A 120,883-nucleotide genomic window follows, 5' to 3' on the forward strand; every position below is an offset into this window, starting at 1 on the left:
AGGAGGGGAAGCAAAGTACTGTTGCTTAGCAACCAGGTCCCTTGTGCCAAAGAGTGTGCCTCACGTATGCTAACACAATTCCCCCTTCCTGCTGACAGGGCTGTACTGGAGACAGTGATATTAGCATTTGTTGAAATGTTTCTGAGCCCTGTAGATTACATCACCCCTCTGTGTGGGTTGGTTTTTCCAGCAGTCTGGGACTGTCACCATGTTGGAGTTGTCAGGGTGACGATGAGGGATTGTTGTCAACTCTCTCCTCAGAGTTATACCTGTCACTTCATTGCTAGCAAGTGCAGCCTCTCTACCTTGAAAAAGACAGTTGCTACGGAAGCTTTCAGTATTATCTGCTTTCCAATATAAGGTGGACTCACAGGGCACAGTCAGACTGAAAATACCTGGGAGTCATATCTCTGTAAAGAAGACAGGACAGTCCCAGAGGAGAGCAAGACTGGTGTGGCTTCCTGTCCTCCAATCACCTCTCGTATCCCACCAAGAAACCATTAAGAATATGGGCATCAGAGTCAGGTTTTCATCTAACTCCAACTTTCCTACTTTCCTCAGTCAACCTCACATGAAAGAAGGAAGATAAGAGTACCCACTTCCCAGGCATGGAGTTAGAAATGAGATACTGGATGTGAAGCTCTTACTCTGTTGTCTGGTATAGATAGTAGTTATTACCGTTGAAACTCACCCCTGGCTTGTTCCCTGTTTTCCTCATACTCTTAGTTGTGGGACAGGGATCACTTATAAATTACAAAAGTGAGTAAAAGTGGCTAGAGCTGAGAATACCCTGGCTAGGGTCTGAGATCTCCTGAGACAACACACTTTAGTCTATAAACATAATACCTGCAAACATAATACACATGTCATCAGTGTGTCTGGGCAGAGGGGTTGAATAATTCACAGGCCTGGAGCCTGTGGGCTGAGAGATAGGAGTAGATATAAGTAACAGTTAGGGGGCTGGGAATATAGTGAACCTTATCTTAAAGAAATGAAAGGAGAACTAGGAATGTGGCTCAGTACTACATAAAAAGGAAAAGCCAGGGGCTGGGAAGGTGGCTCAGTGGTAGAGCGCTTGCCTTGCATGCCTGAGGCCCTGGGTTCAATTCCTCAGCACCACATAAGCAAAAAGAAAAAAGCCGGAAGTGGTGCTGTAGCTCAAGTAGTAGAGTGCCAGCCTTGAGCTGAAGAGCTGAGGGACAGCACCCAGGCCCAGAGTTCAGGCCCCATGACTGGACCCAAAAAAAAAAAAAAAAAGGAAAAGCCAGAAGTGGCATTGTGGCTCAAGTGGTGGAAGCTCAGGGACAGTGCCCAGGCCCTGAATTCAAGCCCCAGGACTGGCAAAAAAAAAAAAAAAAAGTTACAGTTATTTGTAAAAAGTAAAATTACAGAGGCACTAACACAAAGGTATAGGAGAAAGACAGTTGGCAAGAGGGCTTCACAAAGGAGAAAACATCTGAACTGGATTTGAGAATAAGAGGGAAATGATTGAGTTAAGGCCTCTGAAAATTCTATCCTCCATAAAAGCAATGAAAAGACTAACAGTGAAATTCTCTGAGAATCAAAGGATTTAACACTCTGGAAGTTAACCAATGGCTTACAGCAATCTAGGATATGTTCATTCAAAACAGGATAATTTTTAGTAAGAATAGTGAGGTTTGTATATTTTAACTTGTTATAATTCTACTTCCCTCCCCCCCACCCTAACTCTGTAGTATTCTTGAAAAAAAAAAAAAGTACCCCTCTGGACAGGTGTGGTGGCTTACACCTATAATCTCAGTTATTTGGGAAGTGGCTATAGGAGCATCATGGTCCAAAGCCAGCAGGGATAGGGAGGAGGAGGAATTAGTGAAACTGTCTCAAGGTAGATATGGTGGGTCAATACTGTGCTCCCCATGTGAGGCTGTTCTGATTTGACCTGACTCAGAACTTGTCTAGTTTGAATATCTTTTAACCTAAGAGAATTTACTGAAAACAACTGGAGACAACTATTGGACTTTATGGCTGTCTGAAACAGTGGTTAACAGTTGGACCAAACAACATGCTACCCATGCATCTTAAAAGGGAAACCTGTGGAAGGGGGTGTCCAGTGGATACAACATTTACTCTTGGCTTCAGCAGCTCCTGATCTCCTGTAACTGCCAGCCATGTACTATCATACCACCAATGTCTACTCTCACACCACTGGAAGAAGACTTACAGGAAACTCGGGCAACAACGCTGCCTTTCTCCAACATGGGACTCAGAGAGACAAGACAGCCAGTGAGAACCTTAAGTGTTGTGCCCAACCACAGTTGGTATTTCAGTCTTGCTTTAATTCACTAGCTTTTCATCTCAGGGGGAAATATTGTCATTAGAGAGTATATGTGGGTTTAACGATCCTGTCTTGTAAAGAGATTTCTACCCAATTGCTGTTTTATTTTTACAAATATTTATATAACCCCCTCCTAGGGGAGTCATTAGTGCTTACCAGCACATTGTAGGATTGTGACCTCATCATGGTTGGGTGAAGCCATACGAAGACATTTGGGGCAATGAATGGTGAGTGGCCAGAGTGTGTAACTGCTAGTACCACATCCTCCAGAGCCTTCTCTCTCACCACTGGTGACAGCACATTCCAGATGGAGGCTGCTTTGTTGGCTTGGGTTCTTAATAGAGGGTATATGGAGAGTCATTTCCAGTGGGACTCTCTATGGACCTGGAACATTAGGAAGAAAATGTCATGTAAGACTTAAGTACTGCTTCCTCCTAAAGCACAACCTGACTTATCCTAAAGCCCCCTGTGTGTCAAGCTGAGACACAAACTTTCATCGACTCCCCATTGTTAGCAGGATCCATGTCTAGTACAAGTTGATTATGTAGTGCACTTCATGATGTAATCCCCAACCAATCTTTAGGGGGTTCATATCTCATTGTATCCTTTCTTCCCTGTGCTTTATTTTCTAACAACAAAGACCTCGAGGCTGGACATGGTGGTACAGACCTGTAATCCCAAGTTGAGAGTCATAGGTAGGAGGATCCAAGTCTGAAGCTAAACCTCCCCCCTCCCCGTCCCCCACCCAAACCAAGATGGGATAAGGGGAGCTCAAGAGTCTATTTAAAATGTAACTAAAAAAAAAAAAAAGGGAGGACAGGGGTATAGCTCAAGTGGTAGAGTGCTTGTCTAGCAAGTGCAAGGCTGTGAGTTCAATCCCCAGTACTAACCCCTTCCCCCCCCCAAAAAAAAAAGCCCTAGAACATTCCTCAAGTCGAATATCTACTCTCCCACACCTAATTTTAGGCTATATTCTAGCTAGAGCATCCTTCCCTCTTGTTTCTCTAATTAGAAAACTAAGATACAGCCCAACTGCAATCCATCCAACATCACTCTTGATGCTCAAAACCCAAAATTGATGGCTTGTTTGTATAGATGTGTTTATCCCTCACATTTTGTCATAGCCCTCAAATTAAAATAATTTTTAAAAATTCCCTTTCCATTCCTGTGCTGCAATCTCCCTTTACCAGACACTGTGGCAACAACAGAGAGGAAGACGGGAACACAACACACCTCCCCCCACAGAAGTACATTCTCAGGAGAGGAGGACAAGGCTCCCTTTGTTCAAATACTTAGACAAAAAGTGGCCCAAGCTATATTCTAGGAAATTTTTTCTATGCCTACAAAAATTATCCATTGTTGCTGGATTATTTCTCAGTTCAGAAGTAAAATATGAAGTTTATAATTTACAGATTATAAATTAAATTGTCCCCCATTGCTTATTTTTTCATAAAGCAGGTCTTTCCCCTTTATTTAAAAGCCACTTATGTTGGGAGTTACTCAAAAATTCCTACCTAAAGACTTAAACTTACAAAATAAATACTCAGCTGAATATGGACTGCGTGAATAAATCCCCATACTGAGTCAGCTGTGTCAATATTGGACACAGAGAACATTTTCCATCTGTTTTAATTAAGACACAAAGGAGCAACAAAAATATTAATCATGTGGTTGATTAAAAATAACTTTCTAAACATCTGTTCCAGGTCAGTAAAAGCAATCTAAAACTCCAAATCATCTCATGACTGACATGAGGGTAAACCACCCTTTGTGACTCAGAGAAAATAAGTCCCCACATGTAATCTTCTTTGATACTGGATTTTTTCATCCACAGGTATTTCCTTTACTCTTCTCTAAGACTGGCATCTATCAATCATCTCAAGTTTTATCATGCAGGGATGTGCATTTGTACACAGCACTCAGTTCCCTTGGAATTTAGTCTAACTCAGACACATACATGCTGAACCCTGAAAGAACAGAGAAAGTCAGTCATGGGTATATGGTAGATACACTAAAAGCAAGATCATAGTTTTCTTCATTTTTACACTAATTTGTGTGGAACTGGCTCATAAAGTCAGGACCTTCTATCTCCATTGAATGAGTAACCTCACTGAAAGCAGAGGGGCTAAATGGTTTGTCAGTGTCAGAGCCAAATGTGAAACGCAGTGTTCTGAGTGCAAACCTAGAGCCCCCTTCCCCTCTCTAAGACTGATCCCTACAGACTGGGGCAGAAGAGAAATTCTGAAAGTCAGTATTCCTAGAGTCAGAGTCAAGAATGGGACTAGTGTTTCAGGCAGGACATGAGGAGCTTTGAAGAACCAAGCCCACTTGGATGAATGGGGTGGAAGAAGCTAGGAAATCTAGCTTCTTTTTGTAGTAAAGGTGAACCTTTTAATGAACCTTTTAAATGATAGAAGAACTGAGTAGCTCTGTGGCTAGATGAGGTAAAGGCCACAGACCTTTAATTTCAAAATACACATCTAAGACAAGAATGCCCGTTCAGCTTTCCTCCCTTCCTGCCAGAACAGGAGCAAACTTCCCAGGCCTGAGGCTGCATAAGGGATGTCTGGAATCAACATGAGCCTCTGCCTGTCTCATCTTGGTTCTCTGACCATCCATGAATCAGGATTATGAAGCAGCTGTCCCATGAACTCGGCTAATTAAATTAGAGTCCACTGAATGCTCTGTTGACCTGAAGCTCACTCCAGTGAGCAGGCCCACTTTGAAGGTGACTAGATTCACAGCTGATAGTTAATAGATTAAATAAACTAGACAAAGACATTAAGAGGCAATTTTTTAAAACGGGTTGGGGGGGGGACATAGGAAAAGTCCTGTCTATAAGTGTTGCTGGAAACACAGCTGTGTGACTTGTAGATTTGTTTGGAGTTGTGAGTTGAACTGTAGCGGCCCCCCCCCCCAGACGTCCCCTCCCCTTCCCCCCCACCCCCATCCAATTCATAAATCCTCACTCCAGTATCTCACAATGTGGCCCTATTTGGAAATAGAGTTTCAATAGACATTATCAAGTGTTTTAAGGTATTTATGATAGGCACTAATCCAATGTGACTTATAAGAAGGAAAAATTTACCAGGCACCAGTGGTTCATACCTGGAATTCTAGTTACTCAGGAGACTAAGATCTGAAGATCACAGTTTGAAGCCAGCCTGGGCAGGAAGTCCATGAGACTCTGATCTTCACTAAGCATTCAAAAAAGCCAGAAGTGGAACTGTGACTCAAATGGTAGAGCACTAGCCTTGAGATAAAAATAGCTCAGGGACAGCACCTAGGCTCTGAGTTCCAGATGGACACACACACACACACACACACACACACACACACACACACACACACACACACACACACACACACACACACACACACACACACACACACACACACACACACACACACACACACACACACACACACACACAGAGTCAAGAAGAGCTAGGTGCCAGTGGCTCATACCTGTAATCCTAGTTACTCAGGAGACTGAGATTTGAGGATCACGGTTTGAAGCCAGCCCAGGCAGAGACTCTTATCTTCAATTAACCACTCAAAAACCAGAAGTGGAGCTATAGCTCAAAGTGGTAGAATACTAGCCTTGACTAAAAGGAGCCCAGGGGCAACACCCAGACCCTAAGTTCAAACCCTACAACCAACAAAACAAAAAAGTCAGGAGGAGGAGAAATTTGGATACACACAAACAGAAGACCATCTATAAGACAAGAGAAGCCTTGCATAGAGCTTGTGGAGGAAACCAGATTTGCAATGCCTTGTGAGGTGACCTCACATCAAAGTATTAAACTTCTCTGTCCAAATCCAACAACACAAGAAGCACCAGGCTACATCTGCTTTCAAATGAGGCAATTTAGTTGGAAAATTGTCTGTTATAAAACTCTAAATTATGTACATTTGACTTGAACTGCAGAAAACTGAAAATTTGATATTCTACGGTCACTGCCCAAGGTTATGTATTTTACATTGATTATCTCATTTCATCTTCTCATATTCTTGTATGTATTATGTCTTGAGAGAACAAATAACTGGCATAGGGCCACTAAGCTAAGTCAGTGTAAGACTTGGATATGAAGCCCAGAGAAGTGTGGTCCCACCATCCTTGACCTTGACCTGTCCCACCCACACTTCTTCTGAGCTAAGTCCATGCAGACCAACTGGCCACAGGAAAGCCCTTCAAAGGGTCAGGCATGCCCCATTTTGCCCATTTGCCCTCAACTACTCTCCCTACAGCTACTCTCTATCCACAGGTACAAAAAGGTTTTCAAAACCACTTCTGGAGCTTTCCTTGTAATCTAAAGCAAACTTCAATGCAAATCAAAATAGGCGGTGGTGTTTGCTTTTATTTGAAGAATAACTGCGTTTCCAAGAGACTGCAACTGCCATGAAATACAGAAAAATGTTTCTGTATCTGAATGTTTCTCCTCTGAACTACTCTTACCTCCTGCTTAACTAGCAGAAGTGAAAAATACAGAAAAAAAACAACAACTAGAAAATAGATTGTTGAGTTCTCAGGGACCCCAAGTTAAATTCTCATAAATTGACCAAGAACAAGTTTGGGGTGCAAGATGCAAGAAAAAAAACAGGAGTAATATTGCCATATGCATTTTCTACAGATCCATCCAGGCACATGCAAGAGGTACCTAGTATTTTTCTAAAATGAGCACGTTGACACAGCGATGTAGATGATTTCAGTTTTCTGTAAGTCAGCCAGATGTTCACTCTACTAAATATCAGAATGTCCTTTCAATTCAACATGTCAGTGTATGAGTACAATGAATCTTGATCAATACCCATTGTGTTTTTTAATCATCTTGCTAGTAACTGCCTTTCAGAAAGTCAAAGAAGCAAAGAGGGAAACTGTTCATCCAAAATATCAACTACAGAATGAATTAGAAATTTCTCAACAGGACAAGGAAGAAATAGTATGGCTTAGGCACAGGCTCTGCTAGGAAAGTATATTTCAAAGAGCACAGAAAAATGCCAGAAATTTCTGAGCTGCAGATTTTTATCCATTTGTAGTTTTTTGGTAGCACTTGGGAACCCTAGGGCCGTGCACACGCAAGGTAAGCACTCTATCACTGAGCTACATCCCAGCCTCATGGTTATAGATATTAAAACAAAGATAGCATGGATGAAAGGGGAGGAGCTTTCAAAATGAAAAACCTTACACTAAAACCCAATTTAAAAAAGAAACAAGAGTCCAGTTGTAGATGGAACCCAACAATGAATCCTATAAAATAACAAAAACCAATCATTGTCAACAACAAAACAGGCTATTGATGAGCCAAATTTAAGAATGGCCTGGACATGAGAAAATGTCAGGAAGACCAAAGCCAAGAAGCTAATATGTTTATTTTTAAAACAACTTTTATTTTGAGGGATTTGTAACAGAGGGAGTGGTTATGATTACTGAAAGAAAAGGAAAGAATTTTGGGGTTGATAAGGTGATATTTAAAAAGTAGCAGGCAGAAAGCTCAAGAGCTCAAACACTATTTTGTTTCCACACACCTATCGAAGAGAATTATCTTCAGACTGGGAAGGAAGGCACAAATTCCGTTAAGAGGAATATGAAACCTAAAGATAGTTGAAAAGATAGGAAAAGGAAAACCTAGGCTTTAAATGAGTTCACAATTCTAGACCCAGATGAATTATATCCTGTGGGATTTACAAAAAAAAGATACTGCAGATGTAATCACAAAACCACATTACATAGTCTTTGAGAAGAGCAGTGCTCTAATTTTCAACTAGGAGGTCAAAGATCTAACTGCTACTTCAGACCAATGCAACTGAAGCCAATTTTATGAAAGATTCTAGAACAGATTACTAAGTAGTTAATAAAAAGAAAAAAAAAACACCTCTGCTTTTGTTTTAACCAATAATGCAGATAGAGATATGACAACTATGTAGACTGTATTTAGGAACAGAGCTCCATACTGAAATTAAACTTGTAACAAGGCTAATGACATATTTAATGTGATGTATAATCTTTTCTCATACTGCAAGGTAACCAAGCATAAATGGAGCCTTTCATGCAAATGAAAACAATATTCTCTCAAAGCAGTTTTTCTACAGCAGGATAGAAAACGGGAGACCAAAGCCAGAGAGCGAGAACTCCACCTGCCCACACACCACTCAGACAGACTTAGGAAAGAGGGTGCACTGCCTTAAACCAAGCTAAACCTCAGATTCCAGCTTCTTTCTTATCCGAGGGTTCAATAGCCAAACTGAATAACCAGGTCTCCCAGGATTCCTTCTGCTTCGAGAATCTCCTTCTTAAGAGCACAAGGGAGATCCTTTCTGATGAGACAATTAGCAAGAGGAATGTTTTATGTGTACCCTTCCCAACATCTCCAAACCACAGGATCAGGTAAGCTGGAGTAAATGGCTGGGGAAATAGAGGTGAGTAAACCATCAGATGCCTTGGAGATGTATGTTACTTATTACCCAGTGTTTGAGGAATGGGAATGGAGCAGATCTAAGGTGAGCCTAAATGAACTGGAACAGAGAAAAGGGTGGGAGACACAGGCAGATCCTGGGGGCAGAGATGAGGGAATAACAAGAAACACATAAATGGAATGAGCTCTGAGCTTGACATGCTGCCTGGCACTTGTGTCAGTGATCCACTGTGTTTGGGGGAACAAGGGAAGGAAGCATGCTACAGATAAAAGTAAGGGATCCAGCCAACTGGGTAATGGATACTCAGGGGCCAATGACTAAATGTTCTCGCATGTGATTCAATTATAAAACAACAGCCACCTAGACTCCTTAACTGGCCTGCAAGGTCCTCAGTCTTGCTTGGCCGTCTTTTCCTGCTCCTTCTCCATCCTTCTTACCTCCTACACACTCCCTCTCTCCACTATTCTAAGCTCACCAACCACTTCCTATCTCATTAGACCTTTGTAAGGGTTGGTTGTTGTCTCCACTTAAATATCTACACAGCTTACTTTTCAAAGACAATGCACACACCATCCATTTAAAACCATGGCTCCAACTGCTCATCAGCCTGTGCTTTCCCCCAGCACTGAGATTAGCTTCAAGCATACTTACTTTATGTTCACTATTTCTTTGTTGCTAGAGCTTACATAACCAAAGGGCAAGGAATTCTTGTGTTTGATGCTGAAAACAAAATTTTACTACCCATGCAGCGGCTATAAAGTAGAATGTAGTCCTAAGCCTGTGGGGAGTTGGGAAGGGGTATAGATGTTTGGGGCCTCTGTACGTCTCTTATTCAACAGTTGGAAATCAATTCTCCTGCTAAACAAATAATACATCTGGTTTCCAAAGAGGTGTGAAGAACACAGCTAATCAGAATTACTGCCCTTCTTCTCTAACCTGTAGGTGGAGATTTCATAACTTGCTGTGGAGGCATCTAATGCTATTTCTAGGTACAACTTGTGATACAGCTAAACATCTCCCAATAAAGAATTTCTAAGTCATATGATAATTTTTCTCAAACCGAGCTAGATGTAGACTTACACTGGTACTATCAGCTATTCAGGAAGCTCCTCCCCAGCAAAAACATGAGACCCTACCTAAAACAATTTTTAAAAGGTCTGTGGGTATGTATCAAGTGGCAGAGCGCCTATCTAGCAAGCACAAGGGTCTGCATTCAAACAATGAAATAGACACTTTCTGATTTTTTTTATTTTTTTATTATTTTGGTCATTCATGGACCTTGAACTCTGGGCCTGGGCACTGTCCCTCAGCAATTCAACTCAAGGCAAGCACTCCACCACTTGAACCACAACACTACTTCCAACTTTATGATTTTTCAAAGGAAATTTTAGGCTTTGGCAAAACATGTTATTTTTAGAAGGAAATTATCACAGATGTTCAATACAAGTTTTATGATTAGGAAAAAGGCAAGCATGAAAGCCCAGCTTAAAAGGACTCTGCCAAGACTTCCTGTATAGAAGACAATGCCAATAGGCTTTTGCTTTCTGCATCCATAGCAACCTCCCATCACTAAGATTCATTCTTATATACACCTTCGCCTACCCCTGGCACAAAACTAAGTATGCAGCTCAGACAAACTGCTTCTCTGGGACTTTCTTTTTAAAAAGTGATCTGAAAAATGATCTGAAAAAAAATGATCTGTTTGTCTATACCACAGTACTTCCAAAAGACAAAAATCTGGGGGCTGGGAAGATGGCTCAGTGGTAGAGCGCTTACCTTGCATGCATGAGGCCCTGGGTTCGATTCCTCAACACCACATAAGCAAAAAGAGAAAAGCCGGAAGTGGTGCTGTGGTTCAAGTGGTAGAGGGCTAGCCTTGAGCTGAAGAGCTGAGGGACAGGGCCCAGGCCCAGAGTTCAGGCCCCATGACCAACCAAAAAAAAAAAAAGGACGACAAAACCTTGGAAAATCAGGTGAACAACAGAATGAGAGCCCACAAAAAGCTGGGACTCATGGCCTTCAGGGACAAGAATCTGCAAGCTTAGGAACAGATTATCCATCTCTCCTTTAACAATGTTATTAATCAAACATGTCTTGTTTGATCTACTCACATGTGCTGTTCAGCAACATACTGAAGCTTACAGTACAAATGCCGCTCAGAGTCTGACCTTTCCAAGGCTGACCAAGGCCAAAAGTTCAGGATAAAACCAACAAGTTCTCTGGCTCCATTTCCGTGGCCCAGGCTTAGATGTTTCCAGGCCTGAAGAAACACTGCCACCTGGAGGATCTCTACTTCAGCAAAATTCTTTCACAAAAGTGACCAAGGGTTAGCCATCAATAACTTAGCAGCCACATGGAAACTAGAGCCACTATCAAATCACCTCACAGATTTAGAGTGTTCCGACTTAACTTTCAAACAACTTTCCTTTTATTACAACCTTGGGAAACGGTTCACAAATTTCACTTCCCAATGTGATCTGTGTAATCTCTGTTCTTTGCGAAGAGGTTTCCTTTACTTGGCCCATACAGCCACAAAATAAGTCAACGTTCTTGACTCCCATAATCAACATGCTTCACTCCCCAATCAGCATGCTCTAAAAGAAAGGTCTACTCCCATTCCAGCTCAGGTTCCCAATCAGAAGAGATACCCTCAAGGATGCTCTAAGGGATGCCAGATTCAGTTCCCACTATCTTATCACACAACTAATGGCTAGCCAGTCTGAACACTGCCTTACTATTCAGCTACCAAATTGTCATGGCTAGGGAAGAGGATGTTGCTTCTCTGTCCCATGGTTAGCAAACTACTCAGGGGAAATAGCCCCCAGGGACTAAGCCCACACAGCCCAAGAATTCGGTCTTCTGTGCTACTATGAGGAGGGAAGTAATGGGGAGCAGTTTTTGGTTATAAGACAACCCACCCCCAAACTGCTGTACCTGTCAAGCAACAGTAGCTCATTAACTAAAGAAATCTGTTGCTCTGTGTAATAGCCTCGTGATGCATTTATTCAGTTCTGCCCTTTGTATCCTATTCTTAAAATTGCTGAGAAAGAATGCTAACTAAAATTCAATTTTCAAAAATTTGAGTTAAAAAAACAAGTATTTTCTTCCTCTCTTAAGAAGGCTCACTTCTTTGTTCTACACACACACACACACACAGCTGTTCAGACCATTTTTTTTTCTCTCGGAGTTCTAAGCAGGAAACAGAGGACAAATTATCTTTAACCAGGTGAATTCTGAGAGAAAGTTTTACCAGTATTTCTCATTAGTTCCTCTATGACCCTTAAATAGGAAGAGACTAAAAAGGCTGACCAGAAAGAACTATGGACAAAAAGGTGAAGGCAGGGAGAAAAAAAAATCTATTTTAAGGCAAGGGACTAGGAGGCTGAGGAATCGAGACGTGGGCTCATGGGACTGGAAAACCCCTTTGGAAAGCACCTGCCTCAAAAGCACACTATGATCACATCCTTTACCTTCTTTCACAAAGTGAAACCATAATCCAGTAGCAAGAGATAAAATACAGGCAAGGATCCAAGAGGTCCAGGACCACTTAAACACAACATATGCTTCCAATGGCTTTAAAGACTGAAAAACACAAAAAGTCAAGCTGAAAGATTAGCTATATGCTCATGCCTGTAATCCTAAGTACTCAGGAGGCTGAGATCTGAGAATCACGTTCAAAGCCAGCCCAAGCAGAAAGTCCATGAGACTCATCTCCAATTAAACACCAGAAAACTGGAAATGACACTGTGGCTCAAGTGGTAGAGCACTTGCTTTGGCTGAAGAGCTCAGCGCCCAAACCCAAAGTTCAAGTCCCATGACCGACAAAAAAAAAAAAAAAAAAAAAATAGCTATGTCCATCAAATGAAGCATTAGACAGTAGGGTCCAGTCCAGTGTTAGGATTCCTGGGCACAAATATTCCAAAGGAACACTGGCAATATGAAACCTGTGACATTTGACAAGGTGCAGAAAAATGAAGTGTGAAAACAGGAGAAAAAAAAAAACAAGAAAAAAAAATTTAATTGTAATAGCAAAAATATATACTTAAATGAACTCTTAAGAGTACCAGGAATTGCCGGGCGCTGGTGGCTCACGCCTGTAATCCTAGCTACTCAGGAGGCTGAGATCTGAGGATCGTGGTTCAAAGCCAGCCCGGGCAGGAGAGACCGTGAGACTCCTATCTCCAATAAACCACCAGAAAACCGGAAGTGGCGCTGTAGCTCAAGTGGTAGAGCGCTCGCCTTGAGCTGAAGAGCTGAGGGACAGCGCCCAGGCCCAGAGTTCAAGCCCCATGACCGACAAAAAAAAAAGAGTACCAGGAATTCTGAAAAGTGGTAGATAGTGTTATAAATAAAAAGAGATTACCAGGCATGGTGAAACACATCTATAATTCTAGCACTTAAGAGACTGAATCAGGAAGATTACAAGTTCAAAGCTTTCCTAGGCTAGATAGCAAGACCCTGTCTTTGAGAGAGAGAGAGATGACAGAGACAGAGACAGAGAGGCAACACTAAGTTTTCTGTGAGGGTGATATACTTCAATAAACAGAAAAGCACAGAAAACCGTTTCTTTGGTCAAAGTTCCTGCATTATTAAAGACACTCACTCTTAAATCTGAAAAGCATTATTTACTGCAAAGAATTACAAGAAGTTGCCAGACACAGGAAACACACATCTGTAATCCCAGCACTCAGGAAACTGAGGCAGAAGGATCTGTTCCAGGTCAGTCTAGGATACATAGCAAGACCTTGTCTTTAAAACAAACAAGAGAGAGGGAGGGAAAGGAAGGGAAGGGAGGTAAAGTGAGGGGAGGGGAGGGCAGGAGAGAGAGAGGTCTCCCTAATTCCTGCAAGGCTAAATAAGGTATCTCATACCCTCCCCACCCCAATATCTCATACATTCTTTAATTTGACTCTTGGATTCCTTAGTCCAAAGCCAACACCTAAAATTATAATATATACAGTTCTCAGAGGGCCCTGAAAGTGACATTAATATACTGTCCTATAGTTTCATCTGTATCAAAGGAGGTGACTACAAAGTCACCCAAATGAGGTGCTTCACTTAATTTTTTTTTTTTCTTTCCTTTTTGTAGTGCTTGGGATCAAACTGGCAACTTAATACCCAGTTCTTCAAGGAAGCCTCATACAGGACAGGAGGTAAGACGTCCTTAAGTAAAGTCAAACATTCCATTAACTTTGGTTCACCAAAACTAATGAGTGATTCCAAGAAGTCTTGAAGGGAGTTAAGTATACCCAAGGAGGAATCACATAGTCAAAATATGGCTTCCTTAGGAAGATGGAGCTATTTTATCTTTGCAAGGGTAGCTGCTCTTCTTTCTGTGTTCTGGAACAAGGCACGAATTAAAGCTTTTACTTCACTTGATGAGAACGCAGTTGCCAAGGGTCCTTTCCCATCAGCCCACCTGCAAAACAAAAGATAGAATTATGTTTCCTATTATGTCTCAAGATATAATTGTTTTTAATTTCTTACTTTGTTGTAAATATAATTATAAGCTTATAATCTACAAGTATTTGTTTTAAATAGAAATAAGATAAAACACTAAGTATTTTTCCTCTTCATTGTAGATTTACCCATCAATATCTTGGCTACACTAAATACCAAGTGCACTGGCTGCACTTGGTACAGGCATAGCCAGATGAAGGGTCCTAGACAGGAAGATAAGACTGTCCTTCCTTAAATGTATACTCACTAAGCCTCATTGAACATGGTCATTATGATCATACTCTCAATGTGTTGGGTTCTACACAACAATTTCAAAGAAAAACCACCAAAACTGGGGCATGGCACAAATAGCAGAGCATCTGACTAGAACCTGCATAGGCCTTAAGTTCAAGCCCCAGTATTAACATTTTAAAAAACAAATAAATGAGTTCTGGGTGCTGGTAACTCACACCTATAATTCTAGCTACTCAGGAGGCTGAGACCCAAGGATCACAGTTTGAAGCTAGCCAGGGCAGGAAAGTCCTTGAGACTCTATCTCCAATTAATCACCAGAAACCAGAAGTGGAGCTGTGGCTCAAAGTGGTAGAGTGCTAGCTCTGAGAAGAAAAGCTCAGGGACAGCACCCAGGCCCTGACCTGAGTTCAAGCCCCATGATTGACAAAAACAAAAAACACAGACAAAAATTTTAACTTTCATCCAGGTGTGAGGTTGTACTTATACCTAATCACTTGTACTACATGCCCAAATCACACGCTACAGATCAAAATAATATGAGCAAGAAGTCTTTATGTTGTCAAGTGGGAAAGTGATAATAAATTCTACACTATGGTAAACTACAAAAAGGCCCTAACTACTGCTATTCAACAAAAAACTCATCCCTGAATAATATTCAGAAGAGGTTGGGGATGTGGTCAACTATTTGCCTAGCAAGACTGGCATGTGTGAAGCAACAGAGAAAAGCACTGCTACCAATGGCACTATGGCTCATCTGTCATTATACTAAGATAGTCTTTACAGAAAGTTTTTGCATACCGATCTCCAATTTCTTGCAAGTTAGCTTGTAGTATCATCATTAACTCTTTGAAAGACATCCATTTGGGCACATAGACTGGAACCTCTTCTTGATATTTCTTATTCTTGCTTTCTTCAGACAGAGGTGCGAATACTTGAGGTCCTTCATCCATCACTGTTTTGCATAAGGAATACAATCTATCACCATCTTCAGTTGAAATGTCCTAGGTTTTGCATAAAGGAAACAACAGATTAGAAGTTGGCTAACTTATTGTAGGTAAGGGGCAGCACAGAGCTTTGAGGAGAGCTGTCCAGGTGGGTCAGATGCAGCAATACATTTTCTAACACCAACTAAATATTAGATTCCATCAGCTCTCTGAAAATACTCCTGAAGCTGAAATGACACAGAGTATGTTTCACCAGATTGTCAAAAATTTACTTTGCCTGCATGCAAGAATCCATTTCTCCAAGAGAATGTGGTACAGCTTGCTGCAAAACAGGACACCTTACTACAAATAAAGATTTTGTCATGCTGGCTTAGTCCAGGCGATTTTCCTGTGGGATCTCACACACACAGTGAACTCAACTGTAACAGTATGTTGGCAAAGTGTTACACAAGACTGTACTCACTTTACCAAATTAAATTATTTAGTTCACTTGCAAACCAAATTACTTTATACTACATAAAATGTCTCGGGACCATGGCCCAGTTTCCAATTTCTCCATTTAATTTATAGACGCTAGCTGGAGAAGCTTATCTAGGTATAAAACAGATCAGTAGGTCTCCAGTAAAACAGAATTAGAACAAAACTGAGAAAGCACAACAGCATGAGTTAAGAGCTGAAACAACAATTTCTCCATCTGTGTTGATTAAAAATGAGATTTCAAAGTCACTGTCAATAAGGTTACCATGTCTGGAGTAAAAAAATTGTATCTCAAGTCTGGTGAGGCATCTACTAATGGCCCTTACCTCTAGGGCAGTGATTTTGCCAATGATCTCAGAAATGGCTGTATTCAGTAAAGTCCCCACAGCCTTGCAATAAATATTCACTGGCAGGACATCCTGCCATACAATTCCAAGTCTCTTGAGCTGGTGCAGTACCTGTGAGAACAATATGATACGTTACCCAAAAAAGAGACTGTTATAACTCACACTTGCCATTATTGTTTTATGTCTGTAAGGGGATGAGGGCATAAGAGAAAGTTCTGTAAAACATATCCAGATTTTTCTAATAGAATAGGGAATAAACTTGCTGCTTCAGGTATCAGTGTTAATGTCAGTAACTATCTCCCACCTGTCGGATTGCTTTAGTTGCCGCAGAGTAATTCTCTTCATCATCCATGTTTGAAAAGCTCCTAGCACTGGATAATCTTTCCAGAAGTTCACCTTTCTGTGCCCGCATCTGGGCCAAAAAGCACTCTGTCCCTACATGGGAAAACAAAACAAAGAATTCTAAAAACTGTCATCTGGGGTAGAAAAGGAGACAAGCACAAACCATGTATTTGTTCTACCTATCTGGAAACAATCACTCTACAGCAACATGCAACTGTCCTGAGGATACTAGAAACGTAATTTGAATACAGCTAGCAATGCTTTCAACCCACCCTCAGGATAAGAAACAAACCGTTCTCAATAGTTTTCCTAGAGTCTAAGTCAGCTAAGAAAAATTCCTTACATAGAAGAAGCTACTTACTATTCTCATCTATCTACACCACTAAAGGGAAAAGTCACAAATTGAAAAGCTAAGTGAACCATATAGGTTCTCTACTTTTTTCAGGCTATTATTAGAGTAAACACATTGATTTCCCCACCTTTCATTTCTTTTTGACTTTTAATAATCCTAGGTAAAACTAAAGACATAGCAGGAGATGCTGTCTTGGGATTTGCCAAAGAATAAGCAGAGACATCAGTGAGCTCTTACTAACAATGCTAGCAGAATTGTCACAATACAAATCTTACTATGTGTCACTCTACTGACATAACTCTGATTTGGCAAATTCAATGCTCATCAGCAATGAAGTTGGGAACTCTAATGTACCATGAAATCGTGTCACAAAAACCTTTGCTTCCACAAAGACTGCATTCATTTCATGAAGTTAAATAACTAGAAACATCTGTAGATGCCCTCCTACTTTGCATTATAGCTAAGGACCACCACCCTAAATGTCCAACCTCCTCATTTATAAATTACAAAGATAGGAAGCTAAAAAAGCTACATAATCCATATGCTTTCCTCAATTTCAAGGCATCCATTACCAAGTCTTCTGAAGCCGGGTACGAGATCCACAAAAGTAGCAGTACCATCACAAAGAATGGGTGCAAGCCGTAATCGGAACTGGTGCCCCAGGGTCAGCAAGTGGTGAGCGATATACATGCAGTTGTTATGGTGAATGGCAGCCAACTGGGGAAGTTTTTGAAGGTTTTCCCTACCCCAAGAAGAAAGTCAGAAAAAGAAACCACCTGTTAGTCAAAAGTCAAGGTTGATGAAAAGTCACGACTCCTCGAAGCTATCTTGTCTTGACTTGAACGTCTACTTTGTGAATGGTGTGCATAACAAGATGTAATCTCACTGATGCCATTCCCATTCAGAGTTAGTTATATTGGCTGAATGTGATCTCATCCTACAAAACTTCTCCAGTGATTAACAAAGGAAGAAATATGCAAGGAAACATTTACCCTAACTGGAAACCTAGCAGAACTAGGCATACTGCCCTTGATATTTAACTCTGATATGTCCACGAACTACAGAAACTACAAGTTTCCTTCTCCTTTCTCCAGATTTCTATTTTCGTTATATAATGAGCCAATTAACTTACTTTCTAATTCATTAGTTTTCAAAGCTGATTATAGATTAAAGCCACATGGGAAATTGAAAAATTAAGACTTCATTTCAAACAAATTAAATCACAAATTCTAAGAATGAAACCAGGGCATTTTTACTTTTAAAATATTTCCAGATGAGGGCTGGGAAGGTGGCTCAGTGGTAGAGCGCTTGCCTTGCATGCATGGGTTCGATTCCTCCGCACCACATAAGCAAAAAGAAAAAAGCCGGAAGTGGCGCTGGGGCTCAAGAGGTAGAGCACTAGCCTTGAGCTGAAGAGCAGAGGGACAGCGCTCAGGCCCAGAGTTCAGGCCCTACAACCGGACCCCCCCAAAAATATATATATATATTTCCAGATATTAAGTTTCATCCAGGATAAAAAAAAATCACTACTTTAATTCTGCCCTACATGTTATCCATCTACCTGGCTTGAGAAGAAATCACTACTTTAATTCTGCCCTACATGTTATCCATCTACCTGGCTTGAGAAGAAATCACTACTTTAATTCTGCCCTACATGTTCGTCCATCTACCTGGCTTGAGAAGAAATCTTGTCTTATGTTTCTGCTGTATATCCACCAATATCACTCAATGAACACTTTCTTGATGGCTGACTGAATGCTGGATGTAAGATATAGGCCAGAAACCAACCATCTGAAACAGCTGCCACGTTATACCTCAGAATTATTTGTGGAGCTTGAAAAAAAAAAAAAAGATCCTTGAGTCTTACACTGCAACTATGAATCAAAAGCTCTAGAATTAGGGCATTGGCAAGTGTGTCTGTTTTAAAGCTTCCTGAGTAATTCTAAGATATTTCCAAAGCTGAGAATCAAAATCTGAAGACAGTGGGTCTCACAATGTGGTCCTATGACAAGCGATTATCAGCATCCCTTAAAATGTGTTCAAACTCCAGGTGGTGTCCACCCATCCCCTCAACCTTCTGGATCTTGGACCCGAGTCCAGAAATCTATGTTTCAGCAAAGCTTTGAAGTGATTCTGAAGCACACTAAAGTTTGTAAACCATTGGTTTAGTGCAAAAGTCCAAGATCATACATAGAAACAAGAGAGGCAATGCTTAACGCCATGACAACGGGATAAACATTTCTGAGCTATGGCACTCCTAAGCCAACTGTCTGAATCCCTAAGATCCTTATGGACAAATTGGCATCAGCTCACCCCAACACATTTTCTCTTTTCCTTTGCTTAACTACATAGAAAGTGAGAGAAGAATTGTAAACCATAGCAGAGAATACAAATAAAAAAGTCACAAAAAACTCTTCTTATAATTAATTAAAATAACAAGTAACCTATATTTAAAAAAACTCAAATATTAAATGCATTTTTTCTTCCTTAGGCTACAGCTATGGAACAGTTTTGTTGATATATTATTAAAAATATTTACTAAAAAATCATTTAAATATTTAATATGGGCAACAAAGTTGAGCAACTTCTCAGATTAACACTGAAAGAAATCTCTAAGGGGCTGGGAAGTTGGCTCAGTGGTAGAGCGCTTGCCTTGTATGCCTGAGGCCCTGGGTTCAATTCCTCAGCACCACATAAGCAAAAAGAAAAGCCAGAAGTGGTGCTGTGGCTCAAGTGGTAGAGCACTAGCCTTGAGCTGAAGAGCTGAGGGACAGCGCTCAGGCCCAGAGTTTCAGGCCCCACGATCGGACCCCCCCCCCCAAAAAAAAAAAAAAGAAATCTCTAAAACCCAAGACATGTGTAAAATAAAAACCTGATGCTGGAAGAGAGCAGGCCAAGCATGGCTCAATCACACAACATGATCTTGTGGTTTTATGCCTACAAATAGAGATGCTAAGAAGGAAATTCAGTGTTTGCTGGATAGCAATATGGAATGATCACCTTTGTGATTTGAATGCCTAGGCACTAAAAACAGGGTAAGTTTCTTAAGTTTTTAAAATCTGTGTCACCCATGATATTTACAGATTAACATAGTCAGGTTAATTTAGTAGTACATGTCCAAGTCCTTATCAATATTTTTAAGTGGTTTGTTGCATTCAATTGGGAATTTTAATGAAATACCTTTGGTGAAAATATAAAACTATTGATTTAACCAACTTTTTTTAGACATATAATTATTACATAGCAATGAAATACAGTGGTACTTACTTGTGATATGTTGGCACAACATCATGGAACAAATGGAAGATATTCCTCACTGAGTAGAAAAGCTGGACAGCACTGAGGAGAAAACAAAGATTTAAAAGAAGTACATAAAGATATACTGAAAACATGGGAGGAAAATCAAACTAGGTTTACCTTTAGTAGAAATTAAGAATTAAAACTATAGCTTCAGAGAATACTTGCATTGGTCACTGCAGGAAAATACCTTTAAACTAGATGGAAATGTATTCCCCATCAGTGTTTACTAACTAAGCTACAGTCCTAAAAACCTAGAGACATTAATAATTCTAAGAACAGCAGTATGTAGCCCAAAGCTTCTTTTTCCATTTATCAATTTGTGCTCTGCCAATACCCAGAGTATCCTTTCAGTTACAAATGGAGCTAAGCCTCAAGCAAATGTCACCTACTCGCGGATGCTCTCGCAAAGGGCAAGGTACCAATAAAGGCACTCACTCAGTTCTTTTAGAATCAGTTTGACTTTCAGCTTTCACCTTTCCTCCCTCTTCCCCTATGCAAGAGACAAATCGACATTTTCTAGGATAGACTCTAACCTCAAGATTTTCTGCCCTTTAAAATTGGTCTTAATGCAGCTAAGTATTAAGATGCACATAGAAAAGAGCAAATATATGGGGGTTGTCACCTCCATAGAGGAGTAGCTTCACCTATGTATCTTGAATAATTCAGAGGGATTCCACAAATATTTAGCTGCTATTCTCCAAGACACAGTTGCTATTAATTACCATGAATTATTTTATTTTGCTAAATATGTTGCTGCCTGAGGTTTAATAATGAGGAAAGGGGTTTGTATGGGGAAGCTCTGTTTTTATCCTATTAAAAGCTATTCTCTTTTAGGGGGAATGAGTATAAAAATATATTCAATCCACAAAAATAGTTGTTTGGTATTTGTTTTCTCACAAAATTAAAGAAGTATCACTCAGCAACTCTAACTTCTCTGTTATACTTCATGAAAATGTCATATGAAGAAATACAGTCACACCTACATTTTATTTTGCCATAGAAATATTATACTTCCTTCATAAGAAAGTATGGTTTTTTTTCATTTCTACTTATAACTGAAACTGGGTGGATGAGTGAAGATAATGATTAATTAAAGCCTGGAAATACCTTGGTAAACATGTTTTCCTAAAGCAAAATAAAACAAACTATCTGCATGTGAAGATAAAAACTGCAGATCTGAAGAGACAATATTCCTAACTCAAGTTCTAATTGAAATTATTACAAGAAGTAATTTTTTACAAGAAGTGAAAAACCGCTAAACATAGATTGGACTAAAGAGTTTTGCAAGCTTGTTCTACAATTAATTAGCCGTGGCTATGGTTTGCCATTTTCTTTTCCATTTAATCCAGGCAAGGGAACTTATTAAACAAAGAGAGATTCAATCAGAGATATGCAACAGAATTTGAGGTACCCTGAACACAATGTAGATTAAAAGCCATCTGCATTGTATTTATAAACTGACATGTTGAATTGAAACTCCTTTGTATAACTAAAGATAATTTTAAGGGCTGGGAAGTTGGCTCAGTTGTAGAGCGCTTGCCTTGCATGCATGAGGCCCTAGGTTCAATTCCTCAGCACCACATAAGCAGAAAAAAAAAAGCCAGAAGTGGTGCTATGGCTCAAGTGGTAGAGCGCTAGCCTTGAGCTGAAGAGCTGAGGGACAGCACCCAGGCCCAGAGTTCAGGCCCCACGACAGGAACCAAAAAAAAAAAAAAAAACTTAAGACACCAATGTATATATGTGTTGTACTTTCTAGAAAAAAAAATTAACTGATAGTATACAAAAACTCAAAAACCTGCGGCTAATTTTCTAAATAAATGTCTATAGTCAGATCTGCATTTCACCAAGTCACTGCCATTTTTTGATGACTCAGTTCCATACCATTGATCACTACTGGTTGTTGCCTCTAGCAAAGTCTGATAGGCAAGCTCCATTAATTTCTTCACAGACTCACTGATGCGGCATGTGGGCAAAGAAAAGGAATGCTGGTCCAATGTATTCTCGGGCTCTAAGTTCACTTCGTGGTACTGAATTTTGGACACTTTCTGTACTTTTAGCTTGTTATCCTCATCAGGACTGGGTAAGTCTGGTATACTTAACTTAGAATCAGGAGTAATCTAAGATTTAAACAGAAACAGAAAATGCACTGTTTTCAGAATGGTTAAAATGTAAGTACACAGCAAAAAGTAAGACACCTGTCACTTCTGTGATGCTGAAGCTATGGTTTTAGAGTGACTAAAAAAACTTGAACGGATATAGCATGCTTTTAATTACTGCTCAGTCATAAGTGAGAGCATGCCACAAAAAATAAGCAAAATATGTGTAACATTCTTATACATGTTCTTCATCTTGGAGGAAAGGCAAAGCTATGCTATTGGACCAAGATTTCAGGCAGAGGAAAAGGCCTTAAAAAGTCATCTTTCAGCAACAGACTATTAAATTATTAAGGCTGCTACAAATCAATACTCCATTATCTAACAATTTATTTTACACCAGACACGTGTTAGTCTAAGAAAAACTAATTTAGACTAGTGTATCCTCCAAAAAATAAAAAAAATTAAGAACACTGGAAGCCAGGCACCAGTTGCTTATGCCTGTAATCCTAGCTACTTAGGAGGCTGAGATCTGAGGATCACAGTTCCAAGCCAGCCTGGACTGAAAAGCCCTTGTGACTCAGATGTACAATTAACCATCAAAAAAAACAAAAATGGGGGCTGGGAAGGTGGCTCAGTGGTAGAGCGCTTGCCTTGTATGCGTGAGGCCCTGGGTTCGATTCCTCAGCACCATATAAGCAAAAAGAAAAAAGCCAGAAGTGGCGCTGTGGCTCAAGTAGTAGAATGCTAGCCTTCAGCTGAAGAGCTGAGGGACAGTGCCCAGGCCCAGAGTTCAGGCCCCACAACCGGACCCCCCCCCCAAAAAAAATGACATTGTGGCTTAAAGTGTAGAGTGCTACTCTTGAGCAAAAGAAGACTGGACCCTGAGTTCAAGTCTCACAACTGACAAATATTTTTTAAAAAAATAAGCAGTCTCCCTAAACTTACATAAAATAAAAACTTCAAGACTAACTTAGGACTAAATGAAAGAACACTAAGCTGTAAGGTCTGGAAGCAGTGAATTTATAACCTCACTCATATTAGTCATTTTTAACCTTTCATGAATAATGGTTTTCAAAATTTGTTTCTCATAGATGCCTCAGAGGCAAAATAAAAGAAAGATCAAGCAGGTAGAAGAAGTAAGCTCCCCTTCCTCTGCAAAAACAACAGCTCTGCTCTCACACACTGGACCTCAAATGGGAAATATTCCAGGACTAATACTTCTTTCTAACAGCAAATCATTCTGAGCTCACTTTTGAGACAATTATTAGAGGCCTTTCAGTCATCCCTATAATTATGTATTTTTTCATCAGCATTCTGCAAAGCCATAGTTTCTGAATACCTGGGTCACTGACACTTTTCTTACACATAACTTTATAACAGCCTTTTGAAGTAGATACTATTATACCATATATGGACTAGGAAGATAAGTCTCTTGATTTAAACTTGGAATATTTACTATTAGAAGCAGTGCTCTTTCATTTAATCCCAAGTAAGTATTGGAATTTTCATTTTATATAAGTATTAGGGAGACTTTACTTTTTTTTATGGAACATGCATTTAACCAGTACTATATTATTCAATATATGTGAGATTCTTTTTAAAATGCCCAGAATTATCTAAAGTAAAGGAGTAAATTACTCAGTATGTAAATTAATTATTCCACTGCCCTTGCAAATTATTTATACTCTATCTTTTTGGCTACTTTCTTTACTATTTTAATCTCTAAACTAGACCCTCATTAAGCCCAGGCGATTAGTTACGAATATTTCACAGTAGGACATAATCTTTGTACATAAAAAAACCACAAGTATGCACATCATAAAATTTCAAGTAATGAAAATGAGAATAATCCACTGTCAAATATCAACAACTGTAATCTATTAGTTATGCACGTTCTCAATTTACACAATGTTTTCAAGCTCTGGGAGTTCAGCAATCATCTCTTTCCATATGTATCTTAAAAATGACCTGCTCCCAAACTACAATATAATACATCCCTGGCACCTTCACAGTGTTGTGGATTTCAGAGGTCATTAGGTTTCTGGCTGTCACAATCACATCCTGGCACTTCTTATTAGCAAAATGAGAGTTGATATTACGAGCATATTTCAACAAATCGGTAGTATCTCCTTTTAAAAACCTCATCTCCTTTAAGGCATTTTCAAATTCTTCAGTGGATTGTATAATCTGAGAGAGAACAAAAAATATATATATTATGAGATGGTTATGGTTTTCCCTCAGTATACCAGGGATTGATTCCATGACACTTGTCAGATACAATCAATGAATGCACAAATCCCATATATTCTTAAAAAATGCAGTACTGCTTACACCCTCCTATATAATGTTAACCATCTCTAGATTACTCAAAATACTACATATAAATGGTATGTAAATAGTTGTTATCTATTACCATTTAAGGAGAATGACAAGAAAAAAAACCTTTACATATTTAATAGATACATATTTATTCCAAATATTTTCAGTCTCCAGTTGGTTAAATTTGGAATCTAGACATGAACACATACTTTGATGGTAACATTTCAAAGTTAATGTATTATAAATAAGGGCCAAAATAGTCACATTGGTCTTAGAATAAATCAATTACTAGGTTTTACAATACTATAGTTTTCGAGCCTTAAATTCATTAGCAAGAATATTTTCAATGGAATTTTTTTTTTTTTTGGTCCGGTTGTAGGGCCTGAACTCTGGGCCTGGGCACTGTCCCTCAGCTCTTCAGCTGAAGGCTAGTGCTCTACCACTTGAGCCACAGCGCCACTTCCGGCTTTTTTCTTTTTGCTTATATGGTGCTGAGGAATCGAACCCAGGGCCTCAGGCTTGCAAGGCAAGCGCTCTACCACTGAGTCACCTTCCCAGCCCTCAATGGAATTTTCTGACTCTGCTAAAGGTATAAAGATCTTCTAAAGTAAATATATGATACAATAACTTCAATAGCTGATACAATAATATAAACATAAACATACTTCCCCAATCAAAGACATAGGAAGCCAGAAGAAAAATGCAGCTATAAAGAATTTGTTTCTATTCCTTATTAACAATTTTCATAAAGACAAAACCTAAGAACAAAAGATGTACAAGGAACAACCAAATAGCAATAGGAATCAAGTGTTCTAACACGTGGGCTAGCTCTGCCCCTTACCTCTTCATATTGCTGTAGCTTGCTGCTATTGGTTGGAATAGAATAAACTAAACAGTTTTTGATGAGGCACTCAGACAAGTCTTCCCAGATCACGTCACCAAGCATCTCCGCCAATACCATCGGAGGCGTCTTTCCATTTTCTAAGTCAGGGTCAAGAGGCAAATCTGAATTCGAAAGATGAAGTTTTAAACAAGAAGTTTAATCGCAGTTCCAACATATTCTTTGGTTCTTTACTTCTCTGGAATTCTTAAATTTTAAAATGAGAGAAACATAGAAAAACATACATAACTCTGCATGCTGTCTGAACATTTAAGTAAAACACCAGCAAATGCTTTACAATAGGTAAAATATCTAGTCTATCAAACATTTACAAGTTAACTCTGTGTATCTCATGGCTTTTTTACAACATTACGTTTAGAATACTCTATTAAGCAATTAAACAATAATTAAAAAACAATAGTTGGGCTGGGACGTTGGCTTGTCTCACATGCATGAGGATCTGGGTTAGATTGCTCAGCACGACATAAGCAGAAAAAAGCTGGAAGTGGCGCTGTGGCTCAAGTGGTAGGGTACTAGCCTTGAGCTGAAGAGCTGAGGGACAGCACCCAGGCCCAGAGTTCAGCCCCCACGACCAACAAAAAAAAAAAATAAACAATAGTCAATGCAGAAATAAAAGTAATAAGAAAATAGAGCCACTATTTTAAATCTAGATTTAAAGAAGGTGGCCATAATGTCTCAAATACCTGGTGTCTGAAGTCCAGGATAGAAACCAGCAGCCATTTTGCTGCTAAGCACTTGAAATGCAGCTATTGTAATAAATTTTAGTAATTAAAACATAAATTTGAATAAACTGGTTGTTTCCACTAGGAAAATATAAAGATCTAACCAATAGGCTGAGTTGAAATGTAATTTATTTCTCATGTTCAACCTAGTTTGATCAGTCTTGCTGCCAAATACCCGTAATCCCAGAACTCTAAGAAAGCTGAAAGGTGAATCATGATCAGGGCCAGCCTGAATTATATAAATGAGAACCTATCTCAAAAAAGTGGGGGTCAGGCTGGGAAGGTGGCTCAGTGATAGAGTGCTTGCCTTGCATGCATGAGGCCCCTGGGTTCGACTCCTTAGCACCATATAAGCAGAAAAAGTCGGAAGTGGCACTGTGGCTCAAGTGGTAGAGTGCTAGCCTTGAGCTGCAGAGCTACGGGACAGCGTCCAGGCCCAGACGTCAGCCCCCACAACTGACCCCCCCCCCCCCCGCCAAAAAAAGTGAGGGTGGAAGCCAGGTGCCAGTAGCTCACACCTGTAATCCTAGCTACTCAGGAGGCAGAGATCTAAGGTTTGTGGTTTAAAGCCAGCCTGGACAGGAAAGTCCCCATGAGACTCTTATCTCCAATTAACCACCTGAAAATACAAAGTGGCACTGTGGCTCAAAGTGGGAAAGCACTAGTCTTTAGTGTACAAGCTCTGAGACAACACAAACATGCTGAATTCAGGGGAGGGGGGAGGCTGGGAAGGGATGTGAAGGGTAAACACAGGAGGAGGCTGCAATGCTTGGTAAGAAATGTACGCATTATCCTGCCCATGTAATTGTAACTCCTCTGTACAGTATGTTCACAAATAAAATAAAATTAAATTTAAAAAAAAAAAAAGATGCTGAATTCAAGCCCCATGACTAAACCACCTCCCCCTGCAAAAAAAAAAAAAAAAAGTAGGGGTGGGGTGGAAATCCCAGTGAAGTATTTTAATATATGTAAAGCAGCACCTGATTCATTTTTCCATCTATAACTAATCCAAGAGTCCCAAAATGCATTGTTACTAGAAATGAGGGAGAAGTACATAAAATAACATTACAAATAGAATGTGTGATATCACTAATGACTAGATTTTCAATACAAGACAGAAAAGAAATGCAAAGTAGGCAAGGAATAAGAAAGTAGTTACTCTGCTCCTGTGGCCTAACTTACTTCTGATACCCCTTCATTCACATTATGGGCATTTTGACTTTCATATTTGCTTTTGAAAAACAGCATATACTTTTGATAAATGCACTTCTTTCAGAATACACACCAAGAAGCTGTTTCTGGAGCACTTCCAGTACCAGTCGTATCTTTGTAAAAACTTCAGATGGTGATGGATGTTCTAAGTCAGTCACCAGAGAGTCAAAGCGAATAGTAACTGTATTAGGCTGGCTTTCTATCACCGCATGAATGGACGGGCAAGAGGCCAGAGGCCTGAGGATATGCTTCAGCAGCATCTGACCTGAAAATCCATATGAGCACTCATCAAAATCCACTGCAAGGAACTTCAAACAAGTCAGCCTGCCCCCAATCCATGCACCTGAGCCTTGTAACCCCAAAACGTATATCATATCACACACTACAACTTTTCCCAATGCTGTTTCCAGACTACTTAATTTAAAATAAATAGATCCAAGCCCAAAATAAAAAGGACACTTAAAATAATTCCCTTTGATGAGTCAAAAGGCTAACCACTTGTCACTAATACTCTCCAGAAAATAGTTCATAATCTTTTCTGTCATAACTTAACTCTCAGCTGTCTGAGATTTCATGTGAATGAAGCAAAGCTGAAGGCTTTACCAAATGATTTGAGCTTGATGGGTAGTTCTCCAAGAATAGAAAATGCCAGGAGGACAGAACTGATGGGGGGCCTAGGGTCCTTCTTGTCTTCATTGGGTTGTTCAATGGATAAATGAAGTTCCGTTTGCAGGTAAGATTCTAAGCTGCTGGCATCTAAGAAAAGGGGAAAAGCATCAGTTCCCTCAGCAACGTAAGACGTTCCCATCTCTACTTCTCATTGCTTTCTACTGAGGTTCCTAGATGTGCCATTTCATTACAGCATACTTCTAATGAAACCAACTATTAATTATGATACACGTCATTTACTTTCTTTGGTAGAGCCAAAGAATAAACTAAGTGCAAAAGAAAAATGATGTTCCTAAAAGCAATATTTACTAAACATGTATTCAATGACTAAATGAAAGTAAGGACTAAAATATGAGCTCCCAGTTTCACAGACCTTTCCATTGAGAACAGCCTTGTCAAACAAGTTTAACAGACAGGGTGTGTTATAACGAAGAGTTCAACATTGCTGCCAGCTTCTAGTAATTTATAGTCTACTTGAGAATATCTAAAATTTTTCAACATTACTTCCTTCAAAATCAGTAAGATATACATACATATGTACACATAATATATGTGGGGGTAAACTAAATATAGGAAATAGAGCACAGAGGGAGACTGTGAGGTTTTCTCTGAAATACACTGAAGTTAAACAACAGTGCTAGAAAGCATTCTGGATACAACAGCAAGTCCTGAAGTTTATTCTCAGAACAAACATCACATCAAAGGTAGTGAGAGGACAAGTAGCACAAATAAAAGCCAGAGCCACAGTAATATTCCTTCATCTTATAAAGCAATCCACCTCATGTTTTCATCACCAATTTTCCCTAAAGACTTGAAAAAAAAAAAAAGCCAAACCTCTCTTCTATGAAAAACATACTGCCTCCTTTCCTCAACAGAAAGAATGGCTGAACAGTTTCTTTAAGCTATGGAATTCGGGCTGTTAGTAAATTTCCACTATTACAAACTGTTACCACCTCCTCTACCGCACCTCACCATATCAACCCCCAGAGGTCCTTCCTGGCTTTCTTAGGGAAAGAGACAGAAAGAGGGGCACATGGAACCGGTCACCGATGGCTCACACCTATAAACCTAGCTATTCAGGAGGCTGAGATCTGAGGATCTCAGTTGAAAGCCAGAAAAGCCCCTGTGAGACACTAATCCCCAATTAACCACTCAAAAAACCAGAAGTGGCGCTGTGGCTCAAAGTGGTAGAGTGCTAGCCTTGAGCAAAAGAATTTAGGGACAGCATACATGTCCTGAGTTCAAGTCCCAGAACTGACGGGTGAAACAAAAGGGGAGTGGGGGAAGGGGGAATCAGGAGGAAAGAAAGAGAGAAAGAGTACCTTAGGGAGTCAGATGAATGGTCCTAACATTTTGTTTAACATGAGAACTCAACACAGACTTGGAAAAGTACTGAGTAAAACCTTCTCCTTTCTCATCTTGCAATACAAACTATTTAGAATATTCACAGGCCAAAAGCATTCAGGCAGATTAAGCAAAGCAGTCCACCTGAGGCCAGCAGCACCTTTTGATGGTGGGAACTTCCACACAATCAGCTTCTGCCACTCCTCTCCAAGGTGGTACAGTATGTTCTGTTTCTGTATTGTGAGCTCCATGCTGAGAGATTTTAACATTTTTAAATCAAAGCATTTTCTGGATTTTAATAATTTCAAGCATTTCTGAGCCTGGTAACGGAATGGAAGTGACATTAAACATTTTATCTGAATTCACAGCAATCAGAATACACTTGAATAATGATTAAGAACACAAAGAACACAGACTATCCCAAAAGCAAGAAAAGCACTAATTTTACTCATGCTTTATTACCTGTTCCAGATGCTGAGCAGCCGTAATATACTTCTTCTCTGTTAATGCACAATTATAGCCTTCAATACCAGTAGAAAACTGAAAAAGTAAGTTCGTATTATTCAGTATTTTTATTTTCTATGTCCTATTATTTCTAGTCTGTCTGCTTTTTAGGTAGGGGGGAAAAAGCAGCATTTGGTCAAGGACTATGAACTAAACAATAAACCATTTGGAAAAAAGAAAACCTGTCTTACTACTAAAACACGAAAGTTTAAATTGAGTTTACTAACCTCTTGTAGCTGTTTAAGCAAACTTAGGACTACTGAGTCTCTTTCCAACTGTTGTTTCAAGTCTGTAAATTCAGCAGTTGATACGTGAAGATCCCGACGGACCTAATTTACACATCAAAAAGAAGTACTTTTAAGTTAATACCATACTTCAGAAATAAAACCATCAGAGCTAATTAAGAAGCCTTATTTAGTAGGGCAAGATAATTCTTGTTGAAATTTAAATACTAATTCAGGCTGAAATAAAAATCACAGAAGGTGATTTGAAGGAGAGGCTTGGAGATTCACATAGGCAAAAGCCGAATTCTGTAGGAGAAAACCAATCTCCATCAACACTATCCTCAGGTCACTTCCTATTGTTAAAGCTGTTCTCTCTCCCAGAGAATTCAGCCACTTGAATTACTCAAAAGGTATCCCCACTGCCAAATGCTAACTCTTTCTAAAGTTTAAAAGCCTTAACTGTTAAGGTATTTTGATGTTGAACAGACTCCATTTCTGTTTCGTTCCACCTTTGTAGGGACTCTACATCAAACATTTCCCCTCTTTAACTTCTCCCTAATTCATTCACTCATGAAATAGTGACTACACTCTCATCAGATTTAAATATAGTAAAAATTTCCCCATATTTAAGTAACTAGCCTATTTCTCAGCAATTGCCTTACTTCTCTGCATAAATAAGCTTCTTAAAACAGTGGTCTAAACTCGCTGTCTTTACTTCTCTGCTTTCATTCACTCCTCACGGTGGCTAGTTTCTAGTCCCATCATTTCACCAAAAATGTGAAAAAACTAATCAATTTTTCATTGCTAAACCAAAGTATTTTTTGCCAGTATTTAACTAATATACACTAACTTTTCTACCTTCTAAAACATCCTCTTCCTTAGTGCCATGACTCGACTCTCTGATTTTCCCCTTTGTTCTGCCATTATTCCCATTTACTTTCTTTTGGAGGAAGCACTCCACACATACTGATACTCCTTTTTCCCTGGTTACTTTCTTTCTCTGAGGGAAATTCTGCCCCACCCTCATCCAGAGATTGTTGATTGTCAGTGAGGGAGTAGCTAGAAGCATCAACAAACAGGTAGCCAGGTATCCCACAAAGTACAGTATCCTACAAAGTACAGTGACAGATCCCCCTACAAAGAACAATCCAGTCCAAAACATCAAATGCTAAACTTTTATTCTGTTTCAGTGAGTGGCATGTCAAAGCTAGTTCTGTAGTTATCCTTGACTCCTATGTCTTTCACTTTCCACAGTGACGTGTCCCAAAGAGCCTCCTCTTAAATGGTACCAGGATTCATCCATAGTTTTGCATCTTCATTGTCAACAATGTTAGAGCAAATTACCACACCTTTTCCTGGATTACTTAACTGTTTCCTAACATTTCAACTACCTTCCCATTTCCCAGGCTCAGTTTCCTCGAGTCCTTTCTTTTAATGCAAGCTGAACAGGATTCCAGATCTGATGTTATTCTCTAGCTTAAAATCCTTCATGGCTTTGGCAAAGCCATCAAGAATAATAACATCAATATTATTAACCAGAAACATAACATCTTTGTTGACCTTCTGAATCTTATCTCAGGTCCCTTTCACTGCATTCCCTAAACATCAGTCAGTAGAAATATTTTGGGGGCTACCCTAAACTGCTATCTCTCAACTACTCCATGCCTCTGCCATGCTATCCCTTACACTCCCACCCCTAAACATCCTCCCTTCCCTTGTTGCCTAACCATTTACCATTCAAGTCTTGGTTTGGTTAGCATTTCCTACAGGAAGCCATCCTTAACTACATCTCCTCTAACTGGATTTAGTATTTAGTGTTGAGCCACACTATTTTTATTCATGTATATAGCATGATATTCACACTTCGAAATAAAAGAACTGACTCAGCAATGATCATGGCATCTTGTACTGACAAGGTGCTAGACAAAGTGACTGAATAAATCAACCAAATTTAATCCCCTTTGGTAAGTTATACAATAAAAAAAATTTTTTTTGAGACAGAGTCTCACTATGTAGACTAAGTGGGTCTCAAAGTCATAATCTACCTCTCAAGTGTTGGAATTATGCTCTACCACACCTAGCTTTCATACATTTAAATCTCTCATCCTTATGACAGGACTTCAAATACTGAAATGCTTCTCCCTGAGACTTAACATCCTCGATTTATTTCATTGTTCTTCAATGGTACATCTTTTAAAATACAACCAAACGAGAAGTGGTGCTGCAGATTACAATGATGGCACCTGGGAGGCTGAGGCAGGAGCCAGCCTGGGCTATATAGTGAGACCTTGTCATTAAAACAAACAAACAAAAAGTCAACAGAACTGAGCCATGGCTAGATTACTCCACAAGCCATAACCTAGCACAAAAGGCACAAAAAGCCCATCACTAACTTACTCCAGACTTTACTTCTAATAGCACAGTCCAACACCGTACTACTAATCAGATAATCAGTTAAGTACAAACATAAGGAATGTTTTTAGAACTGTGCCAGGTTTACAGAGTAACAGATCTACTTTTAAAGAACTGAGCAGAATGATTGGTGAGTAGACTACTAAAAGTCAATTTTCCAGATAACCAATGTTTTCTTCATTTGTGACTAAATTTTTATTAAAAAATGAAACTTGGGCTGGAAGGTGGCTCAGTGGTTGAGTGCTTGTCTTGCATGAATGATGCCCTGGGTTCAATTCCTCAGCACCACATAAGCAGAAAAAGTCGCAAGTGGTGCTGTGGCTCAAGTGGTGGGGCACTAGCCTTGAGCTGAAGAGCTGAGGGACAGCACCCAGGCCAAGAGTCCAAGCCCCTATGACAAAAAAAAAAACAAAAAACACTTTTTTTTTAATTGTGAAAATACCATACAGAGGGGTTACAATTACATGGGCAAGATAATGAGTACATTTCTTATCAAGCATTGTTGCCTCCTCCTTTGTTTCCCCTTCCCATCCCTTTCCATCCCCCTCTCCCCCTGCCCCCCCAAAACTTGAAATATGCATTTGTTCACTTTTCTTACTTAATAAATCTATCATATATGGAATAGAATTAATGTCTTTTCTACAAGTTAAAGAACTTAGGAATCTCTCAACACATGATTTTGGACACCAAAGATCCCTGAGCAACAATTTAGAAATTGTTATGAGACTTAATATGAAACTTTAAATCTCTGACAGCAATATGCTGACCACCAACTATTTACTTTTCCTAAAAGATAACTGCAAGGGGAAACAAAATCCACCTGGTTTTTAATGTGCAAATGTTTTTAGAGGTATAAACCAGGGCTAGGAATGTGGCTCAGTGGTAGAGTGCTTGCCTAGCATGCATGAAGCCCTGGGTTTGATTCCTCAGTACCACATATACAGAAAAATCTGGAAGTAAGCCAAATGCCAGTGGCTCACACCTGTAATCCTAGCTACTCAGGAGGCTGAGATCTGAGGATCATGGTTCAAAGCCAGCCCGGGCAGGAAAAGTCTGTGAGATTCTTACCTCCAATAAACCACTCAGAAAATCGAAAGTGGCATTGTGGCTCAAGTAGTAGAGCACTAGCCTTGAGCTGAAGAGATGAGGGACAATGCCCAGGCCCAGAGTTTAAGTCCCACAACCAACAGACAAAAAAGAAAAATCTGGAGTAGCCTTGTGGCTCAAGTGGTAGAGCGCTAGCCTTGAGCACAAAGCGGCTCAGGGACAGAGCCCGGGACCTAATTTCAACCCCCAGGATGGGGGGGTGGGGAGGGTGAGGGGGTAATAAAGTAGGTTATCTGTTTCTAAATTGACTTACTTCTTGTAATGATAATACTTTAGAAAACATGGTACACACTCCTAACCATACCAGACTCGCCATAAGTTTATCCAACACTACAGCATGAAGTGACATGATATAAGAAGAGCAAAGATTTTCAGTACACTAAGGAAAGCAGTTCATAACAGGAAGCAGAGTGGTTGTAATGGAGAAATCAAGAAACTGTCTAGATGACTGTGTTTGGAGACTGTGCTGAAGGTTGAATGGGATGAGTTTAGCTGCAAATCTAAGATAATACTTCTAAGAGATGCTTTTTTTTTTTTTTGGTGCCAGTCCTGAGGCTTGAGCCTAGGGCTTGGGCACTGTCCCTGAGCTCCTTTTGCTCAAGGCTAGCACTCTACCACTTGAGCCACAGCACCACTTCCGGCTTTTTCTGCATATGTGGTACTGAGGAATTGAACCCAGGGCTTCATGTATGCTAGGCACATACTCTACCACTAAGCCACATTCCCAGCCCAAATACTAACATTTCAAACTGTGACAAAAGGCCAAATGATCTATTTCTAAGCTTCATCTATCTTTATTTCCTTAGGAAAACAATGAAGTCCTGAGATTATTTTATTTAATCTATAAACTGCTAATAAAATTCAAGAATTATAGTTATTCTGGGTGCTGGTGACTCACACCTGTGATCTTAGCTACTCAGGAGGCTGAGATCTGAGGATCTCTGAAGTCAGCCAGTGTTCCAATTAACCACCTGAAAACGAGAAGTGGAGCTTTGACTCAAAATGGTAGAGCACCGGCAAAAAAGCTTAGGGACAGCACCCAGGTCCTGAGTTCAAGCCCCACCACGAACAACAACAACAACAACAACAAAAGCAAGAATTAATAAAGCTGTACTCAATTGAGTTGTCTTGGAATCCGGAAGCTGAATATGAACTGCAAAAACACTATAATACTTTCCCTCTGCTGACCTGATATAACAGACTCTCCTTACCTCAATCTCTATCCTGGATTTCAGCAGGTCAATGTCAGTAGACAGCTTATCCACCTGGGTCACCAGGTCCTGGGCATTCTGCATGCTAGGCAGGAATTCACTGTACTTCTTGCTGATCATATTGCACACATCACCCTATTTTTTTTTTAAAAAAAGGAGAAGTTATGAGAGGAATTTTATTAAGAATATGCAGCTTATCTTCCATACAACATCTTTCATATTAGAATTTTTTTTAATAGTTACAGCCTTTCATCTTCCTTCAAACCAATAGAAACTGAACTTTGTCTCAAAACAACATTTCTGGTGAGTTGCCAGTGGCTCACGCATGCAATCCTAGCTACTCAGGAGGCTGAGATCTGAAGGATGATAGTTTGAAGCCAGACTGGCCAAAGATGTCTCAGAGATCCCATTTCCAATAAACCAGCAAAATGCTAGATTTGACATGACTCACGTAGAGTGCTAGCCCTGAGCAAGAAAGAGAAGCCACAGTGTGAGGCCCTGAGTTCAAACCCTGGTACTGGCACAAAAAGAAAATTCTCCCATAAAGGTCCTATACAGTGCAAGTGTACAATAAGACAATGGTTACCAAATTCTAACAGCACCCAAGAATTATATCAATGCTGAAAATGAAAAGACCGCAGTTTTCCTACTGAACTATTATCAGACACTACCCATCAATTTTAATCATATACTTACAATGGATAAATCAAGTCTAAAATCTATATACTTTAATCAATTTGATTCTATCTTCTTGCCTATAAAATTATTTTCCAGAAAAAGTACAATTTTATTAACATTCTTGTGAGAGCCTTTTACAAGCCATATGCTTCAATTACATGCTCTTTCTCTGGGCTTCTCCATTTAAGGTTTACTTTTTTTTTGAGGAGGAGAGGTTGGTCCTGGGGTTTGAACTTAGGCCCTGTCCCTGAGTTTTTGTGCTCAAGATTAGTGCTCTACCACTTGAGCCACAGCTCCCCTTTCAGCTTCTTTTTGGTAGTTAAGTGGAGATAGAAGCCCCATGGATATTCCTGCCAGGGCTGGTTTTGAACCACAATCCTCAGATCTCAGCCTCGTGAGTAGCTAGAATTACAGGTGTGAGCCACGGGTGCAGATTTAGGGCCCTTTTGTTGTTGTTGTTATGGTGGGTTGTAGGGCTTGAATTCCGGGCTGCTTCTGCTCAAAGCTCCACTTCCAGTCCTCTGGTGATTAAATGGAGGTAAGAGTCTCATGAGCTTTCCTGTCCAGGCTGGCTTTGAACCATGATCCTCAGATCTCGGCCTCCTGAACAGCTAGGATTATAGGTGCGAGCCACCAGTGCTCAGCATAGGGCCAATTTTTAAAACTCTAAAATGACTGAGTTTCAATATCCCCTTAACAAATACTGCATATTCTGCACTCAATTATTCCATCTTTTGGAAGATGCTCACACAGAAATAAATTATCTTTTGGTAGGAAAGATACTACTCATTGAATTGCCCAAAAGACAAGGCTGAAATGTAATATAGCAACAGACTTACAAGATGATTCAGAAGAAAAAAGATCCAGAGAAAACATGGCATTTTAATACAGAAGACAAATTGAGATAGGAGGTGAAATGAGAAGATATACACTGAAAAATGATGGAAAATGAAGAATTGGTGATGTATGTAAAAACCTGGGAACTAGAAGGGAAAAAAAAACTGGCCTGCTTGGAGCACTGAAAGTAATTCTCATTTGTCTGAAGATTCAAGATGGTAGAGGAAAGTAGTGAAGGCAGTCAATGGGTGAGGTCCAGAGCCCACAGGAGCCGTGAATGCCATACTAAAGTAGCTTAACAGGCTGTCCTCTACTCATAACATCAGAAGAAGCTAATAAAAAATCCTAAAGCCAGGTTAGAGATGCCAGTGGTATGAAGACTTTTGTATAATTAGAGTTATTAGGAAATGCTGTCTCTGGTGCCTTTCTGATGTCTGCCAAAGTTGCTCCTGACGGCGATTGAAGATGTGGGCAAATACCTTCGGGTAGCCACAGCTGGACCCAGCCAGTCCTCAGCATACCAGTGACGTTTTACAACCCAACATGGCCTCAAGTGCTTGGGGACGAACAACAGAGCTCGACAAACATAACCGCGAGTTTAGGAAAGACAAATTTCGGGGTGAATGGCGCCATCTTCCCAGAGCCACTCTATGTGTTCACCCACAAATGCGGGAAGGGGGGAGGAAGGGGGTCCGAGGGGATCAGAACCGGATGGGGTGGCGGGTCCGGTCCTGTCCTCCATCCCGCTCTAGACACCTCCAGGGGAGCCCGCAGCGCCCCCCACCCCGCTCCCCGGCTCTCCCCCCCCCCCCCAGACCCAGGGCTCCTCAGCCCGCTGCGGGCCCTCACTGAACCCACCCTTCTCTGGCCTCCCACTCCCCGCTGTCCCCGCCCGGCCTCCCCGCCCGTCTCCCCGGCCGGAACCGCTCCGGGGGGCCCCACAGTCTGCCCCGGGCCCCCCGCCCTCCAGCCCGCGACTCCGCTCCCGGCCCCCGACACCCGCCCCGGCGTCCCACCCCACACAACCGCCGGCTCCCCGCCCTCACCTTGATCTCCTCCACCCGCCGGGTCAAGCGGCTGATCCGAGTGCCGAGATCCTCCTTCTCCAGACTCCCCGACTGGGCCAAAACTTCTGTCACGAAGGAAGCCATGGCCGTGACGGGAACCAGGACTCACAGGGAGACGCTACTGCGGCCAGCGCGGCAGTTCCAGTCCCGCCGGCGGCCTCGGAGCGCTGCCTGCCGGGAAACGTAGTCTGGCAGACTGCGCACGCGGAGAAACCAGGGCGTACTACAACTCCCAGCAGGCCCCTGCGCTCCGCGGGGTTCCCACGGTGTCCCGGAGTCTGCGCACTGAACTCAGACGCACTTCTTGTCTATTCAAATACCTGTCCCTTCCCGCTCATTTTTTACTTAAAAAAAAAAAAAAAGGAGGGAGGAGGAGGAAGGGAGGAGGGGGGAGGAGGTGGAGGAGGAAAGAAGAAGGAGAAGGAAGGAAGGAAGGAAGGAAGGAAGGAAGGAAGGAAGGAAGGAAGGAAGGAAGGAAGGAAGGAAGAGGAAAAGAAGAAGAGGAGGAGGAGGAGGAGGAAGAAGAAGAAGGTGTTTTTTGGCTATTTTTTTTTAACCTCGTTGAACCTCTTTCACCTTCAAAATGTATTCCTAGCCGGGCGCTGGTGGCTCTTGCTTAGGAGGCTGAGGATCTGAGGATCCAGTTCCAAGCCTGCCTAGGCAGGAAAGTCCTTGAGACTTAGCTGTAATTAATCACCAAAAAACTGGAAGTGGAGCTGTGGCTCAAAGTGTTAGAGCAAGTCCTTGAGACTTAGCTGCAATTTATCACCAAGAAATTGAAAGTGGAGCTGCTGTGGCTCAAAGTGGTAGAGCAAGCCCCATGACCCACCAAAAAAAAAAAAAAAAAAAAAAGTTTTCCTGTGAAATTACCTAGCCAGAAAACCCACATAGCCCAGCTCAAAGTTTTGCATTAAATATTCAATCTCACTGGAGTCAGTGGTTTGTGTCTATGCAAATATTGCCTCCTGGAGTTGTGCAACAAAGTGGCATCACTTCATTATAAATAAAACCTATCACATCTCTCTACTCTACACATGTTACATATAGATTACAACGCTGTGATACATCACATATTTATAGTTACTTAGGTAATAATCCTGTGTGGATTAGATCAAGATACTTAGCACTTTCTATCAACATTACCCAAAGCCTTTAAAAATTAAGTTCCATTATTTAAATAGACTGCATCCTGGAAGAATATGCTTTGTATAGTATTGTTCCTTTTTTAAAGCATAGATATGCATATAAAGGAGTAAGTAAAAGTATTTCTCAGAGTAGCAGACTTATGTTTATTTTGTTATTGTTCCACTGTTTTTCCTGTACTGCTTTAGTTAAAACATTGTATTTTTTTTCCAAAACATATCTTGTGAGAGCTGATCTCAAGTCGACCAATTTTCCATGTCTGTGAGACAATCTACTTGTCCTAATGGAGCCAAAGCACTTTTGTGTTCCCGGAAGGGCAAAGGAAATGATTAAGGGCTGCCATAATATCCTGGGAATAAAACCAAATCAACTTCATTGTGGTGGAGAACTGGTAGTTCTACTCTGAATTCTAAATGTCACTAGTAATAAATGTCCACTGACAAAAAAGACCAACTGATGAAAACCTGTATTGCATATTTATCAAGCAATTATTACAGTGTGCTAAGCGTGAAGATAAAGAAATATGAATAGTGACAGGAAAACAGGATACTTGTCATTTTAAATGTGAAAAAGTGATGGATCCAAATTTAGTCACATCTAACTATTATGCAGTTGGCGATAGGGGAAGGATTTTTTAAGGAAATAAAATAACAAACATAAAATAGGGTTTAGGATTTGGAAAGGGCCTGTACAAGCAATAAACCCCAAAGCTTAATTATCTCTGAGGAGGGGGCAGAGGGGGAAAAAAATACTGAAGAGTAAGCACCCAGTCTCTGGAAGAACTAGGGGACTTTTGTTTTTGCCAGTCCTGGGGCTTGACCTTAGGGCCTAGACACTGTCCTTGAGCTTCTTTTTGCTCAAAGCCAGCACTCCACCACTTGAGCCACAGTGCCATTTGGAAGAACCAGTAGAAAGGTGCTACTTTGTGAGGTTCTGAGATCCTCTGCTAGAAAGCCAGTCCAGACACGGCCACAAACATTGCAGTGGCCCTTTCCTGTCCTTAAGTAGAATGACCACTGGACAAGAGATGACTGTCCTCAGGGTCCAAAGGAAAGACAAGGAAGAGTCAGAGTCAGGTTGAGGAAGGAGAAGAAAAGACACAAAGTGAATTAAGATTGTTGTGCGTACTGAATACAACAATGAGTGAATACCTGAAGAAACAAAAGGAAATTAATGGATTTTGTTTTCCTTCTTCCTAATTCCCATTTATCTGGTTTATATGTCTCCTTATTCCAGATTTTCATAAATCATGAGGAGAGGGAAAAGAATACAGGAGCAATGTCTGAAAAAATTCCTCCTTTCCTACCATGGCTCATATATATGGCCACGTGTGTATAAAGATATACAACTGTGTTCTGGAAGCAAAGTATGAAAAGACATGATTCTAGCCATAGATCCTGAAAGCAGAGAGCATTTCCAAGTTTGTATCGTGTTTCACACCTATAAAAGTTGAGGGAACCAGGCACCTATGGCTCATGAATGTAATCTTAGCTACTTAGGAGGCTGAAATCTGAAACTGCAGTTCAAAGTCAGTCAGCAAGGAACATCTGTGAGACTCATATCTTCAATAAACTACTCAGAAAAGGCTGGAAGTGGCACTGTGGCTTCAAGAAGTAGAGTACTAGCCATGAGCAGAAGCAGCTCAGGGACAGCCCCTAGGCCCTGAGTTCAAGCCCCAAAACCAGCAAAAAATAAAAATAAAATGGTTGAAGGTCAGGCATCATGGTACATGTTTGCAGAAGAATTACAAGCTCAAGATTAGCCTGGGCTACAGAATGGCTTCAAAGCCAGTATGAATTATATATCAAGACCTTGTCTTTAAAAAGAAAAACAAGGGCTGGGAAGGTGGCTCAGTGGTAGAGCACTTGCCTTGCATGCTCGAGGCCCTGGGTTCGATTCCTCAGCACCACATAAAAAAAAAAGCCGGAAGTGGCGCTGTGGCTCAAGTGGTAGAGTGCTAGCCTTGAGCTGAAGAGCTGAGGGACAGTGCCCAGGCCCAGAGTTCAGGCCCCACGACCGGACCCAAAAAAAAAAAAAAAAAGAAAAAGAAAAAAGAAAAAGAAAAACAAAAACCAGCAAATGGATATATGGATTTTTTTTTTTTTGCCACAGGAGCCTAAAATTCAAAGAACATCTCATGCATTTCAAAATAGTTTTTAGGGATGCAGTTATAGATGAGACAAAACTAGTATGTGTGGATAATTTTTGAAGCCAAGTGCTGAAATATGATATTTCTTTATTTCCTTAAAAAAAATAGAACACAAGACTAAAGAGCACTCCAGATAATGCCGTCTCCCTCCTTTACCAGTCACTAGCTTATCTGTCTGAAGACAACTATCAGATAAAGGCAGGACTCTTGCTTCTCAGGAAGTACTTCCTTACTGCTGGCTGGCCCAGGCCTTGGCTTTCATTTTGCATTTCCACGTGGTGTGCCAGAGCCTAAAATATAAATAGGAGACATACGTTTGATCAGACATTTGTGTCTTTAATAGAATAGCTCCCAGGGTTACTTCTGGGTTTTGTCATCAAGACAAGCCCTTACCCGCATGCTGTGTCACCAGTGTGCAAGGGCAGAGCAGAAGAAATCATTGTGACAACTGGGACCAAGAACATGAAAGGTCTAAGACTAAGCCACTTGCCTCAGCTGTTTGCATTTGTGGCCTACCAGCCAAAAAGACCTTGTCAAGTTTCCTAACCTGTATCACCCAGTGGCAGTGTGAAAATTTAATACAGATAAAACATCCAGGCCAAACTCTGGCTTTCAGCCACAGTCAGTAAATACAAATGGTTTCCTTTCCTGTCAGATCTTACCCCTTGGCAACCAACGGACAGGAATGGAAGCGTGGATGCTGGTTTGAGTGCCTCCTGTTTATAGCTGATATCCTAGCAGCAGTAGCCTCATGAGGGAGCTCTTACCTTGCAGGGATGTTCGGGGACTAGGTAAGTACCTTGGGTTGGGGAATTTTAATTCATTTTTGAAAACATAATACTGGTGAGCCTTTCTGTTTACAAAAGAAACAAAGGATAAATTTACACAGTTTACTCACTGCATAGGTAATTAAATAAAAACTATCATCCTACCATAGCTACAACCACGTCTAACTCTTTCTGTGAGATATATGCACACTTCACATGTACTTCTTATGAAACTCCTATGCGGGCCCCTGTTTATCTCACTTAACAACATACATACCTTTTTTTTCTTTTTCTTTCTTTTCTTTCCCCCTAAGATTCTTGCCATACTAGCCTAGCCTGGCCTTGAACTCATGATCCTTTTTCCTCAGCCTCCCTCATTCTGAAATTACAGGAATACACCGCTATACCTGCCTTTCAAAAACATTGTTCATGTCTAAAATTTCTTAACTAAAATGTTCATAAGTAAAATTTCTTCTTCAATATCACTTTTAAAATGGTTATTTAACATTAACCAGAGTTCACAATTACTAATAATATTTCAATGGCTATTTTCATAAAGTTTTGTATACATTCATAGAAATTTAGATAGATTTTCCTGAAGATAAGGTACTGGATCCAAGTGTCCCTATATCTAAAAGGATAAACCCTGACTGTCCTCCAGAAAAATTATATCAAGATGTATTCCAGGACATTTCTTTTGTGATCTCAGAGATAAAGAGCCATTTTAACTGTGTGACTATATTCGTTAAATATATATTGATGGCTTACCACACAGATTTGCCTTTTGTGGGACCCTCTTTCAGAAACCACACCCAGATTCAATCTACTAACCCCAAATATTGCCAAGTTCCTGACACCTGCCTCAGCTGCTGCTCAGAAAACTGATATAGCAACACACTCCAAATGTGAGGTTTTTTTCCTCATCCCAGCCTCCAGAAAAGTCATCGGTGCTAACCAGTCTCTTGAGTCACCCATTCTCCTTCTTCTGTCTTGGTGGAGGGAGCAGTTATGGCCTGGAGTTTCCAGGGGAGAGTCCACCTCGGGGGACTGTTCCTCTCTCTTCTTGGCTGGGTGTGTTCATGTGTCACCACCATCCTGCCCCAATGGAAGACGCTCAATCTGGACCTGAATGAGATGGAGACCTGGATCATGGGACTCTGGGAAGCATGCGTCAATCAGGAGGAGGTGGGCACTGTGTGCAAGGCCTTCGAATCCTTCCTTTCTCTGCCCCAGGAACTCCAGGTATCTCGAATCCTTATGGTGGCCTCCCACTGCCTGGGGCTGCTGGGGCTTCTGCTCTCAGGCTGTGGGTCTGAATGCTTCCAGTTTCACAGGATCGGATGGGTATCCAAAAGGCAGCTTTGTCTCCTAGGAGGGACTCTGGAGGCATCAGCTTCACTCACTACCCTCGTTCCAGTCTCCTGGGTAGCCTATGCCACCATCAGAGACTTCTGGGATGCTAGTGTCCCTGATATTGTACCCCGGTGGGAGTTTGGAGATGCTCTCTACCTGGGCTGGGCTGCTGGTGTTTTCATGGCTCTTGGTGGGCTACTCTTCATCTTCTCTGCCTGCCTGGAAAAAGATTTGCCTGTTCTCTGGATGGCTGATGCCACAGCCCCACCAGCCTGTGCTCCAGCAGAGGAATTGGATGGCTCCGTCTACCTTGCAACACGATCTATGAACATAGCCATCTAGGACTGGTTGCTGTAAAGAAATCCCTGCAAGAAAGGAATGTCAGTAGAATCTTTTCTCTTCCTTACCCCTCAGCATTAACTCATTTAGAGGAAACTGGTCACAAGGATTTGATTATGTTGTGATCTTCAAAGTTTGGGGTTGATTTTTATTAGTGATTTTCAGAATTAAAAAAAAATCAGGCACAGTGTCTAACGAACATGTCTGTCTCATTCAAGATAGTTTACATAAATATGCTTTGATATTCATAGCTTTCATTTTGTGCTCATTTTATTACTAAGAAAAATATATTCAACAGTTACGTTCAGCGGAGAGAATTTAGTCTAGAGAGGCAATGTATGTTCAACTAAAAAAAATGGATGAGTTATTGGCACAGAATAATACCTTAATGTGGGGCTCCTCCTCTGGTGTGCAATTTGATAGGAAGCTTCAAACTAGCTCGTTGCTGTTCTGCAGATTCTTAGTATCCCAATGGGAAGATCTATTCTTGTTTCAGCTATGAGGCTGCATTATATTATTCCACTATCTTATGGTCTAGTATCTTCTCATTGAAGGCAATGGTCACCGTGTATGAGAGGTAGGGCAGCCCATCCTATTTGCACAAGGCTCAGTACTTCCACTACTAACCCTAGCTAAGGGTCAGGCACACTGAGAAAAACTGGTCACCACCACTGCCCAGTAAGTGCATGGATATGGAGAGAATTATCAGGTCCTCAGAAATGTCCTTTGACATGAGTAAGATCACATTATAAACCCTTTACATTTTAACCTAAGTATCAACAGACCTATCCAGGCTATGGCTACCAATGAGCCCCTTTCAAAACAACAGTCTCAATTGTTTACTTGCCCTACATGCACTAACCCATGACTACTCATGCCCAGGCTTCCTTAAAGACTTCTCTCAGTCTTCCAGAAGCTGCCTCCTGTTACTCGTGAGCCTGTTTCTCGGCGGCAATCACCCTGTATGGCCAACCAGCTCCCTCACTACCACCTTTTCCCCCCGCTGCCATAATCAGGTTAAGAACAGTCATCAGTGGCCCGGCCAACAATTCCCACAGAAAAGTCCCCAGATAGGTTCAGAGGCATGTTAGACTCCATGTTGAACTGGGGAGATGCTTTCCATTTCCAGTGGGATGAAGCTCTACTTTGCAAGCTCAGTTCAGAGTTCCTCACCCCAGGATCTTTCAACCCTCAAATTACCTCTAGATCATGAGATAGCCAATGCTCACTAAGCATTACCCTCCTTAGAAAAGGCTCCTTTCCGCTGAGGTATATTTATTTGTGTACATCTGCTGTGGCACATACAAATCCAAATACCTTGAGATAAACACATTCCAGAAGACAAAGGGGTAGTCTGTCTCAAAGACTTTTCTGACTTTCTCTAATAAATTGGAAAACTGACTCCAATGATGGTTTTTGTCAAATTTCCCTTCTCAATAGGTTCAAAATTCTGTGTGCCAAGTTTCAATAAGGAATGAGGCTCAAGTATCCAAAGTGTTTTCTTTTTCCTGCACTGTCTACGAGAAGGAATCACCACTCATCCACCTAATGATTTATTCCTTTATCAAATAACCTGAGCATTTACCACGTGCCAGGCACTGTGTTGGGAACCATGGATACAACAGTAAATAACAAACTTAATCCTTGTTCCTCATTCAGGCAAATAAAAACAGGTATTACTACAAAATCACTCAAATAAAGGCAAATTATAATGGTGACAAACTTAGCAATGTAATAGGAAGACTCTGTCCTACTCTTAAGAGTGATGTTTGGTAACATGACAAAGTGGTAACTTAAAATGTAAAGGGTGGAGCACAGTTTTAGATGAAGAGGGAAGAAAACAGATAAACCTTGGTGAGACTGGTAATGCAAGGGGGAGCCTAACTTTAGAGGGACCTGAAGGCCTTGGTAAGGAATACTGTCATCTCTATTTTAGGTCATGACATGAGAAACCAAGCACCTGGCCTAGCAATAGGAACTTTGCCCAGCTGACAGCAGTAATTTGCAAACCTCTTGTGTGTGTGTGTGTGTGTGTGTGTGTGTGTGTGTGTGTATGTGTATGTATCCTGTAACAGGGCTTGAACTCTGGACCTCACACTCTCACAGGTCTTTCTTGCTCATGACTTGCATTCCACCAACCAGGCCATACCTTCAGCTCAGCATTTTTCTAATTAATTAAGAGGTGGGAGTCTGATGGATTTTTCTGCTCAGGATGGCTTCAAACCATGATCCTCTAGGAGTCAACCTTCTGAGTAGCAAGGACCATAGGTGTAAGCCACCAGTCTCCAGCTTTTACCTTTTTATAATAGTGTGTCTCTGTGCAATTTCCTATTCATACAGCCTGGCAGAATTTAAAAACCTTCAAATCACTTGCATGTTATCTTGACAGTTTCATTTAAGATATCTTGAAAGGTGTTTTTTTCATCAGGAGAGCATATGTCACTGTTTTACTAATAAGGAAACTGAGAAATTAAGGAAGTTAGACAACATGATTATGACAGTAATTGGCTAAGTCAGGACTTGAACGCAATGCTTTATACTATGGTTCTCTTTTTCACCCCTCTTGCTTTCCTAGACACTCCACCAGACCAAAGGAAAAACTAGCTTTGAAGCAGAAGGAAAAAACAGAGACCAATAGAACGAAATCCCTTTTGTGCTTATGTTTAAGTCATTTCCAGGACTGGGCTTCCAGCTGCTCACCTGTTCCTGCTGTAGGTTTGAACCCCATGTGTGCAGGTGCAACAAGACATTTGTTTCAAAGCAACTTTCATTGAAAAGAAATGGCAACAAACTGAAGATCTGTTGAGAAAATGTTGTGTGTCCAGCTCTCCTAAAGGACACAAGGACTTTTTTTTTAATAGTTAAGGGCCAGGGATTTCTCAAGTAGCCAATGAACATCATGCCATGTCCAAAAAGGAGTGTGATCTGCATGCCAGTAAGAATCAACCTTCAGTTTGAGGAAAGTGCTATGTGCCTTAAAAAAATGCCTGTTTTTATGTACCTGGTTTGAAAGGAAACAAAGTGAGAAATAAAAATAGAACTAGCATGACCCTGGCAGCACATACCTGTAATTCTAGGCTGAGATCTGAGGCAGTTTGAAGCCAGCCTGGACAGAAAAGTCTGAGACTCTTATCTCCAATTAACCACTAAAAAGCCTTTAAGTGGAGACAGTGGCTCAAGAGGTAGAGCACTAACCTTGAGCAAAAACAAAAACAACAACAAAAAAAACAAGCAAGGATGTGAAGGCTTGGGTTCAAACTCCAATACTGGCACAAAGGAAAAACAGAACCAATGAAACCTCTCACTTTTCCCATGTAGGTTTTGCTCTTTTGTGGTACTGGTGTTTGAACTCAGGACCTCACAACTTGCTAGGCAGCTGCTCTACATACCACTTGAGCCATGATTCCAGACCTTCTTGCTTGTACTTTTTCATATAGGTAGGGTCTTACAAATTTGCCTGGACTGGGTCAGACCATGATCTTCCTACTTCTGCTTCCCAAATAGCTGAGATTTTAGGTATGAACTAACATATAGATTTATGGTAAATTATACTAATATGGCAAACTTTTTTTTGCCATTCCTGGGGCTTGAACTCGGCCTGGGCACTGTCCCTGAGCTTCTTTTGCTCAAGGCTAGCATTCTACTACTTGAGCCACAGCACCACTTCCAGCTTTTACTGTGTATGTGGTACTTAGGAATCGAACCCAGGGCTTCATGCATGCTAGGCCCTCACTCTACCACTAAGCCACATTCCCAGCCCCCACTTTACTTTGATTGCACATGGAAAGATGTGTAGTCACATATATTAGAAAAATGAAGGGATGTGAATCAACTAGTATTCCAAGTTAAAAACTTTATAAACAAGATGTGATACAGCTAAAAGTAATGTGACTCAGTACTAACTTTGGGTCTGAAAATTTTACCACTAGCAGTTAAGGCTAGTATTCTAGTATCCAATAAAACACACATCTGATACTTTTCTGAGCCTCTGAGATCAACTCCAGGGAAATCACTACAAGGGAAGCTGATGTGGGTTGGATCCACATGGGATGAGAGGCCAGGCGTCAGTGGCTCACATCTGTAATCCTAGCTACCCAGGAAGCTGAGATCTAAGGATTGCCCTTTGAAGCCAGGCTGGGCAGAAAAGTCCATGACACACTTATCTCCAATAAACTATTCAGGAAATGCCAAAAGCAGCACTGTGGTTCAAGTGGTAGAGCACTAGCCTTGAGCAAAAGCTCAGGGACAGCACAGAGGCACTGAGTTCAAGCCCCAGAACTGGCATCTCCCTCTTCCACCCCCCCCCCCAAATTGTACTTTGTTTCTTAGTCCCCATAAGCCGTCCCATCACACCGGCTCTTGGGGAATCCAGTTGGAGACAAGAAGAGGGAATGGATGGGAGTGCAAGCAATACTGTGGCTCCTTCCCACTGGACTCTGGACATTAGAGAAGGGTCTGGATTAAGGGAAGGAGAGAAACTGAAACAAACAGGTGAGAAGGAATTCTAGTGTAATCATCTGTACTCTTGGAGATAATTCTGCTTTCATACTCTTACATGACAAAAAGCTATGAAATCTCTTGGATATGCTGTTAAGGAGCAGAGAATGGACATCCAAAATATCATAGTAAAGATAGTAGGGAAATTAAAACAAAAACAATCGTCATCTTAAGACCCTGCCAAGTTTATATCACTTGATAAAATGACTAAAGAAAAATAAACCTAAAAGAGTCAGCTATGGGGTGATTTCTATATTCCGCATAAGCCCTGAGCCCTTTAGTAATATTGTTGACCAGTCAGTTGGCTAATATGAACACCTCCATTTATGAGACCATAACCCCCTGGTGACCTGGATATGACCTACTTATGTAGTAGGCATAATGCCCTATGTAAGACAGAACAGCTCTTAAAATTCTTGACCTATGATGAATTTCCCTTTGAGAACTATTCGGAGTACAACTTTAATCTGAGTCATTGCTACAGCTTTTCTCTCCTTTCAATCCTTCAAAGACAACTACAGACCAAGGAAACAGGTTCAGCCAGTATTTGAACTCCAATGCATTAGACTAATTTTTCTTTCTATGGAACTAGCATATATTTTACATGTGGAGTGAAAATAGGAGGGTCACAGTCTGGGTGAGTAATTCATCTCCAAAATAACCAAGGCAAAAAAGTTGGAGGGTGTGGCTCAAGTAGAATACCAGCAAGCTCAAGGCCCTCAGTTCAAATCCTAGCATTGTAGAAACAAAACAACACAGTAATGACAACAAAATACCAAGGAGAATCTGGAGCAAATGGAACCCATAAATTGTTGTAATTTTAGAAAATTGTTTGGTAGCCCCTGATAAAAAGACCTACTTACCTGTATCTACATCCACTTTTCTGACTCAGTAATTCTGCTCCTAGTTACATGCCAAGAGAAATGCACCTGTGCACATCAAGGATGCATGTGAAGATCTCAGTAACATTATGTATTACACTCCCAAACTGGAAATAAATCAAGTGACCAACTTAAGAAACTATGAGATAGTCTTACAGTGAAATACAGTGAGCTGAGTTACAACAATAAACTGCAGGTCCTAGCACAATTAATCCCCCACCACACTACTGGCTCTCATTCAGTCCTTGTCATTTGTTCATTCATTTGGCTTTGCTATATCTACCGTACTTCCCTTGAATGGTGTAGGGTAAAAATTTAGTGTCTCAGTTCTTATAAGGAGTTCAAAAATCAGAACAAACTAGATTGTGACTCATTAAGTATGGAAATCTGTGTCCAGTCTCCAGAAGACCCCTGCTATGCTGAAATATCCTACTCAAAACTCTTGAATCACTTTAGCCAAGGGCCACGTAAGTTTCTTTCTCTACACTTTCTGCTCCTCCTTCTTTTTCCTACCTCTTAAAGTGTCAAAACCAGCCAAGTACGGAGGTACACATCTGTAATCCCAGCTAGGAAGGCTGAGGCAGGAAGATCACCTAGCTAGCATGTGAGTTACAGAGCAAGGCCTTGTCTTGAAGGAGGGGGAGGGAAGTTGGAAGAATGGCTCAAGTGGTAGAATGCACATTCAGCAAGAGTTAAGGCCCTGAATTCAAACCTCTGTATTGCCCCCACCCACAAAAAAAAAAAAAAAGAAAAAAAATCAAGACCACTCTTGACCCAGACTATAAAAATCATGAGACCTTAGTTTGTGGAACCCTAAAAGAAATGAGATTACACCTAAAATTCATTCTTAGCACTCCCCCTGGTGGTCTGAGAAGATCCAAACAAATTTCTGCACACTATAGACATCATTGGCCTGTGCAGATTCCCAACTGCCCACCAGGAAATGTGAGGAAGAAACAAAGCAATGTGTTTGACAAGACAACCAAGGCCAGTGGAGCAGTAGTTTAAAAAGTTCACATTATAAAGACAGATACACCAAGACAAACTAAGGTGGTCAAAGTTAGTGGCCTAACGTAACTGAAGCACTGTGTACATTACTCAGTAATGGCAGGTTAAGTGAGTCAGAAATGGTGCTATGTATGATTTTAAACAAGAAAATGGAGAAAAAAAAATCAATCAACTTTCCTGGAAACAATATTTTCCACAAACTCTAAAAAACACAAAAGGACCCCTATCATGAATGTAATCAAAACACAAGTTCACTTAAAAACAAACAAACAAACAAACAAAACCTTCTTTTTCATTCTACATCTTGACAGGTTCCAAAGTAAATACCTTCACATGCAATGTAAATGACAAATGAGATCTAACACCAAGGTGCTGGTCAGTAACTGCTGCTGCCTGAAACAAGATAGGTGCTTGGTAACTCCATCCATTTCCAAAATTGAAAATATAGACTTAAATAAGGACCATGCTGTACACCAAAGGTAAAACAAATACTTTTATTGCACATTTATAAAATCTGCATAGTTGTGTGTTCTTCCCTACCATGATTAATCTCTAAAATTTGGTTAAAACATTAATTTCCAAAGACATAAACCCCAAAGGACACAAATCCTTTAAAAATGGTTTTTTTCTCTCTATATACATATATATATAGATAATTTTTTTCTTTTTACAAATCCACATCCCTTATTTTTTAAAATCAAAGAAAGGGGATTAAAATGTTCTACTGGGCCAGTAGCAGCCTTAGACACCTGTTTTTGAAAACTGCCTAGTTAACAAGAACTAATAAATGCTATATTTAGTCAAGCTTCATAATGCCATTCTGTCTAAAGTCCTTTATGCTTCCTTTCTTTCACTTAGGACTATGAGGTTTTCTGGTTTATTTAGAAATGTAAAAGAGGAGGAGGAAGAGAGGCAGCTCTCCTTTGACTTTCATCATCTCATTGCCATGGGACCTTATGTTCTACCCACAGGGAAACGGGTGGAGCTTCATCAACCCATTTTACCATCACCTGTCAAGAGGCAGGCAAGCCTTGTATTAGTAATCTCTGGTGGCTAAGTCTTAAAATGTCACTGTGCTTGATAAAATAACTCGTAGCTGCTCATCTGGTTCAGGTTCTGATGAATCACTCCTCTATTCTGCTGTCAAAAATACTTATGCCTGAAGCATAATTTAAGAGGTGCAAGAGGCTTAAAAATAAGTCCATGCATTAAGGTAGGTTCGAAGGCATTTCAGGTCTTCTGGCTTAACTCAATACCTTAATACGACGCTTCCTGCCTTTGCTAGTGGATTAGCTTTCGTGTATCAGTACCTAAACGGTGCAATCTTTAATCCTTCTTCAAACAGGCAGCAAGGGTGTGGTGTGGATCTGATTCTTACTCCTCCCTATTCTCTTTCCCCAGGGGAATAGCATGACAACAGACTGACGTGCAGCAGGTAGGCAGCCTGAGACTAGGGTGGCCTTGAACATGAGGGCCTTATTTCACTGTCACAGTTGAAACTCCTTGAATTGACTCCATGACAGCTGCAAATCTGCTACAAAGGTCATAGGGAGAATGGGGTCGAATCGTTGGAGGTTCCTTCAAGACAATGATTTCTGCAGAAGGATCTAGAAGCCTAGGTAGAAATTCTCCTAAGCACAGCTGCAGATTTTCTGTAGAGATAAAGAAGACTGGTTACATATACAACTTAACAGATTTTTGACTGAAAATTAGAAGCTACAGGTATATAGACACACCATTGATAGCCCATTATCCAGCCTCAAAGACAGAACCTGATGTTGGCTACCTAACAATAAATGGTGATTCCTTTAGGCCAACCCAGAATGAAGACCTACTTGCCAAAGCCACCAAAGCTTTCAGTTACTGCTTTAAGATAGCTATTGGTGGAGGATGCTACATAATTATTGTATGATGGATAGGACTTCTAATCATCTTTTAAAGTTTGAAAAAGTACTCTATGTTGTACTAGACATATAATGATGCTATTCTCTTTCAAATGTGTAGAATATACCAATGTGCACATATGGCCTTAAGTAAAGCTCTATATCACATATTGCCTAAATAAAAACTGAAAGCATCAAAAGGAAATACATAGCAATTGTTTATTATAGAAATCATCAATAAATAACAGTCAAGTACATGAACAGTCACTGGACTGTCCTTACATTAGTGAGAAACTAACAAAGAGGACTCATACCAGAATTGTACCAAACTTCCAATCTACTGAACTCACCTAAAAGTAATTGGCATTAGTTTCCCTCTCCAAGATGCTTTGAGACAAGCAAGAATATCACATGTGCTAATTTATTAATCTTGACACCATTACATTTTATAATATTCTTACATTATGCAACTTTAAGCCATAAATAAATATGGCTAAGATACCATCAGGTAATCAGACTACACATACACAGATTTTTTTAGTCTTAAACTAGGAAAGCATTCAGATTTTGTCAGATGTGAGAGAAATGGAAGCCTGACATTGTTTTTCTAGAACCTGCTGGCTGTTTGTGGTGGTGCTTCTACAGTCAGAGGAGGTAAGGGGAAGGGGAAAATAGTAGAACACTGGTTCCCATTCTTTTTTTCCACACCACAGACTCATTTCCCTCACCTGCATGTTTGGGGTGTTCCAGTCCCCTCAAAGCCTTTGACAACCAGGACTAAAGAATGAGTTCATTGTAATTTCTAGAAGTCCCAAAGCCTCAGAGATTGTAAAAAGTGCTTACAACAACACACCTGCAATATCTTGCCCAAGGTAAGAGCACCAGTGGTTTCTCATGACCTCAATGGCATCCAGATCATCCTTGGAGATGTCATTGTTAATGATCAGGTGAATGCAGGGAATGATCAACTCATTCATCACATTAATCCCTTCTGTTACAGAATGATCATCATTTGTTTCAAAGAGAGAAGCTGCTCTGGCATTCAGTTCCTACACATAAAAGGCAGAGTGGGAGAAAAAAGGCTGAAAAGGTAAGCATCTATTAAGTCGTGTGGCTCCCACACTCCCCTGCACATTGGAATTACCTTGGGAATTTAAAAAAAATTTTTTTGGTCGAACCCCAGATGAGCTGATTTAATCAGAATGTAGATGATCTGGGCATTTGGGATTTAGCAAAAGGTCCCAAAGTGATGCTAATACAGCCAAGTTTGGCCTAAACTTACAATTCAAAGTCATGTTTAGTATCTGTTTCTACCAAAAGACCTATCCGTTGGTTCTCAATCTCCATGAGGGATCAGAAACACCTACAGAAGACACACGGATGGGGGTGGGAAGGTGGCTCAGTGGTAGAGCGCTTGCCTTGCATGCATGAGGCACCACATAAATGGAAAAAGCCAGAAGTGGCACTGTGGCTCAAGTGGTAGAGCGCTACCTTGAGCTCAAGAGCTGAAGGTCAGAGCCCAGGTCCAGAGTTCAGGCCCCACAACTGGCAAAAAAAAAAAAAAAAGACACACAGATGCCCAGACCCCATCCTTTATTGTCCTGGGGGAGAACCTGTGCCTCGCCAGCTTGAAACCTCACTATGTGGTTCTTACACACACCGGAGATTAACAACAGCAACAAAAAACTCAATCATTCTTATATTACACTACTGTGGAAGGTGAGATGTTCAAGATGCTGACCTGAATTTGGTGATTTAAAATATAGAATCACAGCTCTAAAATTCAGATCATGGGGCTGGGAAGGTGGCTCAGTGGTAGAGCACTTGCCTTGCATGCATGAGGCCCTGGGTTTGATTCCTCAGCACCACATAAGCAAAAAGAAAAAAGCCAGAAGTGGCGCTGTGGCTCAAGTGGTAGAGCACTAGCCTTGAGCTGAAGAGCTGAGGGACAGTGCCCAGGCCCAGAGCTCAGGCCCCATGACCAGACCCTAAATAAATAAATAAATAAATATAAAATTCAGATCATTAAGTCTGAAATGCTTTTTTCCAGCTTCCAAGTAGCCCTGTCACATCTGTAATTGTCATACAAATCCAAATATACAAATCCAAAAACATGAAGCTGTTGAGAAGAATATATCTCATGATTTAATGGCCTCCACTGGGTGTTAAGAGGACCAAGACATTGGTGAAAATGTAGCCTTTATTTCTGAGAAGGGAAAATTTCCTGGGAATGAAGGGAAGTAAACACAAGTACACAATATAAAGGCAAGCCACCTCTTCCTAATTCTCTGAAGAACAAGCACAATATACTCCCTTGGGGAGTCAGAGGGGATTATATCTGCCTTCCATCCTGACTAATGTGTGACAATAATGCTAACAGGTCAGCAGGACTGATTCGGTGGTTCATTACAGTGCTCTATAAAACCAAAGCCATCTCACAGTCATCAAATTTCATCCACTAGCTTTAGGTAGGGAACACTGAAAAATACCTATTCCCCAAATACATACATCATGCCAGATTCAGAACAAACTGCTGAGTAAGAAAAAAAAAGATCACTATCTAGTAGAGAAGAGATGTGATAAAAGTGATAATGCAGGCATTAAGCAAGGGCACAGAGATGGACAGCTGACTCTCAGAAGCTGAGAGGACTGAAGAATGGAATTCACCTAAGGTAAGGTAAATGACCCTGTTCGAATAGAAAGTTGCCCATGAGTTTGGAAAAAAAAAATCAAAGTTTGGTGTAGATAATTATTTGGCTTAAGCTGGATTTTTAAATGGCTTCAAGGGACAGACAGACAGACGACAGACAGACATACACACACAAATAAGTACAAACCAGAAGGCATTTTCTCCGGTATAAAGCAATCACTGATTCCTTCACCCCCCTGTGAGGGCCCTTCATCAGCAGTGCAGCGTTGCTCTGGTAGGCATATACCAAGTAGGACAGCGCTTCTTGGTACCTTAGAAAATGCAGGGTAAGTTTAATCTGCAGTAGCAGGAAGGGATAGAGATAAATCACAGCTCTCTTTTGCCAAACCTCACTGCTCCCCAATATAAGAATATACTTGGCTACCATTATGGACAAGTCTTAAAGACAGTCAAGCATAATGTATGGGAAAAGCCTGAGGGCCAAAGACCGTAGCCAATCTCAGGTCTTCTAGAAATGGGACAAGAAATGGAACAGATGCTCACTGGGGTCTATGCCAACTTGAAAACATTTTCTGAGTTCATTTGCCACAAAGAAGGTCTAGCACAGTGATCTCTTCTCTAGAGAATCTATTGTTCAGAGCAAAGTCAAAGGAAGCACCAGAAAGAACAGATGCACACAGACTGAGGCATGGCTCAAGTGTACAATACCTGCCAAGCAAGCAGACAATTGTAATCTACAGTACTGAAGAGTAGAGGCACCTTGTGTGAGTGATAAAGGAGGTAATGCAGGCCTGTGACCTCTAGTATCCTCAGCTGAGCATCAATTTAATCAGTATAGTGATCGATAATCTCTCTCTCTCTTTTTTTTGTCAGTCATGGGGCTTGAACTCTGGGCCTGAGCGCTGTCCTCAGCTCTTTAGCTCAAGGTTAGTGCTTTACCACTTGAGCTACAGTGCCCCAGTTTTCAAGTGGTTTATTATTAGAGATAAAAGAGTTTCATGAACTTTCCTGTCCCGGCTGGCTTTGAACCGTGACCCTCAGATCTCAGCTTCCTGAGTAGCTAGGATTACAGGTGTGAGCCACCGGCGCCCAGCTGTGATCAATAATCTTAGTGAAACAAAAAACAACATACTTTCCTTTCTGATAGAGTTCTAGGCCTGTCAGGAGATATACAGACACCTTTCGGAACAAACTATAATCTTCATGCCACTTCTGTAAAAGAATAACAACCATTAATTATTTGGTTTCAGTAAAGTAATGCATTTTATACCATTGCAAATTTCAGACTCAGTATAAACATTTACTGAGCACATTTAGCCAGGTCCAAAACCACAAACTTTCAGATAAAAAACATTCAGTATTTAGTCAACCACCGACCTTTAATTATCATGTTCCATCCCAATTCTATTCCATCCTAATTCTATTCCATCTTTGCCAGTACTAAACTTAGGACTTCATGCATGCCTGGCTTACTTACTCACCTGGCAAAATACCATTTGGGCCAAGCCTCTAGTCTAGCTTCTTGTTGGTAATTTTTATGATGGACTCTCCCATGGACTTTTCTGCCTGGGCTGCCTTTGCACCATGAGCCTTTGGATCTCAGACTACTGAGTAGCTAGGATTACAAATATGAGCAACTCGTGCCTGGCTGGAAATATTTATTTCACATAAACTTTGTAATTTCCAACACCCATGTCAAAGTCATTCAGCTTTGGCTTAGTCAGTCTCTGGAGTTCTGATAAGGCCTCACAGACATAGTGAAGATAGAAGGGCAAGGCGGCTGTACATGTGTAGAATATAACTTGGAGGTGTGGCATACTGTTTTATGTCGAATGCAATGGCTTTTAACAATGTGTAGGCCAAAGGTCTCAGCCTATAACTCCAGATACTTATGAGCCAAGGACAAAATGAGGGCAAGGAATTAGCAAGATCCCATTCTCAATAAATAAGGACTGGGAATGTGGCTTAGTGGTAGAGTGCTTGCCTAGCAGGCATGAAGCCCTGGGTTCGATCCCTCAGTACTACATAGAAAAAGGTGGAAGTGGCACTATGACTCAAGTGGTAGAGTGTTAGCCTTGAGCAAAACAATCTCAGGTCCTGAGTGCAAGCCCCGTGACTGAAATAAAGTTAAGATGGTCCTTATCTGTAACCCCAACTACATGGAAGTAGGAGAACTGAAGTCTGAACCAGCCCTGGGCAAAAACTTGTGACCCTATCCAAACCAATAAATAAAAATAACAATATTGATCGTGATGTTTTGTACTTATAAGTTGACATGAATGGTAACCCCCTTATACAACTACTTGGAGGTAATAAAAATATAATTATTAATCAATCAAAAAGCCTGGAAGTATGTCCCAAACGGTAAAACAACAAAAAACCTAGCAACCACCAAGCCCTGAGTTGAAACCCTAGTAATGTGAAAAAAAAAAAAAAGGCAGATGTATATACTTCAATGCATAGTAGAAAGCTGTACCATCTTTTAAAAGTCAATTAATGTTATTACACAGTAGGTACTTAAGGAAGATAGAGCACAGATGCATTCTAGTAAAAGAATGGAGCTATTCTGAAAGTAGGAAAAGATCATTTACCTATTCTTCCCCAGGTCTTTTTGTGCAAAGGGAGAGCAAGGCAATCTGTGGTAACACTAAACTATTCACTTTACCCATTGTATCTGGAATTCATATTATTTTTTAGAATTCATATTTTTATTTTACAGATTTAAACAAGCAATCAAAAAGTTCACCTTGTACTCTTCCATATTCATGTCATCTGGTCCAATTTCCCTCAGCTTGGCCTGAGCCACCTTCATAATACTGATTGACCTGTGTGGGACAGAGTTGGGATGGCAATGAAAGGACACGAACAGGCTCACAGCTGGAGGCCTCAGCCTCGTCAGAACCCATGGAGAGAAAGCAGGACTGAGTAAAGATTCCCTTCTCACCTTTCATCATAGCTAAGATTTTTATCCGCAAACTGTTCTAGAAGGGTCCGCTCTACCACCCTCTTGGGAGCTTCATTTTGGAAAAAGTAGACCAGAACATGCTGAAGTCGAGGGTCACTGTGGGAGGTAGGTGTCTCCTTGGCGAGCTGATAGAGCCTGGAGTATTCTTCATGGAACGCCTGTTGAACACAGTACACATGCTTAGGAATCTGCACACACAGAGATTGGTGCCTAAGGCTGGAGGGGCTCATAATGATGAGGACCTCTTCCTATCGAGGGATTACAAAAGCAATCATGGAATCTGTTTGCTGACAAATCATGGAAAACAAACTGCTATAGCATTCTGCTAAGAAAGACACACCACTCAGGAGACACTCATTTTCTCAGGAAGGTCTTGAAAAACCAATGACTCAGTCCTAATTGTTTGGGGTTTATATTCCTGAATCCAATATAAATAATAAATATAAATGGGATTTCAATCAAGTGTCTTACACTTTATTCAAGGATCTTAAAAAGCATGACCTACTTTTTAAGATGAAGGCCCTCAAATTGCAAAGGCCAACCTTGTTCTAACAACAGCAATGAGTTTTATGTTTTGCTTTAATAAAGGCTATTTGAAACCCCACCCTTCCAGGTTATATATGTACTGCCTCAACAGTATGATACCTGGTTATAAGCATTAAAGATTTTTAAAACAGAGGTACCTTAATGAGCCCTGCTTCAGACCCATCTCGGTCAAAGGTCTGACGGGCCTTAGCTATGGCCAGGATGACCCCTTGCATGGCAGGGCTCAGCATCACCTACCACAAGACAGCACAAAACACAGAGAGAAAAGGAGAGAAGAGAGGTTCAAAAGGAGCTTGTGTGAAGGCAAAGTGAGCAAAGGCAAAGTATGGAAGGAAAGCAAAGCAGTGTGACCCATGGGCAGCATGAACTACAAATCAGCTTTATTACCCACCCCTATGCCTATATGCCTTTGCCCCCTACATGCCAACCTAGACCAACGCAAGTCATACCTATCCTACAGGTTCTAATTTTGCCAGATAAAGACATATGTCAGCCAAGAACCAGTGGCTCATGTCTGTAATCCTAGATACTCAGGAGGCTGACGATCTGAGGAGCCAGGTTTGAAGCCAGCCCATGTTGGCTTTTGTCTCCAATAAACCACCAAATTAAAAAAAGCCGTAAGTGGAGCTGTGGCTCAAGTATTTGAGCACAAAGCTCAGGGACAGCACCCAGGTCCTGAATTCACGCACTAGGACTGGCACATAAAAAGGAACCAAAAAAGGAAGATTTCCAAAAAGATCTCCAATGTGACACTTCGAAAGAACTAAGTTAATTATAGTTCTCAGAGAGGGAAGTATCTGAGCTCAGGATTCCAATTTAACTTGCAATTTTAAAGAATAGCTTAAATATATAATTGGAAGTTTTACTTGGATGGACAGACAGCATATTTACAGTTGGCTGGAGACTAGAAAAGGAACAAATGAACAAATATGACTATAAAATATCCTAAAGGAGAGAAAATAACAGGACTCATGCTTGTTTATGTGAAGCACAACTGGAAAGGAGACTTAGCTTCTTGCTAAGTTTTTGAATTAAAAGCAAGACCAACATTCATGTTTTGTTTGCTTATTGGATAAATAAAAAAATTATCTGAAGGAAAATCAACAGACTAATATCAAAAACAAATATTCCCAACCAGGCATGGTGGTACATACATATAATCCCAGCACTCATAAGCCTGAGGCAGGAGGACCATGAGTTTGAGGCCAACCTATACAACACAGAGACACTATTTCAAAATACAAAACAGGACAGGTGCTGGTGGCTCACACCTATAATTCTACCTACTCAGGAGGCTGAGATCTGAGGATCAAGGTTCAAAGCCAGCATGGGCAGGAAAGTCTGGTAAGACTCTGATCTCTTAACTAATCACCCACAAATTGGAAGTGGGGCTATAGCTCAATGTGGTAGAGCCTTGAGTGAAAAAACTGAGGACAGCACCCCAAGCCCTGAATTCAAGCCCTACAACCACCACCACCACCACCAAAAATCAAGATTCTTTATAAAGCTATTTTTATTAGAATACCAAAAGAAAAATAAGTTCTGCCTGAGACAACTAGACCAAGCAGACCCACCCCTGTTCCCCACCAATACATATGAGGAAAAAGCTGGGTGAACACACACACACACACACACACACACACACACACACACACACACACGCACACACACACACACACACACACACGGGGACAGACACAACAGGAACAGGAGATGATGACCACTTCACAAAGAGTGAAACTGAAGTGAAAACTAGGAAAGCCTCTTTGTCCATTACTTGTCTCAGTGAGGAACTAGTAGCCATTGCCAAGCACCTTAAAGAAGGCTACGCAGTCACAGAAGGGACTCAAGACTGACAACAGGCAGCCACGTCCTGCCTATCTCTGTACCTCCTCATCATATCCACCTGCATCCGATCTAACCAGAATCCTCCCCACACTGGGGATCTCCACTTCAGAGGCCTCAGAGTTAGGCTGGGCAGCACTTTCTGTGGCATCAGCCCTTGGGGGCGGTTCTGACTGCTCTGCCAGGTTTGATTCCTGGGGCATGGGCTTCTCGGGTTCAGCTTCCTTAAGCTGTGGCAACAAGATGGAGAAGAGTAAGGAAAAACAGGAGAAATAAAGATGATGGTTAAATGCAGCAGAAACACAGAATAATGGAAGTGTGAGAAAGCTGGCACTGATGAGACCCTCTTCCATCTGCCCTCCGATCAGTCTCACCTCACTCAAAGCTGCTTCCACTCCACTTTTCTCATAGGCTCTAGCTGTGTTTGCGATGGCCTGGGCAGTCTGCTCCTTCACAATCACTGCGTGCTCAGATGACAAGCAGCGAACCCCCGGAGGAGAGGCTGCTGGTGGCTCTAACAGAGAATCCACAAAGGCATTAGCATCTAATAATAAATAACATCTACAACACTAGTAAGTGAGCAAAATGAACACACAGTGTGATAAAAATCCTTCTAACACAACTTTTATAAAACCTGTGCAAATTTGCCCTAGAATTAGTGATTACAAGAAATGGCTAGAGAGAAATTAAGATCTGTACAATTTATTGTACTCCCAATTTCTTTGTACCATAAAAGCTTCCTACAAACAATCGTCTGTTAGCAAGATCTCCATTGGAGAAAGGTTTCCATTAACTCTACCTTTTAATTCTACCACCGTCTCTCCTACTAAGCACAAGTACACACACACATTACAGGTCACCTCTGTGACATTATTTCTGCTCACTGGAAATCACATTCCAAAGTCAGACTGTGCAACACCAACTATAAACAAAATGGTGAAATCTGCCATCAGCTACTCGGCTGAAGGCAGGCTGGCAGGAAGTGCAGTGTACATGTACTAGTTCACTGACATTATGCCCTTCATGGCTACCTTGTGATGTAGAGAAATCCTGGGATGATGGGCTGCTGGAGGATTCCATTTGAGGGATTTTACATGACTGTTCTTCCTCCCACTCCTCAACTTCCTGCTCAAACCGCCAGTTATCTTCTTGAATGTAATGCTTGAGCTCCACAGACAGGGCATCCAACTCTCCCAGCATCTGTTCTGGTTCACTTGGGGCTGCCTCCGAGGAAAAACAGTTAAATGGAGCAGCATCCAGAAAAAGGGACTTAGGAAGTAAAAGGGCCTTCCAACACAGGAGGAATACAGGCTATTTTATCTTTTGTCTTGTTCCTAACTGAAAATAAATGAATCAGTCAGTCCACTCATCCATTTATATAAGCATATGAATAATCCATCAGGAATTCTGACAATGTCAGGCACAGCCTATCAGTAACGCCCTGGCATGTTTGTAGACAGGTGCACATTCAATAACTGTTGGATGAATGAACGAATGATGATTTAATTGTGGTCTATCACTGGATGTACCAAACATTTCTTAGAAATCTGGAAAATCAATACACTCAATATAAATTTCAGGCCAAATAATTATGGCAATTTAACCACTGCATCTATTATTAGTAAGAATTTCCATCTACCTCAAAAGATTAGATATGAATTTCAAGACATTTATCTTTTTCACAATGCTATTAGAAAGCAACTACTACACAATGGTCATACCTGGCTCGTAAAAAACCATGATGAAAAATGGCACACATGTCAGGGATACATATGTTCACTTTCAAGCTGTCACAAGCCTTGTCACTAAACAAATAAGCTCCCACTCAATATTTCTGTTATATAAAAGTGAACAATGAGCTGGGCGCCAGTGGCTCACATCTGTAGTCCTAGCTACTCAGGAGGCTGAGATCTGAGGATCACGGTTCAAAGCCAGCCTGGGCAGGAAAGTCCATGAGACTCTTATCTCCAATAAAAACCACTAGAAAACCGGAAGTGGCACTGTGGCTCAAGCGGTAGAGCACTCACCTTGAGCTGAAGAGCGCAGACAGCGCCCAAGCCCAGAGTTCAAACCCCACAACTGACCAAAAAAAAAAAAAAAAAAAAAGTGAGCAATGTGAGGCCTAATATAGTAGCTCAAGCTTGTAACCTTAACTACATATGAAGTAGACACCAGGAAGACTAAAGTTCAAGGACAGACTGGACAAAAAAGTTTTGAAACAATATCTCAACCAATCAAAAGCTGGCCATAAGCCATGACTATCATCCATCCCTGGTATTCAGGAAGTATAAGTAGAAAGACAGAGGTAAAGACCAGCCCAGATTCAAAAGTGAGAACTTATTTGAAAATAGCAAAGCAAAAAGGGTAAGGTGTGACTGAAGTTGCAGAGCACATGTCTGTCAAGTGCAAGGCCCTGAGTTCAAATTGCAACACAGAAAAAGAAAAAAGAAAAAACTATATATAGAGGCAATAGTAAGACTCTGATATAGCACCAACAGCTTGTACAATGACTCCTGCAGCAACTGTTTGAACTTCAAGGTGCAGATGCACAACTTTTTGCTTTTCTTTTTAAAATAAAGAGTCTTGATTTGTAGGCCAGGCTGGTCTTTAACTTATGATCCACCTGTGCCAGGCTCCAGAATGCTGGGATTATAGAAGTAAATCATGATGCCCAGCTAAATATACAACTTTAAATGTCAGTGATTAGCAAATTACTCCCCATTCTTTTCATCAGTCATGGAGCTTGAACCCAGGGCCTGGGTGCTTTCCCTGAGCAGTTTTTTTGCTCAAGTCTAGTGCTCTAACCCTTCGATCCACAGCTCACTTCCAGTTTTCTGGTGGTTACTTGAAGATAACAGTCTCATGGGCTTCCTTCCTAGGTTGACTTTGAATGATGATTCTCAGATCTCAGCTTCTTGAATAGCTTGGATTATAGGTGTGACCCAACAGTGCCCATCTTAAGATTCCGTTTGACTGCCCTCACACCACTAACTATCCTGGCAAGTCAGGATGATAAGGTGCTTTCTGGACAAATGCCTTGCATGCTTTCTATAAAGCACAGAAAAGTTTGAACATCAAGAGAAGCCTTTGAATTATCTTAACATAAAATGCTGGTTAGAAGACCTCTCACAGAGATGTAAAAGAAAGAAAGAGAATAATATAAACTGCAACAGCACAGAAGTTTAGGAGTCCAAAATGGATCTGAAACTTAGGCCTGACATTTATTTCTTAGTTGTGACTCCAGACAGCTATAGATCCTCTTAAATTTGGTAACCCAGCTGGAAAGTGAGGACAGTAAGAATTTCTACTCTGCCCACCGCTCTTTCAGAGTTAAGTTATTGGAGAAACAAAGTTTTTTGAAAGCATGTATTAAGATATAAAGTAAAGGGGCTGGGAAGGTGGCTCAGTGGTAGAGCGCTTCCCTTGCATGCATGAGGCCCTGGGTTCGATTCCTCAGCACCACATAAGCAGGAAAAAAAAGATACAAAGTAACATAAAGAAAATTATTAGTGCTTTATTATTATGAAAGAATGAGACCATTCAGGAAAATTCACTTTTATAATTTAGCTATTCTGAGGCGAAGGAATGTAGCTCAGTGGTATAGCATGCGTTAGTAGCATGTGCAAAGTCTGGGTTTGGTCCCCAGCACCGACAAAACATTAAAAAATTTAAAAATTTAGCTCTTCTGTATGTGGAAGGTCATCACTAAAAAGGAAGTCTAGAACACAATTTTTCAATGCAAGGCTGGCTAAATAACCTAAATATAAATAATTATATATAGCAATCATATAATACATATTAGTTATATGATAATCTAATTATGTAATAATATTGTAATAATGCAATGGAAATGCATAGCTATTTAAAACTATAAGAAAGCTCCTATTTATAACACGTGCACCTCCATGTTTATTGCAGCACTGTTCACAATAGCTAGGATATGGAAACAACCCAGATGCCCCACCACAGATGAATGGATCCAAAAATTGTGGTATCTATACACAATGGAATATTATGCAGCCATTAGAAATGACAAAATAATGGCATTTGCAGGGAAATAGATGGAGCTAGAAGGAATCATGTTGAGCGAGGTAAGCCAAGAGCGAAGAGACAAACGGTACATGGTCTCCCTGATAAGTGAATGCTAAATCCAAAATGTTAGGTGATACGACAAAACTAACAGGACTCAAGAAACAAAGAACTCCCACTCATCTGGTCGGACCACTACTAAATATCCCCATGCTGCTGATCACATTTATGGTGTATATGTGTACACCGTTATATGTTATAGACTGTGATAGACAATTTGCTCCAGGAAAGTTAGAATGAACTTGTGACTTTAAATGAGCATCATTATTCCACAATACTGGGAAATTTGGGAAATTATGTAATCACTTAATCACAATAAAAAAATAAAGAACCTCGGGGAAGGTAGGGAGGGAAGGGATGGTAGGGGGAAAACAATGGAGAGGATAACAATGCTCAATAGGAAGTGTACTCATTACCTTACTCATGTAACTGTAACCCTCTGTATAGTATCTTTACAATAAAAAATAAAAAAATATTTTTTTTTTTTGGTTGTGGGGCCTGAATTCTGGGCCTGGGCGCTGTCCCTCAGCTCTTCAGCTCAAGGCTAGCGCTCTACCATTTGAGCCACAGCGCCACTTCCGGCTTTTTCTGCTTATGTGGTGCTGAGGAATTGAACCCAGGGCCTCATGCATGCAAGGCAAGCGCTCTACCACTGAGCCACCTTCCCAGCCCTAAAAAAATATTTTTTTTTTTAAAAAAAGGTCCTATTTATAAAAATAGGAGATCACTAAGTACTTGACCTATGATTAAAGTGCAGATGTGAATGGAAAAGTATCTCATTTAGAGGGAATAAAACAGAGAAGGGGAAAGTAAAATCTACACACACAGATCATTTTTGAATACTACGTAGGAAACCTAACAGCATACACTTCTTGGGCAGTCAGATTAGTGATAAAGGTTCTAAGGTAGGAAGCTTTTTATTCCCTTTTATACTATTAATATTTTAAAATTCCTTAATACATAATAATTGCAGTTGAATTACAAAGGACGTATGAGTCTGCTCATCCCTGGGCAGTATATATTTTTCCCTAATCCCTGGGTTTTGTTAAGGTATTTTTACCTGCATTGAAGTGGGGTAGCTTGTCATTGATATACATCAAACAGTAAGCACTAACATTTCTCAGGCCTCCATAAGAATCTCTTTCAAGTTCTTCCCAGGAAGACTCAGTGACAGAGATATCATTGTACTTGAGCCAGGTTTGCCGAGGCTGGTTATAAATATAGGCCCAGTAGTGTCCAGCATTTGCTTGTCCTTCATGAACAAGAACTGCATGTAAGCGGTAAGGCACCTGCCAACCAGAAAAAACATTTCCTCAGACAAAGCAAAGGCATAAGATAAAGCCTAGGTTATGAAAATTCAAAAAGGTTTCCAAAGTATTCATGTATTCAATATAGTTTCACATTAAGCATCTTGCTAGTTAAAGATGAACTAACAAAAACACATCCATGGAGTACGTCAATTGTATCTTAGTTCCAGAATCTTTAGGAGACAGTTAAGATAGGCCTTCTGAAGGTTTCCTAAACTCCTATCAGTACCTTGACATGCTTCCACTAGAGACTCCCATGGTACATTCCTGCTACCTAGAAGAGTCCTGTTCCTTGCCCTTCTTGGAGGAAGCTATCCTCTGGCAGCTATGTTCACACAAGGTCTCTGCAAGGCCATGTACAGAATGCTACTATGAACAAAATCATGTGTAGACAGTAAGAATTTGTCCTGTCTGACTCCCTTTTGGTCTTATAAGTTATTAGAAAAAGAAAGCCTGAAAGCACACTGCAAGGTTATTTCAGAACTGGACCACTTGAAAAAATAGATAAAAATCCTTGGGTTAGTTTTCCCCATTGCAAACTTAGTTGTCACTTTGTGAGAAATTTTCATTAATATTTGACAACCAATTTTTCTACTTTTTTTGATAAAATGTCACATGACAATGATACAATGTATTTGCAAAACAAATTTGTTTTAAGTTCTCCTATAGGTAAAGGATGCATTGCTTTCTTTACCATACATAGTAAGGAAACAATATAGTTTCAACTTAAGTTTATTCTTATGTATCAGTGTGACCCCCCCCCCGCCAATCTGGTTTCTAAGAAAACTATTTTCTTCCATCTACCATTAGCACAAGTCTTGACTTTCCCATTAATTTTCATTCTACCTGACAAAGAAGAGGATCGCGGTACATCTCCTCAATAGTCTGGTTGGTGTTTGCAATACAATTCTTTAAATCTGTTTGGGGGGGAGGAAAGAGTATCATGTTAAAATGTCCCATTCCACATCACACCATCTGCATCAACTAAGCCAGTAGAATTCATGTTTCTAATGATTTCAACTTCTCACTGTGGACCGTGGAAGTCTAAAAGAGTCTTAGCTCCAATTAAACACCAGAAAACCAGAAGTAGAGCTGTTATTCAAAGTGGTAGAGTGCTAGCTTTAGGTAAAAGAGCTCAGGGACAGTGCCCAGGCCCTGAGTTCAAGCCTCTCAACCAACCAACCAACAAACAAGCAAAATAAAATAGTGCTTTAGGTTATGCAAGCTTTGATTAAAAATATTTTGTAATTATAATAAAAAATAATTTTATTATATATAAAGAAGAAGCCATCTTATTTTAGGAAATAAACTTCACCATACTGGCAGAAAGAAATATAGGGCTAAATTTCTCAGATTAAGAAATTTGAAGCAATCTAGAATTTAATTTTTTTAATTAAAAAAAAAGCACAGAAGGAAAGGAATACTCTGAGCAATATGATAGTGAGGCCAAATGAATTTTACGATATGAAAGCTAATTCAATATTACAATGTGTGTACCACTCAGACATTCTGTCTCATTAAGTGTCAACAAAATATGCTTCACATGGACAGTAATTAAAAGAAGAAATCCAGGACTTCTGTTTGGGCAATCAAAGTGTGAATTCAGAAGCATGCTACAGAACAGAAATCTGATGTAGGAAAATCTGAGCTCAGGTTGTAGCTCAGTAGTAGAACATGTGCTTAGGAGGGAGGAAACAGGGATGGAAGAAGGGAGGAAGGAAAGGAAGACGGATCTCAGCAAAGGTAATCCCAAGTGTCTAAGCTTCTACAGGAATTTTGAGGCAGTAATCTAGGAAGGATCTTCCATAGGTATACAATGGGGGCATGCACCAGTCTTACCGGGCATGAAGAATGCAAAATCAACGACTAGCTAAAATTCAACAGCTTGTAGGATAATAGCAGGAAGCCTACTCAAGATACCAAGCATCCAAACACTTAAACAACAGAAAGTCAGGTTAAGAGTGCCAACCTTGTATGTCTTGTTCAATCTCACTCCTCCACCTCTGAAGACAGGTCTTAACGAAGTTCATCTCTTCATCAGTGACTGTTCGAGGAGCAGGGAGCATAGGCATTCCCAGGGAAGACCTTGGAGGGGTAGTCATTACCTCAGACTGGTGTAGACAGTCTTCAGGAGAAGAAAAGGAACTTTCAATATTCTGAGAAGGGCCTTCTGCACTTGTACTAAAGGAAGACCAAAAAAATAATGCTCAGCTGATATTTTCCACAAGACAGTCAGCCAAAAATTGGAAAAAAACAAACTGCTTTATAAAAAGAAACACACACACACACACACACACACACACACACACACACACACACACACACACACACACACACACACACACACACAGCTATTATTTGGTGAGTAGTAACTCTAAACATGTATTAAGCTAAAGTTTTAGTCATATAAATCATCTCACTTAAAAAATTTGGCTATGCAGCTGATGTTATTATCTTAATCTGAGTCCTTAAGAGGCAGAGGTAGGGGGACTGTGAGTTTGAGGCTGCCCTAGACTATCTCAAAAAACAAAAGTGGGTGTGGAAGACAGAACAGTTACTAAGCAACTCACCAGGAGGTGATGGAAAGATTCAAGCTCAGATCTTCCTGAGTCTATGGTTCATGTTGTATAATCATTACTCACAATGTTGTTTTTTTTTTTTTGGTCGGTCATGGGGCTTGAACTCTGGGCCTGGGTGCTGTCCCTCAGCTTTTCAGCTCAAGGCTAGTACTCTACCACTTGAGCCACAATGCCATTTCTGGCCTTTTCTGCTACCTTCCCAGCCCCTCACAATGGTTTCTCATGAAGAAAAAAAAAAAGAACCAGCAGGAACTTGGAAAAAGCATGTGATTGGAAAAATTTGGGATCATCTACAGTTTTGAGAAATGCAACTGCCTGAAGTGAGGCTATCTATTCAGGAACAAAACACATGGAGGAAAAAACAAACAAACAGCTGAGCATCTAGCTCACAGGCACATGCAATTTAGGTGACCCCTTGCAAGTCTCAGAGGGCATGGCTCTAAGACAAGTAATCCCAGATCAACTACATGTGAACTGGAGGGCCTAGCCTCAGAAAGGAAATAAAAAATCTTACCTACAAAATGGAAATCTATCTTCTTTCCATTAATGCTGTCAAATAACAAAGACTGAAGAATTCAAAGTAGGGACTGGGAAGGTGACTCAGTGGTAGAGCGCTTGCCTTGCATGCCTGAGGCCCTGGGTTCGATTCTCCAGCACCACATAAGCAAAAAGAAAAAAGCTGGAAGTGGAGCTATGGCTCAAGTGGTAGAGCGCTACCCTTGAGCTGAAGAGCTGCGGGACAGCGCCCAGGCCCAGAGTTCAGGCCCCACGACTGGACCCCCCCCCCAAAAAAAAAAAAGAATTCAAAGTAAATGTTAAGTACTAATTAACTGTTCAAACTGAAGTAACATATAAACAAACCAGCAATTATATTTGTTTCAAATTATACTTTGTTTCAAGCCAAAAATGTAAAACATCAACTTCCTTTTGCTTTGCCTTAAAAGAAATCTCATTGTTCACTCTGTCATGCACAAAATGGAGGGAAATGGAGGGAAGCCTCTTTTCTAAAAGAGCTAGATGGGAAAATAAACCCAAGTATCAGCAAAAAAGCAGGTATCTCAGTCTGAGGACACACACACACACACACACACACACACACACACACACACACACACACACACACACACACACACACACACACACACACACACACACACACACACACACACACACACACACACACACACACACACACACACACACACACACACACACACACTCTCTCTCTCTCTCTCTCTCTCTCTCTCTCTCTCTCTCTCTCTCTCTCTCTCTCTCTCTCTCTCTCTCTCTCTCTCTCTCTCTCTCTCTCTCCAACGAATACAAATATTGATATGAAAAATTGGGGAGAATGATGTTTTTTTGTTGTTGTCGGTCATGGGGCTTGAAATTTGGGCCTGGGCACTGTCCCTGAGTTCTTCAACTCAAGGTTAGCTAGCACTTTACCACTTGAGCCACAGCGCCACTTCCAGTTTTCTGGTGGTTAATTGGAGATAAGAGTCTCGCAGACTTTCCTGCCTGGGCTGGCTTTGAACCATGATCCTCAGATCTGTCTCCTGAGTAGCTAGGATTACAGGCATGAGCCAATGGTGCCTGGCTGATAGGGTTCTTTTTAACCTAAAACTCTTTACCTTCATGGATATTGATGGATAGTAGTACTTTAATTAGCTATTACATACATGAATACTTTATGTGGTCAAGTTGGTTTTGTCCCAGGAATACAAGGATGGTTCAACACATGCAAAAGAATAGACATTTAAAAAAAATCTACTTTCATTACCTTTCCTTGGATGTCAGATCAGAAACTGGGTAGTGCATTGAAGGAAGTGGCAAAGTCACGTGTGTGTCACTCTGAGACAGACAGCTTTCTGAGGCAGGCTTTGTACTGGCAAATTCAATAACATATTTCAACATGTCTGGGAGTGGGAACCGAGCAGGGCCTGAGCCATACTTCACATACCTAAGAAGCAAAGACAATGGTGCTCTACTGCTCAGGTCTGTGTGCATTTGAAGACTTGACAAAAAGATCTATCATGTAGTAGAGTCAAAAAGTTTATTCATAAAGGCATACAGTGAGTAGTTAATAGGATTCTTATTCCAGTGCCAAACAAAAATCAAACTTATTTGCAATATTATAACATTATCTTGGAGAAGAAATGGTGAATAGCTTTATTCTTAAACAATAAAAGTAGTGCAGGTAAATTTGCTAAGAAAATTCAATATAAAAATGTACTATAAACCAAGAAAGTCACTCCACCCATCTCAGTTCTACTTGCTAATAGACTCAACTAACAGGTTCTGGTAGATTTTCCCAGCAATGTCTCACACATGTACAAGCAGATATGTGTAACCTTTCAAGTATATTAAAAAATAAAGTCACCAGAATTTTAAAGTTATTTGTTAAAAAATATTAATCTAAGGAAAATACTCCCATGCTCTATTTTAAAATCTGAACAAGCTAGCATGTCTTGCTTGTTCCTGCTGGGTATATTTGATTGTATAAAAATAACTAAAAGTTTCTAGCAGTATAAAGTAAAACACTAATGAATTTAGGGTTCTATAAAATAATTCTTGGGTTGGTCTTCACCTTTGTCTCTACTCAGATGGTGAATAACAGGTCACAATACAAACTAGAGAAGACCTTCCTGGGGGAGAGGAAGATGCAAGGGATGTAGGGGGCAGGGGCCACCTGGAGCCTGAGAGGGAATTGTGGCCTCTCAAGGACAATTAATAAACGAGCTCATAATGGAGTAGAGCTGGGATTGATGTAGCAGGAAATCTAAAGAGGAAAAAGAACTGATAATTAAGGAGATTTCCTTTGTAAATGTTCTACCTAGACTAGGAAGAAATCACACTGACTCCTACTAAGGATATTAGCCCATATCCACAGAACTTGCAAATGCAAAACAAGCAAAAAAAGATTCTGCTATAAGAAAGGACTTCCCATATGTCAAAAATACCAGCCCCTTTAATCAATTAGCATCACCTTAAGCACTGCTCTTCTAAGACCTACAGTGGAACATCACAATAGTCATCTCTATTGTGTTTGTGAAGAAGACAGTAGGGGAGTGGAAAAAGTAAGAAAGATATGTATAATCAGAATTTGTGTTACTTACTGGTAATCATAATAAGTAATGGTATGACTTTGGGTAACTTCAGTCCCTGGGGACTATTATTTACCTATGGATAAGGCTACTTTAAACCTAGGAAAAAAATCGTTTTTTTTTTTTTTTTATATAAAATATTATAGGTGGTAAACTGTGACTTATTTCTTTTAAGTGCATCTGGGGCTGGAACTCAGGGCCTTTTGCTCTCATTTGGCTTGCTGGCTTGCAGAGGGTACTCTACCATTTGAACCATATCTCCAGCTCACCATTTTGCAGGTTAACTGGAAAATGGAGTCTCCTAGACTTTCCTACCTGGGTTGGCTTTGAAACCATGTCTTAGCCTCCTGAGTAGCTAGAATTTCAGACCTAAACCACCACATCCAACTATAAATTAATGTTTACATATAATCAAATTAACAATATTCTACTCTTTATTTTCTCTATTTCTTTTTTTTCTTTTCTCTTGGTCATGGGGCTTGAACTCTATAGACCTGGGAGCTGTCCCTCAGCTCTTCAGCTCAAGGCGAGCATTCTACCACTTGAGCTACAGTGCCACTTCCGGTTTTCTGAGTGGTTTATTGGAGATAAGAGTCTCATGGACTTTCTTGCCTGGGCTGGCTTTGAACCTTGATCCTCAGATCTCCACCTCCTGAGTAGCTAGGATTACAGGCATGAGCCACCAGTCCCCGGCTATTTTCTATATTTCTAAATGCAAAAGTATTCACAAACGTACCTTTCCAATTTTTGTTGAAGAACTTTTATTTCTTCCTTCAACTTTCGGACACATTCTCTCTTACTTCGAATAAGCTCCTTGCTCCTGTACATGTACCTAAACAAATGTTAATCCCACATATTTATTCTTCAAAACATGATACAAGTCTTACAAGTAGGGATGCAAAGAGACTTCAAGCAAATAAAGAGAATCTGTGAAAAGCAGTTAATATCATACTTAATAGTGAAAGACTGATACATTCCTCTTAAAATCACAAACAAGGCATGGATATACTCATTCACTTTTATTCACTGTTTCACTGAAGGTATTGTCAATTTAATAAGGTAAGATAAAGGAACAAAGGAAGAAGTAAAGCTCCTCTCTCTCCTTTTTGTGTGATCCTAGGGATTGAATTCAGGGCCTCAAGGCTTGTGCAGCAAGAAAGAGCTCTATCACTTGAGCCATACTCAAGAGCTGCCTTTTAGTTGATGACACTATCGGTTTAGAAAATTTTAGCCCAGTGATCCAATGTCAATTTGGAAAGAGATATGTTCTTATGCATATAAAGAACAAATAGAAAATAAAATTCAAAGACATTATAAAAACATCAAAACCATGATATATATATATATATATATTTAATGGAATATTCACTAGACTTTTCATCAAAAATTAGTTATTGTTCTGAGAAATTAACGAAGACTTAAATAAGTGGATAGGCACCATGTTCGCAGATTCAAAGACTCTTTACCGAAAGATTCAAATATTTTTTTAAAAAGCCAATAATTTTTCTTGTAGCTCTAGAAAATAGTTGGCCTACAACTGTAGGCCAGTCCAATTTCCTTAGGTTATATTCCTAAGATCACAAAGCAGGCACAGGGAATCTCTGGGTGATAGAAATGTTTTCTATCATAACTGTGGTGGTGGTTATTTGACTGTTTACATTTGTCAAAACTCATTAGCAATGTGCCTAATAATAGTGACTTTAATAGGGTTAAAATTCTATATAGTACGTCTCTCTGGGTTCCCACCACCACTACCCCAGGAATACAGATAGAATTCACAATAAAAACTATACACCAGCTGCTCTACATATAGCCTTGGCCCCATCCAGAGAAGCAAAGCATCCATCTAAAGCCTAGTTATTCAAGTTGTAATCCAGGGTTCAGAAGGGTCATTAACATGACTCTGGGAACTTCTTAGAAATACAGCCTCTGGAATTCCAACCCAGAACCACAGACTCCAAATAGCCTATTATTCAGATCACCAGATGATTGCTACACAGGACATATTGGGTGTAAGCTTATTTCTACTGCTGCATTACATCAGGAAGACAATGGACCAAGGACTCACCTGTCCATATAAATAATCTGAGGAAATTCCAGTTTATTATGAATTTTCTCTGGCTGCCCAAGAGATTGATTGAACTCAAATCTAGAGAGTTCAAAGGTCAACACTGGAGGTAGCTTTGTAAACCAACGCTATGTCCAGGATATAAATGAAGGAAAAAAAGAAAAAGAAAGATTTGAGTAATATAAGACCTACATTTAAAATATCTCTCTCCAAACTAGTCTTTTGGTAATAACGTTCAAATCAAATTTACAACATCTTTATCCCATACAGCAAATACACACTTAGAATCAGTTTATTAGAGAATATGATTAGACTTTACTCAAGACTCTAAATTTACGAGTCAGTCAACATTTTATTTAACTATTGTCCTTACTCTCAATATGTGAATGGACCAAGCATCTACACAACTCATTCACTAAATGAGTTATCGGTGTTCAAGAGGTTCAAATATTGAAGAAAACAGAGAGTCTAATCAAAGAACTGGATATAATGATCTAAAGGGCACTATTAAGGGTTTAACTATCTCTAGAAATTATCTAAAAAGACCAACACTGTATATAAATTATGCACTGTTTATTTATATTTGTTAACCATAATTGGAATCCCCTTTTCATCTATAAGGAAACAAAAATAATCTCATGAATTTTTAATCCCTCAAATTTCTGACCAAAAAAATCCCTGCTCTCCAGTGTAGCTATGTCTCTTAAGAAAGCCAGTCAAGTGGACTGTCCTACAATTGCAGGTTAACTGTTACTCAGTTTCAAGAAAGAAAATACTGACCTATCAAAGAAAAAAAAGTTTATTAATTGTCAAGGATCCCAGTTAAGAAAAAGCTATACCAGGAAAGGCATTTTGGTTCAATTTACCTGTATGCCACAGGTTCCCTTGAACAGCTTTTATTACCAAAGATACAACAAATAGTGCTCCATTCAGATACCCAGTTGGCGCAGCATGGTGAATCCGGACAGCCTATTTGACTTCTTCAGAGTCAAATCTAAATAAACAACTATATTTGTTTCTGTTTTGTTTTAACAGAGTTTCCATCTTTGACTACTGAGATCTGAGTAGCTAGTGCCCATTTCTTCTATCATAAGAAAATCCACTGGGTTGTACAGTGATATGCCTCCTCTTAGGAATTAGTTCTTCCCTTGAAAAGTTGAGGAGGCAGAAGCTCTTCTCATATTCCAAGACATAATGGACTTTCAAAAGGCTCCAGTTCAGCTACCTATTTGTATTGTTGTTAGGTTGGTTAATTTGTTTTCCTTTAGAAGAAGCAATCCAAGAAGTCCTGTACCTATTGAAAAGTGCTAATCACCCAGTCACATCCCTAACCCCAGACTCCCCATTTTAATTCAACAGAATAATACTTCTTTCTCCTATTATAATCCTTCAATAGACTTCCTGAGCATCACAATTTTGCCTCAAAATATATGATCAAAGCACTGTAGGGCAGGCAATTATACTAACAAATGCTAGTCACAAATTCTTGCCCTATGGTAATTTTGAGACAAATATCCTTCCTCTCCCTTTAACTCCCCCCCACCCCCGCACTTTGTTTCCAACCCAACAAAAACAAAAACAAAACCCCACATAAATAAAAAAAAATTTTAAAGTGTAAAAGCAAAGGCAGAATTTACAATTGAGAACAGTTTATACTATAATAGGGAAAATATTCTAAATGGCATACCATAGGAGTTAATCACTGTACTTTTACCCTCCGAAAATATGGAGGCAGTGGGTTCTCCCTACTCAGGTACAGGTAGGCTTCAACAGAAAGAGAGAAACTTGATCATACTTACAACATCAGAAGTAGCATATAACCTTTACATGATCAACTCAATTTCATAGTTTCAGTCAAGAATTTAGTTATCAAAGCACCAAGACACACTAACTGTAAATACTGTGAGACTTAAGACAAACTCAAGTTCCATTCAGTGTAGTTACTTAGCATGTGCCTGTAAGTTCATTCCTAGCAAACTGGCTTTGTTATTGGCAGAGCAAGTAAAAATATCCACCTTACCTCTTGTCCATACTTCACTGAGTGATCCGAAGGAAGAAGCTCAAAATCACCCTCCACCATGGCCCCTTCCAAACATTCATCTAAGTTGCGATAACCATTTACCTGGAGGGGATACTGGCCGAAGGTCTCATTGTTGCAAAAGGGCTTTCCTAGGCAAAGAGAGAGACAACTTCAAGAAATAACTTTAAGAAATAACATCCACATTGAAAATATCTATCACCTACTTTCAGCTCCAAGAAGACAATATCTTCTAAAATTCAGGAGTCTCCTGAAAACTAGTTAGTAATGAACACAGTCCTGGATGAGGGCCTCAAATGCACCAGTGGATACAGGCACACAGAGGTAACAGGTGCAGCTACAGCAACAACAGAACCAGCTGCGCACCTCTGATCAAAGACCTGCCTGACATCTGCAAAATGGTCTTGCCAAGAGAAGCTTTACCTAAACTAAACCCAACTTTACTCTAGTTACCAATTTGAAAGAGTAGTGAGAATTATATTAAAATGTTAAATACGCATCCTGGGAATGTGAGCATCAAAATGTCAGACTCTGGGGTAGACCAGACAAGCCAGTCTCGAAAATGTGTGTCAAAGAAAAAAGGATGGAGTCCATGGAGCCTATAGGTCTGTTGAAAAGACCTAAAAGATGAATCAGTCACAAATACATCACAACTGGATCATGAAAACTAATTAGAAAGTTTTATTTTTTTGTACACTAAGGATTTAAAAACAAACTAGGTATTTGATATTAAAAATGCTATTTTTAGGACTGGGAAGGTGGCTCAGTAGTAGAGCGCTTGCCTTGCATGCATGAGGCCCTGGGTTCGATTCCTCAGCACCACATAAGCAAAAAGAAAAAAAGCCGGAAGTGGTGCTGTGGCTCAAGTGGTAGAGCGCTAGCCTTGAGATGAAGAGCTGAGGGACAGCGCCTAGGCCCAGAGTTCAGGCCCCACGACCAGACTCAAAAAAAAAAAGAAAAAGCTATTTTTAGCTGGGTGCCAATGGCTCACACCAATAATGCTAACCTACTCAGGAGGCTGAGATGTGAGGATTACAGATATAAGCCAGCCTGCACAGGGAAGTCAATAAGTTTTTTATCTCCAATTAACCAACAAAGTGGAGGTAGATCAGTGGAGGTGTGGCTCAAATGAGAGTGCCAGCCTTTACTGAAAAAGGAAGGGACAGCATGAGGTTCTGAGTTCAAGCCCCATTACCCATGTAAACACAAATCATGAACATGTCTTTCCTAACTCAAAGCCAGACAGGGCAGGAAAGTCCATAAGACTCTTTTCTCCAATAAGCCATCAAAAAAACCAGAAGTAGAGTTGTGGCTCAAGTGAGTAGAGCACCAACACTGAGCGAAAAAGCTAAGAGACAGCAACAACACCCTGAGTTCCAGCTCCAGTACTAGCACACACAAAAAAAGTCCTATTTTTTTGAGTAGTAGTGTTAGGTTATGTTACAAAAAGATCATCAGGGGCTGGAGTATATAGCTCAGTGGTAGAATATATGGGCCACCAAACATAAAACTATGGGTTCAATCCATAAATCTATATTATCTATAAATAGATAATAATAAATTTAAATAAATAAAAGAGTAAGAGTAGGCATGGGTTAGATAAGGACTAGATGACTGTGAATCGACATTGGGGTCATGGTAGATGGTGATCCTGTATTTGCTCTATTTGTTCAGAATTCTCTAGTTAATGGGAATGTGGCTTAGTAGTACAGTGCTTGCCTAGAATGCAGGAAGCATTCCTCAGTAACACATACACAGAAAAAGCTGGAAGTGGCACAGTGGCTCAAGTGGTAAAGCACTAGCCTTGAGCACAGACAGGCTTATGGACAGAGCCTGGTCCCTGAGTTCAAGCCCCAGGACTGGCAAAAACATAAATAAAAATAAAGTAAAAATTGTGAGGAAGGTATTAAGGGCTTATGCCAAATTTTACCTGACGATATTAAAAATGCTGCTGGGCCAGGTAGCAGTGACTCAGGCCTGTAATCCTACCTACTCAGGAGGCTGAGATCTGAGGATCACAGTTCAAAGCCAGCCTGGGCAGGAAAGTCTGTGAGACTCTTAATTCCAATTAACCAACAGAAAACCGGAAGTGGCGCTGTGGCTCAAGTGGTAGAGCACTAGCCTTGAGCTGAAGAGCTCAGGGACAGTGTCCAGGCCCAGAGTTACAACTAACCAAAAAAAAAAAAAAAAAAAAAAAAGGCTGTTGGCTTTTATAAAAGGTGGTTGAACCTGTCAATTTGTTTCAAATGATTATAATAGTTGAAAAATTGTCCCTCTTTGCTCCATCAGTAATAATAGTTAAAGTAATGAATGAAACCTTATATAGAGCTCATGTACTCAATCTAATAACTGTTAGATTGGGAATAATTCATTAAGCAATGTAGAGACTTGTCTGCATGTTTCTTTAGGATGTTAGGTATTTATGAAATTTTAAAAAATCAGGTATTTTTATACTTGCTTTTTTTCAATCTGTTCTTCAGATCTAATCATAATAAATTGATAGTTTGATATTTAGCAACATAAAAAATAAATATAAAAATTGTGTTCAGCACATAGCTTGAACAAAGCTCTAGAACAGAAAAACATTTTTGGCAGTTTGACTCAATAAACTCTTTTAAAATTAGGTTTGCATCGGAAAAGGCAACAGAGAAAACTGAGTCATATCATGTATATCTGACATGAATGCTACATTTGGCTGTGCAGACGTAAGACAACTTTACATACCAACTCTAAGATACAGGTTGTGCCTACTTTACAGAGGAAGAAACTGAAGATCTAGAAATTCCCATACTTCGACCACAACCACACAGATCCTAAGAGGCAGTCCCTGTGTGCTGGACTCTCCAATTATTCATCTCACTGCCTCTCTGGAAGGACAGAAGGATGCAAATATAGCTGCAGGGCCAGAATTTACCTTCACGAACCCCTTCTGTCAGGAAAGTCCCGTAGAATAGCTGCACCATAGGATTTTCAGATTTGTTCCTGGGATTACTGCTATTACCAAAAGAAGAAAAAAGGGGGAGACAATGATGTATCATCTGGATCAAATATGTGCTACAGACAAAACCTAAGCAAACATAAAAACAGTACATTCTCATCAAGCACAGAGTCAGATACAGTCTACAGTAGGACAAACAAATCAGCTCAAAATATTCTGAGTGGCAACAATAAAAATGCAGTAAAAGGTTTCATTCTATAAGCTCCCTTAAACTGTGTAAACTGCTCTTTGCAAAGCCATTTTAGGATATTATTTTGTGAACTCAGAGTTAAACTATTTAAAGAAATTTCTCAGGGTCTTATTACGTGCGGGTGGCAGACATTCCTGGCTCTTCTTTTCTGCAGTGACTGAAATGAATAGTACCCATCCTCAGCACATTGAAGCAGACCTCATGAGTGACCTTGATGAAATGCAGTGGCATGCATTCACATATGCAAGATTTCATCCTTGACTGATCTACCTGTTTTCAAATATAATTTACAGCAGTGGCTAGGATTTTAATGAATTAATAGCTAGAGTCCTGGGGATTAGTAAAAAGGTTGAGGTTTAAAGGATGTATATTCACACAAAGGAGGGGAAAGCTAAAGCAGTGGGAATACACAATGATAGCTCAATGGTCACCCGTAGGTCTGATTAAAACCAGTAATGATTTCTCCCATACCGTATTCTCAGAGGTCACCATGAGTCAGAAGGATGCAGAAACAAACCCTCAACACTCACTTAACATTAACAGCTAGCTGGAACGCGTCCTCCAGCCAGTCCAGGAGCTTGTGTGTGAACTCACTCACATCTTGCTACAAGAGAGGCACAAATTGTGTAAGTTAGATACAATGTTGTTTGTAGGAAAGTGGAAGTTTGTCCTAAATCCCAATAATGAATTAAGAGTCTACTGGTATGAAAGCATTCCTTTTGCAGGACCAAACATGATGAAGATAGAGGAAAAACAGGGACCAAGCTACCGCAGACAAAACACAATGTGTACTTGGGCAACCTGATTAAGTTCTCCTGAGAAGGAAACTAGAACTACCACTCCAAATTTCCCAAACAGGTGCTACAAACAGATTGTGATCCTCCAGAACAATGAGCAATCTGAATGAAGAGAGAGAACATTCATAAAATGTTTCAAGAGCACTGGATCCAGGAAGAACTGACCCAACTGCAAGGAATGGTTTTGTGTGTCAACAGGAGGCAGAAGGAGCAAAGTATTAATGGCTAAAAGAGAAAGTGCTTAGAAAAGCTGCTGAACTCAGGTTTCCATGGTCTGAAAAGTAGGATCTCTACAAAGAAATGCACTTTTCTGGGTGACCCCCTGCTATGGTGGGCTAAAACATTTTTTCAATCTCCCTTCTACTTCAATGGTCTCTAAGTGTAACATTTCCTCCTCTCTTCAGAACACCAGCTCTACATAGCTCACTCTCTCCCTTCTTCTGCATGCACATGTGTACTCTCTTCTCTTTCTGTCCACTGTAAAAGCAAAATACAGGGCAAAAGCTGGTATCCACAGACCAGTTTAGTCATGTTCTCAGCTTGTTTTAATATTGAAATAACATCACAGTAATAATGCTTCCTTCCAACTCATACCTGCTGTTCCTCTGATGACCGGAATGCTCCCTTTAACAGGTCCAGGGCTGCAGAAGGGTCTACAAATTTTCGATTTGATCCCATCATCAAAGCAAATAAATATTGAAGCTCTTGCATAAAAACAATATTTCTCTTTTCCTGTAGAAAACATGACTATATGACTCTTGTAACATCTTAATTGGAAAATTAGACCATACAAAGAGAAAAGTTGTTGGTAATCACTAATTCTTATGTGTCCAAATCAAGGTCAGGGTGAGGCCACAAACTACACCCAGGGATTCTGGTAAGGACTGCCTGTGTAGAGGTGTCTCTACCAAGAAAGGGTAACTACAGAGAGGCCAAGAGAAAAGACAGAAAGGTCCATTTTTTGAAGCTGTCTCCATCCTGTTAGAGGAATACACTACACTAAGGTGAAATCTAGGGTTATATTGCTGGAAAGAGATTATATTCTGGCTTCCACATCATGTCATCTGCTCTGTACTGCTTGGCCTGAGCAGTCAATGGCAGAGAGTTGGATGCCACACAAAGAACAGGTATTCTGAGAGCCCCACCCCACAGCAGCACACTGCTAAGCTGGCAAAGTAACTCAACACACTCTGTTGGAACTGTTTTTCTACTTTTATTTCTAATTTTATATTTTTACAAATTTTTATTTCATGTCACTGAGGAAAAAGAACAATTAAAAAATGAAAACAAGGAGCCAGGCATTGGTGGCTCACGTCTGTAATTCTAGCTACTCAAGAAGCTAACATCTGAGAATCATGGTTCAAAGCCAGCCCCGGCAGCAAAGTCTGTGAGATTGTTTTTTTTTTTTTTTGTCCATCATGGGGCTTGAACTCTGGGCTTGGGCGCTGTCCCTCAGCTCTTCAGCTCAAGGCAAGCGCTCTACCTCTTGAGCCACAGCGCCACTTGCAGTTTTCTGAGTGGTTTATTGGAGATAAGTGTCTCACGGACTTTCCTGCTCAGGCTGGCTTTGAACCGCGATCCTCAGATCTCAGCCTCCTGAGTAGCTAGGTTTACAGTGTGAGACACCGGCACCCAGCTTGTGAGATTCTTATCTCCAACTACCTACCAGAAAAAAACCTTAAATGGCTTTGTGGCTCAAGTGGTAGACTGCTAGCCTTGAGCAAAAGAAGCTTAGAACAGTGCCCAGTCCCTGAGTTCAAGCCCTAGGACCAGCAAAAAAGAAATGGTTATCATCTTTAGTCAACAAGCATCCACTTACTGTGTGACTTCGACAGTTTTCAAGTATATTCTGTGGTAGAGTATAGCTGAGAACAAGTCTTCGAAATTCAGGCAACTGAAAAAGAGACTGGAAGGAAGAAAGAAATTCATAAACTGTTTTTCCAAATAACTACAGCAAAAATGAAATAATCTAAAGCCTATAAGAGGATTAAATAAATTACTACATTTCTATGATAGACGATTATGTTGCTATTAAAATAATACTGAAAGATACAGTAGTTCCTGCTGATAATCCCAGTAACTCTGGAGGCAGAGATTGGGAAGATTGTAATTCAAGGCCAACTCAGCCAATAGGCTGGGAATGGGGGCACATACCTATCATCCCATGAGAAGCATAAATAAAAGGATTGTGATACAGGCCAAAATAAAACCAAAGAACTGGGTGCATGACTGAAGTGGCACAGCACTTGCTCAGCAAGTCTGCCAACAGGTTAGGTATACCTGGACCCATGACACTGCCCATGCTAGTAGGGCTGGGTGAGCTGCATGCTTCTGGCCCTCAGTTGTCCCTTCTCTCCTCCTCCCAGCTCATGGGTTTATACAGCACACTTTTATTCCTGCTCTGCTGGAGACCCTCATAATACTCTCCAGAGTATATGGCTTCATATTCTCAGTAGCCTCCCATAACCTCGTCACTTCTAACCTCATCACTTCTGTTGAAAGCTAATTTCCCCCAAGATGCCTTTATTTTTCAAAACCACAAAACTGCAAACTAATATGACCCACTATCAATATGGTTCTTTACCAAATGCTGGCCACTTCTCTGTATGATTTACATCCTCCTCCTCCTCTTCTTCCTCCTCCTCATCCCCTTCCCCCAGTCACCAAAGTTCAGAGCATCAGTAGGACTCATCTTTTCCTTTCTTAGGCATTCATATCCAATAAACCCCATGGTCTTTCAACTCCACCAGTGGAGTTTTATATCTACTCCCCATCCCTACTACCACCCCTCCATCTCGCCACTAAACCATCCCTGCTCTTCCAGCTCACAGATGCCTTCATTGCTTGCTTAGACCACCGCTCACCTGATCTCCCTGTCTCCAGAACTCCCCATCCACCAACTCATTTGCCACAGGTTCTTCTGACAACTCCTTAATACATCTGAAGTTAAGCTTACACAGAAGCTTACTGGGTACTTAACCTGCTAACAGTTCTCCTTCCAATTCCAAGTCCTGCCATGTTCCAAGGTGACATCAGTCAACACCCATGAGGATATCTTAAGCCCCGTATTCAGAATATACCACAGATCCATGGGCAAGAGGCATGGCTCAAGAGGTGCAGCAGCTTATCAAGTGCAAGTCCCTGAGTTCCAACTCCAGTACAAGACAGACAGACAGAGCAGGGGTGAGCAAAAACAAGAATCCAAATACTTCTCTACTTCTATGGTCCAAGCCACCATCACATCAAGAAGATAAATGCAATGGCTTCTGCCCGACCTTCTGGAACTCCTCACCACATGTGGAACGTCATCTGCAGTGAGTCTTCCCATTGCTCTTAATGTCTGGCCACTCAGGACTCCTCGATGTTCTAAGAACACATCAAGCCCATTCATACCTTAGGGCTGTTACTCTGGGTTTCTTCACTTGTAATCTGACGTGTTCTCTCCTGGACCTCCCCTTAGCTAGACCTTCCTAGCATCCCTACTATATCTCCTTTAGCAATTCCAATCTTACCTGCTCTTTTCTTTTCCTTTTTTATGGGGGGGTGGGGGTGGGGTGGGGTGGTGGAGGGTTGGTCGTGGGGCTTGAACTCTGGGCCTGGGTGCTGTCCCTGAGCCCTTCAGCTCAAGGCAAGTACTCTACCACTTGAGCCACAGCGTTACTTCCAGTTTTCTGGTGGTTAAATAGAGGTAAGTTTCATGGACTTTCCTGCATGGGCTGGCTTTGAACCGTGATCTTCAGATCTCAGCCTCCTGAGTAGCTAGGATTATAGGTGTGAGCCACTAGCACCAGGCTGTTTTCTACTGGATCAATTACAGACTAATACAGACTGTAACTTTATTTAGCCAGTTAATCATCCAGTTAGTTTTTTAGTTAGTTTTGTCCACCTCACCTCAAAAAAAATTTGTAAAAACACATCTGTCTTTTTCACTCTATTTCAAAAGCCTGTAAGTCTTCTTCAACTCTCTCGCATATACACAGTTCACCAAATCCTACAGGTTTGTTCTATTCAATACCTCAAGAATGCTTTACTTCCCAATCTAAAGTCCTTTTACTACCTCTACTTCAGTCTACATTCAACAGCATTCAGTAGATGCTGACCCTAAACTCTTATTCATTATATTTACAACCACAGATTTTATTTTCAAGACTGCCCATTTTGGACATCAGAGCATGTAATCCCAAAAAACACAACATCAACTATAATATAAGAATGCTACAGTAGGGGCTGGGAAGGTGGCTCAGTGGTAAGAGTGCTTGCCTTGCATGCACAAGGCCCTGAGTTCGATTCCTCACCACCACAAAACAGAAAAAGCTGGAAATGGTGCTGTGGCTCAAGTAGTAAAGCACTAGCCTTGAGCTGAAGGGCTCAGGGACAGCGCCCAGGCCCACAGTTCTGGCCCCACAACCGACAAAAAAAAAAAAAAAAAGAATGCTACAATAAAGACAAACCAGTTTCATAAAACTTTTGATTTTATTGAGATTTATATTTTCACATTTGAATTAAATAAACTACAAAATTACTTTCAGAAGGCACCACTGGTCTCTAAAATATATCATACCTTTGGGCTGGGAAGGTGGCTTAGTGGTAGAGCACTTGCCTTGCATGCATGAGGCCCTGGGTTCAATTCCTCAGCACCACATAAGCAGAAAAAAGCCGGAAGTGGTGCTATGGCTCACGTGGTAGAGCGCTAGCCTTGAGGTGAAGAGCTGAGGGACAGTGCCTAGGCCCAGAGTTCAGGCCCCACGACCGACAAAAAAATAAAAAATGAAAATAAAAAAAATAAAATATATCATACCTAGCTGGATACTGGTGGTTCACACCTATAATCCTATCTACTCAAAAGGTTGGAGGGCTCAGTAAAATCAGCCCAGAATGACTTTTTTAAGTCTGTAAGATTCTACCTTCAATTAACAGCCAAAAAAAGCTGGACTGGAGATGTGGCTCAAACGATAGAGCACTAGCTATGAGCAAAAAAGCCAAGCAAGAACACAGGGCCCTGAGGTTTAGCCCTAGTAAAGACCAAAAACAAAACATACCTGAATAACAGCACTGAACCAACATGTGTTGCCAACATTTTTCAGCCCAACTGGCCAACCATCCACTCTCCTCCAGTCATTGGGATTGGGGTTTTCTCCCCAGACTTCACAGCGTTTTCTCTTTGAGCGTTTAGTTTCTGCACAGGTTGCCTCATGCATCCTATATTGTGCCAACAACCACAAGTCAAAACAAAAAATAGTTTAAAAACAGTGTAGAGGATGTCAGCAATTTTTCCAAGACTATATAAAATGCTGGCCCGGTAGCCCTCTCATAGCATGCTCTTTACCAAGGCAACACTAGGCCCATTTAGTAAAGGCAGTAAATGATTAGCCTCTACCCCCTTCACCTGAGAGGACTCTCCTCTGGGACAGCTATAACCATATAAGGCAGCAAGATCACCTAAACCTCACAGGTCATATGGGTCACCTGACGGCACACCTTGGGGGCAGCTATAACCATATAAGGAGCAAGATCTCCCAAACCTAGGAGGTTATAAAAGGCCACCTGAGACAATAGCCTATACTTCTCTCTGGTGAGAGGGGGGTCTGGTTGGTCTCTTTATTGACAATAAACCTTTTCTTTGTTATTTGTACCTGGAAGTCTGTGTGTTTTTCTGGCAATGTCTTATTTACTAGAAAACAAAATGCCTAGAAACTATTTACTGTGTAATCAATGGCTTTGGTAGTTGCTGAAAGATAAAAATTTAAGTGGGGGTAGCAGATGAAGCTCAAGAGGTAGAGCCTGCCTAGCAAGAACAAGGCCTGAAACTAAATGCTAGTACCACCAAAGAGATTAGAATGTAAGTAAAAAGCAAAGTTTAAACAGAAACAATAACTGTTTCACAGGAGACTTTTACTATTGGGATTCTGATGAAATAGAATTGAGACTTCAGACTATGGCAAAATGCAACACTACCTCAAAAATAACCAGAGCAAAAAAGGCTAGGGGCATGGCTCAAGTGGTAGAAGGTTGCCTAGCAAGCTCAAGGCCTTGAGTACAAACTCCCAAACCATAAAAAAAAAAAAAAAACAAAAAAAACCAAAATACCGTAGACTGCAATAAGACCATCGTATAGTTGGCTTTTTCAAAACTGACTCCAAAGAGTAAAGTAGGCTAATGTGTACTGTTCCTCCTTAAATCTTATTCAGTGCTCCTAGTTATATAATCCTAGTACTAAGGCAGCAGGAGGATCACATGTTCAAGGCAAACCTGGGCTACATAGTATGATCCTGTCTCAAGAAAAGAAAAGAGGTGGGATGTGGCTCAAGTGATAGAGAACCTGCCTACCAAGTGCAAAACCCTGAATTCAAACCATAGTACCATAATCAATTCAATTTTTATTTAAAACAAAAAGGAAGAGAGAAAGGCTGGGAGGAAGGTAGAGAGAAGAGGGAAAGAGCTAGGGAAGGAGAGAGAGAGGTGGAGAGAGAAGAGGGAGAAAGGAAAGAAGGAAGGGAGGGATTTTATTCAGGTACCTTTAAAAAAGCTTGGCATAATTGACCCTGATGGGCATTTCCAGACTATTACTTTGAGCTACACACAAATATTATAAATTAAAGGAATAACCTGTTAAGATCTCTTCCATCAGCTTGAATTTTGGGGGACTCCAGAAGACTCAAAGCAATGGCAGCCTGAAGGTCATCCTTGTTATCATGAGTAAGGTCTATTACTTCTTTAAAATAAATAGAAATTTAATTAGTCCACAAGCAAGAAACTGCCTCTCTGTCTGCAGACTAAAAAAAAGTAAAAACATTCCCCATATCAGATATACTCCCTAAGCTCTTACCACAATGGCACATTTGTGCAAGAACAATTGTACTACTCTGTCCTTGAGTCAAACGAATAACTTATAGCTACACTGTAACCTTACACTGACCAACAGTAGAGAAATAAGCCAGTAAAATGCAACAAATCAAATATTCTTTCTGTAATCTCCTTCCACAAACTCAAAAATATAACTTGTATCTCTATTTATAGACTCTATAAAATATCCGCTTAATGTAGAACATTTAAGGAAGAACTTCTGAATCCGGAACTCATCTAGAGAATGGAGAACCTATTTAACACACTTTAAGTGTGGACACCCAGTACATGCTTACAGAAACTAGTTAAGAATAGCTAAGAGAAAGGAAAAATGACAAGCTCACACATGACCAAAGATACAAAACCTCAAAATGTTAGCAAATACAATATTGTAAAAGAAAGATTACTTTTAAGACCAAGTTAATTTCCAAGTTAAGACCAAGTCAACTGTAAGAATGCTGAGTTAATATTAGGAAACTATATCACTAAACAGTTTTTAAAACTGATCACGATCATTTCAATTGCAACCGAAAAAAATATTTGTTAACTTTTAGGTAAAAACTCCAAGCTAACTTTAAAGGGAAAAGAATATTCTCAGTCTGAAAGAGACCACCCATGAGAATCCCACAACAAACCTACACTTAATGGTGAAATAATACATTTCTTAAAAAAAAAAAAAAGACTAAAAGAAAGATGTCTATTATTATTTTTTTTATTCACCATGGTTTTGTAAGTACTAGTTAGTCTGAGTCTGAGGGTATGGCTGTGCATGTCTGTGATTTCAGTGCCCAGGATGGAGAGTTTAAGACCAGCCTTGAATGCAAGATCTGTATTAAAAAAAAAAATCTATCTCTCCATCCATTTGAATAATAAGAAGCAAAGCATGCAGTGCTAAGTCAGGGAACTTTCTCTTTTCTGAGCCTGCTTCTCTGGAGAGTTTATCAGGCTCCTAGTGTTACTTATCAACCACCACAATTGCAAATTTACCTATTCCAGCCTAGGTTTCTTGCGTAAACTGCTCATCTGAGATTCTACTGCCTTACAGACACCTCTGCCTACATATCTGATAGTATCAAAACTGATCTCTTCCCATCTCAAGCCAGCCAAAAACTCTAGATCTTCCCATCGCTGCCTCTTCAGCACTGGAACTACAGGTACAAACCAATGGACCCAGCTTACCGTCATCTTTAACTCCTCTTTCTCTCATAGCCTGCTTGTCCTCTGTACACCAAACCCACTGCCTTTATCTAAAGAGTACTATACAGCCAAAGACCAGCACTTCTCACCTCTCCAGCACTGCAGCCAGGCCCAAGCTTCCATCATGCACTGTAATGTATAGTAGCCACCTCACAGCCTCGGCTTGCTGACCATCCTGTATTCCTCACTACACCCTCTTTCATCTCCTATGCACAACATAGCAATCTGAAAGGCCTCAACAAATGGAAACTCGTTACACTGTTCTTCTGCTCCCAACTCTCCATTGGCTATCCACTGGGTTCCCAGTAAAAGCCAATACTTAGGGAGGCCCTGCATGACCCGCCTCCTATCCCTCCAAGGGCTCAGTGCCTCTATACTCACTCAGCCTCAGTTCTCTCCTCCTGGCAGCTCCTTCAGCAAGCTGATAAAGCAATATCCACTCCCACCCTTGGCTCTCACATGACTTACTCCCTCCCCTGCCTTGCATCTTCTTACAAGCTGAGCTCTATCTAAAACACAGTCCCCGCCTTCCTTCCATTTCTTTCTTCCTTTCTCTCCCTGGTAATAGGCTAATACTTTTACATTTACTTGTTGATCTCCCCACCCCCACCACAAGTAAAACATAAGCTCCGTGAAGGCAGAGAAGCAATTCTGCTTAGCACAATATTGGTGCTCCCTGAATAGGCACTAAAGAATGACTAAGTCAGATGGGGGCTAGTGGCTCACACCTATAATCCAAGCTACTTAGGAAGCTGAGATCTGAGGATCTTACTTAGAATCCAACCTGGGCAGGAAAGTCCATGACATTTATCTCCAATTAACCACTAGAAAACCAGAAGTAGTGCTGTGGCTCAAAGTGCTGGAGCGCTAGCCTTGAGTGAAAAAGCTGTGATAGCCTCCAGGCCGAGTTCGAGACCCCCAACAATTGGAAAACAAAACAAACAACAAAAACTAAGGCATACTGACGCATCCTGGTAATCTGGTAATCTTACAGGTAGCAATTGGCAGGCACAAACAAGATGAGGAGTTCCAGGCTAACCTGGGCTACATATAGAGACTGTGTATCAAAAGAAAATATGAAAAAGAAGAACATGACAAGAAAACTTCAAAGCTTGGAACTATGCCTGGCATACAGTGATGGCTCAACAGCAAGCTCTTTGAGGGATGTGAGGGGGAAGTACACACACTCTGCTAGCTGTTTTCTGCTAGCTTGGAGAAGAACAGGGATGGGAGCAGCACCTACTTGCTAACACTTCTCTGCTGGCAGCACTGCCCTCTATTTCCGATGGTTCTGTAGCAACAGTGTCTTCACTGGGCTCCTTCACTCTTTCATCAGTGAGAAGGCTGACGGCCTGGGTAATGTCACCATTACTAGCCTAAGAGGAGAAAATATAGCAGAAATCTTAAAAGGAAAGCATCAGAGAATTTAAGTAAAGAGCATGTGTGATTTTTGTCTTTGTGTTTAGTGATATCTACATAGTACCTTGATGACAAATTGAGTAAGTCTAAAATACGATAGAGGTTGAATTAAAAAGTAAGGCCAGGGGCTGGGAAGGTGGCTCAGTGGTAATAGCACTTGCCTTGCATGCTCGAGGCCCTGGGTTCGATTCCTCAGCACCACATAAGTAAAAAGCCGGAAGTGGTGCTGTGACTCAAGTGGTAGAGCGCTAGCCTTGAGCTGAAGAGCTGAGGGACAGTGCCCAGGCCCAGAGTTCAGGCCCCACGACCGGACCCAAAAAAAAAAAGTAAGGCCAAGCCAGGTGCTGGTGGTAGTTCATGCCTATAATCCTAGCTACTCAGGAGGCTGAGTGATCTAAGGATCATGGTTCAAAGCCAGCCTGGGCAGGAAAGTCCATGAGACTCTTATCTCCAATTAACCAACAGAAAACCAGCAGTGGTATTGTGGCTCAAGTAGTAGAGCACTAGCCTTGAGCTGAAGTGCTCAGGGACAGCACCCAGGCTCAGAGTTCGAGCCCCATGACCGACCAAAAACAAAAAAAAAAAAAAAAAGAAAAAGAAAAAAAGACCAGTCTTGATGGCTCAAGCCTTTAATACCAGATACTCAGAGGTTAAAAGTTGGGGAGATCACTCTTTGAAGCCAGCCTGGGCAAAAAAAAAAAAAAGTTACCAGGAGCTCCCCCTCCCCCATTTTTAACCAGGGGCATGGTGGTACAACTGTATTATCCCACAGTGCGGAAGGTATAGATAGGATTGTGGTATGAGCTGGGTGCTGGTGGCTCATGCCTGTAATTCTAGAGTCTCAGGGGACTGAGATAAGAAGACTGTGGGTCAAAGCAAGCCTGAAGAGAAAAGCATGCCAGGGTCCATCTCCAATTAGCCATCAAAATGCTAGACTAGAGGGATGACCCAAGCAGTAGAGAGCCAGGCATGAACAAGAGAGACAAGCAAGAGTACAAAGCACTGAGTTTAAGCCCTGGTACTAGCATTAAAAAAAATAATAATAAAACCCAAACAAACAAAAAACCCTGCCTTACTTTGGACTTCTTCCTAGAGGAAAGTCCATATTTTCCTCTCAGGGCTGAGGGGGAAAGTAGATTGTGGTCCAAGGCTTACATGGGTAAAGAGAGGGCCTATCTGGAAAATAACTATAGCAAAGTAGCCCAAGTGGTAGACTGCCTATCTAGCAAGAATGAAGCCCTAAGTTCAAACCCCAGTACAAAAGGGGGGGAGGAACAAAGACAGTGCACTGGATACACTTAAAGGTATGTCAAATGCCTAGTTACAGAAAGTAACTGCTATACTTGGATGTCCCACAACATGTAAACAATGAATCCTGCAGGAAATGTGTTGTCTTACTTCCAAAGATCTCAATTTCACAAAATAGTTAAGGCACGGTAATGAACACTGATTCCAAATGAAGTCAGCCTCCATAGTAAATAACCAGTAGAGCCATATTCTATAGTAGTGATATATGTGTTTTTAGCTTTTTATTAGAAAAAAATCTCATGGGTTAAGAGAGATGGGTGACAATGTTGTCAGATACTTTGTACTCATATACTGCTTTGCAGAATGGGAACTTCTTTGTACAACTACTTAAAGATAAAAAAATAAAAATCTCTAAAATATACAATAGTAGAATGAATATCTTTTCATAATGCCATCTCAATTGGTTTCAACAATTACTCATTTATAAGCAGTCTGGTCTTATCTACCTGCCTTTTCCTCTCCTAGATATCTGAAGTAAATCCTAAGCATTTTAGCATTTTATTGGTCAACATATCATAATGTATCTTTTAACTATAATCCACAATCCTTAAAACTACTCTATCATACTTTAAGATTAGTAATTTTTTAATAAACAATAAGCAAGTCAAAGTCTCCCATCTAAAATATTGTACGGTTTGTTGCCTTCAATTGGGATCCATATAAAATCTGCTAACGAAATTGGTTAGTATGACTCTTAATTTTCTTAACCCTGTAGATTTCCCTCACCCCTTACAATTTACAGGTTAAATAAGCTGGGCCATTTGACATGAAGAGCTTCTGTCCCAATGCATTCTTGTAGCATTAAAAATAGCTTCCATTGACAAGCTATGGCATGGACAACTGTTTTAAAGCCTTCTGAGTAAGAGCAGTCTGGAAACCAACCTTGAGAGCTTCATGAAGAAAGGAAGGATCCTGAATGCCTGTGATTTCTCTCAGTTGATTTAACAGCATCTGGCAGCTCTGTAATTGAGGAAAACCAAAACAGATACGTGGTCAGTCAGAAAGTAAACTTGGATACACAGGGATAGGAAGGCCTGGGTCTTTAAACTTAACAAGCTCCATTTAACAAGGTACTGATGGTCAGATGAATTCTAAAATGTCAACTCTATTACTCATTTCAACATCTAATTATGGAAGATAATTCAGGCACTTATGAAAGAAATATGAATCTAAAAACATTTTTATGTAGTATTTCAGCCCTAATGGTCGCTTAAAGTGCATCAGGTTTTCCTCTGTGTAAGCAAAGCATAAATAGGTCACAGATCATAAAACACGTGTGCATGTGAAGAGCATCTATTTTAAGCTTTACTGCACATGCCATTGGTGTGTGTCATTTTTCACTGACATTAAGTTTCCAATCATGTAATTAACAAATGATCAGTATCACTAATGTAATGTAATATTTAAAAGTTAAGGTTTGGTAACAAAAGTATAGCTAACGCAAGAGTTTTCTCAAGTAGTAGGTAGTATAAATTCAGAAGAATGAGCTATGGAATGTTTTAACTGGTTAGCTTCCAGATACACTTATCGAGTTTATGATCTGTTTCAGCCTCAAATCTTCACCGTGCATCTTCTCTCATTTGACACAGTAGTCAACTTATCTTACAGTTCACTTTAAAACAACTGGCTGGCCCAACTGGAGACCCAGTTATCTTCTAAATGAATACTGACAACAATATAGCTGAAAATTAATTCAGAGAGAAGAAATCTAATTCTAGATTTACCTTAGCAAAGGTTATGCTAGAATTCAGTCCTTTTTCAGTATTTGATGTCCTGCCACTAACTTCAACTGTGTCTGAGAGACAGCCTGCATTTACTGCCAGCTGTAACAGAAACAGTATCCCCTGTTCTTCAACAGCTGAGGGCCCCATAATGCAACATGTAAGTATCCACAAGTAGGAATAACTAATTGAAACACCCCTCTCCAGTCCTCAAAAAGCATTCACGTAGTTCTTGTTCTGGTCAGAGGCTACAGTCAGAGCCCAGAAATGGAAAGACACCCTGCTGAGTGCTGAGACTAGCAGTCTTCAAAGCCAGTCACTGTGGGGAGGGGAGGGGCGAATATACCAGAATAACAGGTGTTAAAAATTAGCCTTGGCAAAAAACTGAAAAATAGCATGTCAATTTTTTATGAGGTATTTCTCCTAATGAATTGTAATCCCACTTGATTTAACTGTATAAAAATGTAGAAATCTATTTGGATCCAAAGTTCCAGAAGTCCTGAGTTTAAGACAGCATCAACTTGTGCATGCACATACACAGAAACAGTTTATCAAGCCGGGTGCAGGTGGCTTATGAATATAAACCTAGCTACTGAGGAGACTGAGATCTGAGGACCACAGTTCAAAGCCAGATGGGGCAGAAAAGAAAACTTATCTCCATGTAAAGAACAGAAAACTAGAAGTGGCGCTATGGCTCAAAGTAGAAGAGCACTAGCCTTGAGCAAAGAACTCAGGGACAGCACCCAGGCCCCATTCAAGCCCTACGATCAACCAGGGTTTGCTTCTACTGATACTATTCTAAGTACTTTATGTTATTAATTCGTTTAACCCTATAACAGATCTGTGAAACAGGCATCATGCTCACATGACAGACCACTGAGTTATGAAAAGGTGAAGTCACTTCCCAAGTTACTGTTAGCAAGGAGAGGGGACTAGGATTTGATTCAGCCTGCCTCACAAAACTGTAGGTGAGAAGACAAGAAAATAGGAGACACTTTGAACAAACATCATATTCCTGAATTTGACCTTGATCTTTGTATCTTTACAAATTTCCTGTTTAAGAAAACAGTAGTACAATCTGTTCTAAGCAAGCTACCATCAGGAAGTAGAGAGATAAAAACTACTTGGCTCACCAATGGTGCCATCAGTTATAAATTAAGAAAAACTGCTGGCACTTAAACTCGGACACAATGCATGAGTCCTAGGAGATACATTTCTGTTGAAGAATACAACCATGTCCCAAATGTGCTGCCTGGGGCCTGTGACAGGCAATTCTGTGTATTTCTCAATATCAAAACTAACCTAGTTGGGCTGGGAAGGTGGCTCAGTGGTAAAGTGCTTGCCTTGCATGCATGAGGCCCTGGGTTCGATTCCTCAGCACCACATAAGCAGAAAAAGCCAGAAGTTGTGCTGTGGCTCAAATGGTAGAGCACCAGCCTGGGCTGAATAGCTGAGGGACAGTGCAGAGGCCCAGATTTCAGACCCATGACCGACAAAAAAAAAACAAAAAAACTAAGCTAGCTGAATACCCTATGGTACCTTCCTCTCTAGGTAACAAAGTATTTGATTGGTGCTATATAGAAAACCTTGAAACAGGAATCATTCTTTTTGTTGTTAGTTGTGGGAGGTTGAACTCTGGGCTTGGGCACTATCCCTGAGCTCATCAGCTCCAGGCTAGCATTCTACCACTTGAGCCACAGTGCCACTTCCAGTTTTCTGGTGTTTAATTGGAGCCAAGAGACTCATGGACTTTCTTGCCCAGCTGGCTTTGAACCATGATCCTCAGATCTCAGCCTCTTGAGTAGCTAGGATTACAGGCATGAGCCACTGGCACCCAGCTTCATTCTTTTAGTAATAAACATTATGCTGCACAGAAAATCAAATATATTCTTTGCTCTTCTGTCTCCATGTCTCTTTCTCTATTCTTTTTTTCTTTCAATGCTGCTGCAAATATAATCTTTTTGCATGTGTGGAATATGTGTGTGTCTCAGCCCTAGGGCTTCAAGTCAGCTAGGTTTTTTGCTCAAGCCTAGCACCCTACCACTGAGCCACAGTTCCACTTCCAGCTTTTTGGAATAGTTAACTAGAGTCTCAGGGACTTTCCTGTCTGGGCTGGCTTTAAATTGTGATCCTCAGATCTCAGCCTCTGAGTAGCTAGTATTACAGGTGTGAGCCATGGTCGCCTGGCAGAGTGTACCTAAAATGCCAAGCAAACCATGTAGTGCTAACAGAGCATGTGACTGATTATGCTGGCCATAGGAAGAATAGCTAGGACCACATTCAGAGTGTGGAGCTAGTGACAACTACATCCTGTCTGTCACTAGATGACAGTAAATGTACAAGTGGTAGATCCCTACCTAGCAAGGAGTTCACACTCCAGTCTGGTCTCCCCATAACCCCAATTTCTGGGGGAAAAAATCCAAAAGATAAAATCAGCCAAGCAAACAATCCCTCCATTGAGGAGGCTGAGATAGGAAAATCATAAGTTTGAGGACAGCCTGAGCTACATATGGAGACTTTTCTCTAAATAAATACATAACTAAAATCATAGGTGGGCATGGTGGTGCTCACCTGTATTCCCAGCATGAGGCAGAAGGATAGGTTCAATACCAGCCTGGGTTACATACCAAATGCCTGTCTCAAAAAAAGCAAAACATAAAGATAAATCTAAGATAGCTCTAAGACTGATTCCACAAGGCTTATGCTATGCTCCTGATACACATATAGAACTAAACTACCCATACCTCAAGTCCTAACAAATACAACACATTTAAATATCAATTTTACAATGACAAACTAGATTTATTAGGATGGTTATAGTTATTACTCACTGTTTGTCTTGGACTTCACGAAAAACAAATTTAAATATTAACTTGTTCTAACTACACTGCTGCATGAAGTACACACCCAGGAGGAGACAAGACAAAGCCTGTACTCAGCTCAGTCACAATGAAGTCAAATAATTGGCAAGAGCAAACAGGTTTGCACTTCCTTGGCTAAATTCACAGTTTTCACAAAACAAAAAGTACTCTCTTTTCCTGCCCTGAGGCAGTGAAGATAGACAGGCCAACATTAAAGGCTCAAGCTGAGACTTCAATGCACTCCAGACTACCATGAGAACAGAGTTTTTTAAAGCAAAGACAACTCCCTTCACAACAAGCAATCCACAGGATTATCAGGACAATAAAAAAAAAAATTAAGCTACCAAGTTTCCCTAATAATAACTGGTTAATTCCAACAACCAACACATAAAACTGATTAAATAAAGCAACACTACCAATTACTCATCTTTAACATTTCATTTAGCCTTCAGATGAGGTACTTTCTAGATTATGGCATTCTTTCAAAAGGATGCTACATATATTTCCTGATCTTAATTTGTGTAGTTTTAGGGAGACTTTTCTAAATTAAAAACCAAGTAGTTGATAAAATGTTCTTTGAAGAATTACAAAAGTGTGGCCTAATTAAACTCCCTTCAAAGGTCAAGATCTGATGACTGGAGCTCAAGTGGTAGGGTGCCTGCTAAGCAAGCATCAATCAAGCCCTGAATTCAAACCCCTGTACCACCAAAAAACCCCAAACAAATGAAGGTTAAAAGATTTGATGCTTCAATTTTAAAATAAATGTCAACACCCAAGAAAGGAACTCCAGAAATTCTTGTATTAATCGGAGACTGTCACTAACCCTACCAACTCCCCCCAAACAGGGAAACCACTGATTTTTTTTTTTTTCCTTTAGCTTCTAATAACAATGTTTCTCTAGGTCCAAATTATTCCTAGGGAAGAAATTTAAGGTAGTCATGATGAACTGATAAAAAATGATCAATAACTTATCCTGGATACAACGACATTCTCAAATATAGGATACCTGATAGCTTATGTGAATGATACAAATATGGCCAGTGTTGATTCAAATTGGGTTCTTCATCCCTCTCAGAACTGAAGAACCAATAACAAGAATGGGCACCAAGTGAGCCCAGATAGAAACAGGAGCCAGACTACCCATTCAGGTGGTGGGAAGTTATAAACTAAATAAAAGAAAGGAAGGGGAGGGCTAATCTTAGGGAGGAATATTCATGTATTTTCTGAGAAGGGACAGAGACCTCGTGGAAATTTGGTCACCACCCTTTTCCCCTCTTGTGGTCCCTTCCTGTCAGGTGAGAGGGTGTGTCACTGAGCATGCAGGTGAGAATAAAAAGAAGTTGAAGCCACTCTTGCTGCCACTTTACACATAACTAGTGTAAAACCAGAAGAGGGATTTCTAGCCTCCAATCATTCTTCCTCAAAGACAAAAAAGGTCAGCACAGGGTAGAAATTCAGTTATGTCACTTAAGCAACAGATTAAGGCAGCAAAGCAAGCCAGTATATGACTCCAAAAAGCCTATTTCAGCCAGCCAAGTGCCTTAAAATTTCAAGAAGCATTTGAAACATTTTAGCATGTAGCCGCTCTTAAAGCAAGAAATAAGCACTTACCATTATTTACTTTTTAAAAGGTATTTTACCTTTTCCCACATTCCCAGTGTAAGAAAATTCCAACAACTAGCTACTCAGGAGGCTGAGATCTGAGGATTGCAGTTCAAAGTCAGCCCTGGCAGGAAAGTCTGTGAGACTCTTATCTCCAATAAACCACTAGAAAACCAGAAGTGGTGCTGTGGCTCAAGCATAGAGCACTCGCCTGGAGCTGAAAAGCTGAGGGACAGTGCCCAAGCCCAGAGTTCAAGCCCTATGACCGACAAAAAGGAAAAAAAAAAAAAGAAAAGAAAATTCCAACAATACAAAATCATATAAAAAGAAAACAAAACTTCCTTTTATTCCCTAATCAGTTTTTATTCCCCAGGGGTTACCTTCATGAAGAATGTTAGAGCTGGGTACCAGTGGCTCATGCCTGTAATCCTAGCTACTCAGGAGGCTGAGATCTGAGGATTGCAGTTCAAAGCCAGCAAGGGCTGGAAAATCCATGAGACTCTTTATTTTCAATAAACCACCAGAAAACCAGAAGTGGTGCTGTAGCTCGTCTTGACCTGAAGAACTGAGGGACAGAGCCCAGGCCCAGAGTTCAAGCCCCACAACCAACAAAAAAAAAAAAGAAAAGAAAAAAAAGTTACATATCTTTGTTATAAATCTTTGTCTATATATATGTACGTTTTATATGTATACATATCTCTTTATCTTTCCATGTCTATTCCATATTTTTTCCTAATGTACATAATGCCCCATACATTTCTTCTTTCTTTCCTTGAATTACATTAAGACATTTCTTCTTTGTTCATTTGCTAATATACATGCCCAACTAATTCTGAGCAGTGGGGCTCAGAAGCCAACACCTTGACATGAGATTCAACTCTGAAAATTAAAGAATATTAAAGAATATACCATGTTTAGCTATACCTGGCTAGCACTAACTGAGAAACTAGGAAAATATCAGGGAAAGGTAAGACATCAGATTTACATCCTCAAGTTTTAGAAATCTAAGAACAGTAAAATTTTTAAGTTCTTATTAGGTGAGCCTCGGTGTGTACTTTCTATTTTTGATAAATAACAGATCAGAGTGATGATGTGTCACTGGATTACAAAGGGGACTAAATGTCAGGATGAGCTCTGACTTAATAGGATGAACAATGGATCCTCAGCAAGGAGAGCTATGGCAGGGGAGGTACTTGAATACATAAATCTCCCACATATGAACAACTGGTTCTAAGTGGGATGCAACTAGGGAAAGAATCCTAAAAACTGAGTCAAAGAACTACTGAGCAAAGCAGGTGTGATGAGAAAGGCAGAGTGCTTCCAGGGAAAGCAGGAAGGTAGGACATACTCATAACACCTCCAAGAATGGAGCTAAAGCTCAGTCAAATATTTGCAGAGGGTGTTGAACAGAATGCCATCTCCAACACCACAGAGGACAGTAGTGAGTTCCAGGCCAGCCTGGACTACACAGTGAAACCTTGTCTAAAAAATAAATACATACATGCTCTTTTCTAGCTCTCTTTCCCAGCTATCTCTTTCTCACCTCTCTCTCTCCCAGCTTTTTTTCTAGCTCTCTTCTCTTTCCAGCTATCTCTTTCCCAGCTCTCTCTCTTTCCCAGCTGTCTCTTCTCTTTCCCAGCTATCTCTTTCCCAGCTCTCTCTTCTCTTTCCCAGCTTTCTTATCCAGCTCTCTCTTTCCCACCTCTCTTTCCCAGCTCTTTCTCAGGCCTTTCCCAGCCACGTGCAGGGCCAACCTGGCCTGGTCCCAGCAGGTCTACTGAATAAACCAACCCCTTACCTGAAAAATAAATAAATAAATACATACATACATACATGCAAACAACACATCACATGATCAAATGAATGGTGAAAATATGTACCCCTTAGTGGATGCAGAAAAGCATTTAATAACATCCAACACTCATTCATGATTTTTTTAAGTCAGAAAACTAGGAATAGAGGGAATTTCCTAGCATGATACAGAATGAAAATGAAAATGAAAAAATGAAAAAAATTTAAGTTAATACATCTTATTCAATGGTGAAAGACTGAAAGCATTCCCCTAAAACCAGAGTTAAGAAAAGAATGTCCACTTTCATCCCTGCTATCAGACATCTTCCCAGAGGTTGCAAGATCAATTAAGCGAGAAACAGAAGACATCAAAAATGGAAGAAAAAAAATTAAGCCATCTCTACTGACTTCTGACATGATCCTACATATAGAAAATCCCAGAGTCCCAAATACACACACACACACACACACACACACACACACACACACACACACACACACACACACACACACACACACACACACACACACACACACACACACACACACACACACACACACACACACACACACACACAAGTTACTAGAACTACTAAACTAATTCAGCAATCCTGCAGGGCATAAGCTCAACATGCAAAAACCAACAGGGCTTCTATGCAATAAGAATGAAAAATCAAAAAGGAAAATGAGAAAACAACTTCATTTACAATAGCATCTGAAAGAATAAAATACTTAGAAATAAATGAAAATGATCATATATGTCTATCAAAAGTTAAGTCTAGCCTGGCAGAAGTTAAGTCTAGCCTGACACTAGTGGCTTACACCTATAATCCTGGCTACTTAGCAGGCTGAGATCTGAGGACTGAAGTTCAAAGCCAGTCTAGGCAGGAAAGCCTGTGAGGCCCTTATCTCCAATAAACCATTCAAAAAAAGCCGGAAGTGGTACTGCAGCTCAAGTGGTAGAAGGCTAGCCTTGAGCACAGAGAGGCTCAGGGACAGAGCCAAGGCCCTGAGTTCAAGTCACAGGACACCCCCAAAAAGTTTAAAAGTCCCAAATAACTGCAAGACATCAAGTTCACAGATTGGAAGACAGAGAACCAACAGGAAATATGGGCATAGCTAGAGAGAGATTATAAGGAACTGGCTCACACAACTGTGGAGGCCGCCAAGTCCCAAGGTCTGACCTAGGTATAATTCTAGTCCAAATGCAAGATGAGATAACCAGGAGAACTGATATGTAAGTTTCAGTCCAAGTCCAAAGGACTAAGAACCAGGAAAGATAACTAATACAAGTTTCAGTCTATGAAGCTCTAAGAACAAGGGAAACCGATATGAGTTACAGTGGAAGACCTAACTTGCAGTTCAAGCAGTCAGGCAGGCAAATCAGCTCCTTACTGGGCCTTCTGTCTTATCAGGTCTTCAATTGATTAGCAATGCCCACCTACATAAGGGAAGACACACCTGCTTTACTAGACTGACTGATTCAAAGTTAACCTCATCCAAAAAAGTCTCATATTTACATCTACAAGATTTAGTCCAGACCAAATGTTTAGACATCACATTGACTAATTAACTTGACATATAGTTAAAACTCTCACACACCTAATATTCTAACAGTATCAAAGTGACTTATAAATTCAATGTAATCTCTATCAAAATTCTAAAGGTTCTGAGGCAAGTGGATGTTAAGATGCAGGCCAGCTTGTTCAACAAGGTGATACTGTCTCAAGACAAACAAAATTCCAATGTCTTTTACATCAGAAATGGAAAACCTGATTCTCAAATTAGCACAAAATTTCAAGAGGTAACAAGAAGCCAAAACAAAAGTAAGAAGAAAAACAAGACTCTATCTGGACTTTCATCTCCAAATAACCAGCAAAAAAGAAGGAAATAATGGGGGCTGGGGCTCACACGTATAATCCTATCAATTCAGGAGGGTGAGATCTGAGGATCTCCATTCAAAGCCAGCCAGGCAATTAATTCGGTGAGACTCTTATCTCCAAATAAGCATCCACCAAAAAAAAAAAAAAAGCTGGGAGTGGCGCTGTGGCTCAAGTAGTAGAATGCTAGCCTTGAGCACAGAAGCTCAGAGACAGTGCCCAGACTCAAGAGTTCAAGCCTGAATATGGACACAACTTGAAAAGTATTTCTCCAAAGAAGATATACAGATGGCCAATAAACTTACTTTTAAAAATGCTTAACAACATTCACCATGAGGGAAATGTAAATCAAAACCATACTTAGGTCCGCATGGTAAATCCCCAAGACTAAGGAGGCTGAGGCAGGATAGTCATTAGTTCAAGGCCAGCTTGAGCTATATAGTGAAATTGTCTCAAAAAAAGAAAAAGAGACAACAGCAATAAGATACTACTTCACACTCCCGAGGATGATTATTGAAGGGAGGGAGGCTTTGGGAAAAGGTAAAACAGTAAGTGTTCAGTGAGGATTCAGAAAACTAAAACCTTTGTGTACTGCTGGTGGGAATGTAAAATGGTACAGCTGCTGTGGAAGTTTGGCAGTTCCTCAAAAAGTTAAACATAGAATTTCCATATGTCTCAGCAATTCCACTTTAGCCAAAAGGTGGAAAAACTCCAACATCCACCAATGAGAGACTGAATAAATGAAACTGATAGTCATTCCTCTATATATCCAAAGGGGATGAGGGATGATGGGTCCCAGGTCCTTGTGAACACCCAAGCTGCAGAGGCCAATATCGCTTCTAGACAAGGGCTCAGCATGTGCACAGAACCTATGTGCACCCTACTGTGTGCTTAGTCACCTCTAGACCATCTACACCTCATGCAGTGGGAATGAGAAATGAAATTCTTTCAAGAATTATGACAAGGGAAAAAAATCTTACCTGTTCAGTACAGGTGTAATTTTTTGTGTGTGCCAGTTCTGGGTATTGGACTCAGGGACTGGGCCCTCCCTGAGCTTTTGTGCTCAAGGCTAGATCTCTACCACTTGAGCCACAGCACCATTTCCAGCTTTTGGTAGTTAATTGGAGATAAGAGTCTCACAAACTTTCCTGCTGAGGCTGGCTTTGAACTGTAATCATCACATCTTCAGCCTGCTGAGTGCCAGGATTACAGGTGTGAGCCACCAATACCTGGCTACAGATGAAATTTTTAAATGTGTTTTTTTGTGCAGGCCTGGTTGACTCCAAAGATTCAAGACAGATGTATACAAATGGCTAACTGCATACATACAGTGTTAAGTGAGTCATTAAAATTAAAGTACCAACACAGGGTACCAACTAGATAAACCTTAAAATCATTACAAAAAATGAAAGATGCTGTATACAGTGTCTTACTACATGACAGTGCTAATAGGGAACATCGGAATAGATGCATGCAGAAACAGAAGGCAAGTCTCAGTTGTGAGGCTGAGTCAGGGAGGAAGAAGCAGACTTTTCTTTTAGGGTGATATAAATGTTTTAGAACTAAACAGAGGTGGTGATGGCATAGTACTGTGAACATACTAAATATTTTTGGATCTGTACATTTCCAAGCAGCTATTTCTATGTTGTATATTTTTTTTTGTTTTTGTTGTTGTTTTGGTTGGTCGTGGGGCTTGAACTCTGGGCCTGGCACTGTTCCTCAGCTCTTCAGCTCAAGGCAAGTGCTCTACCACTTGATCCACAGCACCACTTCCAGTTTTCTGGTGGTTTACTGGAGATACGAGTCTCAAGTACTTTCCTGTCCAGGCTGGCTTTGAACTGTGATCCTCAGATCTCAGCCTCCTAAGTAGCTAGGATTACAGGCAAGAGCCACTGGCACCTGGCTTGTTATATAAGTCTTTTTATCAATTAAAAAAATCAGTTTGGAAATTACACATTTCCACTCCACATCAAAGTACTAGATTGGTAGATTAGAAAAGGGAATATTGCTTTAGGACTTCTTAATTTTCTTTTTTGAGACAGGACCTCACAATATAACACAAGCTAGGCCAGAATAAAAAAAAAAAAATCTTTCTCAGACTCCTGAGTATTGGGACTTCAGGCATGCACCACCCACCATGACCAGCAGAGTTCTTAAATCAGCTAGCTGCCAGGTAGCATGCTGCTGACACCTCTCATGAAGGTCTTTAACCCTATCTGAAATGCTGACCTTCTTTATTATGTAGAAAGCCAAGACAGGGGTGCTAACACTACACAGCCTAGACTCTGACCCACAGAAGCCTCCTGGCAAGCAAGTCTCCGGTCTTCTGAAGCACCAGATTTAACACCTGGAAAATGAAGTGAAACTACTGCTATCAGATGAAATTAATGCCTGTGGCTATTAGTAAAACTGTATATAACTATAAAATATGTGATACTTCTGTTCAACTAAATTCAGCTATCTTGGAATAAAAATGATATTCCATGCCCATGATACTTTGAAAATTCAATTTCTTGGTCCTAGTAAATATTTCTCTGAGTTACTGAAGGGGATCAATGAGCACACAAGTTTCTAGTATTTCAGAGAAAACACTAGTCAGGTTGAGCCCAGAGGTTCTTTCATGGCCTAGCATATGCAAATGTATACAGGAGGCGGGTACCCAAGTAGAGCCAGTTAAATAGAGGGTGTGAGGCATTTGCACCTAAAGATTAGAAATGCAGATTTGGAAGCAGCTGTGTAGAAAGGAGACTTGAAATCAAGAGAACAAATGGTTAGTCCCTAGGAGAAACTAGGTAGGACTCCAAAATCCAAGAAAGTAGTCAGAAAGGAAGCTAGCAATATTAGAGGTAGGGCTCCAAAAGGATGTTGCAAAGAAGGCAGAAGCCATAGTTATGCCAGACAGCCAGGAATAAACCAACTCCCTAAAGAACACAGTTCAAAGCCAGTCCAGGCAGACAAATGTGAGACTCTGATCTCCAACTAACCAGGAAGAAAGCCAGAACTGGAGGCATGGCTCAAATGTTAGAGGAACAGCAAGCAATGAAGGAACGTCAAGCAAAATCTTATGGCTCTGATTTCAACAGGCACCCTTTCCCTGCTGTGAACGAACACACACACACACACACACACACACACACACACACACACACACACACACACACACACACACACACACACACACACACACACACACACACACACACAGCAACACTCTGCAAGTTGGGGTGGGGATAACAACTAATGAGAATAAAAGTCAAAATCTTATGGCTCTGATTTCAACAGGCACCCTTTCCCTGCTGTGAACGAACACACACACACACACACACACACACACACACACACACACACACACACACACACACACACACACACACACACACACACACACACACACACACACACACACAGCAACACTCTGCAAGTTGGGGTGGGGATAACAACTAATGAGAATAAAAGTCAAAATCTTATGGCTCTGATTTCAACAGGCACCCTTTCCCTGCTGTGAACGAACACACACACACACACACACACACACACACACACACACACACACACACACACACACACACACACACACACACACACACACACACACACAGCAACACTCTGCAAGTTGGGGTGGGGATAACAACTAATGAGAATAAAAGTCAAACTCCAAAACAAGTATCAATTAAAAATAGTAATGAGGGTTCATAAAAACACAGTATTAACACTACAAATAAGAATAAGACGCTGGCACTGGTTGCTTACACCTCTAATGCTGAGATCTGAGGATCATAGTTCAAAGTCAGCCAGGGCAGGAAAGTCTGTAAGACTTTTATCTCAGAAAAAGCCAGAAATGGCCCTATGGCTTAAGTGGGAGAGCGCTAGCCTTGAGCAAAAAAAGCTCAGGGACAGCACCCAGGTCCTGAATTCAAATCCCATGAATGGCAAAAAAAAAAAAAAAAAGTGTAAGAGCTGTTGTCTGTGGCTCACTCCAATAACCCTAGCTACTTAGGAGGCTGAGATTTGAAGATGGCAGTTCAAAGCCAGCCAGGGCAAGAAAGTCTGTGATACTCTTATCCTCAATTAATCACAAAAAGCTGGAAGTGGAGCTGTAGCTCGAGTGTTAGAACACTAGCCTTAAGCACAAAAGCTCAGCGACAGAGCCCAGGCTCAGAGTTCAAGCCCCAAGACCAGTATGAAAAATAAATCCATCAAAATAAGCAAATAATAAAAGTATGAGACTTTGGATAAGCGCTTGGATCACCATAGGAGATGTTATCTCTAAGAGGTCTGCTTCACTACATTAACAAATTTTTATTAAAAGCCTACTTTGGAATCAGGCATCAGTGGCTCACGCCCCTAATACTAGCTTCTCAGGAGGCTGAGATTTAAGGATTGTGGTTCAAAGCCAGCCCAGGCAGGAAACTTATCTCCAATAAACCAGAAAACTGGAAGTGGTACTGTGGCTCAAGTGGTAGAGCACTAGCCTTGAACTGAAGAGCTGAGGGACAGCACTCAGGCCCAGAGTTCAAGCCCCATGACTGACAAAAATAAAAAACAAGCCTACTTTGGAAAACCTCACAATGAGGTACCTAGTAGGTGCTCCAACCCACTCTGCCTTGAAGCTTGGCCAGCTTCTTTTGCAGGCCACTGGCCCATGAGCCCTAGTCTTGCAGGAGCTCAGACTTGGGCAGTCAGCTCATAACCACAAGGCCAATTCTTCTGCAGAAGCTGTTGTTGCCCTCAATCTCTGCAATGGAATCTAGAAACCAACTTGTCTCATCAACTATCACCTACCAGTTAATCCTGCTCAGTTATGTATAAATTTTCCAAATTAAACTTGCATTATGTTGTCATGGGGGTGGGGGAGAAAGCTATAGAAAAGAAACCGGTGGGCTTGGAATCTTTTTGCTAATGATAAACAAATCCAAGAAAGTGAACAAGAAGACAACAGAACTTAGTTGTTATATTTGTTTCAGGATTGTGGATCTCCATATACAGCAAAATAGGAATTGTAGTCACAAGCCTCTCAAAATTTGCTGTTCAGGAAGTGGTGCTGTGGCTTAACTGGTAGAGTGTTAGCCTTGAGCACAAAAAGGTTTAGGGGACAGCACCCAGGCCCTTAGTTCAAGCCCACAACTGACCCCCCCCAAAAAAAAAAGCTTTTCAAATGAACCATCCAGAGATCTTGTCCAAGGGCCTAAGTCTTGATTCCGTGGGTCTAAAGTGGAGTTCCAAGTGGGGTACACTTGCTTCCTTGATGTCAATAGTCCCACTACTGGGTTTCAACCTGTCAATGCAAGGTCACTGACCCAGAACTGTAGGATACACACAGATCAGCTAGAGGAACAATACAGGGATGGGAAGGTCCAGGCTCATGTGCACCTGTGGTGTAAACTCTCAGACTTACTGCTAAGAATGATAGATTTCTAAGAACCAAACTGACTTCAAGTTATTTATCCTACAGTAAAACTTCCCTGCTGGTTGAAACACAGGACCAGACACTAAGTAATCTTTAGGAGTACTCTGGGGGATTTAGTGGTTTCACAAAGTGCTCACACTCAGATCCGAAACACTAACAGCGTATTTACAGAGTGCTACTGTTTTTATCCTACTACGATTCTAGGGGAGTCTTATAAATGGCTCTGCCTGTCCTTTGTACAAATGACCACAGGAGAAGCGCTGTAGGTTTTAAATAGCTTCTGCCAAAGGAGGATAGCTATTCTCAAGATATTAAACATCTTGTAAGGGAAAGGCATGAAGTCTTAAAGAACTGCAAAGGAAAGAAACCTTTTTAACATGAAACTTCCCAAGAGCAGGAAGTTATTAAAATCTTCCCTATAAGAAGTAAAGGTCCATTTCCTATTAAGATCCTTCAACCTAATCCACTAACTTTAAGCATTTTACATTAGCAAAAGTAAAAAAGGGCAAATGTTATCGGGCTTGCATTCCAAGCTTATCATCTGTCAGTGCTGGGCGAATCACTGGGAAGAACAGTAAATGTCATCACTCTGCAGGTCGCCTGGAATCAGGGTACTGCAGCCAGCCAGTCACTGGAGTGCCAAGCCTTCCCAAAATAGCGATGACTTCTATACAACTGCTCATCAAACTCCTCATATATTCACCCTCAAATAGAGACTACTGAAATTGGGGTCACTACTCAAACTGTGGCAAAAGTAAATGAAGGTGCCACTGATGGACAAGCACATGGTCTTTAATGACAGAGCCTGAACAAATTTAAATATGACTTCCTGTCCCTTAAAATAGTCTTGTGTCTAAATCATAGGACTGTCGCAAAGCTAAAAATTTCCCACCTGTTTCTTAAGTCACTGTCCTAAAAACAAACAGACGAGTTTGATCTCTGAAACACAGAAAAATTCTGACTCACAAAAAAGCACTGACTGGTGAACCCTTAGCAATAATACGCCCATTAGAAATCAGTACTTCAAACACCAGCTGCAGTTTCGCCTTGGAGGTATCTTTTACTACACAAGTTTTAAAAGCATTTCTTTGTTATAAATTCCTGGTCTTGAGTGAATCAAAAGAATAAAAAGGGGCTGGGGTGTAGCTCACTAGTAGAGCACTTGCCTAGCAAGTGCCAGGCCCTAGGTTTGATCAGCAGCTTCATAAATAAATAAGCAGAATTAAATTAAAAAGGCTTTTAAAAGGCTTCCCAGTTGGAAATATCTGACAGCTTGTATTATAAATATTTTATGAAATTTCTCACTTTCAAACTTATACTCGAAAATCTGGTATTTCTGTCTGAAAAGAAAAAAAGCAGTAGTTGAGGGGTGAGGAGGTGGTATTAAGTTAAAACATTCCAAAGTAACATTAGAAGGCATTCTCAAACTGCTCACTTTCCCAAGTTTCTTCACAGAGACACTAAGCAGTTTGGGTTTCTCCCAAACCAGTGTTCTTATACACTCGCCATCTTAGCCCAGCAATCTTTATGTGATTTTTTTAAAACGTTCTTAGCTATTAGCGGCAGTATAAAATAATCAGCGTTCCTACCATTCATTACGCTGTCCACCCCCTATCACCGCCACCCCCTTTAAAACCTAGAGTGACGAATGCAATAATTGGGGAAGCCGATCTGTCTCAAAGAAGGAGAAAAAAGAGAAAGAAACGCCGGGCGGCGAGGGAAGGAGTGGTGGTAACGGGGACCGCGGGTCTTTCACACTTTGTTGATAAACCCCGGATTTAAGTGAGATAACCGGTCCGCTCCAGACGCTTCACACAATACTGCCATCAAATCGATTCGAAACCCAAGCCACCAACTCTGCCCCGTTCGGAAGTTTCTGCTCCGTGGTCCGGGCCCCGGAGCCCCGTGCCCGGTGGACCGGCCTCCCGCCCCCACCCCGGTGCAGACCACCCCGGGTGCAAATCCCTTTCTATGTGGGTTTGCAAAGTACCCAAGCCCCTCCCTTCCAACTTCGGCGGAAACACGGACGCCCGCGATGAAGTCCCGCGTCCCAGCGCCCCGCAGCCTCCCCCGGGGGCGCCCTCCTCACCTGCCAGGCGCGCCCCGCGCCCGCCGCCCGGGGCGCCCCGCGCCCGCCCAGCGCCCCGCAGGCCCCGCCGGGCCTCCTCCGGCCGGCGCCGCTCCCGCCCGGCCCGCCGCGCCCCCCCCCCCTCAGCCCCAGAGCCCACTCCCCCCCCCCCGGGCCCCGGACCCCGGGCCCCGCTCCCCTTCGCGCCGCAGGCCCACCGAGCCGTGGCCGTCGGCCGCTCCCGCCGCGTCGTCTTGCTGCAGCTCCGCAGTCATGGCCGAGGCACCCCTCGGCGAGTCACCAGGCTCCCTCCGCCGCCGCCGCCGCCGCCGCCGCCGCCACCGCCGCCAGCCCAGGAGCACCGGGACGTCCCGCCCCCGCCCGCGTCCAGCCCGCGCCCGCGCCCGCGCCCGCGCCCCCGCCGGGTCCCGGTTCCCTACAGCTCCCCCCACCGTCTCGCCCCCGCCCGCAGCGCGCGCGCGGCCGGAGGCCCCGCCCCCGGGCCCGCCCCCCAGCCTGCGCGCGCACGCAGAGCGCGCGGCCAAGGGCAGAGCCGCCCAGCGTGCTACCGCCGACGTCGGACTCTGACCCGGCGGCGGCCACGTGACCAGGGCTCCGCCCCTTCCCTCCCTCCCTGCCCTCCCCCCTCCAGCTAACGGTCAGCGTCGCCGCCCTTGCGGTTCGTGCCTCGGGGGTTCCGGAAGTGGGCAACGAGGGCGCAGCGCCCTCAAGTCTTCTTCTCTGCGTGCAAAACTTGCCCCCTGTCGAGGTCCCCTCGGCTGAGTTGAAGCTGCTTGTAGCTTCATAGGCTTCTCGGTAGCCATTTCCTTCTCGAGGGACAGGAAGCGGTGTCACGTGTCTTTAAGGCCAGGACAGACAGACAGACAGACATGGGTTTGTCTGATTGCAGTGCTTTATCTACAGCCAGCAGAATGGCCCGGACCCCTTTGATGGGAGGATGCCCAGCCTTTCAGCTTGAGCTGAGTGAGCATGGCGGGCAAGAAGACCTGCCAGCGCGCCCAGGTCTCCGCAGTGTCCACGTGTGTGCGTGGACGCCTGGGCGGCCCCCGCCGAACGCACGGCCCGCAGCGCAGCGAACCCCGGGGCGCATGTCGGGTTCCACGCTCGGCTGTCCCCCCCACTCTGTGGAGGTGGAAAATGGAAGGGCCCAGATCTGCCTGCCTGGTGGCCCTTTGAAGGGCACGTTTCCTGGGGGTGGTGGTCTCACTGGGGCTGCTGGCTTTGCTGTCCCTGTGGTTCACCTGTAGACCCGTAGTCTGCAATGGTGGTAGCCGTTACAGCCATTCCAGACCCACAGTCTGTAATAGGTCTGGTGCGGCTCCCCAGAGGCCTCATGGCCTCTCAGGGGCCAGGCCAGGATTGCTGATGCTTCATCACCTGGAGACAAGACGCAGGGCACCTGTGCCCTCGGGAGGTTAGCATGGCTTGCACTGGTATTGACTCAGAATCTTCTGGGGACAACCAGCCGGCTGTAGGTGTGGCTGATGATTGACTTTTTTTTTTAACCTGTTGATTTTCTTTATTTTTTTACATGTGTAATCAAAGCCCATTCCTTGCGCATCACTGCAGAGTAAGTTGATTTCTGAAGTGTGTGTGTGTGTGTGTGTGTGTGTGTGTGTGTTTAAGACAGGGCAACAAGGGAAGGGGTCACATTGTCCAAAAAGAAATGTAGTCATTACCTGACTTATGTAACTGTACCCCCCTCTGAACATTGTCTTTATAACAATTTATTTTTGAAAGACAGATTCTGTATAACCAAGGCTGGCCTCAAAAATCTCGATCTTCCTGACTCTGCCACTTGTGTGTTGGAATTACAAGCATGAACCACGACACCTGGAAAGTTGACTTCAGAGTCCAGTCTATTTGCAGCTTTACATACTAGAAAGCTTTCTTTTCCTTCCTTTCCCCCTCTTCTCCCTTCCTTCCTTCTTTTTGGCAGACCTGGGGCCTCACACTGTTGGGCAAGTCTTCAGAAGAAAGCTCTATTTCTACATATCTACTATATCTTTGAACAACCCTCATTTATGTTTGCACATTTATTTTAGCATTGTTAGTTGAATGTGTATAAGTGGTTTCACAATGCTTGAGATTTCATCAGAGGCCTCCTGTCGCCATATCTCTGAATAGGGTCTATGCATGCAGTTTGGTAAGCATAGGCCCTGAGTTTTGATTAATCCTCTTTCTGCAATATGGTTCTAAACAGGACTCTAGCTGAAGTAAAATTTCTCAAGAATTGTATATAATCAACCTCACAGTGCAGATGTCCTCTCAGCTTCCTGCAGCTTCCTAGTGGTGCCAGATATGGTAATCAGCTAGTCACCCTATCCATTCATAGTGTTGAGTGAACAGATCTACATGCTCTCTAGCCATCAGCTGGCAAGCCTCACTGTAATCAAATATCAAAAGTAGGTATTGGCCAGCTGCCGGTGGCTTACACCTGTAATCTTAGAGCTACTCAGGAGGCTGAGATCTGAAGATCATGATTCAAAGCCAGTCTGGGCAGAAAAGTCTGTGAGACTCTTACCAATTAACTACTCAGAAAAAGCTGAAAGTGGTGCTGTGGCTGAAGTAGTAGAGCACTAGCCTTGAGCACAGAGAGACTCAGGGACAAAGCTGAGGCCCTGAGTTTAAGCCCCAGAATTGGCAAAAAAAAAAAAAAAAAAGTAGGTATTGCTGAGCGTGCATAAGGCCCTAGGCTTAAAACCTAAACCCACATACACACAGTGGCTATTGTTTTTCTTTTTTTTTTTTTTTTTTTTTTTTGGTCTGTCATGGGGCTTGAACTCTGGGCCTGGGCACTGTCCCTCACCTCGTCAGCTCAAGGCTAGCTCTCTACCACTCTAGCCACAGAGCCACTTCTGGTTTTCTGAGTGGTTTATTGGAGATAAGAGTTTCACAGACTTTCCTTTCCCAGGCTGGCTTTGAACTGAGATCCTCAGATATCAGCCTCCTGAGTAGCTAGCATTACAGGCAAGAGCCACCTACGCCTGGCTTTAGCTGTTTTTCTAATCGCTTCTGAGCAACCAGACAAAGGCTACAGTTAACTGCCAACTATAATTGGTCCTTGAGCTATGAATTCCTTCCTATTAATAATCTAAACAAAAATTTTTTTTGAAGTGCTAGGGTTTGAACTCAGGCCTCATACTTGCTAGACTGGTGCTCAACCACTTGAGCCATGCCTCCAGTCAAACTTTTTTCTGGATATTTGGAGATGGAGTCTAGTGAGCTTTTCTGCCTAGGAGCCTTCAGCCTCCAGAGTAGCCTAGGATTACAGGCTTGAGCCTCTTCTAGTCACAAGAATGATTTTTGAAGGAGTTAGGAAAATGGCCTTTCTTACAGTGAAAGAAAAACAGGATATTTCTGTTATCACCACTAAAGAATTAATCATATATAAGAATTATATCAAATTATATGCTAACAAAATGTATCCAAAAACATTTTATTGGTTAAAAAAATAGTTTATAACCTTCCCAAGATGTGGGATGTATGCAATTGTATTATCCAGGGCTCTCTTGAAGAACAGAATCAATAGAATATGTATATAATTATGAAAGAAGCATTATTGGACGGACTTACACAATCAGTGGCTATCTGTAGGTTTGAGAGTCATAGAAAACAACAGCTCAGTACAGGAAGCTGTAATCACTGGAGATGTAGCTCAGGATACGTATTTGTCTAGAACCCACAAAGTTCTGGATTTGGTCTGCAACACCATTTAAAATCAAACAGCTAGGCTCCTGTGTAATCCTACCTACTTAGGAGGCCAGCAGCATGGTTCTGAGAACCCAGGCAGGAAAGTCTTCAAAACTCATCTTCAATTAAGCTCCAGAAAGGCCAGAAGTGAAGTTGTGGCTCAAGTGGTAGAGTGCTAGCCTTGAGCAGAATAAAAGCTCAGGGACAGCACCTAGGCCCTGAGTTCAAGCCTCAGGACTGGCACAATCAATCCCCTAATGTTTCTTGGCCCAGTTGATAAAAACATATCACAATAAGAATGATTGAACAGCTGGCTGGGGTTGGGGGTGGGTGAGAATCACATTGGTAATTGTAGCTACTCTGGAGGCTGAGATCTGAGGATCATGGTTCAAAACCACCCCAAAGACTTTTATCTCCAATTAACTGCCAGAAAATCAGAAGTGCAGCTGTGGCTCAAAAGTGGTAGAGCACTCCCCTTGAGCAAAAGAGCTCAGGTATAGTGCCCAGTCCCTGAGTTCAAGCCCCATGACTGACCAAAAAAAAAAAAAAAAGGAATGAACATGCCAGGTGTCCAGAACAAAGGTGACACTCATCCTTAAGGCAAATTGAAGATCAACCCCCAACTCAGCTGATGTTAGAGCACTTCATTGCACCTGTTAATGCCACCAGAGTGTTTAGACCCCAGACCCACACTCCAGGACTTTAACATGCCAGGTGGGGCTTCTGACCCCTATCAGCCAAATAAGAAAACACAGTGAAGAGCAGAGAAAAGGTCTGTTATATGACAGCCACAGGAACACAACACTTGCTCTTCTTCAGCTGTCCTCAGAATGCAAACATAAAGTATAAGCTTAAGTAAGAAACTGTAAACAAGGGAGGAAAGGTATACATAGTTTTAAACAGTCCCAGTCTTCAGAGGTGGCCAGAGCTGGCCTGAAGTGTCCCAGAGGTGGTCTGACAAGTCCATTGTCTTGTTAAAAGTCACTGACACCTGGCAGGGAGTCTGGTCCCTCTCAGATTCCAAGATGGCTGCAAAGTGAATGTGGGAGAGAATGGTTCTGTATTGCAGACATAGGTACAACATGGGGGAGTCTGGTGTTCACCCTGCTGGTAGCAAACGCTGCTTTAAGCACCTGTTAGATGATCAGACATGCCCACACCCATGTCTGGTTTGTGTACTATCTTTGGTTTGCTTTGCTTTACTAATAAACTTCTTTGGTCTCTATCTCCATATGTCCTAACATTCTTTCTTTGTAGCACCTGTCAGAAACTTGGTACCAGGGGTTGAGTCCAGGCTTCCCTGGAGCCTCACCAGAAGTCTGGAACATGAGTCGACAGTAACTACTAAAACTTGAATTGTGAATGCCTCATCAACAGCCATTCCTTGTCTAAGTATCCTAGAAAAGCTTATACATTTGTACCAGGATGCAGGTACAAAAATGTTTATGACACTCATAATAAAACAGAAAGCAAAGCATCAACAGCTAAATTGATAAAAATGATGTCTAGTCATTAGATAAAGCTAATATAGCAGTGTTGTGAGACATAATCACAGAAGATAACATACAATCTAATTCCTTTTTTTGGGGGGAGGTCAGGTCGTGGGGCCTGAACTCTGGGCCTGGGCACTGTCCCTCCACTCATCAGCTCAAGGCTAGCACTCTACCACTTGAGCCACAGCGCTACTTCCGGCTTTTTTCTTTTTGCTTATGTGGTGCTGAGGAATCGAACCCAGGGCCTCATGCATGCAAGGCAAGTGCTCTACCACTGAGCCACCTTCCCAGCTCCCCCCCCTTTTTTGGCTAGTCCTGGAGCTTGAACTCAGGGCCATGTACTGTCCTTGAATCTCATGGACTTTCTTGCCCAGTCTTAGATCTCAGCCTCCTGAGTAGCTAGGATTACAGGCATGAGCCACCAGCGTTCAGCTTCTAATTCCCTTTATACAAATTACAAATCATAATATTGTATTAGAAGATAAGCATGTAGTAAAACTACAAAAAAGAACAAATAAGCCAATGGTGGTAGCTCATGCCTGTAATCTTAGCTATTCAGGAGGCTGAGATCTGAGGATAATGGTTCAAAGCCAGCCCGGGAAGCAAAGTCCATGAAATTCTCCAATAAACTACTTAGAAAAAGCAGAAAGTGGCACTGTGTTTCAAGTGTTATCCTTGAGTCAAAGAAACTCAGGGACAGCACCCAGGGCCTGAGTTCCAAGACTGGAAAAAAAAAAAAAAAGAACAAATAAAAAATACTGAGGAAGAGAAGGAACAAAGTAAAAAGTGACATCCACAGGATTCACAAATAATCATAATAGTCTATTTTCATCATCAGGTGGTAAACATGTAAGTGTTCATTGTATTAGTTGCTTGACACATTTTATAAGGGCTTAATAATAAAAGCAAAAGATCAAAAGCACACTGTTATAACATTGAGATCGAAAGACTGCCATTCTCTCTAGCCATGATGGCACAGGTCTGTTTGTACTCATGGACCTCATGCGTGGTAGGCTGGCACTATACCACTTGAGCTACAACCTCATCTCTAGAATTAAAAAAAAAAAAGATTGGGCAAGATGAATAATAACAATTTGCATTTATTTATTATTTATTTGTTTGTTTATTGTGCCAGTACTGGGCTTGAACCAAGGCCATGGGCACTGTCTCTTAGCTTTTCTCTCAAGGCTGGCTCTGTACCACTTGAGCCACAGTCCTACTTCTTGCTGTTTTTGGTGGTTAATTGGAGGTAAGAGTTTCACAGGCAGGACAAACTTAGATCCTCAGATATCAGCCTCCTGAGTAGCTAGGATTACAGTTGTGAGCCACTGGCACCTAGCAACAATTTGCCTGTAGAAATTTAATACTTTTTCCCCCTAAGGAGAAACGACCATTTATTATGAAACCTTTAAAATAAAAGATGGGTAGTTAGGCAGCAGATTCCAATGTTGCTTGTTGTTGCTGCTTCAGTAAAGGGTTGGGGACAGGCTTTTATGGGGGAACTGGATGGCTTTCTGATTAGCTGTTAAGAAATTTAAAAAAAAAAAAAAAACAACTGATGACTCTGGAAGGAAAAGAAAAGCTTTTGTTGCTGTTGTTGTTGCTGTTCGTGGGGCTTGAACCCTGGGCCTGGGCTCTTCAGCTCAGGCTACCACTTGTGCCACAGTACTGCTTCTGGTTTTCTGGTAGTTGGAGATAAGAGTCTCACAGACTTTCCTGCCTGGGCTGGCTTTGAACTGTGATCCTTAGATCTCAGCCTTCTGAGTAGCTAGGATTACAGGTGTGAGCCACCAGCACAAGAAAAGCATTTTTAAAGGAAGTAAAAACTAACATTACTAAGCACTTATTAGTTTAGCAGTGTTTGAGTTTCTTGCATGTATAAGCTCATTTTATCCTCACAATATCCTGTGGAGAGGTTTTTTAAAAAAAATATTAATATTTATTTCACAAATACAGAAACCACCATAGAAAGATTAAGGAATTTGCCTCAAGTCTTTCTAATCCTACAGCCAGGATTTTAAACTAAGCTTTCTCTATAGCCTAGGGTCAAAGATGAAAAGATTCTGGTTTAGAGACACCTTACCTGGAAATGAAGAATATGTTATCTGGAGACAAAAACAGCCTAGAAGTGCTTCCCTGAGGGGGTGCTCCTGGCGCTGGATTGGAAAAAGACAAGACGAGGAGTAAGACAGTAAAGTTTTAGCATTCACTCCGAAGGCTAATGACGGGTAATTGTAGGTCCTGTTTTGCCTGGGCAATCCCAGTTTTATCCCTATTTTTCCCAACACGATAATCAGTAACCCCTCACTTGTCAAATTTGCACAAATGGGGAAGCAATTTCATCTTCAACTCCAGCAATGATCCTAAAGGATCTTGCCATAGCATTTCCCAAAGCCTTACAAATACAGTTAAAATGCTAATCCCCAGCTATGCCCATCATCAGCAAGCCTTGTTCACAAGCACTGGTTAATGTGTTTCTAAAGAACAGAGCAAGGGGTGACAAAGGGCATACTTCTCCCCTCCTGCCCCTACCCCCACCCAATTATGGAGAAATTATTTTCAGGTGTTCCTATCCTTCAACTATGCCATCCTTTTCACTTTAGTGAATGAAGAAAAATGACTATTGGCACTTGAGGGCAAGGTACCTGAGGACCATTCCAGGAGAAGCTGGAAATACTGTAGAGTTGGAAGAAGGAGAAGTTTCCATCACCCCAGGGATGAACTTGATCTGGCCTTTTTTTCTTCTTTGATAGTTCAAAATGTCAGACCTAGAGTCAGAAAATAACCCCTGCTGGGTGCTTTTGGCTCGTTCCTGTAATCTTAGTTTAGGAGTTACTCTGAGGATCATGGTTCGAAGCCAGCTGGGGCAGAAAAGTCCTTGTGAGACTCCTTATCTCCAATGAACCACTCAAAAACCAGAAGTGGAGCTGTGGCTCAAAGTGGTAGAGTGTGAGCCTTGAGTAAAGAGCTCAGGGACAGCGCCCAGGCCCTGAGTTCAAATTCCACCAGTGACCAATAAATAAATAAATAAATACGAAAAAAGAAAAATGTATCAGATCTAGGGATGGCCAAGGACTCAGAAGTTCTGGAGTTCTTTTCATAGTCTCTTTCTCCTTCCCTCTCTCTTTCCTTCCCTTCCTCCCCCCCTTCTCATCTGTAACCATAGCAAGAAACATAAAGCTAAAATAGCAGGTGCTGAATAAGGTGACATGACTCTTCATCCATTGAGGAGCCACAGCCCTTCAGGGTTTGTGAAGAAGTCTCTGTTGCTTTAAGAAGCAGAAGTACAGGGTTCTGAGAACAACTGATCAGAGAGCTGGTCTGTACAAAGAGTTCGGGTTCCATGAAATAGAAAGCTTGGAAAGTATTCCAGCTTGAAATTGTAATGTACCTATAACCTGGAGACGCCTCATCTTTTGTTTCCTCAGTCTTATGTAATGATGAGCAGTGATCTAACTGGTGTATGATGTCATTTTCACCTTACACTAAGTTGCAGGGAACTAATTTTCCCTTTCTTTTTTTGCTGGTCCTGGGGCTTGAACTCAGGGACTAGGCACTGTCCCTGAGCCTCTTTGTGTTCAAGGCTATCACTCTACTTGAGCCATAGCACCACTTTCAGCCTTTTTTCTGAGTCGTTTATTGGAGATGAGTCTTACATACTTTTCTGCCCAGTTTGGCTTTGAACTGCAGTCCTCAGATCTCAGCCTCCTGAGTAGCTGGGATTACAGGAATGAACCACCAGTGCATAGCTCTAATTTCCCCTTTTAAGTAACAGATTAAAATAATTTTTCTAAGCCAGGCGCCAGTGGCTCATGCCTGTAATTCTAGCTATTCAGGAAACTGAGATCTGAGGATTGTGGTTCAAAGCCAGCCTGGGCAGGATATTCCGTGAGACTCTTACCTCCAATAAACCACTCAGAAAACCAGAAGTGGCACAGTGGCTCAAGTGGTAGAGCGCTAGCCTTGAGCTGAAGAGCTGAGGGACAGCACCCAGGCCCAGAGTTCAAGCCCCATGACTGACCAAAAAAAAAAAAAAAAATCTCCCAGGCAAAGGCTGAAGTGATGTCAGTTTCTATTCTCTATTTGAGTACTTATGGAATAAATCACTTGTCCACAAATATGGAATTTCATCCCTTCTGTCTATGCTAAAAAAAATGTAGATTGTTGGGGGGGTGGGTGGGTGTACTGGACTTTAAACTCAGGGCCTTAAGCTTATGAGGCAGGTATACTACCTCTTGAGCCACATCTCCAGCCCCTTTTGGTTATTTTATTTTATTTTATTTTGTTAGTCATGGGGCCTGAACTCTGGGCTTGGGCACTATCCCTCAGCTCTTCAGCTCAAGGCTAGCGCTCTAGCACTTGAGCCACAGCACCACTTCTGGCTTTTTCTTTTTATGTGGTGCTGAGGAATCGAACCCAGGGCCTCATGCATACAAGGCAAGCACTCTACCACTGAGCCACCTTCCCAGCCCTCTCTTGAACTGTTATGCCCTGTCTGGCCCCAAATCACAATCTGATCTGTGCCTCCCAAGTAGCTAGAATTAGCAGGCTTGAGTCACTATGCCCAGCCTGATATAGTTTTAGTAATGCACCTGTGGAAAACCCAGTGTTTACTTACTCCTGTTCTTATGGAAGGCAAAGGAAAGTTACCAGTTAAGAAGTCACTGAGGAAACTTAGAGCCCCTTAGGGGAGTAAGGGTTTTGAAGGAACAGGAATGCAGAGGTGAATTTGTAAACTGAGTAGGAACAGACTGGACCGACTAGTGTGGGTTAGTGTTGGGAAACCCAAAATAACAGCAAATAACATGAAGAGAGAAGAGCCATGACTTTCAAGTCATCTAAAGTAACACTGTATGGAACAATGTATAAGGGTTGTATGTAGTGTTTCTGCCTGCCCAGAATTTGTTCAGGCAGGCATGGCAGGTGCCACAAGGTGGCGCTCTGATCACACTCGTAGCCCGCAGACGAGTTTTTCTGGGCGCATTGCAACTCCCCACCATTCTGCTCTCTCTCTCTCTCTCTGTCTTAAAAGGCTCTAACGAGAGGTCTGTCACACTCCAGCCATAGTCAGCCAGCCTATCATTAGTGCCAAGCCTTCCTCCTTCCTGGAGCAATGACAGTGTAAATTTCAGCAATGGCAGAAAGGGGACAAATACAGCTGTTGTGCATTTTAGAATAATTGCTACAGGCCATTCGGAGACAGCTTTATAATCAGAGCACTTATACAGACTTATACAATATTTCACTTTCCTGTTCTCGCCTCCCACTTAATACTCTGTATCATGGACTTGCGGATCTATTCAACTCACATGAGTTTGGAATTATGTGCCTGCCATTTTTCAAAGGGAGGCTGTCACTTCCCTCTGGAAAGCATCATGTTCTCCTCTGATCTCCCTGCCATTTCTCCTGTGAGGACCTCCATTTCCCTCTCCCCACCAAGCTAACTACTCAGCACCCAGGCCATTTACGAAAAGGCTCTCTCTACTCCCACTCCAAATTGGGGCTCCTCTATCTATCCCATCTTCTCCAGTTCTTCCTCCATCTGTGGACACTTTATCTTTTTCTCATGTGTTGTGTTTGGTAACTCTTGAGCTTCCTTCAGTGTCTACCACAGTTCCTCTCCTAAGGAGTGGTTGAAGGGACAAATACACACAAGTTGCAAATGATCGAAGACCTTGTTGAGCCCACAGCATAGACAGAAATACCCAGAAATTGGATCCTGAATCCAAATATCCTACTGGTTGTTTGGATGACCATATCTGAACTCCTTCACAGAAAACTCCAAAGTTGGTCAAAATGGAAAACTACTAGGCTTGACAGGGAGCCACAAATCAGGAGAGAGTCCCTTGTGCTCAGGCAGCAAGACTTTACAACCCTTCAACTGCACAGAAGGTTTGCATGGTATGGCTTGCTAAGACCATCTGCCAACGTAGTCAAAACGTTTGTAGAAATAGAAGCAACAACTATTTATGTTCTTCCACGTTCCTTCTAAGTTCTCTCTTCCTGTAGCTTTTTGGGGACATCTGACTCTCAGGAATTATGAGATTCCTGAACACCAGATTTTCTGAGAGAACCAAAGACTCTGCAGCCGACCAACTCAAAGTAATCTTACTCTGAATGCAAACCATCATTCTCACTTTCATGGGGTGGTTGGGAAGGGAGAGCAACTTGGATATGGTTGTGAGAAAGGGGGAGCCTCTGAGATCTCCCATTTCTTGTATCTACGCAAATCCATTTCTGCTTATTTGTTAGCTCTTCTGTCTATCCAGAAACAGTTAATGAGACATTTAATTATTCACTAGGTGTCAGGCTGTGGGTTGGAAACCAGATGACTGTGCTGTAGACCTTCATCGTGTTTGCAGAATTGTAGAAGAGATGCAACAGTGGACAAATACAACATTCTCGAACGCCTGTGGAGATAGAAGCTTACAAGGGCTCAGTCCAGGCAATGTATACGGCTAGGTGTGCTACATGGTTGGTAACCGGGAGTTGCCTTGATTTGTATGATCCTCATGCAACCAATGCCTTCATTGTAACTGATTTTAAGCCACTAATTTGCTATCACCCAACAGATTTGGGAAATGATGTACACCAACTTCAGTCCTCCCCATGGTTTTGGTCTCAATCTATCCATGCTGTGCCTGGACAGCTGACTACAGAATGGAGCTAGTAAATGAGTTCTGTTGTTGTTGGCCGTAGGGGCTTGAACTCAGGGCCGGGGTGCTGTCCTTGAGCTTTCTTGCTTAAGGCTTGTGCTCTACCTCTTTGAGCCACAGCTCCACTGATAGTTTTCTAGTGGTTCATTGGAGATAAGAGCCTCACAGACTTTCCTATCTGGTCTGGCTTTGAACTGTGATCCTCAAATCTCAGCTTCCTTGTAGGAAGGATTACAGGTGTGAGCCACCAGCACCTGGCTTATGAGTTTTGTCTTAAGCCACTGTTTGTAGTAATTTCTTACACAGCCATACAAAACTTACCCTATACCTTTTAAACTGCCATTACAAATGTAAAAAGTAGGGCTTAGAAACAATCATTTGGCTACTACAAGTGTCTAGCCAAGTGATAGAGCCAAGAGGCATAGAGTATATCTGATTCTAGGCCCTGGGACCTAAGCTCCTATGGTCTACTACTTCCTATAGGAAGCCATGACAGACAAAGAGCAGGGCTGGAAACATGGGAAACTTCATTCATTCATTCATTCGGGACTAGGAAGTATACATTGCTGTTATTAAACATGAAATTCTGAGTCAGAGGAAAAGCAACTGTTGGGTATGGATTTGGACTTGAAGTGCCGTCTCAGTGGTTAACTTGATATTGAATTCCAAGGACAATGCCTTGAAGTAACAGAAATTACATATAAGACCCCATTCATTAAATGTTTGAGCTTGGCTGAAGTATCCATTTCTGCCTTTCTTGTTTTCTTTCAGCCTGACCAGATGTGCACAGAAAATTTGGTTCTCCCTGAATATGTACATTTGTCAAAATTCCTGTCAATTTTAGCACACTGCCAAGGGAGTGAACAAAGAGAGTTAAGCGATTAACTTCAAAGAACTTTGTTGGAGAGGAATAAAGATATTTAAGGCCTATTTTGTGAACTAATTGCATTTGCATATTTATGGGATTAACTGATATAGCAGTAATTAAAAACTATTTAGTAGTCTTAAAGGACACATAACTCAGTTGCTGTTTGCATAATAAACACTTCCATATTATGTTTGTATAATAAACTCCCGCCCTTGCGTCTTCCAAAAGATATTTGTCCATCAAAGAGGTGCTGTAGTTTTCCTTGGAAATGATGGAGAAACATAGTACAAAGACTCAGGGAACTGTGGAGAGGGAAGACCAGAAGAAATAACCTTTTTAGGTCATCTCTTAATCGTGGGTCTGGACCAGGCTGCTATGAGAGAATGGCACATTCAAATCTCAGACGAGGTTTTGTTTACTTTGGTGGAACTCAGGCTTGCATTCAAGGCCTCCTTTTGCTAGGTAGGAAGCACTCTACCACTGGCACCATGCCCCACCCCTACTCTTTGTTTATTTTGCCTGAATGTTGATCCTCAACGAGCCTGAATGAACAGCCCCCTCATGACTTCAGGTTTTCCTCATAAATAGACTGATAGACTTGAAAGGCCTGAAAGAGAATCACTCCCTCATCGATCAGGCATCCTAGAAAGTTATGCAAGAGGAATGATCAGCTAGAGTGTGAGTACTACACTCTCTCTAGACAAGAAGTGCTATATTGAAGGTAAGGAAGAGACCATTTTCATGAAAAATTAAGGCTGGGGTGACAAATGACATTGAATCTAAAAGCACTGAGTAAATCAACTAAACCCAAGCAAGATGGCGGTGGAAATGAGAGATCTGACCCTGAAAGAAGGGATTTTGGCCACAAAGCATCTGACTGTGAACTATTTTGAGGAGAAGTCACCCACACAAAACCTCGCCCATCCTGGAAGGAGTCATTAACCAAGTGCTATAATGGGTAGGATCACTAGACTGTTGTTAAATTAGCTAATGAGGGTCGCAATGTACCTGTATTACACATCATTAGTAATGGCCTTCCAGTAACAGATGGGTATTTGAGACCGTGGGAAGGAAAGGGAGGGGAACTATGTCCAGAAGGTTTGATTTAAGAGTCCTGTCTTGCTCAAATGCATGGCTAGAATGTGATGTTGATCATTGTCTATCTGTCTATCATCTATCATCCATCCATCCATCAACTAGCCATCTATCATCTATCTATTTATATATACATATATTTATATTTACCTATAGAATTCATTCTCATTTTCTCTTTCTCATATTTGTAACTCTTTTCCTCCACAGCAGAAAATCAGCCAACCTCTATTTTATGGGTAGATGAAAATTATGTAGAGAATTTCATGAATTCTAAACA

The 120,883-nt window shown here is 41.2% G+C and overlaps 4 protein-coding genes across 17 annotated transcripts in view; 1 reads left to right on the plus strand and 3 right to left on the minus strand.

Annotated features, from left to right (window-relative positions):
- The window catches only part of Tmprss5 (transmembrane serine protease 5), a 19,335-nt gene extending 16,794 nt beyond the window's left edge, over nucleotides 1-2,541 (minus strand). For 4 of the 5 annotated variants that reach the window (XM_070038483.1, XM_070038487.1, XM_070038478.1 and 1 more), the window contains exon 1: nucleotides 1-175. This exon is cut by the window's left edge and continues 97 nt beyond it. The gene's annotated coding sequence lies outside the window, so the exon portion shown is untranslated. Of the gene's footprint in view, nucleotides 176-2,470 lie in introns of those variants that run through there. The other variant, XM_070038484.1, reaches the window with a different exon arrangement.
- A 10,795-nt stretch (nucleotides 2,542-13,336) lies between these two features.
- On the minus strand, nucleotides 13,337-37,629 carry Zw10 (zw10 kinetochore protein). Its single transcript, XM_070038489.1, has 16 exons — nucleotides 37,470-37,629; nucleotides 34,909-35,043; nucleotides 30,182-30,283; nucleotides 29,913-29,990; nucleotides 29,611-29,770; nucleotides 28,041-28,193; nucleotides 27,511-27,702; nucleotides 25,444-25,607; nucleotides 24,288-24,470; nucleotides 22,069-22,304; nucleotides 20,155-20,226; nucleotides 17,460-17,629; nucleotides 16,498-16,628; nucleotides 16,173-16,304; nucleotides 15,224-15,426; nucleotides 13,337-14,150 (listed from the first exon to the last, which is right to left on the minus strand). The coding sequence occupies exons 1-16, from the start codon at nucleotides 37,572-37,574 to the stop codon at nucleotides 14,030-14,032; spliced, it is 2,337 nt and encodes a 778-aa protein (XP_069894590.1). The 5' UTR covers nucleotides 37,575-37,629; the 3' UTR covers nucleotides 13,337-14,029.
- Nucleotides 37,630-42,557: 4,928 nt separating this feature from the next.
- Nucleotides 42,558-43,244, plus strand: Cldn25 (claudin 25). Its single transcript, XM_070038072.1, has one exon. It carries the CDS (start codon nucleotides 42,558-42,560, stop codon nucleotides 43,242-43,244), a length of 687 nt encoding a protein of 228 aa, XP_069894173.1.
- Nucleotides 43,245-50,107: 6,863 nt separating this feature from the next.
- Usp28 (ubiquitin specific peptidase 28) lies at nucleotides 50,108-107,140 on the minus strand. Of its 10 annotated transcripts, none has more exons than XM_070038491.1 (26): nucleotides 106,999-107,140; nucleotides 90,333-90,410; nucleotides 87,967-88,099; nucleotides 85,290-85,395; nucleotides 83,723-83,882; nucleotides 80,503-80,589; nucleotides 79,278-79,415; nucleotides 78,417-78,490; nucleotides 77,613-77,689; nucleotides 74,681-74,829; nucleotides 72,661-72,788; nucleotides 71,329-71,424; nucleotides 69,269-69,448; nucleotides 66,882-67,093; nucleotides 65,759-65,829; nucleotides 64,666-64,894; nucleotides 60,548-60,736; nucleotides 59,891-60,030; nucleotides 59,561-59,746; nucleotides 57,809-57,904; nucleotides 57,105-57,283; nucleotides 56,907-56,985; nucleotides 55,293-55,372; nucleotides 54,348-54,471; nucleotides 52,364-52,559; nucleotides 50,108-51,279 (listed from the first exon to the last, which is right to left on the minus strand). In XM_070038491.1, the coding sequence occupies exons 1-26, from the start codon at nucleotides 107,053-107,055 to the stop codon at nucleotides 51,104-51,106; spliced, it is 3,420 nt and encodes a 1,139-aa protein (XP_069894592.1). In that variant the 5' UTR covers nucleotides 107,056-107,140; the 3' UTR covers nucleotides 50,108-51,103. The 10 variants fall into 10 exon arrangements, with proteins under 10 accessions (XP_069894592.1, XP_069894594.1, XP_069894591.1 ...); XM_070038493.1 differs by having other exon boundaries at nucleotides 74,783-74,829; nucleotides 77,613-77,692; XM_070038490.1 differs by having other exon boundaries at nucleotides 77,613-77,692.
- Nucleotides 107,141-120,883: the final 13,743 nt, after the last annotated feature.

The sequence above is a fragment of the Dipodomys merriami genome, unplaced genomic scaffold (assembly GCF_024711535.1).
Source record: "Dipodomys merriami isolate MVZ:Mamm:240054 unplaced genomic scaffold, mDipMer1.0.p SCAF_29, whole genome shotgun sequence".
Lineage (NCBI taxonomy): Eukaryota > Metazoa > Chordata > Mammalia > Rodentia > Heteromyidae > Dipodomys > Dipodomys merriami.

Coding starts and splice junctions, on each gene's coding strand:
- Zw10 (XM_070038489.1), bottom strand. CDS start 37,574: ATGGCTTCCTTCGTGACAGAAGTTTTGGCCCAGTCGGGGAGTCTGGAG. Junction 20,227..22,068: donor ACAACCAGTAGTGATCAATG/GTATGGAACTGA, acceptor TTTTCTCCTCAG/TGCTGTCCAGCTTTTCTACT. Junction 16,629..17,459: donor ACCCGGCTTCAGAAGACTTG/GTAATGGATGCC, acceptor TTTCCCATGTAG/GGACAGAGTGCTTTTTGGCC.
- Cldn25 (XM_070038072.1), top strand. CDS start 42,558: ATGGCCTGGAGTTTCCAGGGGAGAGTCCACCTCGGGGGACTGTTCCTC.
- Usp28 (XM_070038490.1), bottom strand. CDS start 107,055: ATGACTGCGGAGCTGCAGCAAGACGACGCGGCGGGAGCGGCCGACGGC. Junction 60,737..64,665: donor GCTACCCCACTTCAATGCAG/GTAAAAATACCT, acceptor CCTCGGAGGCAG/CCCCAAGTGAACCAGAACAG. Junction 51,280..52,363: donor CCTTGGGCAAGATATTGCAG/GTGTGTTGTTGT, acceptor TTATCTCTACAG/AAAATCTGCAGCTGTGCTTA.